The sequence below is a fragment of the Schistocerca cancellata genome, chromosome 2, assembly GCF_023864275.1.
Source record: "Schistocerca cancellata isolate TAMUIC-IGC-003103 chromosome 2, iqSchCanc2.1, whole genome shotgun sequence".
Lineage (NCBI taxonomy): Eukaryota > Metazoa > Arthropoda > Insecta > Orthoptera > Acrididae > Schistocerca > Schistocerca cancellata.
Window position 1 is genome coordinate 546173757 of NC_064627.1, and position 144179 is coordinate 546317935.

Genomic DNA, 144179 nt, shown 5'->3' on the forward strand with positions numbered 1-144179 from the left:
TTAAAATAACCTGCTCGGGAACCGTTACAATTATATTTGTATTCTACACATTCATTTCCTTGTTGGTTCCTCGTGACAGCTAAGAGGAAAGAAGCAGTGATACATTAATATAGAATGATTTAAAGACCTTGTGTTGATTCTGCTGCTACCTATATTTACAGCAGACTTGATAGCTGTTCATAATTGTTATGTGGCTCTATGAATGCAACTGAGAAAATGAGTTGAAATTATAGATGAAATATGATGTTAATTTCATCTTGGTGTAACAGAATCATATAGAAATTAAAAGCTTATTTTATATTGATTTGTCTGATGTTCTTGTTTGCTCTTCAGGATTTGTTACAAATTGTCATTTATTCTCACATTGAGCTGTAAAATCTTATATGAATTATATCATTAGAGAAGTAGCTTCAGTCTTACATTACTACATTGTAGGTAGATGATGATGGGTAGCTGACTTTTCTGAAATATTTGTATGACAACAATCATTTTCAAAGTGAAACCAGAGTAAAATTTTGTACTGTTCACCAAAAGGTCCTAGATGCATACTGACAAAAGAAAATAAGGAAAAAGCTTAGGTCTTTTGCTGAGAAAAAGAGGTGAGAAATGGGTTGAAGGAAGTGGGGTGATGCAGTGTTAATTTCCCTAAATCACATTAGTTAAATATTAGGATTGATTATTTGACGAAGTTAGAGCCAGTTTTCTATATGATTGTATGCTCTGTCTAACAACAACATTGTTAATGGGATGACAGACTCTAATCTTCCTACCTTTCCAGCAAAGTAGTGTAAACATAGCAGGAGAGAAAGTGAGGAAAATAAACATTGAAATAATAAAAAACCAGAAATATGGGAATCACTGATTAGAGGGAAATGGTTGGTGTACCAAACTATTACTGTATAATGACATATGTGTATAAGAGAAATTTCAGACAGATTTCTTCTCAGCTGCACCATAAAAGAATGAAGAAAGCTATCACTCGCCAACAGTCCTTGTACGTGGCATCTTGACACATCATGATGGTGTTACTAGTGCTATGTTTCCCTATGAGGAATTCTGATATGATTGGGTTACATATATGCTGATATTCCTGCCAGAAACAATATATTTTCCAGCAAATTATTAATTCTTCTTACAATTTAAACACAGCTTCAGTTTTCAGTATAAGTAATAATTTATTTTATACAAAATTTCTATAAAAAATGAAATTTCTGGGAGGTTAATGTAGTGAAATTTTGTAGTGTTCAGTCATAGAACATGAGATTCATGTTGTGTTGCAGAAGGTAGAATGTAATTCACTTTCTCAATTTTTTTTTTTTTTTTTTTTTTTTTTTTTTTTTTTTTTTTTTTTTTTTTTTTAAAGAGACATTTATTGCCTATTTCTAATGCTGGTATAGAACATCTGTACATGTCTTCAAAACCTTCTGACTTTTCACTTTTTAGGGAACATTTCATCAAATGGTACTTTCAGAAATACTCCTTTTGAAATATTCAGGAATATACGACTGAGGGCAGTTTCTAGGGTAGGCTTTAATTCAGCAAAAATTTCCTTCCAGTTTTCATTTAGGAATTTATTCATGTTCTCATCTGCAAAAAAGAAAAGGCAGAGTATGATTACATTTATAATTGTATTGTACTGTATTGCATAGTATAATATACTAGTCAAAGACATCTGAAGTGTCTTGCACATGTATATATTACAGTTTCCTATTGACTTCGTATTTTCTCATCTAGAAAAGTGTGTTCTCTGCGTGATTTCCTTTCAGTGGAATCCATAGAGGAAAATACTATTTTGTTTGAAAGCTGGAAATTACAGATATTACCAACCCATGTAGAAAATATAATGCAAATATGAATTAAAGAAATCTTAAATCAATTATGGCTATAAACAGTTGTAAAGAGTGTGTTTATTAATTCCCATTGCTAATTTTGAACTTTTCATCACTTATTCTCAGAGAACACATACAGAAGATGAGTGAAAAATGTCTCAAATGTAATGTTCTGAAAAAAACAAATATTTCTCAAAATTGATTTTACATACTGTCATTAAAAATATCTGCAATAATGAAGCTTGTGTTTGTAACATTAATTAAGCTAAAAAGTAATGTGCTAAGTCACAGTATCTGTCAGTATTATTTAATTATACCATGTAAATTGCTTAGATTATATTTCTTATAGTTTGTATAGAAGTACTGTGAGAAGTGTCTGAATTGACTCAGTGGGATACAATAATTTTTTTGCACAAAAAGTTGAAAGCTTCATCTGAATAGTTTATTCATAGGAAGAAGAAATAATGGTGCTTTTAAAATACCTCTGTGAAAGGAAACAGAAATTGTTACTGATTAGATAGTGGAATTATATTAATGGAATTGGAAGAAAGGCAGAATTCATAGAGGGGTGTGGAATAAAAAGGGAAGAGGAAACTGACTTCTGTAAAAGTGCAGAAATTTCACATTAGTTGTCAGAAATGTCCTTTGTGAGAATGTTATCAGACAAAGGATAAGAATGAAGCAAATAGATGAAAAAATGTTTAATCTGACATACAGATTTCACAAAGGGGAGAACGCTTACAGACATGGAATGAATTAAGAAAATAAATAAAAACATTGCTTTTTGCAGAATTTAAGTGTAACTAGGTTGAAACAGTATCACATGAGCTGATACTTAACACACTAACAGTCATCATTGTACTGATAAAATGATCATAAAGGCTAAAAATTTGTGTGTCACATTTTGTTTCTGTGTTAATTATGAAATTTGCTTGTGGGCTGGTGTCAAGGTGAATCACTTACTTCCAGTCTTTGGAGCTATTGAGAATGAAAGCATTTCAGTTTGTAAGTAGCATGAAACCAGATACTCACATGACATTTGGAGTCTGACTTAAACTTTGTCATGGCATGACAATCAACAAGTTAAGAAGTACTGCTGTTATGTTTCTGACTAAAGCAATTTAATTACAATAACTTTAAATATACAAGTATAAGAATGTTACATGTATTATAAAATCTCGGCACAGTGAAAGTTGTTACTTCTTTCAAAATCCTCCTTTGTGGAGATAGAGAGAATAGTTGTCTTTCGATACAATTTTTTTGTTCATTTTATTGAGATATGCCCAGATAGCTCAGCAAGTGGCTGTGTTTAGGTTTGATAACCCAAGGTTTTTGGAACTGGTAGTTGAGTAACCATGCCAGTCCTCATTTTCTATGCAGGGTGGTTACAACTAAGCTTTCACTACTTCAGAGAGCCCCCACAGGACTACAAAACTTCATGGAAACATTCGTAAAGACGGGCGGAAGAGAAATAACAACTAAACCTTTGCAAGAAGCACATTTTAGTTTCCACTGTGTGCCACATGTATGTTACAGCTTACAAAAGTTGCTCAGTGTGATGACCATTTGCATCCACGGCAGCCTGGAACCTCACTACAGATTGTTCGTAGCACTTTTCAAATGGGGATTTACAGCTGTCATCCACTGCTTGAGAATCACACATTATGCGCAGCATTCTCAGCCACGACAACAGTAACTTTAACAATTTTTGGTGAAGTTGGTTACATCAGCATCTTCGAGGAGTAATTGCCAAATTGAGAGTTAGCCATTTAAGTTGAACTTTAGAATGAAACCCATGTTGACTGACTGCAAATGTAACGCACACTACTGCTTGTTTCAACCCTATGTCGCCATACAATTACCAATGCCTAACAGTGAGTGGTGGCACTAACACTACTAACAATGCAAATGCTGCAGTGCACATTCTGAACATAATTTCTAGAAAGTTTGGTACTCATATTGTAAATAGTTTTCTCTCTTGACAGGCTCAAGTAGTGAAACTTAATGGTGTAACCACCCTGTACTTCCATGACATGGGGGCCAGTGTGTCAGCTAGCCTGGATGTAGGTTTTAGGCAGTTTTCCACATCCAACGAGGTAAATACCAGATTGGTTTCCATGTCCAACCTCATCAGTTCCATGATTTGCAAACACTTTGAAAAACATTATCACATTTGCCCACGTGATGAAGACTAGATACAGACAGAAGGGGTACACTGAGTTGGCAGTAGCTTTAAAATGCCCTTTGGAGTGGCAACCTCAATTTAATAGTAGTCTTTGTAATAGTATGGTTGGTTCTGTGCATACTTGAAGATGTACTTAACTAGTGTTGACCCAGTACTAGTGTTGACCTGGCCTTGGCTTGATAAAAGGTCCCAGAATGGATAAATGGATTTATTGAGAATGGTACACCTGATCAGAACAGGTATTGTCAGTGTGTTTTACAGTTAGGAGATAAAAGCAATGTTTTCTTTAAAATTTAATGAATAGGTGTACTCTTTCTTATCAGTTTTCTGTTATTATCTACGTTAATTTGATTGAGTGTAAGCCAATCCTCGCTGTAGTCATAACATTCCTCAAGCCACATGTTTCCTCCTCATCTCCATGAGTAATGTCAAATGGTAGGCAAATGTTCTGTATGTGCCACAGAGGAATTTATGGAAATAAATTAGCTGATGTGGTGCCCCATGGGTGTGCACTACCCAAGTGTGCACTACCCAAACATCCCACAATCTTTCATTTAAGGCATATGTATTCATGGAAGGATGGATGGCTGAAAATGAGGAGATAAAATTTTTGATGAATGAAAGTCAGCATTTTACTGTGACATTGCCACTCACATAGAATGAACCACCTCCAAATTGTATACGTCAGTGGAAGGTGCGCTATGAGTATGTAATGAATTGCATATGAATTTCTGTACATTCATCAAGTTAACTGCTGGCTTACCAGTCTTGTGTACAAACTGTGAGGATGAAATCACAAATATAGCTAAAATGTGTCGCGCATACAGTTTATAATCAGTGCACTGAAAACAGTCTCCATGTAGGAAAATGAGCTGAGTACAATACAACTTCTGTGAAGTATCGCATCTCTTGTCTATAGGTGGACAAAAGTTAGATACAAGAAGCAGCATGCAAGAAGAAAATTATAGTCACTGATAGTGCAATGAATGATATCAAACTACATGGGAAGAAAAAGGACATTGAAAACAAAGTACGACAGCCATTTTCTACCTCAGAAAAATAACAGATCCACTGTGAGTCAGGTCACTGATGGTGAACCAATATTGAGAATTTCCTACAATGCATTATGAGCTCCTATGAACAAGAAAGACAAAGGGAACTGTTGTTATGCAGCAGAAAAGTGCTAATAGGAAAAAAAAAAAAATCAGCAAGTATCAACCAGCAATAACAGGTAATGAAACCAGGCACAACATTTCCCACAGCAACTTCTGTGAATCATGTGTAATAACAGCTTCAATGTGCAAAGACATTTGTGTGTTCTTAGCAGTCTAATAAAGTAGCATGAAATGAAACAAAAGACCTAGTGATCTCTCAAAAGAAGACTGTAAGAGTTGAGAAGCTTAAATGTAATCATCATCTCTGTTCCACATTGTCATGAATTACCAGATTGGTCATGTGTAAATAGAGGTGCAAAGTGCAAATGGAGATACACAAAATATACGCACGAGATTTAAAAGTATAAATTTTGTTGATATAAGTAGGACAGGAACAAGATTCCACATTGCTACATCTCAACAGATGAGGGTAGGTCATAGTAATAATGTGGATTTAGATTAATACACAGTTGAATTTTAGAAACAGTAAATTGAATGTACAGTGTCGTGCAGCAAATGCTATTCTTCTCAAAGACAAAAATTATTAATTCTTGGGAGAATTAATCATGAAATGCCATGTTAGTGAGGCAATACACCTGCACCACTAGGGTTATGGTGTTTTTTGTGACAAGTAAACATTCCACCAAGGCCATACTAGACCAAGCCAGTGTATGGCACATGACTCGTATATGCCTCAGACTGACTTATTCACATGAGTGATCTACCATTTTTGTATTATAATATACAAGACTTACAAAACAAAACAGATGTTTTTGAATAATTTATGACAGGACTGGCTCAGTTGTAATAGTTTTTACAAAGCACCATAAATCAGTAGGTAACATTTATTTTTTTTCACATTAGAAGGATATAACGTAGCAGTGTCTTAATTGTAGAGCATATAATAAAGGTGGCATGTAGAGCATATAATAAAGGTGACAGTTTTGCTGTTTAATCAATGAAAATGAAGCTCATAACCAACAGAAAAGTGCTGTAGTTGAACAGATTTTGTGTTGACAAATTTACCCTGTCCGTGTGTGTGTGTGTGTGTGTGTGTGTGTGTGTGTGTGTGTGTGTGTGTGTGTGTGTGTAAATTTGAGTAAATTATTGTCGAGTCATAGAAGTGTAAATCTTAAGATATTTGAAGATCTGAACATTAAACTTTACCAGATTTTCAGGAAAGCAAACATTTTACAGGTTGTATCCTATCTTAAGGGACTAAAGATCTGCTTGGACTAGGACCCACTAGAAAAGTAAATTAGTTGTGAATTAGGTATAAACCTCTATTATTTTTGTATGCCCCTTTTTGTAAACAGAGAGCAGCATGATCTCTGCTCATTGTTGCTTTCTTTTCTAGGGATTGTTCTCTACAGCTAGAACGTTGTCACACCATTTGTTTAGTCAGAATCACAGTGTCAGAGCAAGTAGTACTATCATCTGATGTGCAGGGTATTATAATAAAGTAAACCCATCTGATATTTTGAAAAGCAGCACTGTTTGGGGACAACCACCTCAAAAAGAGTCAAGCGTACACCAGACACACAAAGTTTGTGAGGACGAGAAATGGTTGAGAATGTATCTCATTGACATCACCTGAAGACCAGTAGACTGAGGAGAATATTAGCATTGTTAGACAGTTTATTGAAGACGATTGTCAAATATCAGTTGCTGAAATTGCTAATGATGTTGGGACAAGCTATGGTAGCGCTCAGGAAATCATCACTGGCAATCTTGGATTTTGGAAAGTGTTCAGAAGGTAGGCACAGAGCACAAATTTTACTGTCTTGAATGTGTGCAAACTTCTATTCACACATTACCAAACTGAAGGGGAAACTTTTTGCAACAGTCTTTGAAATGCAATGAAACATGGGTGCATCACTACAATCGGGAATCGACAAAGAGCAGCATGGACTGGTACAAAAAGGATGAATCTGCTCCCATCAAAACCAGAAGCTGTCTTTCCACAGAGAACGTTCTCGCACTAGTTTTTTTGATTTTATGTGTCTTGTTCTCATTGTTTTTCTTCAAAAATATTGTATTGTGACTGATGCATACTGTTACCAACTTTTCAAACAAACAAAGCATACTATCATCAGAAAAGGCACACATTTCCAGTCCAGGATGTGGTCAGGCTTTGTGACAACTCTCGACCCCACAAAACTGCCTGAACTCAACATAAACTTCAGGAGTTATTCTGGATGACATGAACATTCTTCCTACAGTCCAGACTTATTGCCCTGAAATTTTCATTTCTTTGGACCACTAAAGGAAGCAATCAGAGAAAACAGATTCACCAATGACGTTGCCATCAACATGTCCATGTGCAACTGGCTGCTGTGACAGCCATGTTTATTTAGTGAAAACAGGACCAAGAAACTGGCTGTTTGCTGGTACATAGAAAAGTTAGCTTATTTGTATGAATTTTTCCGAAGTGTAAGTGTTATAGTCTTAGGTGGAGATTTCAATTTACCAGATATAGACTGGGACACTCAGATGTTTAGGACGGGTGGTAGGGATAGAGCATCGAGTGACATTATACTGAGTGCACTATCCGAAAATTACCTCGAGCAATTAAACAGAGAACCGACTCATGGAGATAACATCTTGGACCTACTGATAACAAACAGACCCGAACTTTTCGACTCTGTAAGTGCAGAACAGGGAATCAGTGATATAAGGCCATTGCAGCATCTCTGAATATGGAAGTTAATAGGAATATAAAAAAAGGGAGGAAGGTTTATCTGTTTAGCAAGAGTAATAGAGCAGATTTCAGACTACCTAACAGATCAAAACGAAAATTTCTGTTCCGACACTGACAATGTTGAGTGTTTATGGAAAAAGTTCAAGGCAATCATAAAATGCGTTTTAGACAGGTACGTGCTGAGTAAAACTGTGAGGGACGGGAAAAACCCACCGTGGTTCAACAACAAAGTTAGGAAACTACTGCGAAAGCAAAGAGAGCTTCACTGCAAGTTTAAACACAGCCAAAACCTCTCAGACAAACAGAAGCTAAACGATGTCAAAGTTAGCTTAAGGAGGGCTATACGTGAAGTGTTCAGTGAATTAGAAAGTAAAATTCTATGTATCGACTTGACAGAAAATCCTAGGAAGTTCTGGTCTTATGTTAAATCAGTAAGTGGCTCGAAACAGCATATCCAGACACTCCGGGATGATGATGGCATTGAAACAGAGGATGACACGCATAAAGCTGAAATACTAAACACCTTTTTCCAAAGCAGTTTCACAGAGGAAGACTGCACTGCAGTTCCTTCGCTAAATCCTCGCACAAACGAAAAAATGGCTGACATCAAAATAAGTGCCCAAGGAATAGAAAAGCAACTGGAATCACTCAACAGAGGAAAGTCCACTGGACCTGACGGGATACCAATTCGATTCTACACAGAGTACACGAAAGAACTTGCCCCCCTTCTAACAGCCGTGTACCGCAAGTCTCTAGAGGAGCGGAAGGTTCCAAATCGTTGCAAAAGAGCACAGGTAGGCCCAGTTTTCAAGAAGGGTCGTCGAGCAGATGCGCAAAACTATAGACCTATATATCTGACATCGATCTGTTGTAGAATTTTAGAACATGTTTTTTGCTCGAGTATCATGTCGTTTTAGGAAACCCAGTATCTACTATGTAGGAATCAACATGGATTCAGGAAACAGCGATCATGTGAGACCCAACTCGCTTTATTTGTTCATGAGACCCAGAAAATATTAGATACAGGCTCCCAGGTAGGTGCTATTTTCCTTGACTTCCGGAAGGCGTTCGATACAGTTCCGCACTGTCGCCTGATAAACAAAGTAAGAGCCTATGGAATATCAGACCAGCTGTGTGGCTGGATTGAAGAATTTTTAGCAAACAGAACACAACATGTTGTTATCAATGGAGAGATGTCTACAGACGTTAAAGTAACCTCTGGCATGCCACAGGGGAGTGTTATGGGACCATTACTTTTCACAATATATATAAATGACCTAGTAGATAGTGTCGGAAGTTCCATGAAGCTTTTCGCGGATGATGCTGTAGTATACAGAGAAGTTGCAGCATTAGAAAATTGTAGCGAAATGCAGGAAGATCTGCAGCGGATAGGCAGTTGGTGCAGGGAGTGGCAATTGACCCTTAACATAGACAAAGGTAACGTATTGCGAATACATAGAAAGAAGGATCCTTTATTGTATGATTACATGATAGCGGAACAAACACTGGTAGCAGTTACTTCTGTAAAATATCTGGGAGTATGCGTGCGGAACGATTTGAAGTGGAATGATCATATGAAATTAATTGTTGGTAAGGCGGGTACCAGGTTGAGATTCATTGGGAGAGTCCTTAGGAAATGTAGTCCATCAACAAAGGAGGTGGCTTACAAAACACTCGTTCGACCTATACTTGAGTATTGCTCATCAGTGTGGGATCCGTACCAGATCGGGTTGACGGAAGAGAGAGAGAAGATCCAAAGAAGAGCGACACATTTCGTCACAGGGTTATTTGGTAACCGTGATAGCGTTACGGAGATGTTTAGCAAACTCAAGTGGCAGACTCTGCAAGAGAGGTGCTCTGCATCGCGGTGTAGCTTGCTCGCCAGGTTCGAGAGGGTGCGTTTCTGGATGAGATATCGAATATATTGCTTCCCCCTACTTATACCTCCCGAGGAGATCACAAATGTAAAATTAGAGAGATTCGAGAGTGTACGGAGGCTTTCAGACAGTCGTTCTTCCCGAACCATACGCGACTGGAACAGAAAAGGGAGGTAATGACAGTGGCACGTAAAGTGCCCTCCGCCACACACCGTTGGGTGGCTTGCGGAGTATAAATGTAGATGTAGAACTTATAAAAAAATTCTAACTTATATTTGATTCACTCTCATAGTAGTACAGTAACTCATGTTATAACAAAAATGATCAATTCTCAGATCTTTTGAGTCAGTGCATGCTAAAATATGTAATTCAAACGTAGAAAAATGAATGAGCACAAGGGAATACTATCTGCAAACTACATGTTAAGACATTCTTCAAGTCAGGAACCTTGGAAATCAGTAGCGACTACCATCGGAGCCAAAAATAAATGGAAAAAATTCTTAGAACTTCTGTTTGGACTCTTAAATAGTAACACCCCACTAAAATGGTAATATTTTTTATAAAACCACATTTAAAATCAAAGCCTGTACCATTAGATGTTAAAATAAAAAAATATGAAGGAAAAATGGAAAACATGTATAGCCTGTACAGATTGATGAACTCTTTGAGTAAGATAAAGAACTCTAGAAGCGGTACAAATACCAGTTTCACAAAGATGTCAGGAGATTAAAGGCACAAAGAACCCCAACAGGTAAGAACCTCAGATAATATTTCAAAGTCTTGCTGGACAGCTGTAAATAAGAACTGCAATATACCACCTGCAGTATGCAGTGAAGACATTCTATAGCTTATTGATAGCTTTTTCTTCTTCTTCTTCTTCTTCTTCTCTTTTTTTTTTTTTAAAGGGGGCAGGATTGGATGAAATTACACTATTTCTGTTGAAGAAATTTAAACTTAAGATAGTCTTAAGCAGTTTCCTTAAAGGTGTCCGACAAGTTGAAACTGTCTGTAGTCAAACCCTTACACAGAAAGGAAAAATAAACCATGTTCAGAACTATTGCACTAATCTCAACATTTATCAAACTGGTGGAGAAAATAATATTAAAAGAATTCTTTGAACATTACAGCAGTGCTGACATGTTAGATGTTTCCAGTGTGGTTTCAGAAGATGTTGAAGAACCACATCAGCAGCAGTTCAATTTGTCCATTATATATTTGAAAAAATAAATGAAAGTCCCAGGCAACGGTAGTAATGGGGACCTCTCTAAAGCTTTCAGTACAATTCATAAAGTTGTGCTCTTCTCAAAAATGGCAGTGAGAAGTGTCGATGGAAAAGTCTTGTAATTGGTAGAAACACATTTCAAAGGCAAACAACAGTATACAGAAATTGTATGTAAAAATAGGAACATACTGGAGAGAAGATAAGCAAGAATGAGATGTATACATTTCGGTGTTCCTCAGGGCTTCATTTTAGGCCAATATCTGTTCATATGTTATGTAAATGATTTCCCAGTCTGTATAGATAATAAGCTTCTGATTACTACGTATGCCGATGACACATCTGGTACCTGTTGTGCAGGGTGCAGGCAGTAAGCTTTGAATTGAATTGAATTTTGAATTATTCAAAGCTTTATTAAAAAGACGAGTTCGCTTTTGAAGAGACAATTTAAAAGTTAATGTAGAAAAACAAATAATATTCACCTTGAACTGAGTGGTCCAGATAGAGAACATATTGTGAATGATGAGATTCTGCCAAAAACTTTTTCAGAGTCTAAGTTTTTGGCTGCATACATTTGGGGAGCAAAATAACTGATGATGGTCGAAGTAGAGAGGATATAAAATGTATGGAGTGTAGCCATGTGTGGAAGTGAAACATGGATAATAAATAGTTTGGACAAGAAGAGAGTAGAAGCTTTTAAAATGTGGTGCTACAGAAGAATACTGAAGATTAGATTGGTAGATCACATAACTAATGAGGAGGTACTGAATAGGATTGGGGAGAAGTTTGTGGCACAACTTGACTAGAAGAAGGGATCGGTTGGTAGGACATGCTCTGAGGCATCAAGGGATCACCAATTTAGTATTGGAGGGCAGCGTGGAGGGTAAAAATCGTAGAGGGATACCACGAGATGAATGCACTAAGCAGATTCAGAAGAATGTAGGCTGCAGTACGTACTGGGAGATGAAGAAGCTTGCACAGGATAGAGTAGCATGGAGAGCTGCATCAAACCAGTGTCAGGGCTGAAGACAACAACAACAACATAATAGATGATTGACATTTATGGAAGCGACAAGCTGGCCTTGTCTCTCCGGTCTGTATGCAGTACAGAGATTACCACCGTTCCCTAAGGAATGTATATTTTGGACTAGTATATCCCTTCTTGTCTTATGAAACAGTACTGTGGAGTGGGACATTCCATGCTAATACGAAAAGTGTTTCCTTACTGTAGAAGACAGATTTGAGGTTCATAATGAAAGTGAAACAAGGAAGATTTTCTAAAACCGTATTTACCGGTTTCAATATTCTCTTAGTTTTTGCCATGTATCTGCTAGAAACCATTGTGCTAGTGAAAGAAGAGACGAAGTTCACAGATTAGCAAAACAAATGCTGTAATTCATATTTTATTGACTATGCACGTGCAAGTAAAATTACATGTTAGAGGCACAAAATAAATAAGAAATGTGTTTTCTATTAAGACAGTTGTAATAAGAACTGAAAATCCATAAACAGATAAATATGATGTTTAATGTCCTGCATAAATTGAGAGGGAGGGGATTCTATTTTGTTTTAGGTCAACTGTCTCATCAGTTGGTATGGTAAGTGATATCAGCCACAATTTTCTGATGTATTATTTTTACTTTCATAGACTTACTTTTATTATTTTATGTTAGAGTTTAAATGTAAGGATGATTGTGTGTACGGCAGTGATCAAGTAATATTTGAATTATATTTTTATGTTATCATTGTACAAGTTTACACATTTTAATGGTGTTTGTCTCTAATTCTCAGTAAAGTTGCTGGTAATCTTGCCATTGACTGTATTTATCAAATGGCTCTCCTCCAACACAATGAAAATAACTTCTTTTTGTGTTATGAAATGCTCTACATCCTCACTGTGGATCTATGGAACAAAAAACTACACTTGATCTAATCTAATTGGAATAGGTTCCCTTCATAAAAACAGATTTAGGAAAATGTGAGAAATGCATAGCACTAGCACATACTGGCATAAGATTTTTAGTGATGTTTAATACATAGAATCAACAGCTTCTCATATCTTTCTTGTTAATGAAATGTTCTAAATTGTTTGCTGATGTTGATTATTACACTTCATTTTAATGAAAGAAGGGGTTCATTTAAAAAATTCTATTTTTTTGTTGAAAAAATGAAATTATGAAAGTGAGTAAGAAGTACTTAGCCTGAGAAACTGTATGGGAGGTGAATTTGAAATAGTAATAGCACTTGATATATAAAAGTAAGCTGTGAGAATGCTTTCAGTTTCTTCATATATTCTTGTAAGGTATTAATGGCCTATTTATGCTGGAGAGTGTATTTTGAAAAATTCTGTAATAACCAGTGTTGTGTGTGTGTTTTATTAATTCTGCAGACATAATGATCTACCAATATAAATATCCTGGATGAACTTAAAAGGGAGTGTAATTTTACTGGTTAAAAGCCATAATGTATCTTGAATAAAAACCATCATTTCTTAAGTAATTCATTGTTACTGAATCCTAAAAATGCCTTTTTCTTGATAACCCTCTGCAAGGCACCTAACAGCAGTTTGCAGAGTATTTATGTTGATTGGTATTCTACAAATACCTGGGTATAACACTTTGTACTAATACGAAATGGAACGATCACTAGGGCTAAGTCGTGGGTGAAGCAGGCACTAGGTTTCAGTTTACTGGTAGAATGATGGGAAAATGCAATTGGTCTGCAAAGGAGTTTTGCTTTGAGATCATTCATGTGACCCATTCTGGAATATTGCTAAAGTATGTGGGTCCCATACTAAATAGGAACGTAAATAGAGGACAGTGCAAATGGTCACAGGTTTGTTTGACCCATGGGAGAGTGTCACAGACATCATGAAGAAACTGAACTGGCAGACTCTTGAAGATAGATGTCAACTATCCAGAGAAAGCCTACTTACTAAGTTTCAAGAACAAGCTTTAAATGATTCTAGAAATATACTACAGCCTCTTACTTATGACTCATATGGGGATCACGAGAACAAAGATAGATTAATTACAATAGACACAGAGGCATCTGAACAATCATTCATTCCTTGCTCAATATTGGAATGAAATGGGAAGAAACCCCAATAATTGGTACAGTGGGACGTACCATTTGCCTTGCATTTCAAAGTCGTTTGCAGAGTATAGATTTAGATGTAGACCTAGTTAATGATTTGGAGGAACAGTGTTTTAATTTCACTATTCCCTTGCTGAAGCATACACCATTTAGGCATAAAATGAGGCAGCAGTAAGCTAATCTTGCAGCATTGCTGTCTGATATCATCTTTTAGTATTGTTTCAGCTAACACATTGATAAGTTGTGCTGTCATATGTCAAAGTGAACAACAGTAATATAAAATGAACAGTGAACTAGGTGAGAAAAAAATTATGATCCATACAAGAAAATGACACAGATTCCAAGCCAACACTGCCATCCAACAATGAGGCAATCCTCTACAAGGTAATTAGTGACTGAATATGAGATCTAATGCAGCTGCACTGTCTAATGCTTTGAATGGGTCATTACTGTGGGGTAATGTATACACAGTAATGGAGTGATGTAATGAAAGTTTACTTTGTTACTGTTTACTTGAAAAGTGATTTAGCTCAAATAATGTAAGTTTATTTTATCGCTGTGTAATTAAACTAAGATTTTGCTCATACATCTTTACCCAGGTAATATAAAGACAGCTGTTCTTATCGTGTACAGAGTAAGCCATGTACCCACTTGAGGGCTAAAGGTTCCTGATCGTGAGCAAATTTCCTATGGTTGACTGTACTAAGGTTGGCACACTTTTCTCAAAACTATTTGTTCAAATCAAACCAAATTTGAAACATGCGTAAGTGTAATATTTTCTTCAGATTGTGTTACTTACATGATGGCAATATTGTTAACACAGAAGAAATTCCAAAAAAGGAGTGTGACCTAAAACACTGGCATTTAAGAAATAATATCTAAGTATTGGTGAACCTTTTATTTGATTGCCATAATTGTAGTACATTTTAATGAAAATAATGTCATTAATTTCTGTATTAGTTTCGTTGATATAGATATGTTAGTTTCAGAAAAAATTGTATCTGAAGCTAAAAATTTCATATTATCGGGAAAATTTATTTAAAGTTTGTGATAGAATCTTTCCAACCTACATCCAAAGTTAAAACTCTCAGGTTCAAAGCCATCATACTTGCAATTTTCTGTACCCTCCACCTTGTGTTTGGAGGCCCTGTTTTCAATTCTGGCTCCTTTTGTCATTTGTAGGGCAGTTTTCTCAGCCCCTCACACCCACAGCTGAGACCAGGTGAGCATGGTGGCCTGGGGAGATGCAACAATTCATCCCTGTGTTCACAAAACCAGTCTTGGACAATGAGAGCTGTGTGAGCAGGGGTCCTGTCATACTGGAATACAACGTCGCATTTGTGGAACAAACATTGTACCGTGGGATGGAACTGATCAGCCAAAATGGTCACATAAGTCTTAGCAGTGCTAATGTGACCTAGCAGAGTAACCATGGGACCTATCCAATACCACAATATGGCTGCCCAAATCATCACTGAACACCTGCCACATTTCACTTGTGGAATGTAAACTGGGCCAGAAATTGGAAATGGTGTGAAACAAGACTCATCTGACCAAACGATTTTCTTCTATTGATTAACAGTCCAGGTTATATGGCTTTGGCACCATGTTTTCCCATTATAGACATTTGTGTCACTTATATATGATTTTAGAATTTCAGTTTAACCTGCTATTCCCAGATTATGAAACTCCCTTCATTGTGTTTTGGTGCTCACAGGGTTCACAAGTACAGCATTCAGTACTGCAGCAACTTTCATACTTATCGTCCCCACATTTTTCATCACAATCCTCTCCAGTGACCATCTGTCATGATCATTGAAGACACACTTCTGTTAACGTTATGACCTGGCAGGTGATGTTTTTCTGCCTCCTGTGTATGTGATATAAATGTTTGATACAGTGCCTCTTGAATCACCAAACACTTTGGCTACCTTAATGACAGAAGCATCCACCATATGAACATAAACTGTTCGCCCACATTTGAATGCACTGAGCTCTGACGTAGTGCATTCACAACAATGCAGGACACTTTTCTGACTAGGAGTGACACTTAGACATATTGAGAACACTGCACAGTTGCTGTTCATTTACAAATACAACAACTCGACCTGTGTACTTGGATAGCATCTGCATATATATTCAAGCATGCATTTCTCATAGCGTTTTTATATTTCTGTCAAACCCCTTACCCTACTAGGCATTTTGATCAGATAGGTTATGACTCAGTTTATTACTCAGCTGTAGTTAAAGAATTAGATGCAGCCTCAAATTATGTTAATGTCACATGGAGAATAGCAACAATGACTTGTATCAAAGTTATTTTAACATGAACAACAACATAACATTCATAATTATTGAAGTTCACACTTTTGGGACTCATCACAAGTGAATGAGTATCCCAGCTAACACTGATCATAATAAATAGCACTATGCTGTAGTTTATGATGACACAAAATGGTAAAGGTGTTCTTGACTCTTTACTAAGATAGAAAGTATGAATTAGGGTATGAATATGGAACTGAGTATCAGCAGTGAGTAATTATGTGAATTACTGTGATCATGATTGACTAAACTCAGAACAGGTTCTTACCTATAGTTTTTCCTGCATTCAGAAGGTTCTCAAAATTCATCTCCATATGTGCTGGTTCCATAGTGTATATGAATTCAGTTTCATTTCTGTAAATTTTTCCTCCTTTCTCTGCTGGAACAGCTTTATGGATAAGATGGGATTTCAAATCCGCTGCAAAAGAAGTTGGTGCACTTGACTTAAAATTTACAGTAAGCAAAAAATAGAAGTGTAATTGTAAATATGCATTTCATGAATTAAATATGCTTATTATTTTAATTGGTATCATTTTTATGAATTAGAACTGTAAGACAACTGCATTTGAAGTCTAATTTTAAACTGCCTGTAAAAGCATTAGAAATTATGTAGTGTAATGGGATACATGATAGTGCTTCAGTTCTGAAAAAAGGATGTTGTTTCAATTAGAAAAAAAACTATTAATGCTTCATTGCAACTGTATTTAATCATAATAATTTGTGTATGTGTGTCCATGTACAATCTGCTGTTTATACATTGTGACTCACAAAAACAATTGGACCAAAAGTACTATTGATACTGTCTTTATTTCAGTACAGAATTCTAAAATTAAATGTATTTTATCTGAACTAGGTAACATAATGGGCAGTGTGTGGACAGTAATACTGTATTAGTGTTCATATGGTAGTGAAAGGTAGTTCATTACTGTGTAGGATCATGCTAATGAAAGTTATTTGCTTTTACTGTGATAACTCACTCATTATAATTTTTGATTTTCCTTTGCCTTTCACAGGGAGCAGCAGAACTTTTCCATCAGCTTCATAGTCAGCCTCTATTGTGAGTTTTGGTGTAATAGTATCACCTTCAAGATTATATCTTGATGGATCAGAGCTGAAATACAAATAAGTTCCATGTTACTTATGATATTATTTTCAATTAATTTCAACTGCATATTATTATAAACTGTACTTGTCAAATCGTTGAGTTTTTCGTTCTGATCTAGTATGAACCCCTGACACAGTGATCATATGTATACGTGTAAATGATATTTGCAACTCAGTGATTACTTGATAACACCGAGAAACAGTGATTTTTTTTACACGAGACATTTTCACTAACTGTTGTGTGTTTTGGTCTGCTGATTCTGAGTATAAAGTTAGAATTTCTCTATTGGGTTCCAATTTCTTGTAATGTATTTGGTCTGCTAATTCTGTGAATGAAAATAATTTTTGACAATAACTGGATGGGTAAAAAAATCTACTCACCAAGTGGCAGCAGCAGAAAACACACAAACATAAAAAGGTTTAACTTATGCAAGCTTTTGGAGCCAGTGGCCCCTGCTTCTGGCAGGAGAGTTAAAGGGAAAGGAATGGGGGTGAAGGAAAAGGACTGGAGAGGTTTAGGGAAAGAGGTACAGTTCTGAAAAATCACCCAGAATCATGGATCGGTGGAGACTTACTACACAGTATGAGAAGGAAAGACTTCTCATCCCTTCCAAAAAGTCTCCCCTGACCCAGGTTTCTGTGTGACTTTTATGAACTGCACCCCTTTTTGTAAACCTCTCCAATCCTTTTCCTTCACGCCTCTTCCTTCCTTTTCAACTCTTCTGCTGGAAAAAGAAGCCACTGGCTCTGAAAACTTGCTTGTCTATGAAATTACATTATATTGTCAAATTCTGAATATGAATTTAGAATCACCCTTTTGGGCTCCAGTTACTATCACAGTGTGAAAATATTATAAGCTAAATTATTTATTATTGCATACCAATATTTATTTCTTATTTGAAGCTAAATTGTTTATTATTGCATATTAACATTTGTTTCTGTTATTTGCAGATACTGCTGTATTGAAATAATATCTTCCTGTTGGAAGAATATTTAACAAGAGATGTATATCAGTGAAATAAAAAAAATCTCTTATGTTTGGCATCTTATTAACTTTATTAACAACTTCCCAAATTTTTAATATTTTGTGGTTGTATATAGTGTGTTTGCCAACTAACAATGCACCGTATGTGTGTTAGCCATCCAAACTTTTAACTCTCAAAAGAGAAATATAACCTTAGTGGTAAGAATAGCATATGAACTCTACTTTGGCTGTAAGACAGGTGATCAGGATAAATCATGGCCACCACATACATATTGTGCTTCATGTGTGACATGGTTAAGAGGGTGGCTGGAAATCAGATCTCTTCACTTGTGATTTGGCATTCCCATGGTTTGGAGAGAACTGCAGTACTGCACAACAGACTGCGACTTCTGCATTACACAGCTCTCTGGAGTAACAGTGAAGACTAGGCACACTGTCCACTATCCTGATCGTGCTTCAGCTAAAAGGTCCGTCCTCTCAGTTAAGCCTGCCCATTCCTCAAAAACCAGAAACATGGAGGATAGATATTGATGAGACCAAGGATGATGAATTTTCCAAGGCTGAGCTACATTCTGGTTGTGAAAGACAGGACCCATTGTTTTTCGACACAAACATTTCAACTGAGCTTCATATGATTACACAGTCTGAATTAAATTATCTGGTTAGTGATGCTGGGAAAAAGGATGGAATGTTCTGGATAAAAAATGCAAGGGGTGTTTTTTAAGAGAACAACAGTTTTAACGTCTTTTCACTCAGTATGATAACTTGATGTACTATAATGATGTGGACATTTTATTTGACATCTTGGGGAAGCCGCACAATCCTAATGAAAGGCAACTTTTCGTTGATTCTTCGGAGATTAGTTTCAGAGCAGTCCTTCTGCACAATTGCAACTAGTATCATTTGATCCTTCTTGCATATGCTGCATATGTGAAGGAATCATATAACAACATGAAGCTTGTGCTGAACAGTATATAATATGATGGATGGCATATATGTGGTGATCTGAAGGTGATAGCCCTGTTTCTTGGGTTACAACTGGGATATACAAAGTTCTGTTGTTTCCTTTGTGAGTGGGACAGCAGGGGCAGAAAAAACAAGAATTTTGTCAAAGCAATGGATCGTACTGGCAAAGGTTTTGAGTTTCTCAAAACCAAATTCCCTAGGATTAGTGATACCAAGATCAAAGAGGGTATATTTTATTCTCCACAAATAAGGGAACTAATGAATGATAATGCATTCATAGAAAGTTTGAAGGAAGCTGTGGCGACTGCATGGAGATCCTTCCAAAGCATTGTAAAATAACTTCCTGGGAAACTATAAGGCTGATAATTATGGAGAACTTGTTAGTCAGTTTATTGAGAATTATAGCAAACTTTGTTGTAATATGTCTCTAAAACTCAATTTCTTGCACTCACATTTAGACTTCTTCTCCTCCAATGTTGGCAGTGTAAGTGATGAACATGGTGAATGTTTCTATCAGGAAATATCTGTGATGGAAATCCATTACAAAGGTAAATGGAGCCCAAGGATGTTAGCTGACTACTGTTGGACTCTCAGAAGGGATAATCCTCAAGCTAGATACCCCAGAAAAGCACAGAAATGCACATTCTAGGCACTATACAGGGAAATGTAACTTTTTTGGCACTAAATAAATATATAATTTCATTGAATTGTAATGTATGTGTTTAAAAAGTATATTCCCAATGGAAAAAGAAACTGTTAACAGATTTGAAATCAGCAGAAAAAACTCCATATAAATCACCTTTGAGTTTCCATTTAACACATCCATTCCTCAGTGTAATAGAAAAGTTCTACTATTGAGATAGAGTGCAAACACACCCCCTATGAACCTACATGGTGTGACCTGGATGCAGTTTGTCAGCTGGACTAGGTTGGGATAGGGACTGTGTTGGGTGGGGTGGTACGAGGGCTCAGGTGTGGTATGTTGGGGCTCAGAGAAACAGCCACTTTGCCAGCTAGGGATGCATGGGGAGGGGTGACTCATGAGCTAGGCATGTGATAAGCAGGTGTAGGAACCAGTGGGGAGCAGCAAACACTGAAAGTGGTGTGGGGTCATGAATTTTCAGGGGGTGATAGGGTGGAGGAAGGAGGAAGGAGAAACTGTTGGGTGGTAGGTGTGGGGCATTAGTTTACAGGAGATAGAGGTGAGAACAATTACGGAAGCAAAGAATATGTTGCAAGAATAACTTTTTCCATGTACGTAGTTCAATGAAGCTGGTGGTGAAGGGATGGATCTAGGTGGCCCATGGGTGAAACAGATGTTGAAATTGAGCATATTCTGCTTGGCTGCCTGTTGTACCACCAAGAGGTCAATTTTGTTCTTGGCAACAGTTTGGCAGTGGCTGTTTATCAAGATAGATAGGTGGGTGGTAATCATACTGACGTAAAAAGTTGTGCAACAATTGTAGCAGAGTGCATAACCTGTCTGCTTCCACAGGTGGCCTGGTGTCTGGCGGTGTAGGATAACCCTGTGACAGGACTGGAGTAGGAGGTGCTGTATGGGTCATTGGGCAGGTCTTGCACCTTGGGCTCCCACAGGGATATGATCACTGTGGCAAGGGGTTGGAGTGGCATAGGGATGGACTAGGATATTGCTTAGGTTGGGTGGGAAACACAACACCACTTCAGGAGAGGCAGGGAGGATAGTGGCTAGGATGTCCTTCATTTCAGGGCATGATGTTAAGTTCTGATAAGGGATATGGTTCAGTTTTTTCAGGCCAGGGTGATATTGGGTAATGATGGAGGACTGATAATTGTACGTGGTGGGAGGATTGGGGTGTTTGTAGGAATATTTTATGAGAAATCTGTTTGCAGACTAGATTTGGGGCAGTAGTGCTTGTCTGTGAAGGCCTTCGTGAGACGTGCAGCAGGGGAGTCTCATCACCGCTGGCAGCTCATCCGTGGGTGGCCAAGCTGTATGAGAGCAATTTTTTTGGTGGGAAAGGGGTGACAGCTGTCAAAATGCAGGCGCTGATATTGGTTAGTGTGTTTAAGGTGGGCAGAGGTGTGGCCATCAGAGAGGTGGACATCAATGTTTAGGAAGGTGGCACTACGGTTGTGAAGGACTCTGTGATGTGGAGGGAGAGGTGTTGAGGTTGTGAGGGAATGAGAGTAGGATGACTTGGCCTTGAATCCAGGTTGTGTAGAGATCATCAGTGTCTTGAACCAGACTAGGGACGACAGCTGTCAAAATGCAGATGCACTGGATCCTTGCATAGTGAGCATAATTCATTCCAGAATCTTACTTGTAGTGCGAAACACTCGTTAAGTGAAACTTTTTGCAAAACACTTGTTTAGTGAAACAGTTTATTCCATATAAATTAATGTAAAATAAGTTAATGCGTCCCATGTAGAAAAAGTACCTAAAGTTTTATGTTATTTGTGCCATTTATTCAAAGAAAATTATACATACAGTATTATGCACTTTATTATTCACAATACATAACTTATTCTTTTTTAGTAGAAAGCTCTCTATAGTCATTTGTTTCTGCGACACTCCAACACTTGGCGTAAATACTACACAGCATTATTGTCAAATAAATTTGTAGTGCGTTTAGCCACTGCTTTATTGGGGTGATGATTTTCAATGTATGATGCAACTGATTCCCATGCTTTCAACATTTCTCTTATTGCACTAGAAGATTGCTGCTTTGCTTTTACCAGCTAACGGCCTTGTCACAGCGGTAACACTGGTTCTCGTCAGATCATCAATGACACCTGTGGGCTCAGAATGACATGGCAACCAGTTGGTACCATAGGGCCTTCATGGCCTGTTCGGGTAGAGTTTTTAGTTTTTGCTGTTACTGCCGCCGCCTCCTCCTCCTCCTCCGAACTCCTCCTCCGAACTCCTCTCCACAACTTCCTGCTGTGAAACACATAAGCTCTTTGTTGGTGATTTCTTGGCTGTGATCTTCCACAAGCTCATCAATATCATCGTTATCCACTTTTAGCCCCATACTCTTGGCCAAAGACACAATCTCGTTGACTTCAGGCCTCAAAGTCACTTTTGACAACGCATTCCGGCCAAAGCTGCTTTCAAGCAGAAGTGAGAGTTGTCTTACATAGGCTTTGATGTTGAAGTGATATTTCCAAAACTCTTTAAGAGTGAGATTGGTAGTTTCAATCAACTCAAAGCAATGCTGGAAGATTGTTTTAGTTTAGAGCTTTTTAAAGTTAGAAATAATCTGCTCGTCCATAGGCTGGAATAATGGATTGGTGTTGGGGGCAGAATTTGGATGTTGATGAATCAAAATTCTTCAAGAATGTGGCCCTGTAGGTCTGGAGAATGGGCAGGAGCTTTGTCCATAACAAGCAAGACACGGAGTGGCAGATTCATCTCAAGCAAATATTTTTTTTACCGAAAGATGAAACATTTCATTGATCCAATCACAAAAAGATCACGTGTCACCCAAGCCGTGTTGTTGGATCTCCACATCACATTTAATCTGCTCCTCTGGATATTACACTTCTGGAAGGTTCTTGGAGTTTCTGAATGGTAAACAAGCAACTGTTTGCTTTTCAAATTGCCACTTGCATTGGGACAGAATAGCAGTTGAGACTGTTTATCACTGGCATGTGACTGGGTGATGTAGGATGTAGACCCATTTTGTCGCAATTAAAAACCTGTTGCGACAGATAACCCTCAGAATCTACAAGCATCTTAAAGTTGCTGATGAAGTTCTCTGCTGTCTTTGTGTCGGAGCTGGCTGCTTTGCCGTGCATCACAATGCTGTGGGTGCCAATTCTTCTCCTAAACTTCTTAAATCACCCATGGCTTCCCTTAAACACTTCTTCGGTCGCTGATGATTCTGTCGTCTGCTTAACAAGGCCGGCAAAAATCATTCGTGCCTTCTCACAAATGATGTTCTCATTAATAGTGTCATCTAGCAATTGCTTTTCATTTATCCATGTAAGGAGCAACCATTTGACATAGTTCAGAATATGAAACTGTTGTTTTGATACTCTTGTCACTCCCTTTGAAGCATATATTTCCATAATTTTGGCCTCGTTCTTGAGGATGGTATAAATATTTGACATAACCAATTGTATGTGCATGCTAAATAAGCTTGCTCACATGACATTCACGTTTTTCAATGACTTTATGTTTCATTTCTAACATCATTTTGTTTCTCGTATGGACATCTTCTTGTGGCTTTATCTTCAGGGACATTTCTACGAAGCTAATTAAAATTTGCACACAAAAAAACACTGTGTGTACTTAGGTCTAGAAAAGTGTGTAATCACAAGCTGCACTAAGATGGTGGTAGAAAGAGCACTGAACCCAGGCTGCAGCACGTTGTTCATACGTCACTGCCAACAATGTAAGGTGTTCATATTGTTAAAAGTTTCACCTGACACGTGCAAATAGTTGTTGACATCACATTCAATCATTGCCACTCATTATGTGAAACATCGCTTGTTAGGTAATTTTTTTTTATAACTTGTTTTGCTTGTCATGTGGATTATTTGTCCTGGGAGGTGCTTGTTAAGTGAGGTTCCACTATACTGTTGTTGGTTAGTGTGTTTAACATGGACAGAGGAGTGAATGGAGTCATCAGAGAGATGGAGATAATGTCCAGGAAGGTGGCACTTTGGGTTGAGGAGGACCAGGTGATGCAGATGGAGAGAAGGTGTTGAGTTTGAGAAGGAATGAGGTCTTGGTTGTTAGTCCACATCATGAAGATATTATCAACAAACCTGAACCAGACTAGCTTTTTGGTGTTCAGGGAGGTTAGAAATGTTTCCTCTTGATGACTCATAAACAGGATGCCATAGGAAGATGCCCTGTGGGTGTCCATGGCTGTGCTGTGGATTTGTTTGTACCTTCCCTTCAAAGGGGAAGTACTTTGTGTCAGGATGTAGTTGGAAATGTGTATGGGAAATGGGGTAGTGGTTTGTGGTGTGAAGGATGTTGGGAAAGGTAGTGTTCTACAGCAGCAAGACCATGGGCGTGAGGGTTGTTAGTGTGTAGGAAGATACTAGTTAGTTAGTTAGTTGGTTGTATGTTCCATTGACCAACCGCGTGGTACAGTAGCCGTTATGATGTGGAACATGTCAAGTATAAGAGTAACTGCAGAGAGATGACATCAACAGTGACAAGTAGGGATCCAGGAGGCAAAGTGGTGGAGATGTTGCAAAATCGGTGTAGGTAGTGGTTAGTATCTTTCAAATGGGTGGCTAAGTTTTGGGCAATTGGTTGGAGGTGTTTGTCAAGAAGACCAGAAATTATTTCAGTTGGAACACAATAGCCAACTACAACAGTGCTTTGAGGATTGTTGGGTTTGTAGATTTTTGGGGAGTATGCAGAAGGTAGGTGTGTGGGGTGTTGGGTTGAGGAGAGAGATAGACATGGGACATGGGGGGGGGGGGGGTGTTTTGGAAAGAACCTTGGTATTTCTGTATGGATTGGAAGTTTTAGTGGACTTCTGCAATGGGAGCACTATGGTGTGGCTTGTAACTGGAGGTGTCAGACAGTTGGTGGAAGCCTTCTGCCAGATAGTCACTGCGATTTGTCATGAAAGTCATGGAGCCTTTGTCTGCTATGAGGATGATAAGTTTGGGATCTTTTTTGAGGTTCCTCATGGCTGTCCTTTCTTCAGCTGAAAGATTAGTGTTCCTGGAAGCGACCTGAGGAAGGATGGTTAGACCAAGCTGAGGTAAAGAATTCCTGAACATTGACCAGGGGGGTGGTTAGGTGGGAGGGGGAAAAGGTCATGGTTGGATGGTGGTATGAGTTGGGAAAGGCGAAGTCCAGTGTTGGGATTAGGTTGGTGTTAGAGGTGAGGCAAGGAAGTGTTTCCACTCTAGTGATAGCGAGAAGGAGACAAGTCTTTGACAAGTCAAATCCTTCAAATTCCACAAGTCTAACACTCTGCAAATCCTAAACACTATTGTTAACCATTCCACCAGAAACTTCAGCCCCATACAAGTTTGTCTACTCACCTTCTTCTGATCCTTATGGTAGAAACACTTACTTGGCACCAGTCCCTCCCACCTAACCACACCTTGTCACCTACCGTGAATTCTTTACCTCCAACGTGGCCTTACCATCCTTTCTCAGGTGTCTTCCTCAGATCACTATTCTTGCAACTGAGGAAAGGATAACCATACATGACCTCTAGATATATTCTGACCTAATCATGATCCCTGCATATAAAGACTCCAACATTGTCATGATGAATCATAGTGACTACCTTGCAGAAGACTTCCATCAATTTTGTGACTCCTCCTCCTACAAGCTGTGCCATAGTGATCCTATCCCAAAACTCAAAATAACATGCAATCCCCAGTGAAATGCTTAAGCCCTTCCCAGAACTTCTCCCCGAAGTCCATCTCCTTCCTCACCCCAATGACACGTTGCACACCCACTTCCTACACGCTCCCCAAAATCCACAAACCAAACAATCCTGGACTTTTTTTGTAGATGGCCACAGTGCTCCTGACTGAAAGAATTTCCACTCTGTCAACCAATGCTTCCAAGCAATGGACCTAAACCTAGCCTTTCACATCAAAGAGAGCAACCACTTCCTTCTCTGACTCTCCATCATCCCAGCCCTTTTAATTCCTGAATCCCTACTCATAACTGTTCGTGCCACCTCCCTATACATCAATTTCCTTCATACCCATGGCTGTGTCACTATCAAACACAACCTATCCCAACATCCTTCAGACTCCAAACCCATTATCTCATGCCTAATACAACTTCTCAACAAATCCTGAAACACAATGGCTTCTCCTCGCTAGGGAAGAAATACAAATCTGCAGCATAGCCAGTGGTACCCATGTGATACCCTCCTACAGAAACCTGTTTATGGGCCATCTAGAGGAAACCTTCATGGCCTCCCAAAACACCAAACTGCTAGTTTGGTCCAGATTCATAGATGATCATGATATGGACTCAGGACCAAGATAGTTGTTCTCATTCCTTCACAACCTTGTCACCTTGGCACCTCCCATCTGCATCAAATGGTCCTCCTCAATTCAATGTGCCACCTTCCAGGATGTTGACCTCCACCTCTCTCATGGCTTATCCACACCTCTGTCCATATTAAACACATTAACAACAACAGTATCTGCATTTCGACAGCTGCCACCCCTTTCACACCAAAAACTTGCTCCCATACAGCCAGGCCACCCATGGATGACATAACTGAATTTATGAAAACTCCCTTGTCCAGTATGCTGAAGGTCTCACAAAGCCCTTCACAAACATTACCCCTTAACGGATTTTCTATGACACGTCTTCAAACACCCACAGTTCTCCCATCGCCCATAAGAATCAGCTACAAAGGAGCCCCCACTATCTCCCCCTCAGCTCCCCCCCATCTTCATCCAGTATCACCTTGGACTGGAACAACAGAACCATATCCTTTGTCAGGGCTTTAATTATCTGTCATCATTCTCCGAAATAAAGGTCATCTTATTCAAGATTCTCCCCACCCCTCCTCAACTGGTGTTTTGTTGCCCACCCAACCTACACAACATCCAACCCCTTCCCTATGCCACTACCACCCTCAAGCCCTTGCCACAGGGAATTTGCAAGACCTGCCCAATCCACCCACATAGCACCTCCTACCTCATTCCTGTCACAGGGTTATCCTACACCACCAGAGACAGGGCCACCTGTGAAAGGAGTTGTGTTATGCACTCTGCTGCAAGCATTGCACAGCTTTTTATGTTGGTATGACTACCAACCATCTGTCCTCCAGAATGAGTGGCCACTCTCGAACTGTTGACAAGAACAAAATTGACCACCATGCAACATGCAGCTGAGCAAAAACTGCTCAATTTCAGTGGCTGCTCCACAATCTGGGACATCTGGATGCTTCCCTTCATGACCAATTTCTCTGAAGTACCCCCCAATACCCTCCTCCCAATTCACTCTCTCACATCATCTTCTGTTTGCTGCTCCCACCAGCTCTAAAATTTCCTAGCCTGTGAGCCCTGTGTGTGTGTGTGTGTGTGTGTGTGTGTGTGTGTGTGAGCTAGCAAGTTTTCTTTCTTGTTTGTGTGTGCCTGTCAGTGACTCAATGCTTCTGCTTTTCAGTGAATGGTCCCTTTCACTCCTAAAGTATTTACTTGATAATGCTTCACAAAGTCATATGGTTCAGGGGACTATTGTGAACTTACGAGGGACAATTTGAAAGTTCTGTGGCTGTTACTTTAATTATTATATTGTGATACTTATACCATTACATAACTTTGAAGTATTTTTCCTGATGTTTTATGTGTACTTGTGTCCATTCAAACAACTTTAAGATTACATCAGGATAAAATACTTTTGGAAATTCCTAAGTACACATCACACAAATAGGTGTATTGTATTTGGAGACTAATCAACAACCACAGAAAACAGTAAGAAATTACAGAAAACTATATCAGGACTATAGCACGGGTGAGTAAGCGTCTAGACTTGGGTTATTCAAGCAAAACTTTTAGAGTAACTATTGTCTGTGCATTCCTTTGGATTTGTTTAACTTTTAAGAGAGGACTGCCAGTTGCCACACTTTTTACAGATGTGAAAATAATGAGAAATCACTGCATTGTGAAAAAAAGATACCAGCATTACTAATGTTTATTTTTTGAATGACAGTCAGTCAAGTTTTATCTTGTTTACATACAATTATGAGTCATCATTCTAAACTAAAACTCAGTCCTGTATAACAACAACTCCGTGAGCCAGCCACAGTTCTGAAGTGCTTGGAGAGATTATCTGTGATGACACAACATTGTGCAAGGTGGCATAGCAAATATCTAAGGCTGCATTGGAAGAGATGTTGTATTGACTTGCATGTGTGCATGCACATGATACTGACGTTGTTTACTCTACCAGATTTCACTGGAGGGCATAGCTAATGGAGGAGGAGTAGCTACTGGTGTAGGCTTGGATCATTCTAGGTGTAAGACTTAGAAGAAAGATCCTAAAGTTGTTGGCAGTATGATGTGTGGGAGGTGAAACGTGCGTTATAGGAAAATTTAGTACTTGTGTACTCAAATCCAGACACACTCACAGGATACAGAAATGTAACAGATCATATTTTCTGAAAGCATTGTACCTTATCAAATAAATGATAATGTAAATGTGTATGAAGCATTTAAAAGTCAGGAAAACCCACATTTGTCTCATCCCCTGTCATCTGTTTCCTTCTGTTGTGTATAAATAGACTGATTCCTCATGAACAAATCTCCCAAAATTCATTTTTACTCTGCAATAGCAGCTGAATAGACTTAAGGAAGATAATCAAATCTGAATACAAAATGTGTTCTGCAGTTCAAGGAAAAACAGATCTGCGGTATAAGTTACTATCTTACCTGAAAATGGAAGTTTGTGCTACAGCACTTTGTAGATTAAATTTGATGCAATTTCATTTAAAATTACACCTTAACTAAGCTTATATTCAATCTGTTTAAAGTGATATAAATTTTTGTAATCATATCTTCTTTTCATCCAACTATATTGTTTCTCTCATCCATCTACAAATAAAATTCTCCATGTGATAACTACTGTCTTGGAAACTGTTCCAATAGTTTAGAAGTTGACAGTTTGTAAATATACTCACTTGTGCTTGGTGATTTTAGAGTCAGAAATGCCATAAATCTTCATGTTCTTAAACTTTAGCCCAATTCCAACAGGACCATCTCCCTTATCTATTTCAAGTGCTGTAATCTCCAAAGGATCCAGTGGCAGCATATCCAGCTCACGCACACCTTTAAGGACAAGATGTAAAATAATACTTTCTTGTTTTAAAAAATCAAGTGAAGAGGGGTTTCAACATTGTGCAGCAGCTCCTGACAAAAGTGAGAAATGAAGTGTTGATATATGAAAGGAGTGATCTGAGGACCTAGTTGACAATGGTGGACTCAGATATTTCGAAGTTGGCATCTGCTCATCAGTCACTAATAACATATATTAATGTAGTTGTTGGGGAAATTATTATTATTATTATTATTATTACTACATTTACTTAAGTTTTATTGTTCTTGTATTTTGTATTGACCTTCTAGCTATCAAGGATTAGCGTGCACCACCGATTTTGTCTTTGCATTCTGTTTCCATTCAAATTGTTAAACATGGTAATTACCACTTATGGCTGTCAATGTTTTTTTGTTACAGTAAATAAAAGTTTTGGCAGCCACAAACAGTAGTAAACATATTTAACAATCAATCAAAGGCTGTTTACCTACCCTTCATCAAACTGTTTGTATTAAATTCCACTTGAAATAAAAGGCCAACAGATACTGACATATAGGGGTTACCATTGTTTAATAAAACAGCCTCTACATTACTTTTGACCTGCCTCGAGATGACTGGGTGTTTGTGTTGTCCTCATCATTTCATCATCATTCGTGCAAATGGAAGATTGGACTGAGAAAAGGGTGGGAATTTGTACGGGCGCTGATAACCACACAGTTGAGCGCCCCACAATCCAAACATCATCATCATCATCTACATTACTTTTAGAAAAATCTATAAACAGGTTCCATCATTTCCTACACCAGGACTAAATTCTCCAAATCATTTAGCTCAGTTTTTGTAAGCAGCTCATTGGTTCTGTGTAGTCCAAGGTACAATGAAAATTGTTATGAGGTTATTCATTTACATCAGACTTGATACCACTATGAATGTATATGATCATCATCAAAAGCTTCTTGTGATTTAGAAGTGGAAAGATCTAGGTCATTGCCTACTGACTGAATGTCTAGAAATACATTGTTGTGCCATGTATTTTCTATTATTGTTTGGACTTTAATTGTGTGCAGTATCATAGTGTATGTAAGTAAGTTTCTTAACATGTCCAGCATACTTTATAAAATCTCTTTTACATTACTCATAATGACAGTGATTGCATGCAAATGCTCAAAGATGGATGACTAAATAAACAATGACAATCAGAAGTTTAGGGTATATTATTACTGCTTTCAGTTTTTGAATTGAAACCAGACATGAGTATTACAAATATAAAATGTCTCTAGAGTGGTATTTATGGAATGGCAAGTTTGAAGAACTGTTTTTTTTACGTTTTTCAAGATTCACAACATATACAAAACATGCCCTATGCAGTGTCCATGACTTATTTAAAGTCTGTACTATTCCTCTGATGTTCCTTAATCACAAACTCACCACAAACATAGCAAAGACTGCCAAGAAAGTTTTTACCATCACGACTAGCCTCTGTACTAAATGCATGTACTAGAGGAGACTTAGGTAAGGTTACACTGTAACAAATGAACAGCTGTGAATTGAAGAAGAGGAGCAAAAGCCCTGGTCCTAACAGTTATAATGTTTGCTAATCAGAACGGCCACTGCCACCATAATTTCACTTAATATTATTGACTAAAATAATATAAGAAGTATGTAATTAAAATCACCAGCAACATTCAAAATATTTAGAGTGTTAATTATAAAAAATTTTGGCAATATTACTTTTTTGTTCTCATTTTAGAACTGATCACACCAAAAATAATTGTTTGCTTGGGTAAATAGCTACATGTTGGAATGCTGATGTCTGTCCTCTCCACATATACTGGCTCAACAGCAGGATACAATACATATTATCTTGTAATATACCGTATCTCTCATTGAGTTTGGTGATGTGGCCTTCTGTCTGCCTTCAGGGTAAGGAAGTTAAGCCAAGCTACCTCAGGACTGTTATTTTTGAAGTAATGACCTGCTATAACTTGTCTGAACTAATGCAGCAGAAATAGTGAATTTAAAAAAAAATCATTAAAGCCATTCTATGGAAAGAAGAAACATTTAGAGTTCAACATCCCATTGACGATGAGGTCATTACAGATGGCATTCTATGGAAATATGTATAATGTAACTCACCATTCTTCAGCTTTGGAAGTGTGTCCTGGATAGCTTCCACTAAGCACTCATCAAACTTTGGGTCATTTTGACTACATCTCTTCCAGTCAGCAGCTGTGGAGAGAGGAACCATAGTTTCAACAGACATATTTATTCACATTGTGAGGGGAGATAATGCACACATTGTAATCAGAGATGCATGAAATCAAGAGGCACACCCATTGAGCAGACAAACAAATGAAAATAATAGAGGTCTGTCATGTTAGAAGGAGTTTGCTGTCACAGTAACTACAAGACATCAATAAATGCCCCGTGTGTAAGGATACTAAAATTGTTTTGAGTAAATTGATCAACATGCTTTGATAAAACCAAATAACTCAAGTGACTTGCTGTTGCTTTCATACTCAAGTCTTAATATCGATATTTTATCTATATTTTTGTTTACGATTCACCAAATACATGTCTTTGTTACAGGCAATATAAATTGTATTTTCTCATACTTTCACATGAATTGTGGAAGAAATTTATTTGAATTGTATAGTGTCAGCTTGATTTGTACAAAGGTCATCAGGAAAGTGGAGAATGCTAGAGCTTAAGCTACACTGCAGACTTCCGTGATTTTTAAAATGTGTGATGACATTAAAATTTCTGTAAAGTGTAAGCTTACAGGTTACTTACTTGTATCTGTCATGAAAGGGCTTATCATGAAAAGAACTGTTATCCCTCCTGTACTAATGGTATGTTTTCTGTTATTATTTCTTTCCTTTCTCAGACATTATGTCTGGTTAAAAATGGAAAGTGACGCGGACCTTAATCAAGCGTGACTTCCTTTTAACTGTACGGTATATGTTACATTGAATTTAGGAACTTTCGGGTAATTGAACATGTATCAATAATTATAGATTTGTGTAGTTGTATATATCCGTTTGGATGCAGCTGTATTGCGTTGATGTGCTGGTGGATATTGTGTGGTATGACTCCTGTAGTTGATAGTATAATTGGTATAATGTCAATTTTATCCTGATGCAACATGTCCTTGACTTCCTCAGCCATTTGGATATATTTTTCAATTTTTTCTCCTGTTGTCTTCTGTATATTTGTTGTATTGGGTATGGATATTTCAATTAGTTGTGGTAATTACTTCTTTTTATTGGTGAATATGATGTCAGGTTTGTTATGTGGTGTTGTTTTATCTGTTATAATGGTTCTGTTCCAGTATAATTTGTATTCATCATTCTCCAGTACATTTTGTGGTGCATATTTTTATGTGGGAACATGTTGTTGTATTAGTTTATGTTGTATGGCAAGTTGTTGATGTATTATTTTTGCTACATTGTCATGTCTTCTGGGGTATTCTATGTTTGCTAGTATTGTACATCCACTTGTGATGTGATCTACTGTTTCTATTTGTTGTTTGCAAAGTCTGCATTTATCTGTTGTGGTATTGGGATCTTTAATAATATGCTTGCTGTAATATGTGGTGTTTATTGTTTGATCCTGTATTGCAATCATGAATCCTTCCGTCTCACTGTATATATTGCCTTTTCTTAGCCATGTGTTTGATGTGTCTTGATCGATGTGTGGCTGTGTTAGATGATACGGGTGCTTGCCATGTAGTATTTTCTTTTTCCAATTTACTTTCTTCGTATCTGTTGATGTTATGTGATCTAAAGGGTTGTAGAAGTGGTTATGAAATTGCAATGGTGTAGCCGATGTATTTATATGAGTGATTGCTTTGTGTATTTTGCTAGTTTCTGCTCGTTCTATAAAGAATTTTCTTAAATTGTCTACCTGTCCATAATGTATGTTTTTTATGTCAATAAATCCCCTTCCTCCTTCCATTCTGCTTAATGTGAATCTTTCTGTTGCTGAATGTATGTGATGTATTCTATATTTGTGGCATTGTGATCATGTAAGTGTATTGAGTACTTCTAGGTCCATTTCACTCTTCCAAATGAGTAGGTCAATATTGGTTTAGCATAAGTATTTATAGCTTTTGTCTTGTTTCTTGCTGTCAATTCTGTTTTCAGTATTTTTGTTACTCTTTGTCTATATTTTTCTTTTAGTTCTTCTTTAATATTTGTATTATCTATTCCTATTTTTTGTCTGTATCCTAGATATTTATAGGCATCTGTTTTTTCCATCGCCTCTATGGAGTTGCTGTGGTTATCCAATATGTAATATTCTTGTTTAGTGTGTTTTCCCTTGACTATGCTATTTTTCTTACATTTCTCTGTTCCAAAAGCCATATTTATATCATTGCTAAATACTTCTGTTATCTTTAGTAATTGGTTGAGTCGTTGATTGGTTGCTGCCAGCAGTTTTAGATCATCCATGTATAGCAAATGTGTGATTTTGTGTGGGTATGTTCCAGTAATATTATATCCATAATTTGTATTATTTAGCATGTTGGATAGTGGGTTCAGAGCAAGACAGAACCAGAAAGGACTTAATGAGTCTCCTTGGTATATTCCACACTTAATCTGTATTGGCTGTGATGTGATATTATTTGAATTTGTTTGTATATTAATTGTGGTTTTGCAATTTTTCATTACTATGTTTAGGAACTGTATCAATTTAGGATCTACTTTGTATTTCCAATATCTGTAGCAACCATGAGTGGGGTACACTATCAAAAGCTTTTTGGTAATCAATGTATGCGTAGTGCAGCGACCTTTGTTTAGTTTTAGCTTGATATGTCACCTCTGTATCTATTATCAGTTGCTCTTTACATCCTCGTGCTCCTTTGCAGTGGCCTTTTTGTTCTTCATTTATAATTTTGTTCTGTGATGTATCTGTCATTAATGTCAGTGTAATGACTGAAGTTAATATTTTGTATATTGTTGGTAGGCATGTTATGGGGTGATATTTTGCTGGGTTTGCTGTGTCTGCTTGATCTATAGGTTTCAGATAAGTTATTCCTTGTGTAAGTGTATCAGGGACTGTGTATGGGTCTGCAATGTAACTGTTAAATAATTTAGTTAGATGTGAATGTGTTGAGGTGAACTTCTTTAGCCAGAAATTTGCTATTTTATCATTTCCAGGGGCTTTCCAATTGTGCATAGAATTAATTGCTCGGGTGACTTCATGTTGCAAAATTATCACTTCAGGCATTTGTGGTATCATCTTGTATGTGTCTGTTTCTGCTTGTATCCACCGTGCATGTCTATTATGTTGTACCGGGTTTGACCATATGTTGCTCCAAAAGTGTTCCATGTCTGTTATGTTTAGTGGATTGTCTATTTTAATGTGTGTGTTATCTATTGTCTGGCAAAATTTCTTTTGGTTTGTGTTGAATGTTTAGTTGTGTTTCCTTCTATTTTCACATTTTTTGTATCTTCTAAGTCGTTTGGCCAATGCTTGTAATTTCTGCTTCTTTTCATCTAATTGCTCTATCACTTCTGGTTGTGAGATTTTACCTAACCTTTTTCTTTTTTTTTCTGACATTTCATTTCCTATAAATTGTGTTAACTGTCCGATGTCTTTTCTCAGTTTTTCTATTCTGATCTGTAGCCTGTGTTGCCATGCTGGTTTTGTGGGTTTCTTCTGTGTGTTGGTTGGTTCTGATCTCTGGCTGGTGTGTATATTTAGTGTAGTGAGTGCTCCTGCATAAACCAGTAGTTGTAACTCTTCCATAGTTGTGTTTTCATTTATTTTGTTGTGTATGATTGTGTTGATAGTTGTTATTGTTGTTTCAACTTGTGGGTTATTTGGTGGTCTATGCAAGAATGGTCTAATGTCTGTATTTGTGTCTTTGTATTCTATATATGTCAACTGAAATTTTTCTTCTATATCTAACATGTGTGTCACTTCATGTTCTATTTGTGCTTGTTCTGGTGGCTGTCTTAAGATTTCGTTTTCCTCTGATTGTTTAATTGATGTGTGTTTGTCTTTGTTTGTTTGCTCTGGGATGTTTGAGTCCATTACTGTATTCTTCTTCTTCTGATTACACATTATTTTGTTCCAGTATTTGTTGTACTTGTTGTTTGATGTTTTCTAGTTCTGACTGGGGTATCCTGTTATTTTTGATTATTGCACAGATCTGATCAGCTAGTCATTGTTCTGTTAAAAATTTTAATTCTGGGGATCTGGTAATAAATGTTGTGTATACTTGTGATCTGTATCCAGTTGTGTTGGTTCCTAAGTTTGTTGCTTGGTAACAACAGAACATGAGGTGTCAGTTAACTTCATCTGACCATCTCATCCTCTGCCGTTGTTTTCCTTCTAGAGTGGTTGCAGGAAGCATATCCTGCAAAACACCTCTATTTGGATTTAAATCATTTGCCGTGTGGCTAGCAGTGTCGTTACCATTGTGGACGGGCATAGGGTTCAAGCGTCGTCCCCGACCATGACAGTGCTTGTCCGAGGCTTCATTAGTTCTGTCCTGAACCAACTAATCACACTAAAAGGGGGGTTAGCCCTATTAGTGGTTTGTTCTTTTCATCGCCTTTAACGACTGGCAGAACAGGCCGGAGGCCTATTCTTTTCCCGGGCCTCCATGGGGTTTATTATTATTATTGTTATTATTGTTATTTGTATTTAGAAGTTTACATATATCAATTTTGCATTCCTTTCTGATTTTGACTAGTTTGTTGTGTTCATAGATGGGTAATTGATGTAATAAAATATGTCATATTTTTTTTACAAATTTGAAGTAAATTACAATTAGTTTAGCAATGTAAGTCATTGAAAGGTGATACTTTGGAAATATTTCAGAAAGGGGGAAACAGGGTCTTGCTATTCAAAGTCCATGATGTGGGGTTTGCAGAGTTCATGAGAAGGATTTCAAATAAAATCCAAAAGAGACCAAAATGACAAATTATCTTTGCTAGCTTGGACCAAGTGAGGTAGCATTTGTTGTTGGGAGGAGCAATGTTTACTAACTTCCTGGTCATGTTGATTTAGTTCTTTCATGATTCTGTTCATGAACAGAGTTGCTTACTGTGATGATTGTTTCAATGTTGTCATGGATCTCTCTGCAACTTTCCCAATTTCTCAGAGGCTACTCTGCAATTGTTTCTGTAGTGAATGTCAGGGGAAAGAATACACCTTAGAAAGGGATGCATCGTTGTTAAAGTATAAATTGAGCTCAGAGAGAGCTTTGTTTATGTGTGTGCTCTGTTGCACCATGGAAATTTGATCATGGATATAATGGAATGCTGGAGGAATCTGTGCATCTGTTATCACAATGTGTCAATTCCACCATATTGCAAATAATTCTACACACAGCTGCCTTGAAACACTAGATGCACACAGTTTCCACTATCTGTGAACACTCCTGTTCGATATCCAGTGGTAGATGAACAGCAGAGATGAAGCCCTTCCAGAACCTCATTATCAGTAGGATGGATGGTGAACACTAATCTGGTGAAACTTTAGTTTCTCTTGGCATATAAAATGTCCAAACAACTTGGGAGAATGCACATAGGTGTTGTCTTTGATATCCCATGCTATTTTGATAGGTTTACACTCTATTATTTTTTAGGCACAACCAGAAAGGAAAAACTTGGGAGTTATTATTAGTGGATGAGAAAATAGCATTAACTCTGTCCCTCAGTTGTTCGGCCAGTAATAGAGCAGGATTCAAAGTGGAATTTAAGTGAAAACCTCCTTGAATTATTTGAACACAAATTTTTCTTTTATTTGTGCTTGTGACCCTGCCCTGTTTTAAAGTGCAGTGTGGAGGAAAACCAGATTATGCAGCATCTAGTCAAAATTGAGCTGTCATTAATAAAATTATAGAGCTTACATGTTATAAAAATGGAAGATCAGAAGGTGCTATGAAAACCAAGTTTCAGGAATACCAGCATAAGATTTATGTGGAGGAGCTCACTCATTTTATTTTGCTCCTATGAAGCAGTGGCACATGCAGGTGTCCCAGGTTGTGGGAGAGGTCAGTCCAACACTGACCAGTTGGTAGTGAACATGTAGTTATTATTCATTGTCTGCTGTAATATTTGTGAGCTGGTTGAACCAAGGGAACCTGTTATTGTGCTTGCTGCAGTTGTCACTGAATAGTGATTTTAAAAGCACTTTCAGCCTTAATAGTGGATGATTAACCTCTGTTAATTTCCCATTGAAGATCAGAAAAAGGAGAGATATCTGTGCACAAACAAAAGATGAGACAGACAATATAAGGACAGGCAGGAATGGGGAGGACAATAAATAGAATGATGGTGAAAAGAGGTGGAGTTCTTAGAAAGTCTACTTCTTGGGAAGGAAAGCTGTCACATTCAGAATGGTATGAAAGTGTAATAAATATGGAGAATGATCACATGCTACATATTATAGTTGTAGAATGTAGTAGCACAAATAATCTAAAAGAGACAAATGACAGTAGACAGGTGACAGAAGAATATACAGTCACTTGTGGAAGTATGAAGAAAATACAAATGTTACTGGACATAAAATGAAAAAAGGAAGTTTCCTGTGTGATCTGTGTCCGGAATATGAAAATGAGTGAGACTAACTAATTTGAAGAAATTAATGTATTAAGCATAGGGAATAAGACACGTCGTCAGACACAGTTATCGAGAAGGTTATACAATTAATTTTTCTGTCATGGTGGTTGATCATTTCAGCTTGGTATATACAATTCGCGCACAAAAACTGACGAACTACAGACCCTACTGGATGCCATCTTCAGCTGCAGGCAGAAGATATTCATCACAGGGTATCTGTACGAGGTGCATTCAAGTTCTAAGGCCTCCGATTTTTTTTCTCCGGACTGGAAAGAGATAGAAACATGCGCATTGTTTTAAAACGAGGCCGCGTTCATTGTCAATACGTCCCAGAGATGGCTGCACCGTACAGCAGATGGGATTTTACCGCCAGCGGCGAGAATGAGAACTGTTTTAAATACTTAAAATGGCGACGTTTTCCTTACTTGAACAGCGTGCAATCATTCGTTTTCTGAATTTGCGTGGTGTGAAACCAATTGAAATTCATTGACAGTTGAAGGAGACATGTGGTGATGGAGTTATGGATGTGTCGAAAGTGCGTTTGTGGGTGCAACAGTTTAATGAAGGCAGAACATCGTGTGGCAACAAACCGAAACAACCTCGGGCTCGCACAAGCCGGTCTGATGACATGATCGAGAAAGTGGAGATAATTGTTTTGTGGGATTGCCGAATGACTGTTGAGCAGATCGCCTCCAGAGTTGGCATTTCTGTGGGTTCTGTGCACACAATCCTGCATGACGACCTGAAAATGCGAAAAGTGTCATCCATGTGGGTGCCACGAATGCTGACGGAAGACCTTATGGCTGCCCATGTGGCATGTTACCAAGCAATGTTGACGCTCAACGACAGCATGAACGGGACTTTCTTTTCGTCGGTTGTGACAATGGATGAGACGTGGATGCCATTTTTCAATCAAGAAACAAAGCGCCAGTCAGCTCAATGGAAGCGCACAGTTTCACCGCCACCAAAAAAATTTTGGGTAACCGCCAGTGCTGAAAAAATGATAGTGTCCATGTTCCGAGACAGTGAGGGCGTAATCCTTACCCATTGCGTTCCAAAGGGCACTACGGTAACAGGTGCATCCTACGAAAATGTTTTGAAGAACAAATTCCTTCCTGCACTGCAACAAAAACGTCCGGGAAGGGCTGCGCATGTGCTGTTTCACCAAGACAACACACCCACACATCGAGCTAATGTTATGCAACAGTTTCTTTGTGATAACAACTTTGAAGTGATTCCTCATGCTCCCTACTCACCTGACCTGACTCCTAGTGACTTTTGGCTTTTTCCAACAATGAAAGACACTCTCCGTGGCCGCACATTCACCAACTGTGCTGCTATTGCCTCAGCGATTTTCCAGTGGTCAAAACAGACTCCTAAAGAAGCCTTCGCCGCTGCCATGGAATCATGGCGTCAGTGTTGTAAAAAATGTGTACGTCTGCAGGGCGATTACGTCGAGAAGCAACGCCAATTTCATCGGTTTCGGGTGAGTAGTTAATTAGAAAAAAAATCGGAGGCCTTAGAACTTAAATGCACCTCGTACATGACACATGGCCAAATTCTTTATCATCACAGACTGTAATATGTCCTTAGCTGTGGGCTCTTTATGTACTTGTACCACTTTCAAACAACCTATTCACAACTTAATGCCTTTGGGACACAGAAAAATAATTAAAATTGGTCATTTAAATGCAGAGTTCAGTGTCATGGTGGTGAAAGCTCTTTGAAATGTATTAGAAGAGATAAACCTCCATACATGGTGCACACAGGAGCCATATTACTGAAATTGTACACTACCCAACACACAAATTGCAGTGGTTGTCATAACATTAGACACAATCCAACAGCAGTGGTTGTGTTGCTGGGTACAAGCTTGACAGTGCTATAGGTGTATCAACCTTGTGAGGAACATGCTGTAACAGTATAATTAAGAAATTATATGAAAAAAGTTACGTATCGAATCAACACCACTGCATAGGATACAGGACACAACAATGACACCAGATTGAGACATCAGACAATGTTAGCAATGGATACTAATGTGAAATCTGCATTGGTGCACAGCAGAGTGACTGAGGTAAGAGAAATCTACCTTTAGAATACTGTACAAGAACTTGGGCTTCACAAATACAGGCCTTGCAATCTGCCTATTTTCGGTAATCATGTAGGTATGACAACAAACATAGACACTGCATAGGACCTAAAGCAAGTGACCTCAGTCTTATGTCCTCTACAGTAATGAATGTAGACAGTGACTTAAGGCTAGCACCATGCAAAGCTATCTTAACTTGGCCCTTTTTTTTACCCTTTTTTGGGCCAATGAAGTGTGCATATCTCTCATTCATGATTTAAGAGTCACTCACCTTTAAAGCTAAAGCTTATATTGAACTAACAGTCTTTTAATTTTATTTAGGGTTCTATCACAGATCCAGATGTAGGTCTGAAGTGCAAGTTCTGCATCATCATCATCATTTAAGACTGATTATGCCTTTCTGCGTTCAGTCTGGAGCATAGTCCCCCTTATAAAATTCCTCCATTATCCCCTATTCAGTGCTAACATTGGTGCCTCTTCTGATAAGCCTATTACTTCAAAATCATTCTTAACCGAATCCAGGTACCTTCTCCGTGGTCCGCCCCGACTCCTCCTACCCTCTACTGCTGAACCCATGAGTCTCTTGGGTAACCTTGCTTCTCCCATGCGTGTAATATGACCCCACCATCTAAGCCTGTTCGCCCTGCCTGCTACATCTATAGAGTTCATTCGCAGTTTTTCTTTGATTTCCTCATTGTGGACACCCTCCTGCCATTGTTCCCATCTACTAGTACCAGCAATCATCCTAGCTACTTTCATATCTGTAACCTCAACCTTACTGATAGGGTAACCTGAATCTACCCAGCTTTCGCTCCCATACAACAATGTTGGTCGAAAGACACTGCATGGTTCATGGTTCATGGTGTGGGTTCCTGTTGTCATGTTCTAGTCCGTGAACCACGGGCAATGTATGAGTGGCGAAGTAAGTGGTCCCGACAGTCGGGATACCAGTTACTTTGGAATAAGGCTGGGCACCTCGGACATATTCTGAGTCGTGGTCACCTTTGTGCTCATACGGCAAAGACTACCAAACCTACCAGTTAGTCCCTCAACCGTTAGGAGTAAAACTCAATGGGACTCGGGGCAAGTAATGCTAGCAACCTGCTTCCCTGGTACTTTAAATACACTCCTGGAAATTGAAATAAGAACACCGTGAATTCATTGTCCCAGGAAGGGGAAACTTTATTGACACATTCCTGGGGTCAGATACATCACATGATCACACTGACAGAACCACAGGCACATAGACACAGGCAACAGAGCATGCACAATGTCGGCACTAGTACAGTGTATATCCACCTTTCGCAGCAATGCAGGCTGCTATTCTCCCATTGAGACGATCGTAGAGATGCTGGATGTAGTCCTGTGGAACGGCTTGCCATGCCATTTCCACCTGGCGCCTCAGTTGGACCAGTGTTCGTGCTGGACGAGCAGACCGCGTGAGACGACGCTTCATCCAGTCCCAAACATGCTCAATGGGGGACAGATCCGGAGATCTTGCTGGCCAGGGTAGTTGACTTACACCTTCTAGAGCACGTTGGGTGGCACGGGATACATGCGGACGTGCATTGTCCTGTTGGAACAGCAAGTTCCCTTGCCGGTCTAGGAATGGTAGAACGATGGGTTCGATGACGGTTTGGATGTACCGTGCACTATTCAGTGTCCCCTCGACGATCACCAGTGGTGTACGGCCAGTGTAGGAGATCGCTCCCCACACCATGATGCCGGGTGTTGGCCCTGTGTGTCTCGGTCGTATGCAGTCCTGATTGTGGCGCTCACCTGCACGGCGCCAAACACGCATACGACCATCATTGGCACCAAGGCAGAAGCGACTCTCATCGCTGAAGACGACACGTCTCCATTCGTCCCTCCATTCACGCCTGTCGCGACACCACTGGAGGCGGGCTGCACGATGTTGGGGCGTGAGCGGAAGACGGCCTAACGGTGTGCGGGACCGTAGCCCAGCTTCATGGAGACGGTTGCGAATGGTCCTCGCCGATACCCCAGGAGCAACAGTGTCCCTAATTTGCTGGGAAGTGGCGGTGCGGTCCCCTACGGCACTGCGTAGGATCCTACGGTCTTGGCGTGCATCAGTGCGTCGCTGCGGTCCGGTCCCAGGCCGACGGGCACGTGCACCTTCCGCCGACCACTGGCGACAACATCGATGTACTGTGGACACCTCACGCCCCACGTGTTGAGCAATTCGGCGGTACGTCCACCCGGCCTCCCGCATGCCCACTATACGCCCTCGCTCAAAGTCCGTCAACTGCACATACGGTTCACGTCCACGCTGTCGCGGCATGCTACCAGTGTTAAAGACTGCGATGGAGCTCCGTATGCCACGGCAAACTGGCTGACACTGACGGCGGCGGTGCACAAATGCTGCGCAGCTAGCGCCATTCGACGGCCAACACCACGGTTCCTGGTGTGTCCGCTGTGCCGTGCGTGTGATCATTGCTTGTACAGCCCTCTCGCAGTGTCCGGAGCAAGTATGGTGGGTCTGACACACCGGTGTCAATGTGTTCTTTTTTCCATTTCCAGGAGTGTATGATGCTGGCAACAATCAGTGCAAGTTCTTAAGTTCTTCAAAACTTCAGACAGTAAAAAGAAAAAAAAACTTTTTTTTTTTTTTTTTTTTTTTTTTTACTGTCTGAAGTTTTGAAGTAGCCACTTGTTCAGCAGCAAACGTGACTTTGTATGCTGATGGACTGCAGGCGGAACATCTTGCAATGTTGTTTGTTATTCAGTGATCGCGACCGACTGTCACGACCACTGGTGGAGAAGATGGAGCTAGCTGCTACGTAAAAGGACCTTGTCTCCTATGAAAGCGATACTCTGTGTGGCCTAAGTGGATGACAGTTTCAGATACGGGTTTCCCTCTAAGATCTCCAGACATGTCGTAAACTGTAGTGCGCCAAGGCAGCATAACATGGAATTCATAGGAGACAAGGCTCTTCTGTGCAGCAACTAGCTCCATCTTCTTCACTGGCGATCAGTGAATAACAGACAACATTGCAAGACGTTCCACCTATGATCCGTTAGCGTACGAAGTCACGTTTGCTGCCGAAGAGATGACCTAACGGCAGGCGCTAGCACCTATAACTTCGATGCTCTGTAATATTGTTGGATGACGTTTCCAGACATGCATTCCTATCCACGATTTGCTCCTCAAGACACCCTATACAACCCCTCGAAGTTTGTTGCAACATTTCTGGGACACCCTGTATAACCAAATAAAATAAAAACACACAGCACAAAATATTGTCCGTTTCCCTGGTTAAGAGCTACGTTTCAGGTGGGCTATCTTTAGCAAGACGTGAAAGTCGCAAGAAAAGTTGCAGGCACCTGGGTTGGGCTGAGTACTGGCCAGCTTGGACGGCTGAATGATTGCTTAGCTCCGTTTGTAAACCAAATACATCTTCCATTTACTAACAATAGGCAACTTTTTGATTGACAACTGAGAAGGTTTCTTACAGCCAGCACTCTTCTATTCATATCTTGTGTAATGCAATCAAATAAACAGTTTACAGCTCGTTACCAGTTCTACACAACATTGTATACGGTTCAGTAGTAGCTTAGTACTGAAGGGGATACCCAAGTCCACCAAAAGTATGTAGCCTATGCGAATCTGTAGTTGGTCTCCGATAATGACGATTTTATTGATTTCGGGATGGGGCAATTGAGTTTTAGCCGATCAAGGAATAGCGAATTTTTGGAATCATGCATTGCAACCGAAGAAGATAGTGACAGCGTCCATTTCATTACATAGATGTAACAAAGACAGCACAAGATCGATGTGGTGCAGGCTGCATGTATTTCTGAAACTTCTTGATCATGGACAGCTGTCATACCAATCAAACAATGGAAGCGAAAGATATTTTTGTGTGTTTGCAGCTCCTCTACTTCGGACAAGACTTCTGTACTTCGCTGTTCCACACTTGTTTCGTTGAAGAACTAACTTTTCGTGTAGTATTGGTTTCATAGTGACTAATTTCTCCGTTATGAGTGGCCTCTTTAGCCAAAATAACTAGTATTTCGTTTCCCTTAATGGCGCAGTTTGCCTTAATCTGGCAGAGACTGCCGTATTGACAGTTCTGTAACAAAGTTGGTCCCTGCTTGTTGCTTACTGGGGTATTATTCAGGAGCTGTGCAAATGCTTAAAAAAAAAAAAAAAAAAAAATAAAAAAAAAAAAACCCTAATCCGGAGTCTGTTCCTTCACTTCTTGCTAAAGCGTGTGAGAGACATATGATGACTGTCATCTCTGCTGTTAGCGTAATGACGTCCACTGGAACACGAATTTTCCTTTTCTTTTCCCAATACTCATTCTTCTGTAATGATCCTGACGGTCCTTTGTTTTGAGAGACATTTTGATAGGATACTGCAAGTGTGACGGTCCTTAAAAATGAGGACTAACGAGACTTGTAGCCGAAAGACGATGCATTCGTTTGCTGGTAGGGATCAGTGATTAGAGTAAGCAACCCATCAGTAAGAAAATGTTATTTTCTGCAAAGAGATCCATTTTCTACAGACTGCTGCGAAATGTTTGGCAGGGGGTCCTTCCCATCGTACCACATATTAGAATTTCTGCGCGGCCTGTGTGGCTTGGGGTACAAAGGGAGCTGTAGTATATTCCTAGAAACCTCACTTCATACTCATTTTTGAAACTTTGTACGTCAGATTTTGATGCATAATTGACATCTGTCTTCAAATGTCTGGAAGTCCATCTTTTTCAGCGTTTTCGTGACAGAAAGAAAGAATCGTGTGGCTTGGTTGACGGGGATATTCGGACGTATTGTTAACCCGCCTGCTGCCACACGATGGCTCCTTTCCGTATCGTGTGAGGGTAGTGGCGCAAGTGTAACTGTTGAATTTACGTGACTGTTATATTCGTGTAATGTCATGTTTGTTTGTATAATAATTAGAGGGGAGAGAGAGGATGAAACCCATTGTTATCATATTGGCTACTTCTCTCGAACAGCACCGTGGTGGTCGCCGAGCTTAAACCCCCACCCCGTCAACAACAACAGTGTCAAATGCCCTCATTGCAAGAGACCCTGCATAAGGGATTTCAAGTTTAATGTAGGACATTGACTCATATACTGATGAGCAGAACACACACACCACCACATCTCTTTACCTTTCCAGCCAAATACTGGCGGTAAATATTTCTTCCACCAGCAGGATTTAAACCGGATACTTCTCCTGGGAAATATACAAATCTGTGCACGTTCATGCCTTCCATCTTTACATACATTCAGTTGCCCTGGATTCTACAGAATTGTCCAACGTTGACCTTCTTTATATACGAGGCGTGTTTTTTAAGTAAGTACCGTTTTGAAACTAAAAAAGACGTGCTAAGATATCTTAATAATTTTATTTTTACATGAAAGCCTGTTCCTTAATCTACGCACTGACGCCATTACAGTCTGATTCTTCCTTGTTTACGTTGTGTACTGAGTGTTTGAGATGTCTCCGATAATCGTGAGTCCTGCCGACTGTGAAGTACGGGCTGTTATAAGATTTCTTAGTGCTAAAGACCTAAAAGCGATCGATATTCATCGTGAGATCTGTGCAGTTTACGGAGAAAACGTTATGAGTCATGGAATGGTAAGAAAGGGGGTGAGAGCATTTATAGGTGGCCGCACAAATGTGCATGATGATCAACGGAGTGGGCGTCCTTCGGTCGTTAATGAAAGTTTGGTGCAGGAAGTGGACAATAAGGTGAGAGAAAACAGACGATTTACGATCTCCTCCTTGCGGGATGACTTTCCTAATGTTTCTCGTAGTGTTTTTTATGGCACTGTGACCGAGCACTTGAATTACCGAAAATTGTGCGCACGTTGGGTACCGAAAATTTGACGGATGTGCACAAAACCAAACGTTTAGACAGTGCATTGACTTTCCTTGAGCGGTACCACAACGACGATGATGATTTCTTAAGCCAAATTGTTACGGGTGATGGAACATGGGTGGCCTACGTAACACCAGAATCAAAGCAACAGTCCATGGAAGTTGAGCAAGGGCAACGTTTTGCTGCAAGTCAATGCCTGTCAGCATGTGGCGAATCAGACCAAAGATCCCGTCACATCTTTTCGATGGGAAACTAGATCATCCTCCGTACAGCCCCGATCTTGCACCCAGTGCATCTGTTCCTGCACTTGAAGAAACACCTGGGCGGTCAGCGTCTTCAAGACGATGACGAAGTCAAAACAGTGGTGATGTAGTGGTTAACAAGTCAGGCGGCAGACTTCTATGAGGAGGGTATTCAAAAACTGGTACAACGTTATGACAAGTGCCTCAGTATTGACAGAAATTATGTAGAAAAGTAAATTAAGGTACAAGCTTTCCTGTAAAAATAAAATTATTGAGATATCTTAGCACGTCTTTTTTTAATTTCAAAACGGTACTTACTTAAAAAAAACACGCCTCGTACATTCAACTACCCTAGCTTTCACACGATTGTCCTACATTGTGAGATGAGTCACACAAACGTTTTGTAAGCAATCTCGTTTGTAGGCCAGTATCGTACCAATGAACCGAAAAGTACAACCTGATTTAGCTTACAACCGAGCGTAGGTGATTATTTCATTTCATATCCCCGAAAATCTTTTCACCCAAATGTTTATGTATGTTGACTTATTCCAATCGTGACTCATTGATATCGTGGCCATAGAATATTACGATTTTCCGTTTTTTGAAATGCACAGTTTTATTAACGTTTATTGCGAAGTGCCAATATTCGCACTCTTGTGAAATATTATCAGATATGACTTGATATTTGTGTAGCTTTTTCATGTAGTAGTTCATACAGACAGTGCGACAGGTGCAAAAAGGCTGAGGTTACTATTAATATTGTCAGCCAGCGAATAATGTACATGTACAGCAAAAAGCCCAACAGTTCTCCTGGAGCATATGCACTTACTGTATGTAAACGAAGCAAAATTGCTGAAGTAGTTTTTTGGAAAACGTTTTAATGGTTGCATAGAAATAAAATGTTACATATTCCGGGTTCACGTGGTTTTTCGCTATGCAATTGTTCTCAAACGATAACAGGGAAATTATCGGTTAAAATATTTTATTATTTAAAATTGTAAGTCTCACGTCACACCCTCATAATGAGGTGGTTATCTTTTCGTTATTGGTGACATTTATTGCGATACTTTAGGGTGAGTAAATAACTGCCCATTGTTCGAAGAATTTGCAGCGAACTAAGAGTCTGAACTGCGGTTGCTAACCTGAGGGAAGCAGAAACTGGCAATCTGAAATTGTCATATTTCGGCATGCATATCCTCCGCATAATTGAGAGACGAATGCCAGGTTAAAAGGCGGAATGAAAAAAGGTGACCCAACCAGAATTCGGTCCCAATATTCTGGGGTCTAGCCGCACGCTCAACTGCTTTCCTCTTTTCATATTGTTCTGATCATTTGGTCTGGGCGGACGTCACATGACACTCATGACACTCTTTCAAGTTACCTGTTGAATACTTCACTCAATTTTTTTTCTTACAGAGGGCAACAGGCCATCCGACGGAACACGCTGAGCTACGGTGCCGGAAAACCAGCCCACCAGGTGCGAACTAGATGCGCGTGCTGCGTTCTCGAGGCACCACCACTCTCTCGAGTTGTGATGGCTGTCCACTGCGTCGCAATCGCTTCGTTTTCACATCTTCACTTTAACTCATCGAAATTCAGACGTTTTGCACGAAATATTTATAAACTGTATACAAAAGCCTTCCCCGTGAATCAGTGTGTCTATCAAGCAAAACTGGATCAAAATCCTTACAGCAGTTCCTGAGGTTAGCCTACATATACAGATGTAAGCAAGTAAGCAAGCGAGCGAGTTCAATGTATTTAAGAGATGTGCAGTCGCCTTTGTATCTTTGGAAGTGTCCTTACAGAGACTGAATACCAAGAGAGGATGGACACTTATGATCCTAGCCGTTTCGCGCACTTAAGTTTATTTATTTATTTTTTTAAAAAAAGAGATTGAACATGTAGGATCCCTTCAACTATGAGCTGTTCTACAAGGTACATATGTAGGCCTGTCTAGTGCTTGGTCAGGCTGTTGTTTAAAACTTGAGCCACAGATGCTCTACATGCTCCTCCCTACAGTTAAGCGTCGAGTGCCTCCTTGAGATGTGATACTACTGTTTCTATCTGCTCTTAGTTTACTGAACATACAAATCTTTGTACTTCTTGCGGCTACCCTATGTATTCATCTGTGTTTTTCACTAATAGTTCTCCTGTTTTGTCTTCTGTGATCTGTGTATCTCACGCTGATGGGTGATCGTTAAAACCACTCGTTAACCTCTCTTACCGCATTTGAAATGTCTCTCTGCTTATATTCCCTCACGATTTACTTTTACTATATGTACCCGGTGAGTACGTTGACAGTTCCGCTCGTCGTCAATAAACTCACAGCTTGAACTGGTAAATCTAAATGCACTAGTGAGTAGTACAGTTCATTCCTTGTTATACTATAGTGTCCATACTAATCCTATGTGTCGGCACGAATTATTTGGTATCGTGGTATTATGAAGTGCTCACTTTTTGTCAACCATGTTTCCGATATATTTCCTCTGTTTACCCAGTGGCTGTGTGCCAAATTAATTAAATTACTTCTGGTACTTTTTGATGGAGTGTGCGTTCCATTGCACAAATTTCTTAATTACTGTAAACATCATGGAAACAAGTTTATGCCAACGACACTGGTAGGTGGCGATGCCCAGTACTGATGTCATCAGCAACGTTAATGATACATTACACACTTTCCTCACAACTACTGGTAAAATTTCATTTCTGAGGCCTTCATTAATCTTACAATCAATTGAGCGACGTCTATGTGTAAGAGTTGCGTCCTTTGGTGAGAATACATTTGTCTGCTTGGGCTCGAAATATGTTTAAAGTGTATATCTTATACGCAGTTCACTTTGTGAATGCAATGCAAAATGTGCAACATGTTACTGGGGACGTTTCTGTAGGTCCACACGCCCTCATTAAGTGAACTGCGCATTGGGGACAAATTATGAAAATCTTTGGATCCCACAGAGATTAGGCGCAACTCATGTACAATGACGTCGCTCGATGTTGAGGTAATATATATGGGCAGGAATGGGCATTAGGCCTACTTTCCTAAACGATTCCGAGAAACTGTTTCGTACGCAAAACAGTGGAGGCTTTTTTACCGTATCAACGGTCTAGAATTCAAGTGCCCTGACTCATGTACAATGACGTCGCTCGATGTTGAGGTAATATATATGGGCAGGAATGGGCATTAGGCCTACTTTCCTAAACGATTCCGAGAAACTGTTTCGAACGCAAAACAGTGGAGGCTTTTTTACCGTATCAACGGTCTAGAATTCAAGTGCCCTGATTTGACCCAGTACTGGGACATCGAAAGCAAGCGATTAAAACGCTATACTGTCCTTACAGGAAACCGAAAGCCAGACACAGCGCATTTTTTATTACTTATTTTAGTCTTAGAATAGCCGTACTTTTTTTTAATGCGCAGGAAGACAGAGGCACATCAGTGGATGGAGAGTCACGAAACAGCATAGCTCTGCTGCGTTTTCCGAATCTTAACGGGCTCCATGAGATCATGGATTGCCGCAGTCATGAATGCAAAATGTCCTTCTTGCTACTTTACTGCTTACCTGAATAACGACAGCGTTTTTAAAACGTCCACACGTTCATGAATGCAAAATGTCCTTCTTGCTATTTTATTACTTGACAATATAACGACAGCGTTTTTAAAATGTGTCTGTTTATGCAGAGCATGTTTACCTGTCCCTGCATAATGTTATACAAAGCGTACTTTATTTGTACTGGGTGAGGCCAGAGTTTGTTAAGGGATCCTTTCTATTTTGTTACCAGGAACTCGTGGTTTCCGGTACTCGTTACAGAGTAACTGTGTTTCATCTCATTTCTTCTACATCTACATCTACATGATTGCTCTGCAATTCACATTTAAGTGCTTGGCAGAGGGTTCATCGAACCACAATCATACTATCTCTCTACTATTCCACTCCCGAACAGCGCGCGGGAAAAACGAACACCTAAACCTTTCTGTTCGAGCTCTGATTTCTCTAATTTTATTTTGATGATCATTCCTACCTATGTAGGCTGGGCTCAACAAAACATTTTCGCATTCGGAAGAGAAAGTTGGTGACTGAAATTTCGTAAATAGATCTCGCCGCGACGAAAAACGTCTTTGCTTTAATGACTTCCGTCCCAACTCGCGTATCATATCTGCCACACTCTCTCCCCTATTACGCGATAATACAAAACGAGCTGCCCTTTTTTTCACCCTTTCGATGTCCTCCGTCAATCCCACCTGGTAAGGATCCCACACCGCGACGCAATATTCCAACACAGGACGAACGAGTGCAGTGTAAGCTGTCTCTTTAGTGGACTTGTTGCATCTTCTAAGTGTCCTGCCAATGGAACGCAACCTTTGGCTCGCCTTCCCCACAATATTATCTATGTGGTCTTTCCAACTGAAGTTGTTCGTAATTTTAACACCCAGGTACTTAGTTGAGTTGACAGTCTTGAGAATTGTACTATTTATCGAGTAATCGAATTCCAACGGATTTATTTTGGAACTCATGTGGATCACCTCACACTTTTCGTTATTTAGCGTCAACTGCCACCTGCCACACCATACAGCAATCTTTGCTAAATCGCTTTGCAACTGATACTGGTCTTCGGATGACCTTACTAGACGGTAAATTACAGCATCATCTGCGAACAACCTAATAGAACTGCCCAGATTGTCACCCAGGTCATTTATATAGATCAGGAACAGCAGAGGTCCCAGGACGCTTCCCTGGGGAACATCTGATATCACTTCAGTTTTACTCGATGATTTGCCGTCTATTACTACGAACTGCGACCTTCCTGACAGGAAATCACGAATCCAGTCGCACAACTAAGACGATACCCCATAGGCCCGCAGCTTGATTAAAGGCACTTGTGAGGAACGGTGTCAAAAGCTTTCCGGAAATCTAGAAATACGGAATCAACTTGAGATCCCCTGTCGATAGCGGCCATTACTTCGTGCGAATAAAGAGCTAGCTGCGTTGCACAAGAACTATATTTTCTGAAACCATGTTGATTACGTATCGATAGATCGTTCCCTTCGAAGTGATTCATAATGTTTGAATACAGCATATGCTCCAAAACCCTACTGCAAACCGACGTCAATGATATAGGTCTGTAGTTCGACGGATTACTTCTACTACCCTTCTTAAACACTGGTGCGACCTGCGTAATTTTCCAATCTGTAGGTACAGATCTATTGGTGAGCGAGCGGTTGTATATGATTGCTAAGTAAGGAGCTATTGTATCAGCGTAATCTGAAAGGAACCTAATCGGTATACAATCTGGACCTGAAGACTTGCCCGTATCAAGCGATTTGAGTTGCTTCGCAACCCCTAAGGTATCTACTTCTAAGAAACTCATGCTAGTAGCTGTTCGTGTTTCAAATTCTGGAATATTCCATTCGTCTTCCCTGGTGTACTGTACTGTACTGTACTGAAAAGTGCACAACAGTGAAAATGCAATGCTATGCGTGGTGCGTTTTGTTTGGGAAGAAACTTACTTTTTCAAGTCGCTAAATTCTTTCTTTCTTTCTGTTTTTGCGGCTTTAGCTGTACATTAACAATCGCTCTACAATCTGCTGTGATTATGATGGTCGACATTTTGAACACTACCCGTAAAGGAACATTTGCACATTTTTTACGTACCTTACATTACAATGAGCCCACGATCTAATCGCTGTGGTAACATTGGTTCCCGTCAGATCACGAAATTTAAAGCTGTCGTACTTGTCTAGCACTTGGATGGGGACCGTCCAAGTCTGCGTAGCGCTGCTCGCAAGTGGGGTGCACTCAGCCCTTGTGAGGCCAACTGAGGAGCTGTGTGATAGAGAAGTAGCGGCTCTGGTCACGAGTACTGCCAACGGTGTGCTGACCACATGCCCCTCCATATCCGTGTCCGGTGACGCCTATCGGCTGAAATGACATGGCGGTCGGTCGGTACCGTTAAGCCTTTCAGATCCTGTTCGGATGGAGTTACATGACAATGTCAGAACTCACTGTGATAAGAGTAGATATGTTTCGTCCTATGGTAGTTGCCTTACTCTTGTGTTGCGTGTTGTAAAATGGTTCAGACGGCTCTAAGCACTATGGGACTTAACATCTGAGGTCATCAGTCCCCTAGACTTGGAAACTACTTAAACCTAACTAACCTAAGGACATTACACACATCCATGCCCGAGGCAGGATTCGAACCGTAGCAGTCACGCGGTTCCAGACTGAAGCGCCTAGAACCGCTTGGCCACCGCGGCCGGCGTTTCACGTTGTACTTTTGATGGTTGATATTACAGGCTCTTTCACTGTTGTGAAGACATTTTCTCAGAAACAAAGGTAGTTAAGGTAAGAAACCTAATAAATCATAATCACGTCATTACTATGTAACAAGCGCTTAAGATGAGGACGTTACACCAGAATATTCAGAAAAAGTCCCTAAATAACATTCAAAATTTTGTCGACAGCGTTCGGGTTCACCTTTTCTTAGTTTTCTTTGCTCTTTCCGCTCCTAGCGTTCTCCTTTTTGACGCTAGTTATGAAACATGATATACACTCCTGGAAATGGAAAAAAGAACACATTGACACCGGTGTGTCAGACCCACCATACTTGCTCCGGATACTGCGAGAGGGCTGTACAAGCAATGATCACACGCACGGCACAGCGGACACACCAGGAACCGCGGTGTTGGCCGTCGAATGGCGCTAGCTGCGCAGCATTTGTGCACCGCCGCCGTCAGTGTCAGCCAGTTTGCCGTGGCATACGGAGCTCCATCGCAGTCTTTAACACTGGTAGCACGCCGCGACAGCGTGGACGTGAACCGTATGTGCAGTTGACGGACTTTGAGCGAGGGCGTATAGTGGGCATGCGGGATCCTACGCAGTGCCGTAGGGGACCGCACCGCCACTTCCCAGCAAATTAGGGACACTGTTGCTCCTGGGGTATCGGCGAGGACCATTCGCAACCGTCTCCATGAAGCTGGGCTACGGTCCCGCACACCGTTAGGCCGTCTTCCGCTCACGCCCCAACATCGTGCAGCCCGCCTCCAGTGGTGTCGGGACAGGCGTGAATGGAGGGACGAATGGAGACGTGTCGTCTTCAGCGATGAGAGTCGCTTCTGCCTTGGTGCCAATGATGGTCGTATGCGTGTTTGGCGCCGTGCAGGTGAGCGCCACAATCAGGACTGCATACGACCGAGGCACACAGGGCCAACACCCGGCATCATGGTGTGGGGAGCGATCTCCTACACAGGCCGTACACCACTGGTGATCGTCGAGGGGACACTGAATAGTGCACGGTACATCCAAACCGTCATCGAACCCATCGTTCTAGCATTCCTAGACCGGCAAGGGAACTTGCTGTTCCAACAGGACAATGCACGTCCGCATGTATCCCGTGCCACCCAACGTGCTCCAGAAGGTGTAAGTCAACTACCCTGGCCAGCAAGATCTCCGGATCTGTCCCCCATTGAGCATGTTTGGGACTGGATGAAGCGTCGTCTCACGCGGTCTGCACGTCCAGCACGAACGCTGGTCCAACTGAGGCGCCAGGTGGAAATGGCATGGCAAGCCGTTCCACAGGACTACATCCAGCATCTCTACGATCGTCTCCATGGGAGAATAGCAGCCTGCATTGCTGCGAAAGGTGGATATACACTGTACTAGTGCCGACATTGTGCATGCTCTGTTGCCTGTGTCTATATGCCTGTGGTTCTGTCAGTGTGATCATGTGATGTATCTGACCCCAGGAATGTGTCAATAAAGTTTCCCCTTCCTGGGACAATGAATTCACGGTGTTCTTATTTCAATTTCCAGGAGTGTATGTGTACCATCGCGCCATTCTTCTGTGGGTAACTCGCTGTAAACAACACAGAGAATGCATAGGGAGGACCACAAAGAAGAAGGATCCATAGAGTTGGCAGGATATATTGACGGAATCCCCAGCGGCTGCTAGATGTGCTTGTTGCGTTCCGCAACTGCACTAGAGTCGATCAGAGCCGAAGGTGATCCAGGCTGCGTGAGAGCGAGTCAAGGACAACCTTCACTGGAGCGTTTGGGCCTCAGGTGTGTGTTGGGGACAGTCATAGCCCGCATACTGCCGTAGTGCTGAGCTCTGACCGCAAGGTCGGCAGCAGAGACTGCCGTTCTCGAAAAATCCATGCGCAGTCACTTCCGTGGCCAGTTTGAGTGTGTATTGTCCTATACCTTCGGAAATAACAACAAACCATTCCAGTGCTAGATAGGAAAACAAATGTGTAGTGGGAAACACGTGATGTGCAACACAGAAAGAGAGCTTTCTAGCAACAGGGCCTGATTATAAAAATATTTGCACTACGTGCTCATATTTCAAATGGCTAACAGCAACATATCGTTACAAAAAGTAGAAAATCTCAAAATGGGGCCTAAAATGAGAACACGTTGCATCATGTATGAAATCCAAGCGTCGTAGTGTGATTTGAAAAATGTGTTTCGGAACCACTGATAAGTCCTGTCAACACTAATTTAAAGTTATTGATTAATAAAAAACAAATTATAGGATCACACTGCCCACCCATATTGAGTCATTACTTATTTAGACTGATCAGTGACGGGCCTTTTTAACATAGATTGGTTCAAATGGCTCTGAGCACTATGGGACTTAACATCTGAGGTCATCAGTCCCCTAGAACTTAGAACTACTTAAACCTAACTAACCTAAGGACAACACACACATCCATGCCCGAGGCAGGATTCGAACCTGCGACCGTAGCGGTCGCGCGGTCCCGGACTGAAGCTTCTAGAACCGCTCGGCCACACCGGCCGGCTTTTAACATAGATGTTCTGTGCACAGGTACCTGAGCAGGTTCCACTGAAGCTCGTTTTTCATTAATCATCGACGTCCGCTAATTTAAAACACTACCTTTCCCATTAAATACCGCCAGAACATCATTTGGTTAATGTCATCACGAATCTACTTCTGCTTGGGGATGCGATGACAACAATCGACTGTTCCACTGCAAGAAACGAAGGAAACAGGAAGGGAAAGGAATGCCATATCGCAGGTTAATTTTCTGAGGTTTTGGTTAGTTCTGCACAATTAAAGCCGGTTACCAGTGTAACATGATGTACCTCTACGATCTAAATCGACAAATATTGATCATGAACTGAATCAAGTACGAAGAATTGTAAGTTTCACTTTTTTCCTGGTTTATCAAAGAATAAAACTGCATTCAGCGTCCAGTCCAGTTCTCTAAAATCTGTCCCGTCGATGTCAAGGTCTTTAGAGATAGGGCTGTTCGAGAAGAATCTTAACATGCCACATACATCTTCGGCACTTGACTGTTCTGCGGATGTACAATACAACAGCTTTGATATACGCCAGGTTTACAGATGTTAGCAACATATTTCCATTTTTCTACGAATCTCCGAGGAAATAAGTCTCAGGAATTGAAACAGAGCTTTATGTGGACCAAAGTTTGTCTTCAGACTATATGCAAGAAGCATGTATCACAGAAACCTATCACGTATCACAGTAACCTATTTTGCTTCAACGTTTGCGAATGAAAATGAAATGATCGTATGACATTGTTGGCCGTGAGGTCCCGTCCGGCCACCTTGTTCCAAGTCTTATTTCACGTGCCGCCACGTTGGGCGACTTGCGCGTCGATGGTGATGAGAGCATGATGACAATACAACACCCAGTACACGGGCGAAAAAACATCTTCAACCCAGCCGGGAATCGAACGCGGGCCCGCTGCATGGCAGGCAAACACGTTACCACTCAGCTAAGTTTTTTTTTTTTTTTTAAATCCTATTTTGTACGCTTTTGTTCGTTGCATTGGCTCGGGGCGGACGCCGTAAGACATCCGTTTCAGTTCGTTGTTGATCGGTGCACTCAGTTTTTTTGTTACAGAGGGCAGCTAACCCTCTGACTGAACACGCTGAGCTACCGTGCCGGCAAAAAGCTAAGTAGGCGGAAGACGTTTGCGAACGCATTCGAAACACTGAATTTTGACGAAACACCCGCAGGAACTCGTTTTGTGACATGTGTATGTTTAGAAGCGCTTCAACATCTAGCCCTTGCGAGTAACAGCTGTTTACACTACATCTTGCCATGCAGAGATACTTTTTCATTGCAAGTGTATCTTTTTATGAAATAAATTTTTATTCACAGCATGTAAGTAGAAAAAAAAGAGCTGTTTGGCATTGTCCCTGGGAGACACCGATCGGTAAGTTCAACCGCCTAATGGGAAACGGTCTAAGAGTTGTGTATCTGTTGTGTGTAAGTGACTAATGTGGTGTCAACATCGTCTTGTACGATGATAAGAGAAGGGAGAGGGTGAACACAGTGCCGATGCATGGCCCACTCCTCTCAAATAGCACCAGAGGGGCGCCGGGATTAACGTGCCCATCCGACAATGTCGCACGACCTCACTCCATGAGACTCTGCAGAGAGGCTTGGAATTTAATCCAACTTGGCGCACGGTCTGGTAATCAGGAACCCCAGGCCAGCACTTCTCTTTGTCAGCCGAACACAGGCACCGAAAATTTCTTCCACCACAAGGGTCCGAATAGGCTACCTCCGGAGTTATTGAACGCAGTTTTCCAAAATTCCTTCACCAGGGAAAAGGAACGAAATATTCCAGAATTTGAAACATGAACAGCTGCTAGCGTGAGTTTCTTCGAAGTAGATACCTTAGGGGTTGCGAAGCAACTCAAATCGCTTGATACGGGCAAGTCTTCAGGTCCAGATTGTACACCGAGTAGGTTCCTTTCAGATTACGCTGATTCAATAGCTCCCTACTTAGCAATCATATACAACCGCTCGCTCACCTGTAGATCTGTACCTACAGGTTGGAAAATTACGCAGGTCGCACCAGTGTTTAAGAAGGGTAGTAGGAGTAATCCGTCGAACTACAAACCTATATCATTGACGTCGGTTTCCAGTAGGGTTTTCGAACATATATTGTACTCAAACATTATGAATCACCTCGAAGGGAGCGATCTATTGATACGTAAGCAGTATGGTTTCAGAAAACATCGTTCTTTTGCAACGCAGCTAGCTCTTTATTCGCACGAAGTAATGGCCACTATCGACAAGGGATCTCAAGTTAATTCCGTATTTCTAGATTTCCGGAAAGCTTTTGACACCGTTCCTCACAAGCGACTTCTAATCAAGCTGTGGGCCTATGGGGTATCGTCTTAGTTGTGCGACTGGATTCGTGATTTCCTGTCAGGAAGGTCGCAGTTCGTAGTAATACACGGCAAATCATCGAGTAAAACTGAAGTGATATCAGGTGTTCCCCAGGGAAGCGTCCTGGGACCTCTGCTGTTCCTGATCTATATAAATGACCTGGGTGACAATCTGGGCAGTTCTATTAGGTTGTTCGCAGATGATGCTGTAATTTACCGTCTAGTAAGGTCATCCGAAGACCAGTATCAGTTGCAAAGCGATTTAGCAAAGATTGCTGTATGGTGTGGCAGGTGGCAGTTGACGCTAAATAACGAAAAGTGTGAGGTGATCCACATGAGTTCCAAAATAAATCCGTTGGAATTCGATTACTCGATAAATAGTACAATTCTCAAGGCTGTCAGTTCAACTAAGTACCTGGGTGTTAAAATTACGAACAACTTCAGCTGGAAAGACCACATAGATAATATTGTGGGGAAGGCGAGCCAAAGGTTGCGTTCCATTGGCAGGACACGTAGAAGATGCAACAAGTCCACTAAAGAGACAGCTTACACTACACTCTTTCGTCCCCTGTTAGAATATTGCGTCGCGGTGTGGGATCCTTATCAGGTGGGATTGACGGAGGACATCGAAAGGGTGCAAAAAAGGGCAGCTCGTTTTGTATTATCACGTAAAAGGAGAGAGTGTGGCAGATATGAATGGATGGGATGGAAGTCATTAAAGCAAAGACGTTTTTCGTCGCGGCGAGATCTGTTTACGAAATTTCAGTCACCAACTTTCTCTTCCGAATGCGAAAATATTTTGTTGAGCCCAGCCTACATAGGTAGGAATGATTATCAAAATAAAATAAGAGAAATCAGAGCTCGAACAGAAAGGTTTAGATGTTCGTTTTTGCTGCGTGGTGTTCGGGAGAGGAATGGTAGAGAGATAGTATGATTGTGGTTCGATGAACCCTCTGCCAAGCTCTTAAATGTGAATTGCAGAGCAATCATGTAGATGTAGATGTAGATGAGCGATACAACACGGATGACTGCGAAGGCTGGTACTTCAAGTGAAGATAAGTCCATGTAGAGAGGCATATACTGCCAAGAGTGCCTGGCGCCTGTCATGCACAATTATTTCTCCCTGTTATCGAGACAAGACAGCACAATTATTATATACTGGTACGAGGGCATGGTATCGATCCACTTTTTTTATCACTTATAGTTTGTTTCACCTCTGGAAATTTGTTAATGAAAGAAGTCACGTTTCGCCTTGGTCTTAGTGAGGGCGGCCACACTGCACTGGGATTAACGCGTCTGCTGCACAGGTGCGGCGCATTTTCAAGGTCGCACGCAGCAAAATGCACCGCGGACTGTACACTTCTGGAACTCCTGCGACCCGAGTGGCCACACGAGCAGCAGCGGCTCTCAACTAGAATTCAGTTACGATGTACAACGTGGAGTGTGTAGACACCGACCTTTTGATTATGGAAGCGCAAATTCATCCAAGTATTTATCAGATAAGGTGCCCAGACTATGAAAACGGAAGTGTGTAGTCATGGAAAACAATAATCGCGCCACTTATTGACGGAGAGTGGGAGAAAATGGAACCAGAAGAAAAAAATACAGTTGGTAAGTACGAAAACAGTGTAAATTGTTTTATTTATTACTTCGTTTATATTTAAAAGGAAGTTCGTCTAAAAAGTCCAGTTAAGACAATCTTCTAAGATTTATTCTGTACAGCTGATTTGCCAAGCCACTGATCCATGACTAGAATAGAAGTGGTCTGCCAAGTGTTTCTCTAGGTCTACATGCCGACATATTTATAAATGGACATGTCAGACTGTCCTCAAAGTTTAGCTGTCGACATTCCTCACGTACTTGTGAAGTACACAAGATGTTTTAACTACTGTCAACAAATTCAACATTCGCATATATTGGCCAGTGCAAAATCCACCACTTATTTGTTAGAATGTGAAATTCCCATTCAACAAAGCGCCTGGCTCTTGATAATTTGTAATTGTAAACTCTTTTGTGAGGCATCAAGTTCTTCGCTGTGCTTTTCACACAGGGCAGATGCCTCGTCAGTCACAAATACAAATGGAAGGGGAGTACTATAGGATAGTTCGGAAGAAATTTCTGTTCTGGCAAATGTGATGGCTGTCCAAAGATTTTTTTCCCAGGTCACTTACTTTGAACAAAATTGATTCTCCTTCATACCCATAGCCTATGACACCACTGAATATGAAACAGTAATTGCTATCTGCCACAGCTACTCTGACAATCGAAAAGAACTTTTTGCAGTTGCACAGTTCAGTTGCCGATCCTCGTGGTTTTGTAATCATGATGCGTTTCCCATCAATGGCACCTACACGGTGAGAGAAATTGGCCTTAATCACATACGTTAAATGAATTCGTAATTGCGAATAAGGACAACCATCAGCTGTAGAATGGAATGACAACACTAAAAACTTGTGCCGGATCGGGACACGAATTCGGATTTCCCACTTATTGCGAGCGGTCGCCCTAGCATTTGGCTATCCGTGCACGTTTCACGGTTAGACGCAAACTTCCATATGTCGTCAACCACACGTCTAACGGATTCGAACCTGCGACCGTAGCAGCAGCGCGGTTCCGGACTGAAGCGCCCAGAACCGCTCGGTCACAGCGGCCGGCCATTGTCATCATTCCATTCTACAGCTGATGGTTGTCCTTATTCGCAATTGTGAATTCATTTAATGTATTTCATAACGGCTGTAGTCGCCGCAGTGCCTGTTCCTTCGGACATTCATGTCTAAAGGAACTTTGCATCGTGATCAGAATAACAGAGGCACTTCAATATCATATCAGTCACATACTTCTGACTGATTTGTGTCTGTCATCAGCTGTTGGTTGTTTCGTGATTTCTTTCCCTGAGTGTCTCCCAAACAGCCATACTCATCATGAATACTGCATGTTGTCGAAGAATGACCGCGTGTTTTATAATGCATGCAAATTTTATTTTAGTTAAGAAGGTATAGAAACTTTGTAAAAGCACAAGAGATAGCTACCTGAGAAATTTAAAATTTCAGGAAGGCAGAAGTGGAGATACAGTAGAGAATAAGAGAGCTTACCCATACACCTTTGGTATTCTATTAAGAGAGTGGGTTATTGAGACATATTAAAATTTTATATTGAATGTTCCGCTAGTTTTAATCACTGTAGTACAGAAAATATATTTGCAGGTCAACAAGAATCAATGAGGAGTCAGTTCCACCTGCGCTGTCGCCAAATCTTTCAGCTGCACCTTTGTATGTGCATGTTTCGAGGCCCCTGGCACGTATACTGGGCCGTCTGACTACCACTATCGGGTAGTTTTTCCTGCTCTGAAAAACCTACAGTCGCTGGAATTCCTGTCACATTTTTTCCAGGTCAAATCTAGCTAGGAAAAACGCACGTGGAGCCGTAGCCTTGCCGGTAGACCATCAGGCTCGACTCGAATGTTTCTCAAACTTCGATGTTGCCTGGAGATGCAGCGGCTGTACCGCTAGATGGCAATCCCACCGTTTTCACAGTGGCGGCGGACTTTAATCCTTCACTGTTCAGACCGTTTCCACGAAATCGTATATAACATCGCTCAATGTTGTTTTAAAGTCGGTACACCATATCTCCCGCATTACTCAATCAAAATTAATGATTGATGCATCATTTTCAAGATTTCGTTCACCACTAACGATGAAAAATACACAAATAGTTTAATGGCTTTTTGCCGTCGTCTGCATATTCTCTTCTCCTGTCAATATATCTGACAAATGTTGATAACAATTGAAGCTGTCAAACTCTGTTGAGATCATTGCATAACACACAACAGAAGCCTACACCGTGGAAGAAGAACATATGAACGCAAGATAGCTTAGGAGAAGCTAAACGAAGAACAGAAGGCAATACCTGTGGAAGTCTTGCATTCAGTAAGAAATAAGTTTCCCGACTGTTACCTCACCGACGGAGCGGGAGGCTTCGGTAAAACGTCTGTTTACAAGACTTCGTGTCACATTTTTGGAGGTGAAAACACTATTGTTTTAACAACAGACATTGCTGCCCATTTCCTATCAGAGGGACACACATCACATCCGATTTTCAGACTGTGTGTACCCATCTTTAAGACGTCGGTCTCATGAATTCACACTCACAGCAAAGATGCACAACTTGTCCGTGACTGTGATCTCATCATTTGTGACGAGATTTCAGTGGCTCCCAAAGACGCTCTAAGCGATGTTGATCGAATTTTAAGAGACATCATTAACATTAATCTCTCTTATGGAGGCAAAATAATTCTTTTTGGAGAAGATTTCCGTCAAGTATTAGTTGTCGTTAGGCATGCCAATAGCAGAGCCATTGACGAAACTATAGTTAAACGACCACCTTACGGTCTAATGTCAAAATACGAGAGCAAATGGTAATTCGTTGAGTCACCATTTGTGTCCGCTGACAGGACACGGGCAACAATGTCTGTCAGGCTACTTACTGTTAAAACAACAATGTTTTCAATTCGTAAAATGGGACACGAAGTCGAGCAGACAAAAGTTTTACCTGAGTCTTCCGGTCCATCATTGAAACAACTTTTGGGAAACTTATTTATTACTGAATGTAAGATTTCTTCACCTACTGCCTGCTGTTTTCGTTTAACTTCTCGAAGCTGTCTTGCCGTTCGTATGTTCTTCTACGCTGTAGACTTCTGTTGTGTGTCGTGCATTCGCTCTCTGGCTGGTTGTTTTGGAAACAGTTGAGAGCACACTTCATGCGAACAGGTTCCTTCCTCTAACAATAGTGTCAGACACACCAGGAGTCCCACTTTAGCCGGCTGCTGTGGCTGCGCGGTTCTAGTCGCTTCAGTCCGGAACCGCGCTGCTGCTATGGTCACAGGTTCGAATCCTGCCTCGGGCATGGATGTGTGTGATGTCTTTAGGTTAGTTAAGTTTATGTAGTTCTAAGTCTAGGAGACTGATGACCTCAGATGCAGTGTGTGTTTTTGTGTGTGGGGCAGGGGGGGGCGGGGAAGGGGAGAAAGTAATCATAATATGTACACCTATAGACTAGTTAGTCGTAACTGTCAAGATCTCAGAAATGCATCTAGGGTAGTAAGTCCAACTAGGATGTCCAATCAATGTCTGTATAGTTCCTGATGTATGCCAGTGGCAACTATTCGACGGCCAGTCTCTGTACAGAAGCGAAACCTCTACGCCTGACCTCTGTTGCAACGCCAGTCCCAGAAAAGGCCAAGGCGACGAAGACGACTAAGCCAAATGTGGATTGCAGCTGTATTCTGCTAGCCGCGGTATTGAGAAGAAGGACACCAAGTGATGAATCTCCTTCTGTTTTTGGCTTCGCTTTTGCTCCTTATGTGGAACTTCCTATTGTGAACTGCATGCGATGGACAGAGAACAAAAATCTATTTTGCTTATAACATTGTAAAATAGTAATATGCTTAAATAATAGAAACAACATCTTGTCGACTTAGAGCCTAACCACATCGCAGTTAAAGGTCCGCTGACTATGAAGCACTATGAAGCAAAGTGGTCACGAGAAACGGTGTCGACTTCTGGATCGGCCGGAACAAATGAAAACTGTGAATGAATGCTATCGAGCAGCTAGAACATCACAATAAGTGATGTGCCATTGACTACATATTGTTAAAACTGAACCGAATGCAGCAGTAATTACTCGACATGCACTGGTAGTCTAATGCGCACAGCACTACATTGCAATATTTGGGAGGTGGGCGACATCCGGTTCGTATCCGCGCGCCCAACTATAGACTGATGGTCTGTCAACGCCATAGGCCAGGAGTTAGTTTTAGGTGGTTTTTCGCAACTGGTTTCTCGTGTACACTTCAGGAAAACAATGCACAAACAGTTGAAACTCGAAAGCACGCAGAAGAGAGTTTACAAGACTTACAAACAAATGGTGTAGCTAAGATTATCCATCGACTGACGTAGTGTCAAGTTGGATATCAACTACTGAAATGAATGCTGGATGAAAAGGAAGAATACGATAAAAGGTTCTTCGGGTATTAAACCTGTGAGGCGGCATAACGTCAAAGAAGAGAAAAAGAGGTAACAAGTTTCATATGGGACTTGTTTTTCGTCATAGGCGTCAACTGTAGAAGTGGGTGAAAAAAACGCACACTCACAGCATTAGTTTACGTTCACTTCCAAGCAACTCACATACATAGTTCAGATGCATGGTAATTTCTGCGTCAGCTGGCTCGAACCTAAGTCCTGATGGAGGTCAACTGCTTTTGCACTTGTCAGCCTTAACCTATCTTGCTTGTACACCGATCACCGATGACGGCTAATTTCCGTGTCGCAGCAGACTTTTCTATCCGACTAATGGCACGCAGACTAGGAACGCCACAAGAACTATGAAGTTTAATCACACAATGCAGGCTTTCAGAGCCGGTATTTGCGTCCTTGGTGTTCGTTTTACGCGCTGTGTTATTAGGCCATGTTCCAACCAACATGCCTGAAACAAACGCCACCAAAAAGCTTGAAGTTGGTGGCCACTGAAAATGCAAGTAACGGGTTCTGCAAAGGTCGCAAAATATTCTCATTTGAAATTTTTAATTTTAGCTGTTAGCTAATCAACGCTTTTGTTGATAGTTTTGTTTCATCAAAACAACACACTAGCTAAGGCAGGAAACAACGCTGATGATTGACGTCCCCACCACGGCAATGTTGTTAGAGACTGATAACATCTTGGAGAGGACAAAGATGGGAAACCATCACGGCATTCGCTTTAAGCAGTTTATGGAATTCAGGTCAACGGAAAGATAAATCTGAATGGCCAGAGTGGGATTTGAATCCCGTTCCTCCCGAATAGGGGTACCGAGCCATAGTCACTGTTCTAACTTCTTCAGTATCAGCAGAAACCATGGGAGTCGATTTGTTTCTCATCTCTGATTATTCCCATGGTTTTTCTCCACGTTTTTTATTCCTATCCCCTAACTTGGTATTTAGTGGGGAGAAATTTCATCAAATGAGGGGAGAATAGCATCGTGTGGCGGGAGTTTCAAATTCAAAATCATAACTTTACATAAACGAAATTTCATGGATTCTCTTATTTTATATATATTTTTCTGGTCGTGTAATTGATGCTCACTTCTTGGGCCGCTTTAATACTTGGTGTAGGCCCCTGTTTTCAGAGTCTGCCTAAACCTACTTGTCCGATGGAACGAAAAACAGGTAATCCCTCCGGACGAATGGATGTTTGAGAGAGACTGCACTGAAAAATAAATATATTAAAAATAATTGTTTATTGTGGCATTATGATAGTTGTTACTGTACTCTAATATCCCTGAGTCGTTTTTGCTCAGTTAAGATTTAGTGTACCGTCAGCTAAGTTAAATGCAGCTACTTTGATTTTCCCAGTAAAAACTTGATTAATGTGCTTTCAAAAGACAGTTAGCAATATCAGTGGAGCGTTCGTAAGTGGTGCAGTACATAAACGGTTTATTTGTTAGACCAATTGCATTGTGTGTCGCACAAATATGGAAGAACTCAGCTCCGTGCTATTTAATGAAATTCGTTCTTATTGTAGATCACATGTTGTAATTTTAGTCCCTTCTCTGATCTCCCCAAATAAATAACACAAGAGTAAAATGTATTTTCTTAGTCTGTTCAGGAGGTATGCTTGGCGGATAAATATTCAGCTTGCAGCCAGATAATAAATAACGTATTGCCACAACAACGAGAGAGACTGCACTGAAAAATTGGCACAACATTTAGATGACTAAACAGTACATGACGATGACGAAAAATGTCACACTTATATTGCAACGAGTCACTATATCACCCGCTGTGATAAAGCGATGTTCGAATATTCTGACGACCACCTGTGCCTTCCATCGTACCATTAACAGCTCACTGGAGAAAATGTCAAAACGACAACTTCTGAGAAATGCTGAAAGCTAGGATGAAATGCACAAAAATTACACTTTAAGCGAGCTATACTGGACAGCAAAGATGTTAGAAAGGAACAACAACGTAAAAGGTTTACAAAACCGGCTGTTCGATTCAGCAGACATCCCATGAACAGGTTCTATATAGTGTTTAAGCATTCGGAGAGTAAAGCGTATTGACGGAATGGGCAATCCCAAAAACTTTGCAAAATGCTAAGCCAGTACGACAACGGAAGTATGAAGGCTCATTTCCGCTTATGACAATGATGATAGTGGTGGTGGTGAGGGGCACGATAGGGTTAATGAATGAGTCAGATACCGTATCATAAATTCAAATCCCTCTTGGGCAGAATATCACGAAGATGCTTTTGAGGAGTTTGCTTATTTTAATACTTTCTGCCCTGTGCCGCACTGCCAAACACTCAGTTCAGTTAGCAACCGGAATGAGGACCTTTCATGAGCAGAACGCAGCACGTTATTTTAGATGTGTGCTCCAGGGAAGTGTGGCTATGTGCTACTGTTCATGTTGCTGATGAACTATATTTTCGGAAATGCCACTATAAATTAATTTGAGTTCTTTACTGTCACTAAAAGTTCTGGATTCATACTCGAGTCGGTAAGAATAGACAAAAAACTGCGAGTGGTGATGTGAAATGAACCCATTAGATAGGTTCAGTTGCAGGTAAAGCAAGCCCCTCCGATTTACCAGAGGGAAACTGCAGTTCGACTGTGACGCACACTGTTTAAAGGACATTTTTACAGCGTATACTGAAATACTGCCTAATTATTTGCGGTTCATTTCAGGACATCGAGCCCATAAGTTCAAAAATAGGAAATGACAGGCATTCAAGGAAAGATGCTTAATATCTCTCGGAAACCTACTAGCAAAATTCCAAGAACCAAGACCCTTTGATTCGCCTACGTAGAAAGCGTGAAAGTAACAGTTGACTTATTGTGCCCACAAACCCACATAAGAAATCATCTTGATGAATGTTGAAGTTCTTGTGTTACTCCGTGTTCCTGAACTAAATTAGCATTTTGTAACGGCGTCTTGACCAAAACATAAGTCGAGACGTTGTTCTCTCTTTTGGTTACCGAGACATGATTCGACACGTATGTTCCGTCTTTTGTGGGTCTCAGTACGCCAATCTCAGTACGCCAATTAGAGAAGAAGAACTACAACAAAAATAGATGCACAATACTACACTGCACACGCACCCATGACACTCGCACAGAGGACACGGGAAGACACTTGATACTTCATAACAGGTCGGGGGAGGGCAACAGTTTCTACCAGCAGATTGCCCAGGACGGCGATGTAGGATTCTTGCATTTGCTCCCCTGAACTTATTTCCTGGGAGTACGAGATCACTTCGACCGTTGATTTAACTATATACAATTTTGCTGCAAGATTTTATGATTTAACGAATTGATGATAGAAAAAAGCAAAGAACTGCATTCATTAAGGCATACAGCGAGAGTTATTAACATCGCAATGAACAACTTCATTAAAAAAAGAGTAACGTGTTGAGGGTCAAATCTACGTAAAATCAGTATTTCAGTCTTAAAAATAACAAAATGGTTCAAATGGCGCTGAGCACTATGGGACTTAACTTCTGAGGTCATCAGTCCCCTAGAACTTAGAACTACTTAAACCTAACTAACCTAAGGACATCACACACATCCATGCCCGAGGCAGGATTCGAACCTGCGAACGTAGCGGTCGCTCGGCTCCAGACTGTACCGCCTAAAAATAACATTTATAATTATAAGCAAACATACTTGTTAGGCAAGTGCAAGAGAACAAAAGGAATGTGAAAGTCAAGCAAATTTTACTTATCTTAAATTAATATACAGTACTTTCTCGCAGTATCTCATTAACGAATAAAGTTGTCTGAAAATGGTTTTCCCCAGCTTCCAGAGCTCAAGAATCCTCAGCAGACCACAGGAAGTAAACATTTTTATTGATCCTAGCCAGAAGGAATGAGGTATGGGAGGAATCGTTTTCCCAAGAGTCGAACTCACTTGAAAACCGACGAAATTTCGTTAATCATTCTTTAAAACTCTCCCTCAACTAAGTGACACACGTTTTACTAGGCGCCGCCAACTTCATTCATATCAAGTGCCAATGGCCTTGCCTCGTTGATTCCACCATTTCCCGTCTGATAACCGAAGTTAAGCGACGACAGGCGTGACTGGCACTTGGACGGGGAAATGTAAAATGTTCCGGACATTACACCGTGGCCGAATGGGTTTAACATTAAAACCCAACGTTTTCCTTCCCGTCTGCGGAGGACATTTTCAAAGTGGATCGTTGCTTCTCTGAGTGTCCGCTTCACACCCAGGCGCGCTCCTGACTGCAACAAAATTCCTTTTACGAGTGCTCCCGCGCAATGGCGTGACGTCACATCTTCAGAATACACGAGCGCAATTGGCCGTTGTCGCCTGCCGTCGTCCGCCGTTGCTATCATCCCACGATCGAAGACTCGTACACAAATTCTTCAGCACCGGGAAGGTGCTTCTCCGGTCGTGAAAGTTTACAATTTATAATTTTCCGCTTTTTTCCGGCGAAGGGGAGGAGGGATGGTGACATAAAGTTCCTGATCGCCAGAATTTGCGCCAATGTTGTGGATTAAATTCCAAACCTCTCTGCTGTGTCTTATGGAATGAGTTTATGGTCCCCTAGATGTTATTCGAGAGGAGTAGGCAATGTGCTCGTACCGGTTTGGTTCAAATGGCTCTAAGCACTATAGGTCTTTGATGTCATCACTCGCTTAGACTTAGAACTACTGAAACCTAACTAACCTAAGGAGATCACATACATCCATGCCCGAGGCAGGATTCGAACCTGCGACCGTAGCAGCAGCGCGGTTCCGTATTGAAGCGCCTAGAACCGCTCGGCCACAACGGCCGGCGCGTACTGGTTTCATCCTCTCCTTTCTCTAATCATCACACAACGCAAACATGACAACACATTACACATACACCCATTACAGTCATCTACATGTCTCAAATACACTTAACACACAAATCTCACACTTCGCGAAGGAAAGGTGACAGTGCACACGAAGGATAACAAAAACCTTACCAATTAGGAGACTCAGCTTGTCGTTCGGAGTCTTCCAGCATATCGTGCCATACGCCATTACATTTTACATTCACATCGGGTGTACATCGAAAACTTCAGCAAAATAGGCCCACAAAAAATAATTATATCTACGTGTTTTACGAGGGCCCACAAACACGTTTTTTATTTCCAATTTTTGTGGTACGACCGCAAGGGCTGAGCCTACATAGCCTGCGCGCAGAACGTCATTATCACATCAGACATTTGGTGCGCAAAAAGGCTAAGTGTGAAGCCTGGCCTACACCGGAGTACCAGAGAACGAGAATTGTCTCTGGTGCAAACAGTATGCTGTGGCCGAGCGGTTCTAGGCTCTTCAGTACGGAACCGCGCTGATGCTACGGTCGCAGGTTCGAATCTTGCTTCGGGCACGGGTGTGTGTGATGTCCTTAGGTTAGTTAGGTTTAAGTAGTTCTAAGTTCTAGGGGACTGATGACCGCAGATGTTAAGCCCATAGTGCTCAGAGCCATTTGAACCATTTGCAAATGGTAGGCGAGCGCTAGCGAACTGCATTCTGTCACACTGGGTCACATACGCTGGTGCTAGCCCGTCTTCTGCTGGCTGTTTGTCTTTCAGCGCACCGTGGTAGGAAGTTCACATCCTCTCACCAGCTATCTTGATTGCGAACTACTTTTGCTGCTGATGTGAACTGCTTGAGGGACGCAGAGAATATAGTGCAGGTGATATTAGAATATACGCTACATGTCATCGGTGCTTGTCGATTCCAAGAGACCCGCAGACAAAATGCAGAAGGAAAAGAAGTATGATCGGTAAAAGATTGCCGTAGTACTCAAAAATATTAACGGGGACTCGAAAAAAAAGATATATTTGGAAACGACTGAATAATCACAAACTTTGCATTCCTTTTTATTGAAAATGAACAACATAATGAATTTCCTTGAAAGTAGAAAAATATGTGTCTACTATCCTGATTGAAATTAAAAATATAGTAAAGACCTGACCAACCTCGTTGCTTATGTTCGTTGCAGTTGCAATTACATGGCTGATGTATTCATGTTATGTTACAGATTTTTTAATGTAATAGCCGAGTAAATAAAAATCTTTTTCTCGTGAGAGGCCCTAGCAAACTATATAGGAAACTTTATCTAGTAGCCGGCCGGAGTGGCCGAGCGGTTAAAGGCGCTACAGTCTGGAACCGCACGACCACTACGGTCGCAGGTTCGAATCCTGCCTCGGGCATGGATGTGTGTGATGTCCTTAGGTTAGTTAGGTTTACGTAGTTCTAAGTTCTAGGGGACTTATGACCACAGCAGTTGAGTCCCATAGTGCTCAGAGCCTTTATCTAGTAACTTATGTCACAGGTTGTATGCATAAAACACATTTTATTAATCGTGTTTTATTACCATACTATTCCTAATACGTACGTTAATAAAACGGTGTAATTGCTTCGCATATGTCACTACAGATATCACCAAATATCAGTTATTAAAATACGTAACAAGTATTAACGTAAATTAAAAACTCAAATAGACAGTATTAATGTACCACAACAATGTTTATTTTATAGTTCGCTATGAATCGGTTTTCGGCTTTGCAGATTAAGTTGTCTGAGTGTAGCCTTGAAAGCCGGTTCATAACGAAATGCAAAACAAATATTACTATGGAACATTGATGTTATGTATTTAGGTTTTTAATATGTAAATATTCTTCCAAGTACCGACGAAAAATTCCTAAATACAAACTTAAATATTCCTAGTTGCTAATAAAAAGACTGTAAATAATAGATTTTCTGCAGGTCGTCGGAAATTAGTGTACTGATTTTAAATTTCCTCCTCAGTTCTAATGAGAAGCCAACGGAAAGCGTCAGCGGAAGTATGTGCGAAGTTTTGGATTAATTTCATAATGGACTGGAGCTGCAATTACGTTGTCAGGTACATTAGCTCCATGCATTGCAGGCTTACGTACCAATCCAGACACATATTTTTTTCTTTTCCTGCACCATTTACCTTGAATGAATTTTTCACTCTGCAGCGGAGTGTGCTTCGTTTGGTCTGGACGGACGTCACATGACATACGTTCAAATTGATCGTTGATTCTTTTACTTATTTATTACAGAGGGAGTGTCCGTAGAGGGGAGATCTTCAGTGAAGTTTTAATGTAGGACACAAGGCACTGGCGGGTGTAAGGCTGTGAGGACGGGTCATGAGTCACGCATGGGTTGCTCAATAGGTAGAGCACTTTCTCGCGGAAGGCGAAGGTCCCGAGTTCGAGTCACTGAGCTACCCAAGCACGAGTGCCGACCCGTCCTCACAGCTTTACACCATCAGTACCTCATCTCGTACCTTCCAAACTTCACAGAAGCTCTCCTGCGAACCTTGCAGAACACTCCTAGTAGAAAGAACATAGCGGAGACATGGCTTAACCATAGCCTGGGGAATGTTTCCAGAATGGAATTTTCGCTCTGCAGCGAAGTGTGCGTTGAGAGGAGAGCTTCAATGAAGTTTGGAAGGTAGGAGACCAGGTACTGGCGGGTGTAGAGCTGTGAGGACGGGTCCTGAGTCGTGCTGGGGTAGCTCAGATGGTAGAGCACTTGCTCGCGGAAGGCGAAGGTCCCGAGTTCGAGTCTCGGTCCGGCACACAGTTTTAAACTGCCACAAAGTTCCACCATTTAGTTCGCTTCGTAAAAAACAGTACCCTAACCATAAAAAATAATTATCTCTGAATATCGGCTTTGCATCGCCGTTCTAACTATACACATAGTGCTGAACCCTGCGGGACGATTGTTGGTCCCCTAAAAACCGTAACGCAGCTGTCGTAGTGCTGCCACGATATGCTGGTTCTCTTGAATTCTTTCCGGTGTAAATTCTAGTTCACAGCTAGAAGCGAATGGTAGTGACCACTCCCAACATGCCTGTGAATCGTCAATGATATAGTTGAAAAATCATTTATTTTTAAAAACGAAAGCACTAGCCGGTTTCAGAACGTATATCCTGTCTCCATTTGCATATTAAAATGTGAGTCCAGAAAGGATGCATAACTAAGGTTCAATAGGTTAAAATATGTTAAAATATTGCATCCTTTGTGCACGACATGCAAGAGAATATCCTCTTCAATTCTAGGTCTGGCAGAAAGCCTGTCGCAGAGGTGGACAACAGTCCAGGCTTAGGGGCGCGCCACACAAGGAGTCGCATGAAGGCAGAGGGGCGGTCTTTCGAATACAGTGCTTCACAAGACACCCATTAGACCAGCACGAAGCACATCCCAAAGTTGAAATTCCAGAGAGAGCGGCCGTGTGCCCGTAACGTTAGCGCGTGGACTGCTCAAGCTATCTGACGATCTAAATTTAGATTAATGAACCCGCCACGAACTGTCATCCGCTGCAGTCGTGTGTCTGCCAGTTTCCTACATCCTCGTGTGAACCAGACGTACAGCCCGGGACGGCCGCAGGTGCTGCGGTACTCACGCAGGTGTGCGGCGCGGGCGGCGCAGGCGACCGCGGCGGCTACAGCGAGCAGGGTCCAGGCGCGGGCCATGCTGGAGAGCTTCTGGAGACCGCAGGTGCTGACTGCTGGCCGCCAAGGCCGCGCGCCGCCTTTTATAGCGCCGCCTTACGTAAAACCTCACGTACCTCCCTCCTCGTCGTCTGACAGCCTCTGCGTCAACCTCTCTTCTCGGAAACACCACCTTTACCCATATTTTATTCACAAATACCTTCGAAATGTATGCTTCCATCTCGTTGCAGCACAACAGACTTTGAGTACCGAAATTTCAGGGAAACTAGTCCCCATTAACCAACAGACATGTCCGACGATACAGTACACTTCTCCCACTGACGTAATTATTCATCCTCCCCTACTACCTTTTCACTGGCAGAGCTGTTATCCGGTGAAAAGTATCCCCGTTGGACGCTGGCAAACACTTGGAAAAAATTCTGCTTGGTGTAATGAATAACAGCTCTCTCGAAACCTTTAGACACGAGATGACGGCCAATGTTTTTGTTCCCTCACTATCAAATCGGCCCCCTTGTCCCACAACTTGTAACCACGACGTTTGTTCCTTTGAAACCCATCAACACCATCATCACCACTATGAAACCTGTCTTATAATGGACTAATGCAAGTTGCCCTATTTCGAGGCCTGCCACATATTGGGCCAGTGAAGCGTGTCCTCACTACGTGGCTCGACATATGACGGACCACTGTAAGCGTTCCCTCACTATGAGGACCATTATATGATGAACCAATAAAGGCGTGCCCTCTCTACGAGGCCTATCATGATGAACCAATGAAAGTATGTTTTCACTACGAGACCTATGTTATGATGGACCTATGTTATAATGGACCTATGTACACACTATGATGCTCATCATATGCCAGATAACTCACTACGACGATCATTATATAATGAACCAATTAAATGTGCCCTCTCTATGTGGCGTGTCATATGTTGAACTAATGAAAGTATGTTTTTATTACGAGGCTCATTGTATGAGGACCAATGAAGGGATTTCCTCACTATCGGGCTTGTCAAATGCTAGACCACTACAAGGACCATCATTGATGAACTAATGAAAGCGTGCCCTCTGTATGTGTCATTTCATATCGTCCCATCATATGCGGACCAACGAAAACATGCCATCATTACGAAATAAATTAAACATTTTAAGCAATCAGTACTATCAGCTATAACCCAGTCAGTCAGTTCTCGATTTCATCTCTTCATTTTCCGACAATGTATTTCGAGTGAAGTAATTCACAAGGAGTTTCCGTAAGAGCGTGCAAAAGTTTAACAGGACGTAGAGGATGGTGCACTGAACAATTTGATGTAGGGAACCTGGGGTCGGAGAAGTCAGCTTAAGGAGACAATAGGAAGAAAATCACATTACTGTGTACCTTTTTATTTACATTAGTTACAGTTACAGTTAACTGCAGATACCATCGTTCACACAATAAACGTACCATTTCTACATCTACATCATACATAGATACTCCGCAAGCCACAGTATGGTGCGTGGCGAATGGTATGCTGTACTACCACCATCTGTCATTTCCTTTCCTCTTCCACTCGCAAATAGAGCGAGGGAAAAACGACTGTTTATATGCCTCCTTATGAGCCCTTATTTCTCGTATCTTGTCTTCGTGGTCCTTACGAGCAACGTATGTGGGCGGTTAGAATCGTTCGGCAGTCAGCTTCAAATGGCGGTTCTCTAAATTTTCTCAATAGTGTTTCTCGGAAAGAACGTCGCCTTTCCTCCAGGGATTCCCATTTGAGTTACCGAAGCATCTCCGTAACACTTACGTGTTGTTAGAACGCACCGACAACAAATCTAGCAGCCCGCCTCTGAATTGCTTCGACGTCTTCCTTCAATCCGATCTGGTACGGATCCAAAACACTCGAGCAGTAGTCAAGAATGGATCGCATCAGCGTCCTACGTGCGGTCTCCTTTACAAGTGATCCACTCTTTCCTAAAATTGTCCCAATAAACCGAAGTCGACCATTAGCCTCCCGTACAACAGTTTTCACATGCTCGTTTCACCTCATATGTCTTTGCAACGTAAATGACTTGCCACTGTCAAGCAGGACACTAGTAATACTGCATCCGAACATTATATTATACATTTTACTGTATCTTACAAAATGTGCTGAAATTGATGGCTGCTACCCTCAATGGAAGCATGACATCGGCGAACAAGATTATGACGCTTCCTGACAAGTTTTCGTGGTGTGTTTCGAATCACATCACAGGCAGCTATAATTCTGGCAACTAATTCCATCCCCGTATCCACTGGGGTCTGATACACAAGTGATTTTATATATGCCCACAGGAAATACACTACTAGCCATTAAAATTGCTACATCTCGAAGATGACGTGCTACAGACGCGAAATTTAACCGACAGGAAAAAGATGCTGTGATACGCAAATGATTAGCTTTTCAGAGTATTCACACAAGATTGGCGCTGGTGGCGAAACCTACAACGTGCTGACATGAGGAAAATTTCCAACAGATTTCTCATACAGAAACAGCAGTTGACCGGCGTTGCCTGGTGAAACGTTGTTGTGATGCCTCGTATAAGGAGGAGAAATGCGTTCCATCACGTTTATGACTTTGATAAGGGTCGGATTGTAGCCTATCACGATTGCGGTTTATCGTATCGCGACATTGCTGCTCGCGTTGGTCGAGATCCAATGACTGCTAGCAGAATATGGAATGGGTTGGTTCAGGAGGGTAATACGGAACGCCGTGCTGGATCCCAACGGCCTCGCATCACTAGCAGTCGAGGTGGCAGGCATCTTATCCGCATGGCTGTAACGGCTGTAACGGATCGTGCAGCCACGTCTCGATCCCTGAGTCAACAGATGGGTACGTTTGCAAGACAACAACCATCTACACGAACAGTTGGACGACGTTTGCAACAGCGAGGACTATCAGCTCGGAGACCATAACTGCGGTTACCCTTGACGCTGCATCACAGACAGGAGCGCCTGCGATGCTGTACTCAACGACGAACCTGGGTGCACGAATGGCAAAACGTCGTTTTTTCGAGTGAATCCAGGTTCTGTTTGCAGCATCATGATGGTCGCATCCGTGTTTGGCGACATGGTGGTGAACGCACATTGGAAGCGTGTATTCGTCATCGCCATACTGGCGTATCCCCGGCGTGATGGTATGGGGTACCATTGGGTACTCGTCTCGGTCCGGTCACCTCTTGTTCGCATTGACGGTATTTTGAACAGTGGACGTTACATTTCAGATGTGCTACGACCCGTGGCTCTACCCTTTATTCAATCCCGGCGAAACCCTACATTTCAGCAGAATAAAGCACGACCACATGTTGCAGGTCCTGTACAGGCCTTTCTGGATACAGAAAATGTTCGACTGCTGCCCTGGCCAGCACATTCTCCAGACCTCTCACCAACTGAAAACGTCTGATCAATGGTGGCCGAGCAACTGGCTCGTCACAATGCGCCAGTCACTACTCGTGATGAACTGTGGTATCGTGTTGAAGCTGCATGGGCAGCTGTACCTGTACACGCCATCCAAGTTCTGTCTGACTCAATGCCGATGTGTATCAAGGCTGTTATTACGGCCAGAGGTGGTTGTTCCGCGTACTGATTTCTCAGGATCTATGCACCCAAAATGCGTGAAAATGTAACCAAATGTCAGTTCTAGCATAATATATTTGTGCAATGAATACCCGTTTATCATCTGCATTTCTTCTTGGTGTTGCAATTTTAATGGCCAGTAGTGTAATCAAGGGTATTCAGGTCAAGTGACCTCGCAGGGCATGGAGTAGGATCCCCCCTTCCAATCCAGCCACCAGGAAATACAGCATTGAGATGGTTGCGGACATCCACACTGAAGTGAGTCGGTGCAGTATCTTGTTGAATCCACATCCTCTCATGAACAGCCAAGGGTACGTTCTCCAGCAACTCAAGCAGTAATCTTTGCTCGAAGCTCAAGTACAGGTGCCCATTCAGACGGCCTGGTAGAAGAATGACCCAATGAGATCGTCGCCTATAATGCCAGCCCAGATATTCACAGCCAAACCTACATGATGGCGTGACTCTACTAAAGCGTGAGAATTTTCCTCGTCTTGCACGTGACTATTCCTGTTGTTCGAAATACACTCCTGGAAATGGAAAAAAGAACACATTGACACCGGTGTGTCAGACCCACCATACTTGCTCCGGACACTGCGAGAGGGCTGTACAAGCAATGATCACACGCACGGCACAGCGGACACACCAGGAACCGCGGTGTTGGCCGTCGAATGGCGCTAGCTGCGCAGCATTTGTGCACCGCCGCCGTCAGTGTCAGCCAGTTTGCCGTGGCATACGGAGCTCCATCGCAGTCTTTAACACTGGTAGCATGCCGCGACAGCGTGGACGTGAACCGTATGTGCAGTTGACGGACTTTGAGCGAGGGCGTATAGTGGGCATGCGGGAGGCCGGGTGGACGTACCGCCGAATTGCTCAACACGTGGGGCGTGAGGTCTCCACAGTACATCGATGTTGTCGCCAGTGGTCGGCGGAAGGTGCACGTGCCCGTCGACCTGGGACCGGACCGCAGCGACGCACGGATGCACGCCAAGACCGTAGGATCCTACGCAGTGCCGTAGGGGACCGCACCGCCACTTCCCAGCAAATTAGGGACACTGTTGCTCCTGGGGTATCGGCGAGGACCATTCGCAACCGTCTCCATGAAGCTGGGCTACGGTCCCGCACACCGTTAGGCCGTCTTCCGCTCACGCCCCAACATCGTGCAGCCCGCCTCCAGTGGTGTCGCGACAGGCGTGAATGGAGGGACGAATGGAGACGTGTCGTCTTCAGCGATGAGAGTCGCTTCTGCCTTGGTGCCAATGATGGTCGTATGCGTGTTTGGCGCCGTGCAGGTGAGCGCCACAATCAGGACTGCATACGACCGAGGCACACAGGGCCAACACCCGGCATCATGGTGTGGGGAGCGATCTCCTACACTGGCCGTACACCACTGGTGATCGTCGAGGGGACACTGAATAGTGCACGGTACATCCAAACCGTCATCGAACCCATCGTTCTACCATTCCTAGACGGGCAAGGGAACTTGCTGTTCCAACAGGACAATGCACGTCCGCATGTATCCCGTGCCACCCAACGTGCTCTAGAAGGTGTAAGTCAACTACCCTGGCCAGCAAGATCTCCGGATCTGTCCCCCATTGAGCATGTTTGGGACTGGATGAAGCGTCGTCTCACGCGGTCTGCACGTCCAGCACGAACGCTGGTCCAACTGAGGCGCCAGGTGGAAATGGCATGGCAAGCCGTTCCACAGGACTACATCCAGCATCTCTACGATCGTCTCCATGGGAGAATAGCAGCCTGCATTGCTGCGAAAGGTGGATATACACTGTACTAGTGCCGACATTGTGCATGCTCTGTTGCCTGTGTCTATGTGCCTGTGGTTCTGTCAGTGTGATCATGTGATGTATCTGACCCCAGGAATGTGTCAATAAAGTTTCCCCTTCCTGGGACAATGAATTCACGGTGTTCTTATTTCAATTTCCAGGAGTGTACCATCACAATCAAATGAGGTCTCGTCAGTAAACAGCACGATTTGGAGGAACTCTGGTCGATCAATAGATTGTTGGAGCAACCACTGACAAGCATTGCATGGACTCGTTGTTGATGAGTAATGAATGGGTCTGTCTTGATTCATAGCACGTAAATACGATACAACAGAGCGACCTTACGGACAAGAAAAGTAAAGGAAACCTGCATCCTGACTTCCTAGTAATCAGGCTCATCCTCCTTGTTTCCTTGCAGGAAATAAGGAAAGTACATGTAAATAAACAGCGCAGTACGTGTAAACTTTTACGCATGTTAGTTGTAAATAACTGGAAAATAACAATGATAGACAAAGTTTACTTCCATATCTCCTTAAGCTGGCTTCTTCGACCTCAGGTTCCCTACCTCAAATTTCTCATTGGAGTATTCTCTATGTCCTGTTACATTTCTGCACGCTCTTAAACACCCTCAGTTGAGATGATCAGTTTCGGTCATATTTCTGTTAATTTTTCTTTGTTTGTAGAATGTCGATTGAAAGTGAAATGGAATAATAAAATGTTAGCTACGATAAATCGCACAATAGCGTATTGACTTACATACTAGATCAAATCGCTTTCCACTAACAATACAGAAAAAATAATGGCTCAACCACCCATCACATAATTTAGAAGAGCAGCTTTTTTTAAATTTTTGGTCATTGCACCCCGCTCCTTATCAGACCAGATATGTAATAACATATACTTTGATATGTAAAATTAGTTCTCTATTTGACGTGAAAAGTGATAATATGCAACTTATAAGTTTAAACCTAACATTCAACAGAAATACGTACTTCTAAGTTTGTCGATCCACAGTCCGGATCTAGAAGAGGGATAGGAAAATGCACTTTTATTTGACGCGTCTAGACTCGTGTCGTGCGTCCATTCGCTGACGTACTGTTTTCGTGTACAGCGGATCTCGCGCTCACGATTCCGTTTCACTGGAGGCCGTACCGCGTACGCTATCACCAGAGTTTAAGCGTTAAATGCACACAAACGCCTGTGCTCAAGTATTCGACAACAAGACTGGTGGTGAACGTATTGAAAAACACACATCGTATAAGTATTTAATGATAATACCAGGAAGCAATATGAAATGAGACGATGAGTTAGCCGGCCGCAGTGGCCATGCGGTTCTGGGCGCTACAGTCTGGAACCGCGCGACCGCTACGGTTGCAGGTTCGAATCCTGCCTCGGGCATGGATGTGTTTGATGTCCTTAGGTTAGTTAGGTTTAATTGGTTATAAGTTCTAGGGGACTTATGACCTCAGATGTTAAGTCCCATAGTGCTCAGAGCCATTTGAACCATTTTGAACGCTGAGTTACAATCAGCATTAGGGAACGCGAATGTAAGACTTAGATCTTTTAGAAGGATTCCGAAATCATTCAGTGCATCTGAGACGGAAACTGCTTTAGGACGTCTGTGGGACCAGTTCTAGAGTGCTGTTTCAGCGTTTTGAATCTTCGTCAGGTACGCGTGACAACAGATACCGAACGAATCCAGAGACACGGTGATAGGGCCGTAACAGGACGGCATAGCCCATACCAAAGTGTAACAAAGATTCTCGCGGACTTAAAATGAGAATCTTTGGAAGGTAGACGACATAGTTGTCAAGAAACCTCTTTGGTATTGTTATAGAACGTGTATTCGAGAAATACTGTGCCGCAGTTCTGCTGCTAGCATCGCATGTCTCGCGAGGGTATCACGAGAATACGACAAAAAGAGTTTAGGCACGTTCAGAGGCATATAGATAAGTCATGTATCCCTCTCTCAGTACGCATACGGAGTATCATAGAAAACTGTACGAAGTACACTCCGCCATGCACTGTGAAATAGCCTGTGGCGTATATATGAAACTCTTCGAATTTTTTTGCTAGACTGATAAAATTTAATTCTGACAGCTGTCATTGTGCTACCATACGTTCACTTCTGTGAAAATTGCGTTACTATGAATGGCAATGCGAATGTCATGAACACTTACGCAATCGATTAGTAAATGAAGATACAAAAAAAGGGTAGGATTGCAGATCTGGGGTACCAGTGTGTGTTCTAGATTTAATGACACGCATCACTCAAGATAATGTATGTGTAATCTGTCAACCCACTCACAGCTGTCGGACACTTGCATATGGTACATTCCAGGTCAAGAAGTAACCTGAAACGTGTCACGTATTCCTCCCTCTCTCACCCCTCCCCTTCCAGGCCACACACGCATCTCGGGCAATTTTATGTTATTCATTCAAGCTCAGGGTGTAACCTAATACCAATCTCACGTATCTTGGGTAATCGTGGGAATAAAATATGGCAGGAAAATGGAGATCATCCAAACGCTGTGCTGGTTCTAGTCTAGATAATGATCTAAGATGAGGTCATTCTCACCCTCCTGATGTTGACTAACAGGAATACTGGAATCTCCTCCCCTGTCCCTTTTCTCTCTGGGACAATAGGAACGCATTAAAATGCCTGGAAACCCTCTCTCCCTTCTCATCTCTAAAGCAACTGAGTGACTTCCGCCATTCGATGTCTGTACGCTGTAGTGGGTCGATCGGAAGCAGTAGCAGAAACACCATACTTGAAAATAGTGGTAAATATTATCACAATTTTCGAGGGAACACACTTTGACATAATACTCTTTGACCGTAATTCAATGACGTCACGGCATATTCTGCTAAATTGCGGTAAATATTAACATAATCTGTGGCGTAAGAAACTTTGACATTACAGTGTGAGGTTGTGGAGCAACTGATTTACTGTAATTTAATGATGTCACAACATTTTCTGTAACTTGGTGGGATATATGTTTATTAATTACGCAAGACATCTCTATATTAAAATATGTGGCTGTATCAGTATAATTTAATGACGTCGTGGCATATTATGTAAAATGACGGTAAATATTAACACACTTTACGACATAAGATACTTTCACATTACAGTATGGGACTGAGACACTGTTGTATTACCATGAATTGATGATAACATGACATTCTCTGTAAGCATTCCATCGTATGACCACCTCCTACTGCTATTTACAATTTTTGATCGATAATCCCCAAATATCCATGTTTCCATTCCAAGATACACGCAACTGCCTCATTTTAAATGCATAAAGTTACTGCAGTACATTATTATTTTAACAAAATACACTGGTATCCTGAGTTAAACAATTTCTGAAGTTATTGGGTATAAAGTAGACCTGTTATGCAAAAAACTTTCTGCTATGTTTATTACCAACAAATACGCTCTTGCTATGCATGTTAAAAAATCGCAGTGCAATATTTGAACAAATAAACTCTTGCTACATCAAAACATACGTCATCCCTACATTACTAATGTGTGACATCGTAGTAGGTGTCTTCTAAAACGGCGGTTTGACCTACTGGCAGAATTACTATAATTTAATGATGTAATGGAATTTTATGTAAGCATTCTTAAGCTTGGCCACAACCAAGTAACCTAAAAACATATACACTGAAGAGCCAGAGAAACTGGTACACCTGCCTAACATCGTGTAGGGCTCCCGCGAGCACGCAGAAGTGCTGCAACACGACGTGGCATGTACTCGACTAATGTCTAAAATAGTGCTGGAGGGAAATGACGCATTGAATCCTGCAGGGCTGTCCAGAAATCCGTAAGAGTACGAGGGCATGGAGAGCTCTTCTGAACAGCACGCTGCAAGGCATCCCAGATATGTTCAATAATGTTCATATCTGGGGAGTTTGGTGGTTAGCGGAAGTGTTTAAAATCAGAAAAGTGTTCCTGGAGCCATTCGGTAGCAATTATGGACGTGTGGGATGTGTCAGTCCTGCTGGAATTGCCCAAGTCCGTCGGAATGCACAATGGACATGAATGGATGCAGGTGATCAGATAGGATGCTTACGTACGTGTCACCTGTCAGAGTCGTGTATAGACGTATCAGGTGTCCCATATAACCCCAGATGCACACGCCCCACATCATTATAGAGGCTCCACCAGCTTGAAGAGTCCTCTGCTGGCATGCAGGGTCCATAGACTCATGAGGTTGTCTCCATACCCGTACTCGTCTATCCGCTCGATACTATTTGAAATGAGACTCGTCCGATCGGGCAACATGTTTCCGGTCGTCAGCAGTCCAATGTCGGTGTTGAAGGGCCCAGGTGAGGCGTAAAGCTTTGTGCAGTGCAATAATCGAGGATACTCGAGTGGGCCCTCGGCTCCGAAAGCCCATATCGATGATGTTTCGTTGAATGGTTCGCACGCTGACACTTGTTGAAAGCCCAGCGTTGAAATCTGTAGCAGTTTGCGGAAGGGTTTCGCTTCAGTCACGTTGAACGATTCTCTTCAGTTGTCGTTGGTTCCGTTCTTGCAGTATCTATTTCCGGCCTCAGCGATGTCGGAGATTTGATGTTTTACCGGATTCCTGATATTCACGGTACACTCGTGAAATGGCCGTACGGGAAAATCCCCACTTTATCGCTACCTCGGAGATGCTTGTCCCATCCCTCGTGCTTCGACTATAACATCACGTTCAAACTCACTTTAATCTTGATGGCCTGCCGTTGTAGCTGCAGTAACCGATGTAACAACTACGCCAGAAACGTTTTTGTCTTATATAGGCGATGCCTACCGCAGCGCCATATTCTGCCTGTTTACATATCTCTGTACTTGAATACGCACGCCTATATCAGTTTCTTTGGCGTTTCAGTGTAACCGAATACAACATGCTTGGATTTTTAACAATTTCCGCTATGGACTATTTGATAAGAAGTACACTCTTGCTAAGCACCATGTCTATGTTGTCCCTGCATCATTAGTTACACTGTGGAGGCAAAAGTCACGGAATATCTCGTATAAAGTGTCGGACCTCCTTTTGCCCGGCGTAGTGCAGCAACTCAACGTGGCAAGGACTCAGCAAGTCGTTGGAAGTTCCCTACAGAAGTATCGAGTCACGTTGACTGTACAGCCGCCCAGAACTGTGAAAGTGTTGTTGGTGCGCGAGCTGACCTCTCGATTATGTCCCATAAATGTTCGACGGAATGCATGTCAGGCTATCTGCGTGGCCAGATCATTTTTTAGAATTGTTCATAACGTTCAACAAACCGATCGTGAACACTTGTGGCGCGGTGAATGGAGCATTGTCATCCATAAAAGTTCCATCGTTCTTTGGGAACGTGAAGTTCATGAATAGCTGCAAATGGTCTCCCTGTAGCCGAACATATCAATTTTCAGACAATGATCGTTTCAGCTGGACCAAAAGACCTAGTCCATTCTATGTAAAAACAGGCCGCACCATTATGGAGCCACGACCAGCTTGCATAGTGCCTTGTTGACAACTTGGATTCATGACGTCGTGAGGACTACCCCACACTTGAATCCTACCATCAGCACTCACCAATTGAAACTCTCCTGCTTCTGTTAAGTTTTGAAGGTAGGAGACGAGGTACTGGCAGAAGTAAAGCTGTGAGGACGGGGCGTGAATCGTACTTGGGTAGCTCACTCGGTAGAGCACTTGCCCACGAAAGGCAAAGGTCCCGAGTTCGAGTCTCGGTCCGGCACACAGTTTTAATCTGCCAGGAAGTTTCGAAACTGGGACTCATCTGACCAGGCCACGGTTGTCCAGTTCTGGCCACAAGGCCAGGAGACGTGCTGCAGGCGATTTCGTGCTGTTGTCAAAGGCATTCACGTCAGACCTCTGCTGCCATAGCCCTTTAATGCCAAATTTCGCCGACCTAACGGATACGTTCGTCGTAGGCCTCACATTGATTTCTGTGGTTTTTTCACACAGTGTAGCTTGTCTGTTAGCACTGACAATTCTAACGCCCCTGCTCTCAGTCATTAAGTGCGTTGCCCGTGGTAAGAGGCCATGCCTAAAATATGGTATTCTCGGCACACTGTTGATACTGTGGATCTCGGAATACTGAATTCGCCGGCCGAAGTGGCCGAGCGGTTCTAGGCACTACAGTCTGGAACCGCAAGACCGCTACGGCCGCAGTTTCGAATCCTGCCTCGGACATGGACGTGTGTGATGTCCTTTATTTAAACTGCCTGGTAGCTGGCGGAAGACACACTGCCGCGAGATGAAGAAGTCTGCCAGATGCCTACTGCCAATGAGGATATCTGGCCGTTATGATATTCGGCGTGTCGCAGCGGCAAACCCTTGTCTGGGCTGCAGTGACTGGAATTGAGAGAGATGCAGTGACTGGAATTGAGAGAGATGAATAAATACTAACACTGCGACCGTTAAAACGAGATGGCTACTGGGGGAACTCTAGCAACGCTGGGGAGAGCAAAGGACGTGATGAGACAGACAGGAGACCTCCTGTCGAAATCTCCAACAGCAGAGGAGAATGAAAACTGTATTAAACACTCTAATACTTTTTTATTACACTTCCAATAAAAAACTAACTCTTGAAGATGTTTCCAGAAATTAAACATGATTAACATACTACTACTGCTAGTAAAGTTGTCCTGTGCAGTAAAGATTTTTTTATTTTTACGTCGATCGTAGTAAAAAAAAGCATTTGATATGCTCGAATAACAATGCCGCTGATGGTGTATCATATGTCATTGTGCATCTCAATAGCGCGCACTCATTGGTTCCGACGATGTATTCCCAAATCCCGTAGTTCTCTACTATAGTCAACCCTGGGGGTATGTGTGACAGCTGTGTTGTCAGGAGGCGGAGTAGCCAAGGGGCGAGACAGGCTGATGAGGGCCAGGAAGAAGCAGCTGTCAAAACTAATACTTTATTTCCAAATTACACGTTGGTTTGGGTTGTGGTGGGGAGGCGTTCAGGACTGTGCGCCACAGGAGTGCACAGGTAGTCCGTCTTCCGACGACTAGTGTCCGTCCGATGGCTGCAACATGCGCTGGTGCCCTACTTTGCTGACATCTGTACTCGGTGACAGGCCTGTGGTTATTACGAGGGAGCCACAGAGCTCTGGCTCTGAGCACTATGGGACTTAACTACTGAGGTCATCAGTTCCCTAGAACTTAGAACTACTTAAACCTAACTAATATAAGGACATCACACACATCCATGCCCGAGGCAGGATTCGAACCTGCGACCGTAGCGGTCACGCGATTCCAAACTGAAGCGCTTAGAACCGCACGGCTACACCGGCCGGCTGAGCCACAGAGCACCGAAATTTTCAGCGCGTACTAGGGTCTTGCAGAGGTAGCCCCTCTTTGACGAATAATAGTGCCCAGGCGGCCAAATGAGCAGCAAGAGACACGTCGACTGTATTGTTGGAAGGCAGCTGCTCTGCCCGGGCTGTGACTCACTGCCTGTTGGTAGGAGTCTGGGTGCTGCAGGAGTGGACCGACAGGCCAGCTGCGCTGTGACACCAAGTCTGGGGGCGGTAGACTTAGTGTAGAAAGCAGGTAGCCTGGTGGGGACTTGAACCTGCGGCTGTGGCTGGTGGCTCCATATCGTTTCCACGTCTGGCGTAGCCCCTGTGTCCTCGTGGTACTATTGGACTGCTTATTGTCATAACCCATATTATGTCGACATGCCGCACACACCTGCCCCTGGCGGATAATGGAGTGTTCCATTGCACCTTCTCACAAATTTTACTCTTAACTTGGAAGTGGCTGTACATTACGCCCCACAATAGTGAACACAGAACTAGGACTGGTTACCCACTGTGTGTCACTTATACAAAACAATTTCCCCAACAAAACATCCGGTAGTACAATTTTCAACCCTTAAATGCTAAATGCCTCCTTATGCTATTTATTTGCTTGTGTCTTAACGGTCCAGTAGTTTCTGTAGAACGTTCATCACTTCATGCTTCTACACTTCTCACCTCATGGTAAAAGATATGCAATTTGCAGACATTCAATGCTTACGCCATGGTCTTATATCCCCTTAAATTCTATCACATTCATTTGTTTGATAACATTGTATTAGGGAGTATCTCCAGTCTATGTTGCATGCTGTTCCATTAATCAACAAATCACTAGCTTTTAGTTCCAACCGTCTCGCCCCCGTGAGTCTTCCATGCTCATAGCAACTCGCTACTGCTACTACTTCTACTACTACTACTACTACTACCATACTGTTATATACGGAATAAATCCAGTGCAGACTTGCTTGCTGCAAATATGGCCCAGATTCTACGATATCCCTCAGACAATGCTGACGCCCACTCTACCCATGAACAACAGCACTGTGTGCGCGTTCGCTCTCGTCTGAATCACACGAGCTGGACATACTGTAATTTTCTCCCTCTGACGTTGTGATAGCTCTTCCTCTGTCATCACTTCATGACTGTCTCCCTCTTCAGATATCAGTAACACGCCACCTATCCTCACGTGCACAAAGTTCCCTAAGGCTTCCAATTTCACTGGGTAGGAGTGTGTGAAATACACATGTCTTCCCGACACCAGGATCCTAACTAGCACGTAAAATCGTGCCTGGTCCGTCCTCACCTCCACTGACACCATATGATAACAGAAAGGAAGATTCTGCTCGTAAGGCTCTGCTCAGTCCTAGCTCTGACAGAAGTTCTCTCTATATTTTTCTTAACCTTGACAGTTACTGTTTGGTGTCAACAAGGAGAGACTCAACTGGCCATCCAACGCATGATGAATAGGCCCTTGGAAGCTCGTCATTTCCACACTCGCGTCCCAAAGGCTGACCGCTAGCGATAGCAGTGGTCTTGTCATGGTGACTCTCGCGTCCAGTACTTCTGCTGGAGCCTGCATGGCCCCACGTCCCAGGTCATAGTGTTCTGTGATACCTGCGCCTTGTCCATCACCTTCTACATCTACATCCATACTCCGCAAGCCACCTGACGGTGTGTGGCGGAGGGTACCTTGAGTACCTCTATCGGTTCTCCCTTCTATTCCAGTCTCGTATTGTTCGTGGAAAGAAGGATTGTCGGTATGCCTCTGTGTGGGCTCTAATCTCTCTGATTTTATCCTCATGGTCTCTTCGCGAGATATACGTAGGAGGGAGCAATATACTGCTTGACTCTTCGGTGAAGGTATGTTCTCGAAACTTTAACAAAAGCCCATACCGAGCTACTGAGCGTCTCTCCTGCAGAGTCCTTCACTGGAGTCTATCTATCATCTCCGTAACGCTTTCGCGATTACTAAATGATCCTGTAACGAAGCGCGCTGCTCTCCGTTGGATCTTCTCTATATCTTCTATCAACCCTATCTGGTACGGATCCCACACTGCTGAGCAGTATTCAAGCAGTGGGAAGAAGCGTACTGTAACCTACTTCCTTTGTTTTCGGATTGTATTTCCTTAGGATTCTTTCAATGACTCTCAGTCTGGCATCTGCTTTACCGACGATCAACATTATATGATCATTCCATTTTAAATCACTCCTAATGCGTACTCCCAGATAATTTATGGCATTAACTGCTTCCAGTTGCTGACCTGCTATTTTGTAGCTAAATGATAAAGGATCTGTCTTTCTATGTATTCGCAGCACATTACACTTGTCTACATTGAGATTCAATTGCCATTCCCTGCACCATGCGCCAATTCGCTGCAGATCCTCCTGCATTTCAGTACAATTTTCCATTGTTACAACCTCTCGATACACCACAGCGTCATCTGCAAAAAGCCTCAGAGAACTTCCGATGTCATCCACCAGGTCATTTATGTATATTGTGAATAGCAACGGTCCTATGACACTCCCCTGCGGCACACCTGAAATCACTCTTACTTCGGAAGACTTCTCTCCATTGAGAATGACATGCTGCGTCCTGTTATCTAGGAACTCCTCAATCCAATCACACAATTGGTCTGATAGTCCATATGCTCTTACTTTGTTCATTAAACGACTGTGGGGAACTGTATCGAACGCCTTGCGGAAGTCAAGAAACACGGCATCTACCTGTGAACCCGTGTCTATGGCCCTCTGAGTCTCGTGGACGAATAGCGCGAGCTGGGTTCCACATGACCGTCTTTTTCGAAACCCATGCTGATTCCTACAGAGTAGATTTCTAGTCTCCAGAAAAGTCATTATACTCGAACACAATACGTGTTCCAAAATTCTACAACTGATCGACGTTAGAGATATAGGTCTATAGTTCTGCACATCTGTTCGACGTCCCTTCTTGAAAACGGGGATGACCTGTGCCCTTTTCCAATCTTTTGGAACGCTACGCTCTACTAGAGACCTACGGTATACCGCCGCAAGAAGGGGGCAAGTTCCTTCGCGTACTCTGTGTAAAATCGAACTGGTATCCCATCAGGTCCAGAGGCCTTTCCTCTTTTGAGCGATTTTAATTGTTTCTCTATCCCTCTGTCGTCTATTTCGATATCTACCATTTTGTCATCTGTGCGACAATCTAGAGATGGAACTACAGTGCAGTCTTCCTCTGTGAAACAACTTTGGAAAAAGACATTTAGTATTTCGAAAAATGGCTCTGAGCACTATGGGACTTAACATCTATGGTCATCAGTCCCCTAGAATTTAGAACTACTTAAACCTAACTAACCTAAGGACAGCACACAACACCCAGTCATCACGAGGCAGAGAAAATCCCTGACCCCGCCGGGAATCGAACCCGGGAACCCGGGCGCGGGAAGCGAGTACGCTACCGCACGAGCTGCGGACATTTAGTATTTCGGCCTTTAGTCTGTCATCCTCTGTTTCAGTACCATTTTGGTCACAGAGTGTCTGGACATTTTGTTTTGATCCACCTACCGCTCTGACATAAGACCAAAATTTCTTAGGATTCTCTGCCAAGTCAGTACATAGAACTTTACTTTCGAATTCATTGACCGCCTCTCGCATAGCCCTCCTCACACTACATTTCGCTTCGCGTAATTTTTGTTTGTCTGCAAGGCTTTGGCTATGTTTATGTTTGCTGTGAAGTTCCCTTTGCTTCCGCAGCAGTTTTCTAACTCGGTTGTTATACCACGGTGGCTCTTTTCCATCTCTTACGATCTTGCTTGGCACATACTCATCTAACGCATAATGTACGATGGTTTTGAACTTTGTCCACTGATCCTCAACACTATCTGTACTTGAGACAAAACTTTTGTGTTGAGCCATCAGGTACTCTGAAATCTGCTTTTTGTCACTTTTTCTAAACAGAAAAATCTTCCTACCCTTTTTAATATTTCTATTTACGGCTGAAATCATCGATCCCGTAACCGCCTTATGATCGCTGATTCCCTGTTCTGCGTTAACTGTTTCAAATAGTTCGGGTCTGTTTGTCACCAGAAGGTCTAATATGTTATCGCCACGAGTCGGTTCTCTGTTTAACTGCTCAAGGTAGTTTTCAGATAAAGCACTTAAAAAAATTTCACTGGATTCTTTGTCCCTGCCACCCGTTATGAGCGTTTGAGTCTCCCAGTCTATATCCGGCAAATTAAAATCTCCACCTTAGTGTATTATTTACGCCCACTCTCCCGTTTAGTTCCTTCATGTCCCCGGAATCTGTTGTTCCAAATACAGTCTTCGAAATCCTTCCCCCAGCATCTGTCCAACCTGTGTTCTACCACCGTAGCCAGTGCAGCACTATCTTGTAACGTAACCGCTAACATTGTAATGCATATTTATAAAAAAAATTTCGTATTTTGTCTGAAGTCTTGAAAGATGGATACAGACCTGTCGGCTACTCAGCAACTCAGTCCTCTTTGACATGATCTAAACGAAGATAGTAGAATAAATTATTTGTTGCAAGTTTTAAGGTTTATTAAATATAGAGTGTCTGTAATTGTTTCAGGCTAAAGCAATAAAACATTCTCGGACTTCTTGCCGCTTCACTTCAGGGTAAAACTTCGAGCTTTCGACGATTACCTCCACCGTCTTCGTCAGAAGCAACTGACTGTCTAAACTGCCGCTGTGGCGGTCTTATCACAGTCTAATAAACACAGCCACGACATTCTCTTGAGGAGAAAGTTTTATCAGAGCTCCATGCGGTGAGGAAGCAAATAGTCACACTCACCGTAAGGCTAATGTTTTTTTTAATTATTTTTGTACTTAATTAACGAAATAGTTGTTACATTCTTGCATTCTATGCATTAACCAAGAGACATGAATTAACGTGAGATAAACGTAAAAACAGCTGAATCTCACTGTTCAATGATATAAGTTCTATCTCAATATGAAGAAATACTTTCAAATATGTGTGTGGTTGCAGCTTACTCCGCTGAAAGCAAGAGAGTATAAACACATCATATTTAAGGCATGAGGATGAATATAAATATATTTGTTTTGAACTCTCTTCTTCTTATGGTAGGCACTTCCCTCAACATATAAAAATTATTAATGGTGTCTAGTGATTCGCTCATTCTGACACTTCATTCGACTTTCCAACACACGAAAGTTTTTGAAAATACAATTGCTTTTGCTTTAAACGTGAATGCGTTGCAGATACTTGCCGTTTGTGATTCAAATGTAGCAACAGTTGCGAATTAGGTTTCATCTTTGTAGGGAAACAGTTTCATTGCTTTCGACATTTTATTATCACGTCTGTGTGGTTTTGCATTGAGCTACAAGTGTGGTGGCTTATTTGGAACGTTAAGTAATGCAGGTATTACATTACATACAAATTTCTTATGTTTCATATTCGTTGATTTGGCAGAGTTTGTAGCGAACAAAAACTTCGCTTTGTTGGATAGATATACGACTTCTTTCCGTAAAAGGTCAGGTCTTCTAATGTTTAATAGCAGATTTTTGTTATTAAAGGAAAACGATGTTATTCAGTAAATATCTGAACGTTACGAAAGAATCGTAAATAATCTGTTTAGTAATGCACCGTATCGTACATACCAAGAACTTTAGGAAACTAAAGAATGACAAATGTGATGTTATTTATGAGTTATTGTCGATTTTTATGGCTCTACTTGCACACGCTACAGTAAAAACTATGTTACAAATCATTATTAACGTTAGCATTCGCACTCATCCGATATCACTTCCAGCTGTCACTTCAGGTAGTACTGTCACATTAGGTAGTACTATTGCTATGGGTAACAAAAACGAGACGGGATGTCGCAACTGTTATGTTAGACTGTAGTCTTATATAGCCTATAGACGGCTTGTGATGGTCAGTAATTACGTAATCTGTCGCAGACGGAGTCAACGTCTGCAATGATGGCGCCAACGCTCCCGTAGCAGCGTAATCATTGTGACGAATATCTCTGCCTGTTTTCTGCATCGAGAGATGGCTCCCATGCACCGCTAAGATCATATTTGCTGACACGGCTGAGGTTTTTCTCACACATTCATGGTTCTATAGCCTCTTTAATTACAACATCCCAGTATGCAGGAACCTGGGACAAAGCTTTTGTTTCAAACAATATTGTGTGTTTGTTTGGATTACGATGAGGAATAATTTTATTTATTGCATTAGAAGTTTTATTCTTTGTATCATTCTTCTAAGCTATTTTTAGCAGAAGACTGGCTCCAACAATCGAATTAGGAATACTATGCCCCCTCCCCATCCCCCTCAGCAACTCAGATTCCTCCAGTTCTTGATTTCCCATAGGCCGTTGATATTCTGCACAACGGGTGGAAACGGTACGGATGGACTGACCAATGTAATTGTTTCCGCCCTCACAAGGGATATTACAAATCCCAAGGATACTGAGGCCGAGCCTGTTCTTAATAGGACGTAGAATCTCATTTATGTTGTTAGGAGGTCGGAAATGAGGTATTATACCTCTTCTTTCTAGGACTGCCTATATTGCTGGATGTAGCGCCGCAGAAATGAAGGAATACAATTGATAGACCATCTCGCGAACGTTGAAAATTTTCGTGTTTTCTTATCTTGGAGAACGCTGACTTCATACCACGTGAACCATAGCCGTTCTTTCGGAACACGTACTTCAGATAGTTAATTCCGGAATCAAAGTGTTCCTTGTCAGCAACAGTTTTTGTTCTGTGTACCAATGTAGTACTTCCGGCTGACGAGGGAAATGCAACAGTTGTTCTTAATACAATTGAATTTCACTGGCATCTGTCCGTCCGTACACTCTGAGGTGAAATTTTAGTATGTGCTTATTGAGTGTCTTCGACACCAATATTTGATACAGTTTTATCTTTTGTACAGAAACGTCATCTTCTAAAAGTACAAGTCGCTTGCTGTAAGATTTTTCGGACTTAATCGAAATGGAAATATTGGACAGAGAAATGTCAGGAGTAACGTCGGAGGTAGGCAAAATGGCTCTTTGCATTAGTTTCCAGGGTTATTGAGATCTGATGAACCAACCATCAGCTACCAAAGTACATCGGCAGCACTACTGCATCACTAGCATATAAGGAAAGAACTTTATAACAATCCATGTGGTGCAATCTTTTTTTGAATAGACCAATTTTATTGAAATTGTTTCTAAAGTTATATACGTAAAGTCAGTATATATCCTTTTTCCTGACCATAATATTTTGTAAACGTTTTGTGTTTTTTCAGAATTTAAATTGTTATGACAGTGCTTATCTGTCGCAATCTCAGTTTTCAGACGTAAAGAAATTGCTCGTTCAGAGCCAATCTGTTTTATTTGCTTACGGTGGTCGCACTGCTGCTTTGCTGTTTTGTTATTGAATGATTGCGTTTGAGAATTAGAACCAATACTTCTTAGTACCCAATAATTACACTTGTTGCGTAACTTGAACTTTAAGATGGTAGTCACAGTGCTACGTAACAATTCAGAAGCATTGATCCATCTTGTCTCTAAGTGGAAATCCTTCAGACTAAAAAGACATATATTATTCAGATTAAAATAAATCCAGGTTCATTTGTGAAACAATAAATCCATTCGCTCCTTCAGAGCTGGCGATCAAATCTTAGTGTCTGTAGTTCGATTTCAGAGAGACTGTCTGGAGGTGAGTTTAAAATCAGTTCTCTTTGAATCTGCTCACTGCTACTGTGATATTGGAAACGGTCGCAAAGACAACGGCTACGGTAGACAATGCAGTGTACAAGTGAAGTGCATTTATGTGTCCACCGCGATAAGAAATTGGACCCTCCTATCATCATTGTGCTTTGGATATAAGTTCATTTAATTTGGATTGCCTTACATATACTGTTGGGATACATAGATCGAAAGGTTAATTCAAAAACTGTTTAAAATACATTTATTGAGAAAGTTATATTAGGTTTGTTAAGAGCACAATGTGACGCCAATACTATACTGAGTGCGGCGAGAAACAGTAACCGACGGGGAAGAGTTTGGGTTGTAAACGGCAGTTTGTGGCGAGGAATCGGGTCCGTTTTTGCGTTCACAGGCCTCAACTGAGCAATAATTTTCAGACGATACATTTCAATTCCGTACAGTGTTCAAACATCGCTAAAAGCAAAAGCAAGAAACGCAAAGACGTTACGCTCAATCTTTCTAAATTAAAATTAGATTTCGAGCTACGGAATAATTAAGGGTTCATTCTTACGTCTACAGTATTTAGAGATCTTTCAGATCAGTTTCAGGTGTAAAAGAGACGGGCTCAGTTATAACCTTTACTTGCTGCATCTGTCTGTGCAACTGCTTATACGCTTTATGCGATTTCTCGCACTCCTCTGAAGCTTCTCAAGAACTCTCCAGTTATTGGCCACCTGTTGAAAACCAGTAAACCCGTCCTCCAGCGTCCGTATCTCATTTCGGAAATCCGTGCATCAAATACTAAACGCAGCGCCCATTGATGTTTAGTAATCACCTCAACTTTTGCAAACAGAACGTCTCTCTCCAGATTTTGGCTCTGCATTGCTCCCACCACGCCCCAGGCGAAGAAGTACAGCACCACCACAACAAGCATCGTTCCCATCTCAGCTATTGGTGTGCAGTAATTAGTGGTCAGGGACTAACATCACCTCCCCCCCTCCACTTACAAGTCTGCCGTCACCAGTCAGCATTTTCCATAAAAGTAAAACTAAAGAACCCCTATTCCAATATACAGCTCTTACGTTTACCCTTAACATACTACTCCCGGTATCCAGTATATAATTTCGAAAATAACCGCCAATAAAGACAACAAAAATACAGCTGCTACTTCCTTGATCTCAATGTATGTGGTAGTTCTTGCACAGGTTCATTTACACATTCCTATGTGCTTTTTTCTTCTGGTTCTACTCTTACAATCCCTGGGATCGACTGTGGAGCATCTACGAACGGTCGTCGGCGTCAAGAATGCTCTATTGTTGACCTCGTCAATAACTGTGGTCTGATGTTACCTGGTGATGTGGTTCCTCTTACCTGCTAATGAAGTTGATACATCGTCACAAATTTCTTTGTCTTGTCCTTTGGTGTATGAGGACTAGACCGCATTACCACCTGCCCCACTATACGCTGTGGTATTCTTCCCATGCTTCAGACAGCTTCATCCTGTTTTTCCAGTGCCCTCCGTGTTCGCTTCCTTACCTCTCTCACTCTTCTCGCGAACTCACACATTGGCTCCCAATCTTGCCTCTTTTTGCACTAATCACATCAAATGGCGATGGTATTTTTCTCCAGTATACCACAATCCCGAACTAATGTGGATATTTGAATTGCACACACACAGAACGAACGAAAGATACACTTTCCAGTCATTGTGGTGAAAGTTAACTTATTAACTCAGCAGTCGGCCAATCGTCCGATGAACCCGTTCCGTCCTTCCATTCGATTCAGGGTGAGGTGGCCTAGGCCTTAATTTCTTCATATGTAATGATAGACATAATTCCTTCATCAAGTTGTAGTGTTTACGATTTGTCACCACAAACACTCATAGGTTCCTCTGAGCGACGGCAGGCAAGTAGGAATATATGTCATAATTTAGTATTCTGGATTTTATGTGAGTTGATATACTGAAAATATTTGATTTCTATTTGTTTTATGACCCACGACAGAAGTTGGAAAGGTGTTCCAGTGTTGTTCCGACGACGCAGCTGCGGGTGCACCGGGCGCTATTTGAGTCCAACCGACGGCGAGCGTGGGGTAGACGAGCTGGAAGACATTGTCGAGGCTGAATTTCAGTATTGAAATTTCTTGCTAATAAATGAACATAAAATTGTATCCACTTCTGTATCTGATGTCTGATTGTTAACATTAAAAAGTCGTGATGTATCAGATCTGTACGTCTTGGTGATTAATTTGTTAATTTCTACGTAATAAGTGCTGAAAAGACATGTTAAGATAGTTCAGTTGTGAGAGTTGGTTGATATGGCAATCTTTAATGTGCGACTTTCTAGTTGTACGAAGACCACCCAGGTAGCTTTAAATGACTGTTCTTATAGTTCAGAAGAAGTTGTTAAAAGCTTAAATTGACTGTTGAATGACAGAAAGTGTTCTTCCGCACAGAATAAGATCGGAAGTGTAGCAATATCTTTGATGGTAAACTGATTATTTTGTACATCAGTATTAAACGCATACTGAACTTTAATGAACGTTTAAGAATTGTAAATGCTTGTTCAATCAATTTAAAAATAATTTGACAGGTAGAGGAAAGTCAGTGAACACCATTACAACGATTGTGAATTCTTCAATAAGGATAGATTGTGAGTTCACTGCACGTGAGTTAGCCGAGTTGACTGAATAGAATTATTAACGGCACTTGCGTGTTATTGAAGAATTTATGCAATCATTTGTGACTTTTGGTAGATTGCTAGCGCGTTGCAACCCAGTTAGAATTAATATCAGAGTGATATTTGAACACACATTATTCCTGAGCCGTGGTCGGCTCGCGTTAATGCCGTTTTTCCTTTTGGGCATTGTGTCACCATCGAGTGGCGTCTTATTCCTCCCTCAGTTACTATCTGAACGAGTTGCTCACTTGCCAGTCATATTTCTGAGTCAAGACGTGTGTGGCAGTTGGTCGGTTGCCGCGGAGCAGCGAGGAAGTCTCTGCTGTGTGTAATTACGCCGGGCCGCTGGCGACATGCACGCGCGGTCTCAGTTGTGTGGCACTAGCTACGAGAACTGCTAAGTTCGTTGCCCACCACACCTGCATACTGGAGTTGAGTAATCAGTAAACATGGCATGAAAACTCAACCATTGTGACATCTCTTCGTTGAGTGCTGGTTGTTGCATCCTGGGATGCCCCCGCAAGCAGCAATGTGATGGTGTGTTGGAGTCGGCAAAATTTTGCAGCCGTCTCCCTGTATGGTGTTTAATCTTTGAAACGATTATAATTTATTAGTGAAGTGCACCAGCAGTATCTTCTGCCTTGTGGCCGTTAACTTTCTGGTTACTTGCCCTGGTCGTTAGTGTAGTTTTGTGGCAGTGTGTTTTCCTCGCTGTGTTGATGCTGTCCGGCACCGCATGTAGTTCGACAGCTTGGTGTTGTTCTCTTTTTCTCTTTGAGTGTTTATTCTGCCTTGACTGTGTTTACACGCCAATTAATAAATGTCTTATTAATTAATCCTGCTGCGATCCTCGTCTTTGCTGGTACCTTTGGTTGTCGTGCTGTTGATCGGGTGGAAGGGAATTGATTAGGCGGTTGGTTGGTTCATAACGCAAGATGAGACGCGGGCCCGTGAGGTGACGCAGGGGGGCTCACGCCAAATTCCTCACGGCAGCGTGACTCACGGCGACAATCATCGCAAGTTGGATCGCAGTTTCAATACGAAGTTTGCTGAGGAACTTTGGATCTGGCAAAGATGGCGACTACTTCTGCTATGTTAATAGATATAAGTTCAGAATCGGATTCCGATTCTGAGTTTGAGTTCGAAACGGTGTGTTACATCGCTCTGATGAAACTGGCTACAGGTTGTCACGCCGAAGAAGGCACGAGGAGGACCATATGGCGTGAGTCAGAAGGGGGAGAGTAGCTAGTGAGAACAGCACTTGCTGTCGCCAGGGCTACTGTATATGTAACGAGAAGTGGGCAAATTTCAGTATCGTCAATTAACAGAAATCGTATTTTCGTATACAGACGTTAGCAGAAACAATCCTATTAGTCATCAGGACTATCCAACAACAAATCAAAATTAAAAAGTGCTCATAGAACTTTGTGTCATTCAAGGTATGGCCAAACTTTCAGGAAACATTCCTCACACACAAATAAAGAAAAGATGTTATGTGGACATGTGTCCGGAAACGCTTAATTTCCATGTTAGAGCTCATTTTAGTTTCGTCAGTATGTTCTTCCACCTACGCTCAATGGAGCACGTTATCATGATTCCATACGGATACTCTACCTGTGCTACTAGAACATGTGCTTTTACAAGTACGACACAACATGTGGTTCATGCACGATGGAGCTCCTGCACATTTCAGTCGAAGTCTACGCTTCTCAACAACAACAGATTCGGTGACCGATGGATTGGTAGAGGCGGACCTATTCCATGGCCTCCATGCTCTCCTTACCTCAACGCTCTTGACTTTCATTTACGGGGGCATTTGAAAGCTCTTGTCTACGCAACCCCGGTACCAAATGTAAGGACTCTTCGTGCTCGTATTGTGGACGGCTGTGATAAAATACGCCATTCTGCATCAGCGCATCAGGGATTCCATGCGACGAAGGGTGGATGCATGTATCCTCGCTAACGGAGGACATTTTGAACATTTCCTGTAACAAAGTGTTTGAAGTCACGCTGGTACGTTCTGTTGCTGTGTGTTTCCATTCCATGATTAATGTGATTTGAAGAGAAGTAATAAAATGAGCTCTAACATGGAAAGTAAGCGTTTCCAGATACATGTCCACATAACATATTTTCTTTCTTTGTCTGTGAGGAATGTTTCCTGAAAGTTTGGCCGTACCTTTTTGTAACACCCTGTATATGTGTTTGTGTACTTGGACGACAGTTTAGATTCTATATTGATATCAAAGACTTGGTTAAATCCATCTATTCCGTTTTCACTGGTAGATATGGAGGGCTACACGCTAGTAAGGAATGATATTGTAAGGAACCTAGGCATCTTTTTTTGATAAACATTTAACCAGGACAGAGCACATCACGAAAATTTGTTACAGAGTTTTAACAATGTCAATGTAGAATGTTAACAACGAATTACAATGCAACTTACCATTTCGTATGTCCGTTTCCTTGTCCACTTTCTCCCACTTCTCAGCTTTCAGTTTCGTTTTCAAGTAATCTTCATGGCTTGTATCATACAGAACTTTGCGAACACGTTCGGCTTCAATTAGCTTTTCCTCCATTTCGAACCACCAACGGCCAGAGCCTCGCAGTAAACTGCGTACAGGAGACTGCGGTCCGCAGGGTCACCAACGCAGGAACTGCGTCACGTCACGCTGCGCTCTAACGTGCGCAGGACCATTCAGTTGTGTGGTTCGCAAAAACTCACCGTGAGTCACCCTGCGTCACCTCACGGACCTGCGTCTCGTCTTGCGGCCAGGCTAACCGTCCGTAGGTCGTGCTCCAACCCGATTGTTTAGTGTCACACTTGGCTGTCTGTCTGACGTAAACTGTGATTGGAGCTTCCTCCTCAGGTCGACCCTTGGAACACTTGTGAGCACCACTGTTTCTTGTTTGTGATTGTCATTTTATCTCGTTGTAGGTTCTGTGCCAGGCCTTCAGCCATGTATTAATACTGTCTGTTTAACGTTTAGTATATGGCCTTCAGAAGAACTTCATAGCAACTTTTTAAGGTTAGGCCTTCAGCCGTGTTTCATTTACAATTCTTCTTGCTGTGCATTTAGGTCGTCATCCGCGTTTGTTTCAGAATCTGTGGCTTTAATATGTAAATCCTTGTCTGTAATGTTTCTCTTTAATTATCTTGAATTCTTGAAACTGCCTTCAGCAGTGTTCTGTAAATGTTTATCTTAAGGTTGTCTTTATTCTTGACTAATTGTTTACGCCTTCAGCCGACAAGATACTTCTAGTTTTTTTAAGGTGTTTTCCTGTTGTACTATGTAATGGCTTATGTTTAAAGTCTCTCTTTTATTATATAAAGAAAATTTGTTTGAATTGGACTTTCAGCCTTAAAATTAGTTTGAATTGTCCTTCATATGGCCTTTAGCCGGAATTGATAAATGCTTGGCTTTTAAAGAATTTCTTTAGTTGATCTGAAATATTATTTTGGTCTTTAGCTGAGAAGATATTGTAATCTTTCTTAAGTAAAGCCTTCAGGCGTTACTCTGAATCCAGGTGTTTTAAAAGCAATCATTTAAACGTATTCTGGAGAAGTTACTTGGGCCCTCAGCCGTGGTTTGATCTTTGTTGTTTTAAAGAGAAAACTGTGCATTGGTTTAAGGAATATAGTGTGTGTTCTTGTATAACTAACAGCAATTGACCTTGGCCTCTTTCTACGATCTGATCCGCTCTGTCCTGCGAAACGAGATTTCAACTGGCAGCAGAGCATGGTTACATTTGTGCCACTCCCATTTCAGTGACTGTTAGTTAGAATTTTATTTATGTTAGTGTTGCACAATATTACTTTGGTTGTTAATTGTTTCAGGTGACGTATAAAATGGCGGTCAGGCAGTGTCCGGGGATCAGCCTGTTGAGGAAGGACCACCTTGTTTGTGAGTTGGCCATAAGGCGCCAGCTGATTGAGGGCAGTGTTCCGGACTTAGTGGCCCACTTGCATGTTACCGTTCTCCACCCGGTTGACGTTACGCCGGCGGTGGTGGGAGAGACAGAAGCAGCCTCGGAGTATTTGTTTAAGGCCGTTAGGGGCCTTGACGGCACCACTGGTGTTTTGGAAGGTACTCATTCGAGTTATAGTCAGCTGGATAGGTTGTGGGCACAGTTAGTGCACTTAAACAATCGGATATCGGATTTGGGTATGTTAGGTTTGGAAGGTCCTCATAAAAAGTTAACTGTCAATTTGGGTTCTTTGGTTAATGCATCGCAGTTTAAGCTTATTGGATGGCAGGAGGTCTGAGGAGCGGGACTCGCTATTTCGAAGGGGAACCGAGAACCAGCCCAGGGGTAGTGTTGTTGTATCCTCTGTGGAGTTAGACGCAGCCTTTGTCAAATTGCCTAATCCTCTGGCGTATTTCTTTCGAGATATTACCGAACTAGTGGTAGATCGACTTGAGGAGGTCGAAAACTTACTGTGGGTGTTGGTTCGTCTTGAACAACATGCGGCTGCCTTTCGTGTTTCGCACCACGTAGTGTTGTCAATGTTGTATCCGTTAGCTAGAGGTGAGTTGCGGAACGTCCTGTCCCGAGCCATGACGGAAGGGTTCTTCTTACTGCAATTGAGGGAGCTCGTCATTAGGCAGAGATTGACCACCCGAGTTCGGAAACAGCTTGAATGTCGTTACATCTGGAAGATGCAGCAGGATGAAGAGCAGTTGCATCAGAATATCAACTGAGTTCAGGCAGCCTGCTTGGCCTTGTTGATCAAATGGCTCTGAGCATTATGGGACTTTTGAGGTCGTCAGTCCCCTAGATCTTAGAACTACGTAAACCTAACTAACCTAAGGACACCACACACATCCATGCCCGAGGCAGGATTCGAACCTGCGACCGTAGCGGTCGCGCAGTTCCAGACTGTAGCGCCTAGAACCGCTCGGCCTCCCCGGACGCCCTTGTTGATCGATTTGCCAGAGCCAGAATTCGTGTCTATTGTTATTAGGGGAATGCGGGCGGCAGATAAGTCGCACTTTGTTTTTCGTGATCGTCCTTCAACCTGGAAAGAACTTAGTGCCGCTGTTGTAGCGGTATGTGCGTTGCCGCTTGTGGACAATGTGTGTCGTGAAGTTGAGAGTCAGGCCACGGGCATTGTCAAGTGAGATTCCGAATTGACTACATCGGCTACAATCGTTAAGAGGGAACCCCGGAGTTGCTTTAGATGCGGTAGCACGGCTCATTTGGTGCGTTCTTGCGTTCGACCTCGCGCGCCTAGAGCCGATAAATGACGCCGGGCTGGCCAACGACCTCGGGATCGAGCCTTTAAACCTTGGTGTACCCGTTTTGTCGCTCCCTCAGCACCACTCTTGCCTTACATTTGTTCTCGAGTAGTTGGGGCACCCATTTATGTGCTTTTGGATTCTGGTAGCTCCATTTCACTGTTAAGCTTCGAATGATTTCTTGAATTTGGGAATCTTACGAAATGTCGGTCAGTCCCTTGTTCGATGCAGAGATGTGTTGCCTCTGCATGGTTGGGTCCCGGGGAGTATATCGGTTGGGGATTTCTCCTGGCCATTATCATTAGCCTTGCTCAATAAGTTGTCAGTCGATTTAATTTTGGGGTGTGATTTCATCGATAAAACTGGATTAGTCTTGGATTATTCTTGGCACACTTTCTTCCATATCAGTCTATTTGACGATATTCCTGTTAGGCAGTCCCCATATCGCCTCTCACCCCCTAAGGTGGAAATACGGAGAGCTAAAATATCCAAACTGCTTGGGCAAGGGATTATTAGGCCTTCGACATCTGCCTATACTTCTCCCATATTCCTTGTCCCTAAGGATCAGGGGCAAGATTTCAGGCCTGTTGTTGACTACCGACGCCTGAATGCTAAGGTTGTCCTCGAGTCTGTACCTCTACCTGATCTTCATAACTCCTTTACGAGGTGTGCCGGTGCTAATTACCTTACTGTTCTTGATTTGAACCAAGCCTATTATCAGATTCCTTTAGCCAAGAAATGTATACATCTTACTGAATTTTGTACAGATTGGAATCTGTTTGCGTTTAAAAGGGTTCCCTTTGGTTTGGCTACTGGTGCAGCCGTTCTTACTCGTTTGAAATTAGTGTGTGTCTATAATTATCTGGACGACTTAGTTATTTATAGCCGTTCGTTTCAGAACCATTTGGAGCACATCTAGCAAGTTTTTTTGAGATTACAGGGAGCCGGGTTAACTGTTAAATCCAGTAAGGTGACGTTAGACAGACGGCAGGTATCCTTCTTAGATTACCTGGTGTCAGGTCAGGGTATTCGCATCGACCATGAGCCAACTAAAGCATTACGAGCTCTGCCTCCGCCCACTGATAAACGTGGAATTGCTAGGTTCATAGGCATGGCCAACTATTTTAGGCGCTTTGTCCCTAATTTTGCTCAGCTGGCGGCCCCCTGAAACGAACTGTGCCGGAAAGGAATGCAATTTCAATGGGGACCCGCCCAAGAGGCCGCGTTTGAACACATTAAGGCAGCTATAGCCAACCCTCCCGTTATCGGAGTACCGGACTTTGATAAAAAGTTTTTTGTGCAAACTGACGTATCTAATGCCGGTATTTCAGCTGTGCTCCTCCAGGAGTTCGAGGGTCGAGGCATCAATTAGCCTACGCATCTCGTCGGTTAACTGGTGCCGAACTCAACTATTCCGTCTACGAGTGCGAGGCGTTGGCCGTTTTGTTCGCACTGGAGAAGTACCGCTTCTACCTTGAGTATCGGGTTTTTCAGCTAGAAACCGATAATCAGGCGTTGAGTTGGGTGTTAGCCAGGCCACGTAAAACTGGCCGTATTGCCAGGTGGGCAGTTCTCATTTCTGCTTTTCAAATTGAAGTTAAACGTGTGAATGTCCTTGCGGATGTCCTCAGCTGCATGTTCAATGAGTCTACACCTAGTGAGCGCATCCCGGAGGCAGAGGCAGGCAGTCTCAATTGTAGCGTAATACGTGCGATTCCCCTTCCATTTGATGATGTTGCTCATCATCAGGACCAGGACTTTGCTTGGGCACTCGTTAAGCAACACTTCTTGGCTGGGAAACAGTCGGATGAATATGTTATCAAGCACGGCATTTTGTGTAGAAGGAAGGGACGTGCTAAGCAATTTAAAATCTGTTTGCCAGTAGCTCTGGTGCGTGCGGTTTTCCGTTATTTTCATGATTCATTGGTGGGTGGCTACTTAGGAACTTGTAAGACCCTGCAAAAAATTAAAGAGCATCTGACTTGGCCCTCCATGGACCGCGAGGTGAGAGAGATGGTTCAAATGGCTCTGAGCACTATGGGACTTAACATCTAAGGTCATCAGTCCCCTAGAACTTAGAACTACTTAAACTTAACTAACCTAAGGACATCACACACATCCATGCACGAGGCAGGATTCGAACGTGCGACCGTAGCAGTCCCGCGGCTCCGGACTGAGCGCCTAGAACCGCTAGACCACCGCGGCCGGCAGAGAGATGGTTTCTCAGTGTAGCAAGTGTAATGTGGCCAAACCTAAGAATGCTCTTCAACAGGGGCTGTTGAGTTCCGAGCGCGAATCCTGTCCTACGCACAAACTTTATATCGATTATGTAGGGCCCTTACCTCGTACTAAGAGGGGTAATCGGTACATATTGTTTGTTATCGATGCGTTTTTTAGACTCACGTGGCTCCTTCCGAGCTGTAACGTGTCTGCCACCACTACTATTTCGCATTTAAATAATGTTTTCAGTGTTTTTGGACCCCACTCCCCAAACAAATAATGATAATGCGCCCGCCTTCCTTTCGGCTCCCTTCAAGGCCTTCTGTTTTTCGGAATGGTGATAAGCATATCACTACTACGCCGTATTATCCGCAGGGATCCTTTGCGGAGGGGATCAATCGAAGCCTTAAATCCGCATTGATTATTTACCATCAGAAGACACCTAGTAAGTGGAACTCTAGTTTGCCGTGGCTTAGTTTTGCTTTCAATACCGCCAACCATGAGGCCTTAAAAGCCACTCCAGGCCGCTTGATTCTTGCCTACCATGTCAATTTCCCTCTTTCGAACTTGTGGGCAATTCAACATTTGATTCCGGCGGATATCACACCTCACGTCGTCAGGGGAAACTGGAACCGTGCCAGGCATAATATACTCAAGGCCCATAGTAAACAAGCTGAGCGTTATAATCATAATCTGCGAGCCTTTAGGGGAAGGCCAGGAGATCAGGTCTAGGCCCGTAATTTTCCTGGGAGACAGGGCGTGTTGGAAATCTTAGTAAATTCACTACCCGGTTTTTTGGGGCGTTGCACCATTGTGCGTGTTTTGGCCCGGTGAACCTGCTCATTAAGGATAACCGCACCAGTAAACAGTACCAGGTCCACCTTAGCCGAGTTAAATTTGCTTAGTCCTATTGCCTATTGTCGAGTTACCTCTCCCCCCCCTCCCTGGTTGGTGTTTAAGGGGGGGGAGGTTGAGCTGTGGTCGGCTCGCTTTAATGCTGTTTTTCCTTTTGGGCATTTTGTCACCATCAGGTGGCGTCTTATTCCTCCCTCAGTTACTATCTGAACGAGGTGCTCACTTGCCTCCATCAGTGGCAGCAGCAGCGTTTATCGATACTGGTACTGCTGTAACTTCTTTGGTGTGGCAGTTATATCTCCATGTCATGGTGTGTGTGGCAGTTGGTAGATTGCGGCAGAGCAGCGTGTGATCAGGCCGGGGCTGCTGGCGGCATGCATGCGTGGTCTGAGTTGTGTGGCACTGGCTGCAAGAACTGCCAAGTTCGTCACTCACTACACCTGCATACTGGAGTTGAGTAATCAGTGAACCTGTCATGAAAGCCCAGCCGTTGTGACATCTCTTCGTTGATTGCTGATTGCTGGGTGTTGCAACCTGGGCTGCCCCCGCAAGCAGCAACGTAATGGTGTGTTGGAGTCGGCAAAATTTTGCAGCCGTCTCCCTGTATGGTGTTTAATCTTTGAAACGATTATAATTTATTAGTGAAGTGCACCAGCAGTATCTTCTGCCTTGTGGCCGTTAACTTTCTGGTTACTTGCCCTGGTCGTTAGTGTAGTTTTGTGGCAGTGTGTTTTCCTCGCTGTGTTGATGCTGTCCGGCACCGCATGTAGTTAGACAGCTTGGTGTTGTTCTCTTTTTCTCTTTGAGTGTTTATTCTGCCTTGACTGTGTTTATACGCCAATTAATAAATGTCTTATTAATTAATCCTGCTGCAATCCTCGTCCTCGCTGGTACCTTTGGTTGTAGTGTTGTTGGTCGGGTGGAAGGGAATTGATTAGGCGGTTGGTTGGTTCAAAGCCGTCCGTAGGTCGTGCTGCAACCCGATTGTTTAGTGTCACACTTGGCTGTCTGTCTGAGCAACCTAAACTGTGGTTGGAGTTTCCTCCTCAGGTCGACCCTTGGAACACTTGTGAGCACCACTGTTTCTTGTTTGTGATTGTCATTTTATCTGGTTGTAGGTTCTGTGCCAGGCCTTCAGCCATGTATTAATACTGTCTGTTTTACGTTTAGTATATGGCCTTCAGAAGAACTTCATAGCAGCTTTTTAAGGTTAGGCCTTCAGCTGTGTTTCATTTACAATTATTCTTGCTGTGCATTTAGGCCTTCATCCGCGTTTGTTTCATAGTTCTGTGGCTTTAATATGTAAATCCTTGTCTGTAAGGTTTCTCTTTAATTATCTTGAATTCTTGAAACGGCCTTCAGCCGTGTTCTGTAAATGTTTATCTTAAGGTTGTCTTTAATTATTGTTGAGTAATTGTTTGGGCCTTCAGCGGACAAGATACTTCAAGTTTTTTTTAAGATGTTTTTCTGTTGAACTATTTAATAGCTTATGTTTAAAGTCTCTCTTTTATTATATTAAAAAATTGTTTTAATTGGGCTTTCAGCCGAAGAATTAATTTGAATTATCCTTAATATGGCCTGTAGCCGGAATTGGTAAATGCTTGGCTTTTAAAGAATTTCCTTAGTTGATCTGAAATATTATTTTGGCCTTTAGCTGCGAAGGTATTGTAATTTTACTTAAGTAAAGCCGTTACTCTAAATCCAGGTGTTTTAAAAGCAATCATTTAAACGTATTCTGGAGAAGTTACGTGGAGCCTCAGCCGTGAATTGATCTTTGTTTTAAAGAGAAAACTGTGTATTGGTTCGAGCAATAAAGTTGTGTGTGTTCTTGTATGACTAACAGTAATTCACCTTGCCTCCTTTCCACGACCTGATCCGCTCTGTACTGCGAAACGAGATTTAAATTCCGATTATCAGCAAGAGAGTTATCTATGGCTACGATTCGTTGCTGAAGTGAACATTGATTTTTAAACTGTACTGACGAATGAGACTTAATGACATTTCAAGTGAGTTATTTAAGAGATGACACACTCAAAGAAAGGGATATCGTTAAGCACTTTCATTACAAAAGTGCTTGAAAGAGAACATCCACTCAGAGATTGTCGTGTTGTGCAAATATCAATTTATGGACTCTTCATACTTCATACTTCAGTATCCAGCTATTGCCAACGCCTGTGAGATTGTAACCACTTTCTGGTTCGGCATAAGTACTGTCTCAATGCACTGAGAGAAATGATCAATCATCATCAGTACAAAATGATTCCCCATTGAACTCGTTAAACATTCTCAATATATCCACGCTAATCATCTCAAACAGTTTTGAAACTCCTGGAAATATCTGTAATGGAACTTGCTTATGACTCAAGTCTGCACGCTGCGCGCTTGCACACAATTCTTCACATATTGATCCACATCTCTTTTTCTTTCTCTCGACTAATACATCATCTCTACCCTTCGTTTTGTTGTTCTGCATCCACCGTGACCAGACAGCACAAGATCATGTGCTTTCTGTAGGACTGCTTCCTTCAATCTTGCTGGTACCACCACCTGCTGCCCTAAACTTGTTACCTTGCACAACAGACCATCACACTCGCTAAACTGCTGTTGCGTCCTGTATTGTTTGCAGTCACTTTCAGCATTCTGTGCCGCTTGCTATTCAGCAACTTCCTGGCGCTAAACTTGTGCTACCTCTACCTTCTCGCTTAATGCGTCTGCATTCCCATGTTCCTTTCCTGGCTCGTGAACTACTTCATAGTTAAACTCACTGAAACTTAGTTTACTCGACGGTCCTCCTACAAAAATGGTTCAAATGGCTCTGAGCACTATGGGACTCAACTTCTGAGGTCATCAGTCCCCTAGAACTTAGAACTACTTAAACCTAACTAACCTAAGGACATCACACACACATATGCCCGAGGCAGGATTCGAACCTGCGACCGCAGCAGCAGCGCGGCTCCGGACTGGAGCGCCTAGAACCGCACGTCCACCGCGGCCGGCGGTCCTGCTACCCTAATAATCATTTCAAAGCAGTATAATCGGTCACCACTTTAAACCTCTTCCAGTAACGGTAACGTCGAAAATACGTTATTCCATATATGGGGCTATGCATTTCTTTCGCCCCTATTAAGTTGTCTCAGTTCAAAAGCAATAGGGTGTTCCTCACTGTTGATCTCCTGATTCAGAACTCATCCGAAGTCATGTTTGGATGCATCACAGGAGAATACACTGAAGAGCCAAGGAAACTGGTACACCTGCCTAATATCGTGTAGGGCCCCTGGCATGGACTAATGTCTGAAGTAGTGCGGGAGGAAAATGACACCATGAATTCTGAAGGGCTGTCCATAAATTCGTAAGAATACGAGAGGGCGGAGATCTCTTCTGGACAGCACGTTGCAATGCATCTCAGATATGCTCAAAAATGTTCATGTCTGGGAAGTTTGGTGGCCAGCGGAAGTGTTTAAACTCAGTGTTCCTGGAGCCACTCTGTAGCAATTCTGAACGTCTGGGGTGTCTCATTGTCCTGCTGGAATTTCGCAGTCCGTCGGAATGAACAGCGGACATGAATGGGTGCAGGTGACCAGACTGGATGTTTTCGTACGTGTCACCTGTCAGAGTCGTATCTATATGTATCAGGGGGTTCATATCACTCTAACTGCCCACGCCCCACACCATTACAGAGCCTCCACCAGCTTGAGCAATCCCCTGCTGACATGCAGGTTCCATGGATTCATGAGATTGTCTCCATACCCGTACACATCCATCCGCTCGATACAATCTGAAACGAGACTCGTCCGATCAGTCAACATGTTTCTAGTCATCAACAGTCCAGTGTCGGTGTTGGCGGGCCCAGGCGAGACGAAAAGCTTCGTGTCGTGTAGTCATCAAGGGAACACAAGTGGGCCTCCGGCTCCGAAAGCCCATATCGATGATGTTTCGTTGAATGGTTCGCACGCCAACACTTGTTGATGGCGCAGCACTCAAATCTGCAGCTATTTGCGGACAAGCGTGGAATAAGCAGTCTCTTTTGGAGACCTGTGACACTTTCTAAGTGTTCTACCAATAAATTTCAGTCTATGATTTGCTCTCCGTATTTAGCTGCACTGACAGCCATTAGAGTCGTGTGATTTATCGTGTAACCGAAATGTTGCGGATTCCTTTCAGTACTCATGTTGATCACTTCACACTTTTCATTATTTACAATCAGTTGCCACTCTTTGCACGATACACATATCTTGTCTGAATCATTTTGCAATTCGTTTTTATCATCTGATGATTTAAAAAGACGGTTGAGATCCCTTGTCATCTGCAAACAATCTGAGGGCTACTCACATTGTCTCCTATGTCGTTTATGTTGCCAAGCGCTGGCACGCCAGTCGGGAACGACAGAGCAGAGAGAGCTGCGGCAAGACGTCAGCCTATTGCACGCTGACCGACCCCTCTCCAGGATGACAACACGACTGCAGCAGCCTCTATGCGAACAGCACATTAGCGCCGAGTCCGACTGGTCGCGGCCCAGTCGAAGTGAAGCTTCAAGACTAGCGACTTGAATAGAAGCGTCAGAGCTCATTACTTTGCTCGCACATTCTAGGTAGGTCAGACTTGGAATTGTTGTACTGAAGAAACTCGATTATTTTGTCTGCCGCCCTTTGCTTCCTACACATCTGTGTAATATTCAAAGGTAAGTATATTCATTTACTTTTTTGTAATTCGTTAATATCGTTTGCTTGAATTGTTGTCTAGATATTCGAGAAAGCAGGTTTCCTAGACACCCCATCTTTGGCGACTTGACAGGATTTATCGGTTTAAGTAGATCAAGAACAGCAGCGGGCATATAATACATCCTTCGGGAACGCCAGACAGTATTTCTGTTATACTCGATGACTTTCCGTCAGTTACTACGAACTGTGAGCTTTGTGACAGAGCATCACGAATCCAGTCGCACAACCGAGATGATACTCCATAAGCACACAATCTGATTAGAACTCGCTTGTGAGGAACGGTGTCGAAAGCCTTCTGGAAATCTGGAAATATGGAATCAATTTGAGATCTCCTGTCGATAGCACTCATTATTTAATGTGAGTAAACGGCTAGTTATGTTTCACAAAACCGACATTTTCTGAATCCTCACTGACTATTTACCAATAAACCGTTTTCTTCGAGGTAATCCATAGTGTTCGAACACAGTATATGTTCTAAAATCCTACTGCAAATTGACATTAGTGATTCAACGCAATAATCCAATTGCCTTTCTTGAGTTCTGCTGTGACCTGTGCAGCTTTCCAGTCTTTAGGTAGTATCTCCCGTCGAGTGAGCAGTTGTATATGATTGTTAAGAATGGAGGTATTGTATCTGCCTACTGTGAAAGTAACCGGATTGGTATATAATCTGGACTGGAGGAATTGCAGTTATTAAATGAATTAAGCTGCTTCGATACACCGATGATATCTACTACTTTGTTATTGACGTTGCCAATTGTTCTAGATTCGAAATATGGAATATTTACTTCGTCTTTTTTGTGAAAGATTTTCGGAAAACTGTGTTTAGTAACTCTGCTTTAGTGGCACTGTCATCAGTGACATCACCACAGTTATTGCGCAGTGGACGTATTGATTGCGTCTTGCCGTTGGTGTTGGTTGGTTGGTTGGTTTGGGGAAGGAGACCAGACAGCGTGGTCATCGGTCTCATCGGATTAGGGAAGGATTGGGAAGGAGGTCGGCCGTGCCCTTTCAGAGGAACCATCCCGGCATTTGCCTGGAGCGATATAGGGAAATCACGGAAAACCTAAATCAGGAAGGCCGGACGCGGGATTGAACCGTCGTCCTCCCGAATGCGGGTCCAGTGTCTAACCACTGCGCCACCCCGCTCGGTGCCGTTGGTGTGTTTTACATACGACCGAATTCGCTGTGCGCTTTCTGCCAGATTTCGAGACAGAGTTTCCTTATGGAAACCTATAGAAGCATCTCACACTGAAGCTCGCGCTAAATTTAGATCATCAACAGGATAAGTCAAGTGCTAGAATTCCAAGAGTTTTCCTGTGGTTTTCGAGTGACAGCAAGTTCTAGTTGCCTCCAGTATAGCGAAGGAGTGGACCACTAACCACATCGATACACTTATGAACTTGTCCCGCAAAAGATCTTTTTGTGTAAAGTGACCCAGAAACATTACACATACAAGAATATAAAAAATGGAGTGTACGAAGAAACGGTTGAAACAATTCTAGAGGCAGTGGCGGCTGTTATGTAAGAACACAAGAGCGCGTGCACACCCTAACTTTTGACACCTTACGGATTTATTAGTTAATTTTCTTTGACTGCTGGTCAACGTGAAGTAAACGCGGTAATCTGAAATACTAAATCTACCGCACTGTGCTACATTGCTGCTCTAGACTCGGTGAAAATTGGCTTCAAGTTCGCAAGCACGCCTTCGCTTGTGCACATTTTAAGGAGTTTCTGCGCATGCGCAACTGGCGTGACGTAATTGCCTTACGTGCCAAATACATACGCATTTGGTAAGCAATGTGCACGGTTCACGGAGTGCACTGCTAGCCCTTGCCACTCAACTACAAGTTTAGGTCAACACCACCACGTGCTCACTGCAGCTCTTTTTTTTTTTCTTAACTGTGTAGTGTGCGTTGAAGAGATCATCCAGATCATCCTTGACGACTTATTCTTCTAGGATGGGATGTAAGGATAATAGGAAAACACTTTATTTATTACACATTCAGTTAGGCTTGGGCACTCAATGGAGTCCTTTAGCCTGCTGTCTTTGGTGATGAAACTTCCTGGCAGATTAAAACTGTGTGCCAGGAAGTTTCATATCAGCGCACACTCCGCTGCAGAGTGAATATCTCATTCTGGAAACATCCCCCGGGCTGTGGCTAAACCATGTCTCCCCAATATCCTTTCTTCTAGGAGTGCTAGTTATGCAAGATTTGCAGAAGAGCTTCTGTGAAGTTTGGAGGGTAGGAGGCGAGGTACTGGCAGAATTGAAGCTGTGAGGACGAGTCTTGAGTCGTGCTTGGGTAGCTCAGATGGTAGAGCACCTGCCCGCGAAAGGCATAGGTCCCGAGTTCGAGTCTCGGTCCGGCACACAGTTTTAATCTTCCAGGAAGTTTCATATCAGCGTACACTCCGCTGCAGAGTGAAAATCTCATTCTGTCTTTGGTGATGTTTATCTCCTGTGGTGGGTGAGATGTGTCTAGGCTGTTATGTGTGACTGCTTACTCGTGTTATGACAGATCGCAGATCGCCTATGGGGGAGGGGGGGGGGGGTACTCGATGCTTGTGACACCTTGCAGGGTTTACCGTTCCTACCTATTCTAACTGTCGAACTTCGTCCCTAAGGACATCGGTTTTGCCAAAAACTCGTAGAGCCTTGTCATGGACCTTCTCTTGTATAGTGGTCTTGTGGAGTGCGGTGCGGATGTCGACGTTTCTTGTCCACCATGGAGCTCCTGTGATCCATCTGTAGCAAATGTTTTGCAGCGCTTGGAGTTTGTTGTAGTTGGAGACGCACGTAGTTCCCCACGAAGTGGAGCCATTGTGGGTTCCACCGTTGCCTTATGCAATTGGAGTTTAGTCTTAGGGTTGAGATCCTTACTCTTCAGAAACGGAATAAATGACCTGACCATCTTCTGCGCTGCCATCTTCTTATCGTCAATATGCTGCATAAAGAGCAATTTTTTGTCAAGGTAGACACCGAGGTACTTCACTCCTGACAACCATGGGATGAATTGATCAGCTATTTGGTGTCTGTCGTTCAGAACTGGTTTCCTCCGTGTGAACATAACGGCTGCCGTCTTCGTCGGGTTGATCGTTATCTTATGTTGCAGTGCCCAGCGTTCCATTACAGCAAGGTGCCATTGCAGCCCAGCGATTAGCTGGTCCAAGTATCGTCCAGTCGTCAGAAAGGCCGTATCGTCCGCATAAAAACTCGCCGTAACAAGGGGGACTGTTGGGATGTCATTTATGTATAAGTTGAAAAGCAGAAGCGAAATGACAGAGCTGCGGAATTCCCGCGGAGATCAGTTTCATTTCTGAGTTTTTATCGTCGACTCGGACATACAGTTTCATGTCCTGCAGAAAGTTGTCTATGAGTCCAATGTAACAATCCGCAACAAGGTCAGTGCGATGTAACTTGACGGTAAGGTTGGGCCGCCACACCTTATCGTATGCTTTTTCGATGTCAAGGGATACACCAATTGTGAAGTGCTGCTTGTTGTATCCTTCTTGTATCCATTCGCTGATCCGTAGTAGTTGAATTTCGGCAGATAACTTGTCCTTAAAACCGAATTGTTCGGGTCGTATAACATCATGCTCTGTAAGCGTGTCATGGAGCCTCTTCAACAGCACCCTCTCGAGCACCTTGCGGAGGATTGGCAAGTGACTAATTGGCCGGTAACTGCTGGGTTCTGCAAGGTCTTTAGCTGGCTTTGAGACTGGAACTATTCGAGCCGTCTTCCATGCCAAAGGAAAATATCCCTGCAGGAGACAGCTGTTGAAAATTCGGGTAAGGAACACAGCTGGCTTCCTGGGCAACTGTTTCAAATCGGTGTTTCTTATGCAGTCGTTGCCTGGCGCGTTATTCCGAGTCTTCCGGATAATTTTACGGATGTCAGCTGGTTTGGTGAGTTGTGGGCGGCTCTGCACAGTCTTAGTACGAAAAGCAGTCCATTCTGCTGTAACGACGGCTTCCTGTTCTTGCAGGCGGACATCGTTCACGGGGGTCACTGGTGTAGACATCTGTTCTTGGTAAGTCATAGCATACAGCTCCGCCTGGGCGAGTTCGTCATAGAGGAGGCCATCTGGTCTTCTGATGGCTCGTTTAGGTGGCCGCTGGTGTCGTATGTTCTTGACTACCTGCCATGCGTTCTTGGTTAGATGTAAGAATCCATCCATCTTCCGAGCCCTGCTGTCGCCGCTCGATCACTCTCCTGCGCAGTTCTCGTGTTAAGACGTATGTTTCTCGTCGATCGATCGGGTTTCTATACCGAAGCCAACGTCGCCTGCTCCTGTTTCTCTGTGTCTTCAGTTCTTCGAGTAGAGGCGGGAACTCGTCGAAAGCTACTACAGGGGAGACCGTGTGAGTAGTTGCCCTCCGTTTGGCTACCTTTATCTTCTACGTCAAAGTTTGTGCGGCGATGTCGATGGCTTCCGGTGTTGAAACGTCCTGCGTCGGGTGGATATTGTTGTCAAGATATGTCCGAAACTGACCCCAGTTCAGAGTTTGTGGACTGGAAGTGGAAGGTTGGCCGTTGTGTTTTCCTTTATGCTGAGAACAGGTCGGTGGGCCGACAAGAGATCGTCGACAGTGCGGAGCTGGAGGTACGTCTCAATGTTTCTGATGAGAGCAATATCTAGGACGTCTGCTTCTTGCCGATCGAAGTAAGCAATCCGTGTTGGCTCTCGTGGACCATGGACTGTGATGCCCATTTCTTCTGCCGTGGCAATCAAAGTTCGTTCACGAGGGTTCGTTCGCCGGGATTTCCACCCGACGTGCTTGCTATTAAGGTCACCTACTAGGAAGATTTTGTCAAAATTGGTGCAGATGCTCTGTAGGTCGTCTGGCACCAGTTGATGACCGCGATGAAAGTGATGTTGCCTGCCGCCGATCGCACCGTTTCTGCTGTTGCCTCCAGATGCTGGAGGTGTGGCAGTGTTTCATGATGGTGCCGCAGTTCCTTTTTAAGCAGAACTGCTGTCCCTCCACCTCGTTGGCCTTGTTTGTCCGTTCTGTAGACGTACATGTTACGAAATCTGGACGCAGTTGTTGGACGAAGGTGCGTCTCCGATACAAGTGCGATGTCGATTTTGTGACGTTGTAAAAATTCAGTGAATTCTGTTTTCTTGTGTTTCTGTCCGTTGGCATTCCATATACAGATTTTCAGGTCTCTCGTGGTCCCAGGGCGATCCATCTTAAGCTGTCACTTCTGTACACTTTCGATTAAAGAAAGTATCCCCACTAGTTGTTGCTGCACGGTGGTGAGAAGTTTGGCGGCATCAGAGTTATGGATCCCATCAAATGTGCTGGGGAGACGTAGTTTTCCGGTTCCGGTCGTCGTGGTGATGTTGCGTGAGCGTATGAATAATGATGACGTTGCTGTCGTGGTTGGCGTGCGTCAGGACGAGGCTGTGGTACTGGCTGCCGTGTCCGTGTCGTCGCCGGCTGTTCTTGAGATGTTTGCTGACGGTGTGGCGGCGGGTGTGTCGTCAGGTTGGAGTTCCGCAGTACAAGAGTCCTCCGTTGAGAGGGCTGCGGCGGAGACCGTTGTCTATATTTCCTGAGAAGTTCCTGGTACTTCTGGCATCCACGCCATGTTGCAGGATGGACCTTTTCACAGTTCGCACATTTCGGTGGAGCCTCTCTGGGATGAGTACATGCTGAACATCTGTGTTGCCCTCCACATCGAACGCAGCGAGCAGGCAAGCTGCAATAATTAGCTGTATGTTCGAATCGCTGGCAGTGACGACATTGAACAGGTCCTTCTTGTCTGTTGTAGGTTTCAATAACAACTTTAATGTATAGAAGGTATTTGATGTCGTAAATCTTGTAGTTCTCCGTTTGGGCTGGCAATGTGACACAGTAAGCAGATTGAGGTCGTAATTACTTGGTGTTGCCGTCTCGGTTTTTAAACTGGTGGACGTTGTTGACCGGGGAACCCTTCTCTATCAGTGCATTTTTCAGTTCTTCCTCCGTAACTTCGGCAGGTAGACGCTTTACAGCCACTTTGAGGTCCTTGTCCTCTGCGGCTTGATGTGTAAAAATATGGATGTCCTTCGACACAAAGAAATTGAAGGCCCGTCGTTGATCTTCATAGGAGTGAAAGTGATATTTGATCCTGTCTCGTTGGTAGATAACCTTAAGACTGCGTCAATATTCGCCTTCAGCGCCTTGTTGAGTTCCCTGTAGTAATGGGCAGGACTTTGCATAGTGAGTTCTGGCCAGAGCCATCTGTCCCTTCTTTATCTGCTTCTAGATTGACATCAGTCGTCTGGTCCACACGTTCTGGAGCATCCGTAGTATCTTCTGTCGCAATAGGCGCATAACGGTTGGAACTTTCATTTCTTATGGTCGTTGTCGCTTCCGAGAGTTGTTCTGCTTAGGAGAAGCGTTGAGTCGTTTTCTTCGGCGAACTAGTGTAAAATCGCCCTCTTCGTCGGTGGGCTGCATGGTCCAAACTTCTTCAGAGGAGACTCCCTCCATTTCGTCGTCGTCTTCTGGTGGAGAAAATTGTTCCAGGTCGTCGTCTTGTTCTTCAGGCTGTGAAGTAGGAACTGTACTAGTGCGTTTGTCGTATACTTCCTGACTTTACAGAATCGTGTGTTGTATTTCACGTCTTAGTTCCCGTTGTTGCCGATCTTTCTGTGTAATCTGATGTCTCTCGTCAAAGGGGTTTGACGTATGTTGTCCTCTTCTCTGAATTCGCATAGCGCTCCTCGAGGTCCTGTCCTCATTATCTTGCCTTTCAGAATCCGTTGTCGCTGCAGGGGTCGTCGCCATTGTATCCGTCCTGTGGGGGACGGGGCAGGCCCCACCCACTGGTCAGCGGCCGGCCCTTGCGCGACCGAGTCAGCTGGCTGGGACGCGCGCGCTTCGTTGTCCGCACTCATCGACACCGCGCGCTCAACGCACACTGCAGCAGACTTATATCTACGTTCGCTTGTCATAAATTCCGCTAGGTGGTACCACACTACACAGGTATGCAATTCACTATACAGCAAAATTAGATAGGACTTCAGTATATACACTCCTGGAAATGGAAAAAAGAACACATTGACACCGGTGTGTCAGACCCACCATACTTGCTCCGGACACTGCGAGAGGGCTGTACAAGCAATGATCACACGCACGGCACAGCGGACACACCAGGAACCGCGGTGTTGGCCGTCGAATGGCGCTAGCTGCGCAGCAATGGGGCACCGCCGCCGTCAGTGTCAGCCAGTTTGCCGTGGCATACGGAGCTCCATCGCAGTCTTTAACACTGGTAGCATGCCGCGACAGCGTGGACGTGAACCGTATGTGCAGTTGACGGACTTTGAGCGAGGGCGTATAGTGGGCATGCGGGAGGCCGGGTGGACGTACCGCCGAATTGCTCAACACGTGGGGCGTGAGGTCTCCACAGTACATCGATGTTGTCGCCAGTGGTCGGCGGAAGGTGCACGTGCCCGTCGACCTGGGACCGGACCGCAGCGACGCACGGATGCACGCCAAGACCGTAGGATCCTACGCAGTGCCGTAGGGGACCGCACCGCCACTTCCCAGCAAATTAGGGACACTGTTGCTCCTGGGGTATCGGCGAGGACCATTCGCAACCGTCTCCATGAAGCTGGGCTACGGTCCCGCACACCGTTAGGCCGTCTTCCGCTCACGCCCCAACATCGTGCAGCCCGCCTCCAGTAGTGTCGCGACAGGCGTGAATGGAGGGACGAATGGAGACGTGTCGTCTTCAGCGATGAGAGTCGCTTCTGCCTTGGTGCCAATGATGGTCGTATGCATGTTTGGCGCCGTGCAGGTGAGCGCCACAATCAGGACTGCATACGACCGAGGCACACAGGGCCAACACCCGGCATCATGGTGTGGGGAGCGATCTCCTACATTGGCCGTACACCACTGGTGATCGTCGAGGGGACACTGAATAGTGCACGGTACATCCAAACCGTCATCGAACCCATGGTTCTACCATTCCTAGACCGGCAAGGGAACTTGCTGTTCCAACAGGACAATGCACGTCTGCATGTATCCCGTGCCACCCAACGTGCTCTAGAAGGTGTAAGTCAACTACCCTGGCCAGCAAGATCTCCGGATCTGTCCCCCATTGAGCATGTTTGGGACTGGATGAAGCGTCGTCTCACGCGGTCTGCACGTCCAGCACGAACGCTGGTCCAACTGAGGCGCCAGGTGGAAATGGCATGGCAAGCCGTTCCACAGGAATACATCCAGCATCTCTACGATCGTCTCCATGCGAAAGGTGGATATACACTGTACTAGTGCCGACATTGTGCATGCTCTGTTGCTTGTGTCTATGTGCCTGTGGTTCTGTCAGTGTGATCATGTGATGTATCTGACCCCAGGAATGTGTCAATAAAGTTTCCCCTTCCTGGGACAATGAATTCACGGTGTTCTTATTTCAATTTCCAGGAGTGTAGTTATAGTGATTGAAAAACCTATTTGTGGAATTCTGTGAGAGATATGGTGTACTAAGTTTTGTATTTTATCATAAAAGAAACCATTTGATGCGCTGAGAACCATGAAGCTCACCGTCGTCGATTGTGAGACTGTAACAATTATTCGTGCTTCTGACATCTGTTGATCTTACAGACGGTTATGTTTATCTTTACTGTAGGTTCACATTCTACGTATACGCGAACATTCACGAAAAGCTGTCTCACTGGTTTCTCTGATATTCACTTAAATGTGGGGTCACAGACTCTGTGCTTTTGGCTCTTATGGCTCTCAGCCCCTCATTTGTCTCCTAGTCAAGTGACGTTGTTGGTAGATAGTAGTACTGGAATGTACGCTGTCACGGCCGGTGTTGTCTTCGGATCATCATTCGGATGACCTCAGAAGATGTCTCCCGCAGATGGAAACGAAACGTCAGGTAGAAATTTTATACATCGACCACGGCCTCTCAGCCCGGAAGTTTCACCTGAAGAGTAGTACTGGAATTTAATATTTCCGCAAACGGCAGTTTCTGTTTGTAGTTGGTTATCTACTGAGCGGGAATCGGCTTTCGTGTGCAGTGTCAACATAAACTCCGTCGAACCTGTATTAAGCGCTAACGGAAAAGAAAATTACGAGGAAAAGTTAGCCACAAAGGAAGTAGGGCCTCCCAGACTGGATCCGTTGTCTGAGTAAGTGACGAAATTAAAAAGCGTGACTACAAGAGAAAATTTAACAAAGAAATGTAAAATTAGCGTTATATGTTGTGTGGATGCAACGTAAGAATACCTGATTTTCAGCCCAGAACTTAATTCAGTAACTAATGCATGAATCAGGGATCTTGTACATTATTGCGAAAGAATAAAAGAGCATGAAAACTCCCACTTACACAAAAATGCGAAACGGAGAATGGCTAAAGCTTAAACATTATTTCGTTCTTGTCGTAAACTGTACTTAATTATGTACAAAACAACCAAATTTCACAAAAACAATTCTCCCCTTTTTCAGACAAATTATGCATATTATTATTATTGACAGCGGCTGAAGTTGTATAAATATGTTGATAAGCGTAGCTGTTATAGAGCAGTTTCTACTAATTTCGCACTCTCATATTTATCTGATTTCAAAAATTAGTGAACATCAAGAATGTATAACTACGAGCCGCACTCTCTAGACGATATTCTAACTCAGGAAGAAAGTGTAGTAAAAACTTAACTACGAAATAAGAGATCAGGTTTCAGAAAAGACTTCATAATGGTGGAGGCTTTAGAAAGAAGTGAAAAAGGAAGTTTGAATTGTATAAAGCAATAAAAAGTTCCTTGTAGTATGTTCATTACTCTATTACGCAGTTACTGTTCCTTCATTATTTTACATTACAAGTTACTTGTCTTTGCAAAGGATCAAGAACGCCCTCTTCCTAGCATATCAAACCGTCACGGTTCTAAAAGGAATGCAGATGATTCATCAGAGAACGAATCCGCTCGTTTGAGCTAGAGATGGGCAAACTCTTTCATCCTTGGGAACTAGTTCACTGCTGATGGTTCTTTTTTGGGAATCGTTCATTTTTACTCGTTCACCGTTCATTTGTGCTTGGTATATGGTTCTTACGAAAAACTGAAAACTAGTAGTGTAGGTGACTGAAGGATGGAGGGCACCAAGAAGGGGCACTTGCCTCCCGCCTGGAGTATAGAGATTTTATTCATTACAGAATTCTTACACACTTTTAGATGTAATTTCTGTGATTCTGCAGAACCTCTCGTTTAGCCAACTGTAGCGTTGTGTGGCTGATCGCAGGGAAATAATGTAGGGTGGCGCACGGAAAACCGGCCCCGAGTACAGACTGCTCGCCAATTACGGACGATGTGTTGCCCGTTACGAGTAGATACAACAAACAGACAAACATGTATTAATTAGGAAGTGAAGAAATAACAAGCAACAATTGCGAAACAATCTATGACGATGTGTAGATAGCTGGAGAAGAGAACATGAAAATCTCACGCTACGCGCATGGGATATAGCGCATGTAGTTTTGCAAACCTGTTGGTGGCTGTTTCCCAACTTAATAGACCACAAGTGTCTTGTATAACATTCTTCGTTTCGACTTCCATAGATAGCTACGCTACATTGAAACAATAATCGTTTACACCCAATATATACTTCATGTTGTCTCTGAGTTCGTTGGAGAAGTAGAGACTTTATGGAAGCATAAAATAAAATGTGGTTTTCTCATCATACTTGCGTCACACGCTTAGTAAAAATTAGGTTTTTATGTTGCATTGTTAAGGTTAATGCACCAATAATAATAACAATAATTTAGTTCGCAGTAATAAAGTTTTTGGTTTGAAAGCTTCTTCTGAACAAATGTTTTTGATATAATAAGTAAATACGATTTTATGGCGATCTATGTCTTTTCAAATGGAGAGGCACCGCTTTCCAATTGAGCCAAAATGACCCACAACCCACTTTTTTTTCTCAAAGAGACCAAACTAGCAGGTAATGCAATAATAATTAGAGCCTTCCTAAATGTATTGTTTTGTATATGAAAGATACACGAAAATCGTTTTATATGAATTTTCTTACACTAAAAATTAAGCAAATTATTGAAAGTTAGTTGCTAAATCAAGTCGATGAAACCAAAAAATATATGAATAACAAAAAAACTTGCCTTGTTATAAGTATGTCTTCTGCTGTTCATCGATATAATGAAGTGAGCTGATATGCCCTTTGGTTACCTGAAAAGACGTACCTATTACACACAACGTAATTTTTATGTAATTTACGTAACTATAAAATACTTTTTGATTACCGGTCGTGGACGCTGAATAGCCAGAACCAAGTGCAATAACAGTTCGGAACACATGTAAAATGGGCGAGCGCAGTGAACGAAACGAGCAACTGGGTACTGAAGTAACTAGGAGCAGTCGGAAGTGGAACTGAGACAGGTGGTCATGCGAAGAGCGACGAGTGCGGCCGAAGGAGACCGAGACTGAGACTGAGACGAGCACGCGACCGAGGCTGGAACGAGAACTGCCGAAGTGACTGCAGCGACCGAAGTGAACTAGTGAACTATGAACCGATCGTTCCTCGTTCCCGGGAACTATAAGTAGACCGCCGCGACCGAAGTGAACTATGAACCGATCGTTCCTCGTTCCCGGGAACTATAAGTAGACAGCCGCGACCGAAGTGAACTATGAACCGATCGTTCCTTGGAATTCGTTCCTCGGTCCTTTCGTTCATCTTGGCGAACCGTTCCTTTGCACCCGTTCGTTCGCGAACTACCCATCTCTAGTTTGAGCCAGTCATTCCCGCTTGCGCAACGCTACCTTGTTTTCCCGTTGCACCGAGCCCTGTTGACGCTCGTGCCCGGTTGGGTACCCGACGAGTTGCGGGCCTCGACGGCGCATCGCGGCTCGCGCTCTCTGTTGCCGGTACAGCTGAGTTCGGCTGCCCGCGGTGCCGGCAACAGAACGCAGCGGCCGGCTGCAGGGGGCCTCGGCCGGACCGGGTAAATGCGGCGCGTGAACAGCTCTGACCCAGACCTTAGCTCCAGGTGTGGGTCCAGTGTGTCTAGACCGCAGACAGGTCGCTTGCAGCCACTCACCTGGCCTCCTCGTAACCAACACACGGCCATCACTGGCACCGAGGCGGAACCGGTTTTCTTCAGAAAATACGACACCCCTCCACTTCGGCCTGCAGTGAGATTCTCGCTTGACACCACTGAAGTCGCTGGTGGTGGTGGTTGGTTGGTTGATGTCAGTGGAATGCATGCTACAGAGCTTCTGGAGTGGAGCTGACTTCGAAATTACTGATAAGCAACAATGGCTGCTCAGATTGCTGCCTCAGATGCAGTACAATGCACCAGAGCCACTCGCTATACGCAGTGGTCTTGCCTCTCTGTATCGCCATGTGGCCGTCCGGAGCCCAGTCTTCTTACGACTGTACATTCTCAACCACGTACAGTGGCTACATTCGTGCTACGTCTTCCTGCAACGTCGTAGAAGGAACATCCCGCATCTCACAGCCCTATTACACGACCTCGTTCAAACTCATTGACGTGTTGATAATGGAATCTTTATCGCCTTAAAGGAGTCCTTGACTAACATCAACGCACCACCTCCAGTGTCTTAAATAACTGACGCTCACAACCGTTACGGATGTATTAAAGCAAATCTGATCTGCAACCTCATAGTGGCGCTACTAGCGTCATTCTTACGCGAAATTTGAACGTATATCACCTTTCAGGAACAAGACTTTGGGTCAGGTGAATACAGGGTTATATATACAAAATCAAATAGGAGTAATGCAGGGATAGGTTTAATAATGAATAAAAAAATAGGAGTGTGGGTAAGCTACTACAAACAGCATAGTGAACGCATTATTGTGGCCAAAATAGACACGAAGCCCACTCCTACTACACTAGTACAAGTTTATATGCCACCTAGCTCTGCAGATGACGAAGAAATTGGAGAAATGTATGATGAGATAAAAGCAATTATTCAGATAGCGAAGGGAACGTAGTAGGTGAATATGGATTCGGGCTAAGAAATGGAAGAGGAAGCCGCCTGGTAGAATTTTGCGCAGAGCATAACTTAATCATACCTAACACTTGGTTCAAGAATCATGAAAGAAGGTTGTACACATGGAAGAAGTCTGACGATACTGACAGGTTTCAGATAGATAATATAATAGTAGGACAGAGATTTAGGAACCAGGTTTTAAATTGTAAGACATTTCCAGGTGCAGATGTGGACTCTGACCAAAATCTATGGGTTATTAACTGTAGATTAAAACTGAAGAAACTGCAAAAAGGTGGGAATTTAAAGAGATGGGACCGGGATAAACTGACTAAACCAGAGGTTGTACAGAGTTTCAGGGAGAGCATAAGGGAACAAACGACAAGAATGGGGGAGAGAAATACAGTAGAAGAAGAGTGGGTAGCTTTGAGGGATGAAGTAGTGAAGGCAGCAGAGGATCAAGTAGGTAAAAAGACGAGGGCTAGTAGAAATCCTTGGGTAACAGAAGAAATATTGAATTTAATTTATGAAAGAAGAAAATATAAAAAATGCAGTAAAAGAAGCAGGCAAAAAGGAATACAATCGTCTCAAAAATGAGAGCGGCAGGAAGTGCAAAATGGCTAAGCAGGCATGGCTAGAGGACAAATGTAAGGATGTAGAGGCTTATCTCACTAGGGGTAAGATAGATACTGCCCACAGGAAAATTAAAGAGACCTTTGGAGAAAAGAGAACCACTTACATGAATATCAAGAGCTCAGATGGAAACCCAATTCTAAGCAAAGAAGGGAAAGCAGAAAGGTGGAAGGAGTGTCTCTACAAGGGCGATGTACTTCAGGGCAATATTATGGAAATGGAAGAGGATGTAGATGAAGATGATATGGGAGATATGATACTGCGTGAAGAGTTTGACAGAGCACTGAAAGACCTAAGTCGAAACAAGGCCCCGGGAGTAGACAACATTCCATTAGAACTACTGACAGCCTTGGGAGAGCCAGTCCTGACAAAACTCTACCATCTGGTGAGGAAGATGTATGAGACAGGCGAAATACCCTCAGACTTCAAGAAGAATATAATAATTCCAATCCCAAAGAAAGCAAGTGTTGACAGATGTGAAAATTACCGAACAATCAGTTTAATAAGCCACGGCTGCTAAATACTAACACGAATTCTTTACAGACGAATGGAAAAACTGGTACAAGCCGACCTCGGGGAAGATCAGTTTGGATTTCGTAGAAATGTTGGAACACGTGAGGACATACTGACTCTACGACTTATCTTAGAAGATAGATTAAGAAAAGTCAAACATACGTTTATAGCATTTGTAGACTTAGAGAAAGCGTTTGACAATGTTGACTGGAATACTCTCTTTCAAATTCTGAAAGTGGCAGGGGTAAAATACAGGGAGCGAAAGGCTATTTACAATTTGTACAGAAACCAGATGGCAGTTATAGGAGTCGAGGGGCACGAAAGTGGTTTGGAAGGGAGTGAGACAGGGTTGTAGCCTCTCCCCAATGTTATTCAATCAGTATATTGAGCAAGCAGTAAAGGAAACAAAAGAAAAATTCGGAGTAGGTATTAAAATCCATGGAGAAGAAATAAAATCTTTGAGGTTCGCCGATGACATTGAAGAGCAGTTGAACGAAATGGGCAGTGTCTTGAAAGGAGGGTATAAGATGAACATCAACAAAAGCAAAACGAGGGTAATGGAATGTAGTCGAATGAAATCGGGTGATGCTGAGGGAATTAGATTAGGAAACGAGACACTTAAAGTAGAAGCAGTTTTGCTGTTTGGGAGCTAAATAACTGATGATGGTCGAAGTAGAGAGGATATAAAATGGCAAGGAAAGCGTTTCTGAAGAAGAGAAATTTGTTATCGTCTTGTATTGATTTAAGTGTCAGGAAGTCGTTTCTGAAAGTATTTGTGTGGAGTGTAGCCATGCATGGAAGTGAAACATGGACGATAAATAGTTTGGACAAGAAGAGAATAGAGGCTTTCGAAATGTGGTGCTACAGAAGAATGCTGAAGATTAGATGGGTAGATCACGTAACTAATGAGGAGGTATTGAATAGAATTGGGGAGGAGTTTGTTGCACAACTTGACTAGAAGAAGGGATCGGTTGGTAGGACATGTTCTGAGGCATCAAGGGATCACCAATTTAGTATTGGAGGTCAGCGCGGAGGGTAAATATCGTAGAGGGAGACCTAGAGATGAATACACTAAGCAGGTTCAGAAAGATGTAGGCTGCAGTAGGTACTGGGAGATGAAGCTTGCACAGGATAGAGTAGCATGGAGAGCTGCATCGAACCAGTCTCAGGCTGAAGACAACAACAACAACAACAACAACACAACATCATCAAAAAAATGGCTCTGAGCACTATGGGACTCAACTTCTAAGGTCATCAGTCCCCTAGAACTTAGAACTAGTTAAACCTAACTAACCTAAGGACATCACACACATCCATGCCCGAGGCAGGATTCGAACCTGCGACCGTAGCGGTCGTGCGGTTCCAGACTGTAGCGCCTTTAACCGCTCGGCCACTCCGGCCGGCAAATATGATTAAAATACAAGATCAAATCCCTATATTCTAAAAAACTAGATTTAAATTATGAGTTGTATAACACACATTTACAACTCGCAGATACCATAAATAATATGACAGTTTTCTCCCATCTGGTCAACAAGGTCGAAAATCACAGAAAAATTGCTGTACAAAGAATGGAAACAGTTCATAGAAGAAAAATCAACCAACTCAAAAAACTCCAGTCATAACATAATACCTTTGCACGCAGTCGTGAAAAACACACACATAAATTCTACCCAAGATTAGTGAACCTTACAGACACACAGTTAAGCAATAAAGAAACACAGCTGTTGGAGAAAGGATTAAAATACAACGTAAATTCAGAAATAGATGAAGATTACTTAGAAAATTTAATTATAGAAGCAGAAAGTGTTTTGACAGGGGAAAATAGCAATAAAAATAGCAGTGTCAACATTGGATTAATTAGAGAACTAGTAAAAAAGAAATTCAGAATATATTAACCAGTATGAAAACACCACAACAACAAAAACACAGAAGGTGCAACACTTAGAAAACTTAAGAGAAATGTTATGATTTCAAAAGTAGTCATGGGGAACACAATAGTACTGATAGACAAAGAACAATACATTGAAAAAACACAAGAATTCATCTCACAGAATAACATTACAAAATTAAAATCAGACCCAACAAACAGATTCCAGACAAAAGTAAAAAAAACAATCTGATAAATATTGACATCATACTGGATAACACAGAGAAAAGGAAATTGACACAGATCAGTCCCACCGCACCGGTACTCCGAAGCCAGCCAAAAGTCCACAAACCGAACCTTCCTGTAAGGCCATTACTGGGTTTCAGAAAATCCCCCATTTACAAGCTGGCAGGATACATGTTAAAAGTATTGTCTGAAAGTTTCGAAGTACAAGAAGAAGAACCATTAAAACACTACACAGTTAATACAACAAATAAAGGACATAAAAATCCCAGATACAGCAACACTCCTCTCATTGGATATAGAAAACACGTATTCCAACATACCAGTACTAGAAACAATAGAAATTATACATAAGAACCTGACAACCTATAGTCAACTCCCTGATGAACAGATTAAGGAAATATGCACACTAATGAAGCTCATAACAGAACAAAATTACTTCCAGTTCAATAATGAATTTTATTTACAGGAAGATGGATTGCCAATGGGGTCCCCAGTTTCAGAAGCCTTAGCAAATATTTTTGTAAACCACATTGAACAGACCATTTTCACAAAAATAGTAGCAAAAGAATACAATATATTATATTGCTTCAGGTATATGGATGACATCCTTTGCTTAATAGATGAACCACAAACAAAAATTGAAAAACTACGTACTGACATCAACAAGATACATAAAAATATAACATTCACAACTGAAAGAGAACAGAACAACCAAATTAACTTTCTGGATATAACAATAAAAAAAGAAGCATATGGAATTTACCGTAAACCCACAGCAACGGATATTATCATTCCCCAATCCTCGAACCACCCACACACACAAAAGCAAGAAGCACTCCGACACATGCTCCATAGACTCAACACAGTACAACTCACCAAAGAAAGCTACCATAAAGAACTGGACATAATAATGCAGATAGCACAAAATAATGGTTACAATAATAACACAGTCACAAAGCTAAACAACAAAATTAAAAGTAAAATAAAAGCAGAAAGCTCCAAACCACAGATAACAACACAACAGAACAAAACACAAACACGCAGTCCCATAACAACTACACAGGATAACCAGAAAAAAATGAAAGAAAACACAAGATGGTACTCAATGACATACAAACACAAACTCACCCATAAAATCACCAACATTTTCAAAAGACAGGGAATAAACATAGCATACACAACAGACAATTTTATACAAAAATGCACCCCAAAACTGAAAAAAACAGTCATATACCAGAAAGCAGGTATATACCAGTTACAATGTAACACTTGTGAAGGCACATACATAGGGCAAACAGGAAGAACATTTGTTGTCAGATACAAGGAACACATGAGGGCATGGAAATATGGGACAAACTACTCCACATTTGCAGAACACCTGCGAGAAAATGACCACAAACCAACCACTAGAGAAGATGACATGAGAATAATTAGAATCAACAATAAAAAGCACCTTCTGACCATGCAAGAAAATTACCACATACATAAAACCAAAGCAGAGGGGAAAATCCTGTTGAATGCCCAAGTACACATGCCAAACAATTCATTATTTACACTAATAGATAAAATAATATAGTAATGTTCGCAGAAAGGATAAATATAAAAACAGTGTTCAATGTAATAATAATAGAACCCAACATCTTTACACTCACTCATCCATGACCCCTCCCCAGAATATTGAAACAGAAAGTCAAAACAGGTGTCACCAAAGTTTCAGCCACTTGCTAACATCTAGTACAACCGCCACCCCTCCCCCCCCCTCCCCCCCCCCCAAAAAAAAAAATTGTGTCGCAATATTTACGCTGTGAAAAGAAGTGTACGACGAAATAGTTGTATCGAGTGACAGAAGAACGATAGTCCACCACAAAAAAAGAGTGACAAACATGCTGAACAGTGAGTAGATGGCGAAAACACGAAGAGGTGAATATAGAACAGTGATAAAAGTGGTAGTGCGACCTCCAGACTGGATGTGAGGAAACGCAAATCAGCAAATCGTAAGTAATTACATTTTTTACAAAAAATCACGAAGTGAACTGCTTGATAATCTATAACTAACAAAACTGTATCATTATAGATCCCACTGATGATGCCTTAAAACAGTAGAAGGCGAAACGCGTATGGATTAAATAAAATAAATAGCAGCAGGAAAAGGCAGTTTGATTTGCAAAACAAGTGTTTGTACGCTTGCTGCGGAAGATGGCCACACAAACAAACGTGCTACCAGTTTTCGTTTATCTTGCACATTCCTTCCTCGTGTTGGGATTTTTCCATCACTGTGCGAGTGAAAGGAAATCGCGACGTCTTACTGGCCCTTTATAAGTAAAAGTCAAGAAACGAGACTGACGTAACTAGCGACAGTGTCCAGACGCACCAATTTATTTTAACAGTTTATAGTTTATTCTAACAGTAACAACTCAATAAAACCGTCCCAACGACCGGCGTTTCGAGGTATTCCGTTGTTTCTACTGTTATTTCACAAGGCCGAATTACGGTCAAAAATTATGTCGATATTTATGAAACTACGTACATTTTTTATTAATGTTATCGCCTTCTCTTCATATTGTGTAATCGCCTGATGACCAACCATCCTACGTTAATGTCATCGGGCACAGATGGTCTGTCTGAGAACAGAGAATCCTCTGGAGGTTTCCTTCTCCGGCACTGGTGACGAATGCTACGCTGCATGAGAAGTGGTAATTTTTTCCAGGAACGTTTCACGACTTTTAAGAATTCAGTTCCATGGCGAATCACAGGTATAAAACATCGCGTTAAACGTGTTCGCTTTAATACTGTCATTATTCTGATGGCCGTCTCCGCATAAGTACGTTTCTATCTTCTTCTTGAGCCAGCAAGGTCAGTGGCTCATAAATAGGAACAACCGCGATTACATGAACCACTAACAGCCGTGGCGTATTCACTTTTTATCGCCGCTAAGTGTATACGAAGTCACCTTGTGTTGCAACCAAATTTAGGACCGATGTACGTGTTTTTTCAACAAGCGGATTCTGCCGCTGTACGTGTTTGAAAGCGATGACGAAAAATTAGTTATAAATATGTTGAATTGCGTTGTGTTATACTTATCTGCTGTGCTAATTGTTTTCTGTAAAATCATTTTAAACAAAAAAAAAAAAAAAAAAAAACAGCTCATGTAGTGCTTGTACGTGCTCTTGTGTGCCAGGTTGCCCGTGTATGTATTTCAATAACAGGTTTTTGTTTTTAACATCTACCCTTATCACGCATTCCGAAAATAATATAATCCGAATTATCTGTGTACTGGTAAATAAGACATTCTCTGTTAAAACATGTTGCTGATCGTTCTAATACGACAAAATCGAATTCAGTTCTGTTCTCGACGTAATTATTTTTCTTAATCATTACACTTGGATATCTGCAGCATAAGAAGCAAACTTCTGTTTACGTCTAATCATAAATTAATCACATGAAATTTAAAACAAAAAGAGCAACCAAAAAGGTTGCAGAAAATCTCGACGTGTTCAGAAATACTTCTGCAGCCTATTAGTTGTGCAATGTTAACGAAGTTTTCGATTGGTCTGTACAATGTTTGAGATTATATTACCTTCTTGACCTGCACGGCGCTCTTCCGTCTATTTCCCTGTATGGATTGAAATTGCAGTGAAAGGTGTTTTTCAAGAGCTATGTCCTGGAGGACTGATATCTGCGGTACACTACCTTAATTAGTCTTCAGACGTGGTAAATTGCTAACGAACTCTGACTAGAGATGCACAATTAATTAAAAATAGAGGCAAAAGTACGCACAACATTATGTGGTAGGATTAGTATTAGTAATTCTAATACAGCTTTACATTTATAGATTTTTTTGTGTTTATGTTATAATTGCTGACTCTGGAACCTCAACGATTTTAATTATCTTAATGACAGGCTAACAGCGGTAGGAAAATACTGTGCGCACCACAAGAAATGCAATGAAAAATCGTTTCGGAACGTAATCTTGTTTACCTCTCCACTGTTAATTACAAAAAACGTTTTTTAATAAAACCATGGTATGTAAGAACTTTTAATTAAGCACTCACTAAAATACCTAATTCACACAGATTATAAAAATGTGTGTGTGTGTAAAAGAGAGAGATAGAGAGAGAGAATGAGTGTGAGTGTGTATGTGTATGTTTCACATCTCCTCCTAAACCACAGGACCGATTTCAACCAAATATAGTACACACATTCTTTTCCGTCAGACAACAATCGCTGTGGGCTAAGAACCAGCTACATATCATATTTCAGGAGATATCACTTCACTTCATAAACACTGACATGCGTGAAAAACTGCCCCATCATGCATGACGTTAAAATTTTTTATTTCTTTCCTACTAACTCTATTCGCAACATATTTTGCATAAAGTATCCACATATGCCGTTGAATGTACCTATATATATTCTTGTACGACACTCGATACATAGTTCAAGAAATATGACGACATAAACACTGAGATGCGTGAAAAAAATGCCACTTCATGCATGATGTTTTAATAGTTATTCTTTATTACTGACACACTGCCTCAGTCGTGTCAACTTAAGGAAATCCTTGGCAACTGGCAGCGCTTTTGACAGCTTTCTACTGCGAAGTGCAAACGGCTGAAGGCGGAAAGAATAGCCGTCTACAGAGCTATGAGGAGACATTGCCACACAGACGTTTACAAAATCGCGTTGTAGACACGCGAAGCAGTTGCGCCCAGCGCACAGAAACTGTCTGGCATCATCACACACTGAGTGTGCAGTAGGAATACATATAAGGTTTCGTTTCTAATAGAAAATTGTCAAAATGAATACCCAGGCAATGCCGGGTTTGTAAGCTAATTTGATAATAATTGTTTTCTAGGTAACGTTGTCATCGGTGCATCTGTGTTCTTATTTTAGTGTATACAAGGTGTTACAAAAAGGTACGGCCAAACTTTCAGGAAACATTCCTCACACACAAATAAAGAAAAGATGTTATGTGTGTGGACATGTGTCCGGAAACGCTTAATTTCCATGTTAGAGCTCATTTTAGTTTAGTCAGTATGTACTGTACTTCCTCGATTCACCGTCAGTTGGCCCAATTGAAGGAAGGTAAAGTTGACTTCGGTGCTTGTGTTGATATGCGACTCATATCAGTACTAGCATCAAGCACATCAGTACGCAGCATCAACAGGTTAGTGTTCATCACGAACGTGGTTTTGCAGTCAGTGCAATGTTTACAAATGCGGAGTTGGCAGATGCCCATTTGATGTATGGATTAGCACGGGGGCAATAGCCGTGGCGCGGTACGTTTGTATCGAGACAGATTTCCAGAACGAAGGTGTCCCGACAGGAAGACGTTCGAAGCAATTGATCGGCGTCTTAGGGAGCACGGAACATTCCAGCCTATGACTCGCGACTGGGGAAGACCTAGAACGACGAGGACACCTGAAATGGACGAGGCAATTCTTCGTGCAATGGGAGAGTGCTACGGGAGAACCAGTTGTTTCCGTACCATGTACAGCGTGTGCAGGCACTATCAGCAGCTGATTGGCCTCCACGGGTATACATCTGCGAATGGTTCATCCAACAATGTGTCAATCCTCATTTCAGTGCAAATGTTCTCTTTACGGATGAGGCTTCATTCCAACGTGATCAAATTGTAAATTTTCACAATCAACATGTGTGGGCTGACGAGAATCCGCACGCAATTGTGCAATCACGTCATCAACACAGACTTTCTGTGAACGTTTGGCCAGGCATTGTTGGTGATGTCTTGATTGGGTCCCATGTTCTTCCACCTACGCTCAATGGAGCACGTTATCATGATTTCATACGGGATACTCTACCTGTGCTGCTAGAACATGTGCCTTTACAAGTACGACACAACATGTGGTTCATGCACGATGGAGCTCCTGCACATTTCAGTCGAAGTGTACGCTTCTCAACAACAGATTCGGTGACCGATGGATTGGTAGAGGCGGACCTATTCTATGGTCTCCACGCTCTCCTGACCTCAACTCTCTTGACTTTCATTTACGGGGGCATTTGAAAGCTCTTGTCTACGCAACCCCGGTACCAAATGTAGAGACTCTTCGTACTCGTATTGTGGACGGCTGTTATAATATACGCCATTCTCCAGGGCTGCATCAGCGCATCAGGGATTCCATGCGACGGAGGGTGGATGCATGTATCCTCGCTATGAACATTTCCTGTAACAAAGTGTTTGAAGTCATGCTGGTACGTTGTGTTGCTGTGGGTTTCCATTCCATGATTAATGTGATTTGAAGAGAAGTAATAAAATGAGCTCTAACATGGAAAGTAAGCGTTTCCGGACACATGTCCACATAACATATTTTCTTTCTTTGTGTGTGAGGAATGTTTCCTGAAAGTTTGGCCGTACCTTTTTGTAGCACCCTGTTTATTGTGTATATATACAATTTAAATGTTGTAAAAGAACTGCTTATTGATATAGTCAGAGGGTTACGTGCACAGGAATATGATAAAATCTGCACATAACCACCAATTTATTAAATTTATACAATATTACAGACTATACGAAACGCAGACCACGAAACTTCAGAGAAGGAAATGGAAGAATTAGAAATGTGGTGTTGAGGAAAGTAAAAAGGAAGTAGGTACTTAAGGCACGAAGTAAAGAAGTACTAAAATGGTTCTACATCTACATCTACACTCTGAAAACCACCTCAAGGTGTGTGAGGGACAGTAGTTCTGGTACCACCGTCTTTTTCCGTTTCCTCATTCCGTTCGCTAATGGCGCGTGCGAAGGCTGGTTGCCGATAAAGCTTTGTATGAACCCTTTATTTTGCTGCTTTTATCGTCGTGGTCGTTTTGGGAGAAGTATGTGCAAGGAAAAGATTTATAAAATGTTGGTTGGAAGACACTTTTTGAAATTCTGAAGACAGCAGAGGTAAAATCGAGGGAATGATACGTTATGCACAACTTGTGCAGAAACCAGACGGCAGTTATAAGAATCGGAGGGCATGAGAGGGAGGCAGTGATTGGGAAGGAAGCAAGACAGAGTTGTAGCCTATCCCTAGCACACTCAGCAAGCACGGAAGGAAATAAAAACTTGGAGACGGAACCGAAGCTCAGGAAGAAGAAATAAAAGCTCTGAGGTTTGCCGACGACACTGTAATTCCATCGGAGACAGCAAAGTACATGTAAGTGCAGTCGAACAGAATGGACAGTGCCGTGAAAGGAGGGTGTAATATGATGATCAACAAAAACAAAACAAGGATAATGGAATGTAATGGAATTAAATCAGGATGATGAGAGAATTAGGTTAGGAAACGAGAAACTAACAGTAGTAGATTAGATTCGGTTGTTGAGCAAAAAATAAATGATGATGGAAATAGAGAGGATATAAAATGCAGACTGGCAATGGTAAGAAAAGTAGAGAGGATATAATATGTAGACTGCACTGAAGACCACAACATGTGCAAGGAAGTAACATGTTGCCTGACTCTTTCTGGAACGTACGATCTTGTACTTTCAACAACAAATCTCTCAGTGATGCTCAACGCCTCTCTTGCGGCGTCTGCCACTTGAATTTGCTGAGCATCTCCGCAACGCTCACGCGCTGACTGCACTATCCAGTCAAGAAACGCGCGGTTCTTCGTTGTATTTCCTCTACCTCTTCTATTAATCCAACCTGGTAAGGGTCCCAGACGGAGAGTCATACCCAAGAATCGGTCTGACAAGTGTTATGACAGCCACTTCTTTTGCAAATGCATTACATTTCCTTAAGATTGTCCTAGTGAATATCAGGTTGGCATCGGCTCTCCCCATAAATTTCTTTTTACGTGGTCATTCCACATTACGTCATTCCGGATGATCAGTCGTAAGTATTTTTCGGTAGTTACTGTTTCCAGTGATTTTTCACCAGTGGTGTAATCGAAGTTTAGTAGATCTTTCGCCTTTTTGTCCTCTATAGGTTTGATTACTTACATTCAGAGTAACTGACAGTTCCTAAGTCAATCCTCAATATTCCTCGAGTTTTACTGCATGCCACAATCCTTCTGCTATTGCGACCCTTCTTTTTATGACGGTTTCAACTTTGCTAGGGAGACTTTCAGTGAGGTATCTGAATCTCCATGGTGGGATGGCAGTCCATTTTTTCTCAAACCTGAAACCGGAGGAGGTAGTGATGCTGGACGCCGGGATCTGGAACGAATTCGTCGTTCTAACTCATCCCACTGGTGTTTTATTAGCTACAGTTGGGTCGCGGCTCTGAACATGCCAGTCCATTTTTTTTTGCTCACAAACCATTGCCTCACAGATGCTTCTGTAAGACAGGTTGCTTTGTCATGCTGATACAATCCATCATCGACTCTGAACTGTTTCTCTACTGTACGCATTACAAAACGCTGTAAAATGTGCTCACATTCCTCCACATTTAGCATTCTCTTAAGCGCAATAAGGGGACCACGTCCTCATCACTAGAAACACCTCAGTACCGCAGCACCATCTCATCCGTACTTCACTGTCGACACGTCGCGCTATGGCAGGCATTCGCCGAACCGAAGCACTTTTTAATATCTTTTTGTGTGGGATCTAAAATTTAAAAACCTCTCTCACACCGGCCTGATTTAGCTTCACTGATCAGGATAGTAAAAACATGCGTATATTAAGGGAATTTTCATTGAAAAAGCAGGCTTATCACATTCACACAGTTCAATACTGTTCTATCCTGATTAAATTGAGCTTAACTTAAATTCCATAAGGCAGTGAAGCAATTTCGAAGTCTCGGTGCGACGAAAATTGTCAGTCGATCTCCTGGAAACATTTGTAATAATTATTAACTTTCGGTGATCACATGGGGAAGACCGGGGATCTGATGGTAAGACCGTGTTAGCCTATTTATTTGAAGTAACTGGATATCTTGAGCATACAAAACGGCAGGTTCGTCCAGTGTAAATCAGACGTTCCCCACTGATCCCGTGCAACACAGCGTAGTAAGCAGACACTGTCAATAATAATCAGTTAAATAATACGCGAACACACTTACTTTAGTTTAGTTCATGTATTAAATTCCTTCTCATACAGAATCTCATCAAGATGGCGACTAGCTCAACAATACATACATTTACATCCTTCTTTCACGACTAATCGGCAAGAAGTCCCCTATTCTTTTCATAAGAGAAAACATAGATAGCAGAGAAGCTATTCCATGGAGTAAATGGACGCTCCAAGGAATAATTGGCCTTGAAACTACCTTGCATTGATAATCGGTAAGATAAGAAGAGATATTTCGAGATATGTACTGAGTTATACAATTTATAAAATTTCTGAAAATATCGCGGACAGACCGCTGCAAGAGACATTACAACTTCTGTGGGATTTCTACAGATTATAGCGTGATTCATCGTTCCAAATTACTCGTTTGCAATGATTCACCGTCCTGAGGAGTCGCTTTTTACGCCACTTCAAGAGTCGCTTAGCACTGACTCGAGTAGTTTGTGGCTTATGAGGAGCTGCTCGATCGGTTTACTCCATTCTTTTTAACTCCTAAAGCAGCGTCATTGTGGTAGGTTGTCTGCTGGCAGTACTTTGGAACTGGCGAGTGATCCCTTCCGTTGATTTAATACGATTTTTTACAACGACCTACCACAATGCTCGACGGTTGCTCTGTCAGTGCATAATGTTTGCTTTTTCTTTGTCTGGCTATAGCTGCTCCATCGGGTTGCCACTTCACAGTGACATTGCCAACAGCCGACATGGGCACATTTAGCAGGGTTGAAATGTTCCTGAAGGATTTCTCATTGAGGTGACATCCGTGCCTATTCCGCGTTCGAAGTCACTGAGCTCCTCTGGCGATCCATTCTGCTGTCACTGTTTCTCTGCTGACAACACAATAATCCCTGTCTCTTTTTATACTGGTTGTTTCGACCTTCGTGACATCTAACAGTCAATTCCGCATTACGTAGGGGTGCTTTTGATCGGGTACTGTATTTTCTAAACACGGACGCCCCAATAGTTGAGAAAACATGTCTTTGGCAGAACCTTACCAAAAGAAGGGAGAGGTTAGGGGGACATCTGCTGTGGCATTCAGGAATAGTTAATTTAGTGCTAGAAGGAATGGTAGAGTAGAATAGTGGTAGTGGCAGGCAAAGAGTAGAATATGCAAAGCAGATTTTAGAGGACAGAGGATATAGTGGTTACGTTGAAATGAAAATATAAGCTAACGATCGGGAAAGGGTGAAGGGGAGGACCAAACCAAAGTAAAAATGGAAATTTAAATTTTTGTTATGATGATTAACTTCTTGTGTATAGTTTTTGTGCTATCATTGCGGAAAACGACCAAGTTCGTTCCTGTTAGCGCTTCACAACCTTGTAAGTGAAATTGACAAGCACAGGTCAAAGAGACAGAGAGAGAGACAGAGACAGAGAGAGAGAGAGAGAGGGAGAGAGAGAGAAAGAAGAAATTAGGATATCATCACCAGTTTGAAGAACTACAAATACAGTCTTTTTCTTTGTTTCTGTTATTGGTAATCACGATTTTGAGTAGCCGGTCTGTTTGTAAGAATAATAACATAGGGAAGACAAGCAGAAACTTTAATACCAGATACATAGAACACAGAAGAGCATTAAAAAGTAACAGCTGTCACTCCACATTTGCTGAACACCTCATGGACAAGAAACATAACCCAACAAACATTAACACATATTTGAAAATTCTCAAATACAGCAAGAGTCTCTCATAAAAACTAATAATTGAAGAAAGTTTTCAGATACAAAAAGCCATGGTGGAAGGCAAACAAGTGATAAATGAATACACAGCTCTCTGCAATGGTACTCTGTTCTCTGCCCTCAAAGAATCTTCAACTGTTCCACTGCCCGCCATGTTTGTTTTTACAGCTGTTAAACAGTGAAACAATGACACTGACAGTGGCAACTCAATATATAGTGTTTGAGAGTGATGAAGATGAATAAAAAGATAATGTAAGTGAAATATTACGTAAACAGACACGCACACACGCATAGAATTAAATAATCTCAGGCATAAAAATAACAATTTTTCCAATCGTAATTTTTGGCTTAAACAATTTATCTACTTTAAGGTATAAGTGGTTGCAGATAACAAACTGTGGAGCAAAACAGTCACTGTAGAAACCCGACACATCAGAAAAACCACACCATGTGGTAAAAGGGTATGAATTAATAATTTATGTTTTTTTTCAAATATCTGTAATTACGATTTAAAAACTAATAGTTACAATTATACAAACAGTATAGAACAATGTTTATCTTTAACCGATGAAAAATAAAAGCCCACTGAAGACGCTGCAACTACAGCGAAACATGTCTGGGTTAAAAAACAAAATTGTGTTTTGCTAAAGGCGGACCCTATCCAAAAACATACGTATTGTTTGTAAGAATTTAGCCTCCTTTAATACCTATATGCGGATCGCCGCCACTTCCAGCTGGAAGCAGTTCCCAGAGGTGCTGCGCGACGAGATGTAGCCGTCTGTAGGAAATTAACTGGTCTGTTAATTGTCCTGTCTGCAGCGTGGACGACTCACTGAAACCCGGCAGATGGGGGCCAGATGGGGGCCGCCCCTCAGCCGGCGGTGTCTGACACCGTCTCGTTACGACATCGCTACTGCCGCGCAAAAAGAAAATCTGGAAGGCCGACATGTACCTTCCAAGAGATCTGACGAGCCTCTCATAACGAAACGCGATATGCACTCCAAGGCCAGCAGCCGCTCAGCGGGAATCCATCGTTGCAGTTGCGTTGCCACGGCAAGGACCTCGCCGCCGTTTGTATGCCAACAGGAGCCTGCCCCTGATTGAGGTGGGGACTGAGGGTTAACTAGAGGTAGGATCAGCTTATCACTCTCTGCCCTCACGCTGCAGGAAATGCTGAAGACGATAAATGCGTGAAAACTACATTGCAGACTGTTAAAGAGTGCTATTTTCATTGCGCACCCGCCATGCACGAAAATTCGGTTGGGGTCAAGTATACTAAACAAAATCCACTACCATACTTATAATTCCGTGACAAATAGTCTAGCTTTTGGGTTTTTGCCCACTCGACTACGTCAGATTTCTCTTTAAATTGTATGTAGGCGAGAGTCTTGTAGTACCGGCCGGCCTAAGTTTTGTGACTGTACTTCGTGAGCGCGGTTTTTAATCCGAATGTTAATGTACTATTATCTTACCTCAAGACGATTTCTATAAACAGCACAGTGTAACGATTTTTATTTTTGTATGTATAGAACTTAATTACATCGAAAGTAAAAGAGCTATAGTAACAAGGCTTGTAGAAATTTTCTTTTCTGTGGTAATATCTGTTGTTAATTATAGATTACACTGACACTTACGAATAATAACAGGACACATAACCATGGGAAACTATCCTTCAGCTTAGTTCATTGTTTTACAGAGATCGCAGATAAAATACAAGACATTCTCCTGTCCACACATCCAACATATCCTCAGCTTCTACACTTTATACACAGCAGCCAGTCTTCTTCAAATGACTCCAAACTCGTTCTGAACTTTTCAGTCTCTTCCGTTATTTCCAGTACATTCCAGCTTTCAAAAAATGGTTCAAATGGCTCTGAGCACTATGGGACTTAAGAGCTGTGCTCATCAGTCCCCTAGAACTTAGAACTACTTAAACCTAACTAACCTAAGGACATCACACATATCCATGCCCGAGGCAGGATTCAAACCTGCGACCGTAGCAGTCGCACGGTTCCGGACTGCGCGCCTAGAACCGCGAGACCACCGCGGCCGGCATTCCAGCTTTCTTCACCGATTTGTAACTGGCTTTCCACGGTCATCCTTTCCGAGCTTTTTTATTTTATAACAGCTAAATTAAGTTCAGATTTCTTCAGTTCATTTTCAGACTTTGCTTTTTTGCTTTTAATCTCTTCTCTTCTTTGGCGCTCTTTTTCTTTTCGAATATTGTTGAAAAAGCTCCAGCTTCCCCCCCCCCCCTCGCTATCATTTTGTTACACATAACACATAACCTTGCTCACAGCCATTTCATGCGCTCTTCATTCCATTTTGCTCTTACTTTTTTCTCGTTTTTCCCCAATTTGTCTGAAAGGAAGTGAGAAGGAGAAAATATAATTTAATAACTGATCCCCCCCATGAATCACGGACCTTGCCGTTGGTGGGGAGGCTTGCGTGCCTCAGCGATACAGATAGCCGTACCGTAGGTGCAACCACAACGGAGGGGTGTCTGTTGAGAGGCCAGACAAACATGTGGTTCCTGAAGAGGGGCAGCAGCCTATTCAGTAGTTGCAGGGGCAACAGTCTGGCCTTATAATACTAACCAAAATGGCCTTGGTGTTCTGGTGCTGCGAACGGCTGAAAGTAAGGGGAAACTACAGCTGTAATTTTTCTCGAGGGCATGCAGCTTTACTGTATGATTAAATGATGATGGTGTCCTCTTGGGTAAAATATTCCGGAGGTAAAATAGTCCCCCATTCGGATCTCCGGGCGGGAACTACTCAAGAGGACATTGTTATCAAGAGAAAGAAAACTGGCGTTCCACGGATCGGCGCGTGGAATGTCAGATCCCTTAATCGGGCAGGTAGGTTAGAAAATTTAAAAAGGGAAATGGATAGGTTAAAGTTAGATATAATGAGAATTAGTGAAGTTCGGTGGCAGGAAGAACAAGACTTTTGGTCAGGTGAATACAGGGTTATAAATACAAAATCAAATAGGGGTCATGCAGGAGTAGGTTTAATAATGAATAAAAAAATAGGAGTGCGGGCAAGCTACTACAAACAGCATAGTGAACGCATTATTGTGGCCAAGATAGACACGAAGCCCACGCCTACTACAGTAGTACAAGTTTATATGCCAACTACCACTGCAGATGACGAAGAAATTGATGAAATGAATGATGAGATAAAAGAAATTATTCAGGTAGTGAAGGGAGACGAAAATTTAATAGTCATGGGTGACGGGAACTCAAGAGTAGGGAAAGGGAGAGAAGGAAACATAGTAGGTGAATATGGATTGCGGCTAAGAAATGAAAGAGGAAGCCGCCTGGTAGAATTTTGCTCAGAGCATAACTTAATCATAGCTAACACTTGGTTTAAGAATCATGAAAGAAGGTTGTATACATGGAAGAACCCTGGAGATACTAAAAGGTATCAGATAGGTTATATAATGGTAAGACAGAGATGTAGGAAACAGGTTTTAAATTCTAAGACACTCGAGGGGCAGATGTGGAGTCTGACTACAATCTATTGGTTATGAACTGTAGATTAAAACTGAAGACACTGCAAAAAGGTGGGAATTTAAGGAGATAGGACCTGGATAAACTGACTAAACCAGAGGTTGTACAGAGTTTCAGGGAGAGCATAAGGGAACAATTGACAGGAATGGGGGAAAGAAATACAGTAGAAGAATGGGTAGCTTTGAGGGAAGAAATAGTGAAGGCAGCAGAGGATCAAATAGGTAAAAAGACGAGGGCTAGTAGAAATACTTTGGGTAACAGAAGAAATATTGAATTTATTGATGAAAGCAGAAAATATAAAAATGCAGTAAATGTAGCAGGCAAAAAGGAATACAATCGTCTCCAAAATGAGATCGACAGGATGTGCAAAATGGCTAAGCAGGCATGGCTAGAGGACAAATGTAAGGATTGTAGAGGCTTATCTCACTAGGGGTAAGATAGATACTGCCCACAGAAAAATTAGAGAGACCTTTGGAGAAAGGAGAACCACTTGCATGAGTATCAAGAGCTTTGATGGAAACCCAGCTCAAAGCAAAGAAGGGAAAGCAGAAAGGTGGAAGGAGTATATAGAGGGTCTATACAAGGGCGATGTACTTGAGGACAATATTATGGAAATGGAAGAGGATGTAGATGAAGATGAAATGGGAGATGCGATACTGCGTGAAGAGTTTGACAGAGCACTGAAAGACCTGAGTCGAAACAAGGCCTCTGGAGTAGACAACATTCCACTAGAACTACTGACAGCCTTGGGAGAGCCATTCCTGACAAAACTCTACCATCTGATGAGCAAGATGTATGAGACAGGCGAAATACTCTCAGACTTCAAGAAGAATATAATAATTCCAATTCCAAAGAAAGCAGGTGTTGACAGATGTGAAAATTACCGAACTATCAGTTTAATAAGTCACAGCTGCAAAATATTAACGCGAATTATTTACAGACGAATGGAAAAACTGATAGACGCCGACCTCGGGGAAGGTCAGTTTGGATTCCGTAGAAATGTTGGAACACGTGAGGCGATACTGACCCTACGAGTTATTTTAGAAATTTCAGAGTAGGAATCCATGGAGAAGAAATAAAAACTTTGAGGTTCGCCGATGACATTGTAATGCTGTCAGAGGCAGCAAAGGACTTGGAAGAGCAGTTGAGCGGAATGGACAGTCTCTTGAAAGGAGGGTATAAGATGAACATTAACAAAAGCAAAACGAGGATAATGGAATGTAGTCGAATTAAGTCGGGTGATGCTGAGGGAATTAGATTGTGAAATGAGATGCTTAAAGTAGTAAAGGAGTTTTGCTATTGGGGGAGCAAAATAACCGATGATGGTCGAAGTAGAGAGGATATAAAATGTAGACTGGCAATGGCAAGGAAAACGTTTCTGAAGAAGAGAAATTTGTTAACATCGAGTATAGAATTAAGTGTCAGGAAGTCGTTTCTGAAAGTATTTGTATGGAGTGTAGCCATGTATGGAAGTGAAACATGGACGACAAATAGTTTGGACAAGAAGAGAATAGAAGCTTTCGAAATGTGGTGCTACAGAAGAATGCTGAAGATTAGATGGGTAGATCACATAACTAATGAGGAGGTATTGAATAGAATTGGGGAGAAGTGGAGTTTGTGGCACAACTTGACAAGAAGAAGGGACCGGTTGGTAGGACATGTTCTGAGGCATCAAGGGATCACAAATTTAGCATTGGAGGGCAGCGCGGAGGGTAAAAATCGTATAGGGAGACCATGAGATGAATACATTAAGCAGATTCAGAAGGATGTAGGTTGCAGTAGGTACCGGGAGATGAAGAAGCTTGCACAGGATAGAGTAGCATGGAGAGCTGCATCAAAGCAGTCTCAGGACTGAAGACCACAACAACAACAACTGAAATTACTTCTGCCCGATACTGAAAGACAATCGGGTGACCGGTACTGCACAGATTGTCATGAAACGTGTGTTAGGCTCGTATCATTCTTTACACAACATAGAAAACCGAAACACAGCATCTACATTAAGCATTTATCTTAAAAACAGGTACCAGAGGCCTCAAAATATCTTTTTTTGCGAGTAGAGCTACAGCAACAGCACCATGCACTCAGAGCAGACAGAGCATTGAAAAGCGGAAGAAAATATCCAACTCCAGAGCAGATGGATACACATGCTTCCTGCTACTTCTATACTCTTCTGTTAAATGCAAGCGGAAAGGGAAATCACATAGGAGCCGGTACTGCAAGCCGACTGATACTGCACTACTCTCCCACGGGTGGTCTGGCGGTCAAATTCTCGCTTCCCGAGGACGGGGTCTCGGATTCGATTCGCGGCGGCGTCAGGGATTTCCAGCTGCCTCGAGATGACTGGATGTTTGTGTTGTCCTCATCATTTCAACATCATTCGTGAAAGTGGCGAGATTGGGCTGAGCAAAGGTTGGGACTTGGTACGGGCGCTGATAACCGCGCAGTTGAGCGCCTCACAAACCAAACATCAACATCATCTCCTCCATTGGTCTGCTAAATCATAGAAGGAAGATATAAAAGGTATATAGTGATTAACAGTGGAAACAATAGAGGTCTCAGTATAGATGAGTCCGTATATGAACCGTTGGCGAGATAAATGCGGATGTGTGGTTTCCAGCAATCGCCGAATTCACTCTGAAATATTGTCGTAGTCTGTACCAGTGTTTGGAATGTAAAATTATCAATTAAGTCTCCGTCTAATTATGCTCAAATTTCCGTCAAGGCCTTTCTTGACAAAAAATGAAATATTGCTTCAGCTCATTGCACGCACAGTTCGCTGCACAACCCCACCTGTAACAAATTTAACGCTGCTCTGTCTCCTCATCGATTGCGTAGGTGAGTTGGCGATTTTCTAGCAAATTGAAAGAATAATTATGTAACAGTCAAGCATCTTAAAGTGACACATCTAGCATGATTTTAAATCCCATACTTTATAGATTAAGAAATATGGGTACTTATACAGTATGGAAGGTGATTCTTATTCACGTTTAGAAGCTCTAGAAGCGACAAAGATGACACTGAAACAAGTAATTTAATATAAGACAGGTGGGGTCGCAAATGTTGCGGAATACACGAAAAGTGTATGACAAATGATGAACAAGTGATGTCACCTCATTGCACGTGCGGTGACTGAGCCTATTGATCTATCGCATCTGATCACCAAGTCAAGTCAAGTATTCACGCCGATGCAGCTCCGGGCCTACTTGCGTGAGACTCAGGGTTAGAACCTTGCGTGCAGCAGAAAGTTTATTTTTTTTTTCATTGGATTAGACAAAATTGAGATAATATTTTTATTTCATTTATCAGTCTTGCGATCTCCCTGATTTATTTCAAAGTACAGTACAAAAAAAATAGCGTATTGCGTCACAGATAAATGAGTATAAGCTTCCGAACTGCGTCACATGTTTTTTACTAAATAAAGTCAGCAAACAAAAGAAGGGACAAATGGAAACAAACACAAAACAAGAACAGATATTGCTTGGTTACAGCAACTTCTGCGTTTACAAAAGATCAGATTTACAAAAACAATTAAAAAAATGAGTATCCTACCTGTGGGATATGCAGCGCTGCCCGCTACCGACGAGGGTGGGACCGACAGACCCAGGTACGTTATCTGGTGACGTCACATATTCGACACTTGTCGTCTGCTTTTTGTGTATTTCCCGACATCTGCGGTCCGACGTGTCTTATATTAAATTACTTGTCTAAGCGTCATCTACGTCGCTTTGGGGTTTTAAACGTTTATGAGAGTCACCCTGTGTATGTTCGCATCAGTAGTGGCGTGTTAGGGTTCTCAGAAGTCCCTCCCCTGGAGAAAGTTTTGCATTTGCTCGCGAAGGTTTCGAGTAGAAATAAAAACAAAATATTTCATACGTTATAACTAAAAATGATTACATGTAATTTATTTTATACATAACATCCTTCCAAACGCTAATCTTGAAAATATTGTGGTACATCAAGTCCAACATTGCAATCTTTGCACCATCAACTGCTTCCTTTCCTTACCAGCTCGCTAGTCTCTTTCTTTCCTTTGTCACAGAAAACTTTACAGTAGAACGTGGCGTTTAGTTTTCTGACAGTGGGTGGTGTCTTTTCTGGAAAATGGCGACCAAAGTTTCTATTTAGGCTAGCGGGTGATGTTGCTTCCAGCAGCTACCAAGTCTATGCTAACATTTTCTTTCCCTTTATTACAAATTACACCAGAGATACCTTTTGATTGTACAAAATAAAACCATTCACAGTAGACGTTAGGAAAACATGAAAGGAAAGTTTTTCCATTTCTTCCCTGTTTTGCTTGTAGTTGTAAAGCTGATTGACACGGACTACACCACTGCTGTTCACGTTATAGTCTATGACAATGCTTGGCTTTATTGTTCTTGTAAAATCTCCATTTGAAAGTACAGAAACCTCTTTGTTGCCTGATGATTTCCGGAGGCAATATACATCACGTTTATTTTTCCATTGGAGCGCTGGAATAGGACCATTCCTCAAAAAGAACATTTCTTTCTTTTCGGCTTGGAAGGCCCTTGCTGTTCTTCATGACATAACGACAGCTAGTGTCTGGTGTTCCTACAACTTGTTCAATAAAGGCACGTGTAAATCTATTCCTGCTGCATCCAGTGGACAAAAAATGAACTACTATGGCTGATCACAGCCATCACTCGTATAGGGTGCGGGAAAACGCATTTCAGAAGAGGGAAAGGCGCGCTCGTTCGGGATACGGGCACCATCCACACAGCCGATACATGCGCGCTGCTACAGGGTATAGGCACAGTGCCGAATGTGTTCAAGGAGTTATTTCACATATTGTCCTCCCATTTAGATGCAACACTGGCCTCGTCTCTGCAGCGAGTTACGAATTCTTTCTAACTCCCTCGAATCATCTCTTCGCGAACTTGTACAATTCTTGCTCCAATTCTTCAAGGTTATCAGCTGGAGTGTTCCATGCTTTTGAGATGCCCCCAGACAGCAACATCCAGAGGACTGACGTCAGTTGTCTTGGAGACCAAGATACAGGTCGTGTTCGACCTATCCATCTTGGACCATACTGCCCCGTTAGATATTTTTGTACATTAGCAGGAAAACTTGCCGGTGCCGCATCGCGCGTACCATATTCCACAACCGTGGGCCACAGAAGTAATGTGAACTCAGAGGCGACGTAATCTAAAAGTTTATATTTCAAGTACAGTTGAGCTAACGAGCACAATATTTCATACTGAAGTCAGTGCCAGGTGATAACCTCAGATTCACAGTTCTCTCGTTACTGGGACGTTTTCATTTCTATTGTCCTATATTTTCATCCGTGTCAGTTTCTGCTATTATTTACGGTATACATGATTAAACTTGAAGCACAAAAATTTAATACTTTGTGAGAACGAGCCTCCTAAACTATGGATGACAAAATAATTCCATCTTATGCAAGACGCCTTTGTAGTTTTGTTTTCACCCAGACATGTTTCAGTACTTTTATGCCACTTCAGTGGAGTTATTTGTTTATTTTACTTCTACCAACTTGTTGTTACATGTTAACTTTTAAAGAAATTTTTTGTACAAAATATCTACATTTGTACAGTGGGAAATAATTGTTAAATATTTTACACTGGTCTGCAACAGTACAGAGCTGAGTCACGTACCACTGAGCTGTAGTTTATTTGCGAAATCTTTAGAGGTTTTAGTTTTGTAGTACATTTGGCAATAAAGTGAATGAACTCTTATGTATACAAACCTCACATAAAGGCACTGGAAGTTTATGTTAGTAGCTTTAGTTCTACTGTGCAAACTACTGCTTATCGTCTGCAAACAGCAAAACGTTTTTTTTTTTATTTTTAGTTTGTTATGCGTTTCCGACTTAGCACACGCTAAGTAACACGATACATAGCACTTCTCAGTCAGAAATGGATAATGAACAGAAAAATAAAATAACGTTTTGCTGTTTGCAGATGACAAGCACTAGACTTCTCAGTAGACCTAAAGCTACCAGCATAAACATTTAGCAACTTCCCGTGGGGTACGTAAACATATGCGTACATCCACTTCATTTCCAAATGTGCCGCTCGCAGCTCGTGGTCGTGCGGTAGTGTTCTCGCTTC

At 42.3% G+C, this 144179-nt stretch overlaps 1 protein-coding gene and 1 long non-coding RNA gene across 2 annotated transcripts in view; one reads left to right on the forward strand and one right to left on the reverse strand.

Annotated features, from left to right (window-relative positions):
- LOC126162124 (uncharacterized) overlaps nt 1–304 on the forward strand; it is a 19706-nt gene extending 19402 nt beyond the window's left edge. Inside the window, exon 3 of the long non-coding RNA XR_007535024.1 lies at nt 1–304. This exon is cut by the window's left edge and continues 5804 nt beyond it. This is a non-coding gene — a long non-coding RNA (uncharacterized LOC126162124).
- Nucleotides 305–1150: 846 nt separating this feature from the next.
- On the reverse strand, nt 1151–71681 carry LOC126162123 (protein takeout-like). The gene is made up of 6 exons (XM_049918411.1): nt 71580–71681; nt 31326–31418; nt 29056–29203; nt 17361–17494; nt 16652–16801; nt 1151–1587 (listed from the first exon to the last, which is right to left on the reverse strand). Exons 1-6 carry the CDS (start codon nt 71647–71649, stop codon nt 1433–1435), a joined length of 750 nt encoding a protein of 249 aa, XP_049774368.1. The 5' UTR covers nt 71650–71681; the 3' UTR covers nt 1151–1432.
- Between the last annotated feature and the right edge of the window lie 72498 nt (nt 71682–144179).

What these genes read in the sequence shown, in the direction of transcription:
- LOC126162123 (XM_049918411.1), bottom strand. Translation starts at nt 71,649, where the DNA reads ATGGCCCGCGCCTGGACCCTGCTCGCTGTAGCCGCCGCGGTCGCCTGC. An exon ending in TCTAAAATCACCAAGCACAA is followed by an intron (nt 17,495 to 29,055) that starts GTGAGTATATTT and finishes TTTGTATTTCAG; the next exon opens with CTCTGATCCATCAAGATATA. An exon ending in AAAATCAAAAATTATAATGA is followed by an intron (nt 16,802 to 17,360) that starts GTGAGTTATCAC and finishes CTTCTTTTGCAG; the next exon opens with CGGATTTGAAATCCCATCTT.